This window comes from Lipophrys pholis (assembly GCF_963383615.2).
Source record: "Lipophrys pholis genome assembly, chromosome: 20".
Taxonomy (NCBI): domain Eukaryota; kingdom Metazoa; phylum Chordata; class Actinopteri; order Blenniiformes; family Blenniidae; genus Lipophrys; species Lipophrys pholis.
This window is the reverse complement of record NC_137648.1, coordinates 21,582,149-21,726,327: the sequence shown is the minus strand read 5'-3', so window position 1 is coordinate 21,726,327 and position 144,179 is coordinate 21,582,149. Positions and strand designations below refer to the sequence as shown.

At 47.9% G+C, this 144,179-nt stretch overlaps 3 protein-coding genes across 3 annotated transcripts; 1 reads left to right on the top strand and 2 right to left on the bottom strand.

Moving 5' to 3' along the window:
- The first annotated feature begins 26,008 nt into the window (after positions 1–26,008).
- zeb1b (zinc finger E-box binding homeobox 1b) lies at positions 26,009–47,812 on the top strand. The gene is made up of 7 exons (XM_080490036.1): positions 26,009–26,159; positions 34,721–34,882; positions 36,277–36,479; positions 37,089–37,194; positions 37,626–39,310; positions 43,664–43,844; positions 46,445–47,812. The coding sequence occupies exons 2-7, from the start codon at positions 34,774–34,776 to the stop codon at positions 47,089–47,091; spliced, it is 2,931 nt and encodes a 976-aa protein (XP_080346162.1). The 5' UTR covers positions 26,009–26,159; positions 34,721–34,773; the 3' UTR covers positions 47,092–47,812.
- A 24,240-nt stretch (positions 47,813–72,052) lies between these two features.
- On the bottom strand, positions 72,053–127,229 carry LOC308125951 (rho GTPase-activating protein 12-like). Its single transcript, XM_080489999.1, has 17 exons — positions 127,112–127,229; positions 121,106–121,857; positions 84,509–84,796; positions 84,278–84,418; positions 84,120–84,200; positions 82,673–82,795; positions 80,355–80,416; positions 80,191–80,272; positions 76,120–76,224; positions 75,945–76,043; positions 75,181–75,283; positions 74,982–75,101; positions 74,592–74,690; positions 73,997–74,074; positions 73,626–73,760; positions 73,439–73,544; positions 72,053–72,331 (listed from the first exon to the last, which is right to left on the bottom strand). Exons 2-17 carry the CDS (start codon positions 121,778–121,780, stop codon positions 72,157–72,159), a joined length of 2,472 nt encoding a protein of 823 aa, XP_080346125.1. The 5' UTR covers positions 121,781–121,857; positions 127,112–127,229; the 3' UTR covers positions 72,053–72,156.
- A 1,965-nt stretch (positions 127,230–129,194) lies between these two features.
- LOC308125562 (kinesin-1 heavy chain-like) lies at positions 129,195–143,799 on the bottom strand. Its single transcript, XM_080489422.1, has 26 exons — positions 143,471–143,799; positions 141,185–141,272; positions 139,583–139,656; positions 139,408–139,512; positions 139,288–139,336; positions 139,164–139,219; positions 138,911–138,998; positions 138,308–138,432; positions 137,686–137,790; positions 137,238–137,383; positions 136,244–136,392; positions 135,788–135,984; positions 135,010–135,078; positions 134,670–134,876; positions 134,438–134,581; positions 134,056–134,244; positions 133,045–133,162; positions 132,629–132,684; positions 132,270–132,379; positions 132,062–132,163; positions 131,926–131,986; positions 131,649–131,720; positions 131,343–131,447; positions 131,038–131,254; positions 129,983–130,075; positions 129,195–129,907 (listed from the first exon to the last, which is right to left on the bottom strand). The coding sequence occupies exons 1-25, from the start codon at positions 143,594–143,596 to the stop codon at positions 129,987–129,989; spliced, it is 2,847 nt and encodes a 948-aa protein (XP_080345548.1). The 5' UTR covers positions 143,597–143,799; the 3' UTR covers positions 129,195–129,907; positions 129,983–129,986.
- Between the last annotated feature and the right edge of the window lie 380 nt (positions 143,800–144,179).

Genomic DNA, 144,179 nt, shown 5'->3' with positions numbered 1-144,179 from the left:
AATATTGGATCATAGGAGCTGCATTCAGAATCTGCTGTGTCTGTGTGAGCTGGACTGGCTCCGCCCACACATGCCCATCTTGGGAAGAGGAGGAAGTACTTCCTCTCGTGGTGCCATGTGCCAGAGCAGAGCTGCCTAATTGCGGGAGGAGTCAAAGGGAGGGCCTACCTTGATTGGGATTGGCTAAACCCCTGATGACACTATATAGGGTTTGATTTCTGATTGGCAGGTTGGAGCAACACACTTTTTAAAAACTGAAACAAGCCAGGGAGAGAGAGGACAGACTGTCTTCACTTCTGGGACGTCAGTCCAGGTATGGGGATGATTAGTACTGTTGGAAAACCTTTAGGAAGTGAATTTTATATAATCTGAGCCCATTAAATGTAACTGCAGGACCCTTAATACTGTGAAAACATCAGCTTTAACACGATAATGCTAATATCACATGATTCATTCCCATTTTTTTTTGTATTTTTTCTTGGCCAACTTGCTAACAAACCGTGATAATTCACCTTTGCGTCTCAACTTGAGGCCTGGAATCATTTGTACACATTATGTAACGTGAAGCTATTTCAGTTGGATCCAACTTATATTCCATTGTGGTACAAGTGGCAGCTGATTAGCTTAGCTTAGCATAGCATACACAGCCAGCTTAGCTCTGTTATTGCATCAAAACTTTGGTATTAAACACATGATGAGCTGAGGGCACGGACATTCAGGAAGTGAGACGACAGCCAGACGACTGATGAGGACGTGCAGAAGAACTTTTGACTATGGCCGCGGTGCGCATGCACAGTCACAGCTTTTACGCTGCCTAGTGTTTTCAAAAAGTTGTGTTTTCAGTGGCTCTGAGCAACGTTGTCGTGTAAATGGACGCCTACAACACAACAAGCACTTGGATATTTTTTTAATGAAAAGCTCATTATAAATAAAAATGTTTTATTATTATTATTATTAACGAAAAGTTTAGCGATTTGACTTGAAAGCGTCGTCGTGTAAACGGGACATATTCTGCTCACGATCAAGTTTGAAATGGGCGAATCCACAGTGACAAACAGATTCACTGTTACTCAGTTTGACTCAATCTCTGAAGTTAATCTGCCATAACTGCTTTTCTTTCATGTATTTGACTGAAAATAACGCAGACGTTTCCATATGGTCCTGTTTATGTCAATATCAGTTGAATCTGTTTTATTAAGAGTAGTTGCTCTGCCATCAGGTGTGTTCGCTGCCAATAAAAAACATTTGAATAGTTTCAGCACAGCATTGTGACTAAACTTCTTCTGTCTGTGATCTTCCTTCGACTTGTGTGACTCAGAGCACAACCGTAGTAAAATAATGATTAAAAATGAGGAGAAGCCTAATTGAAAATGGTAAATATTTGTTAATGTGTTGGAAACATCTTGAAAGTGAAAAGATTCAGTTTTATATCTCAAACAGTCAAAACAAAGCGGGTCGGTTTGACCCGGGAGGAGGAAACGTGCCGACGGGACGGCGTGAAGTTTAGATTATAAAGGCGTTCAGGGCCACAGCCTTTGTACTTTGACTTAAATCAAGAAGTTTACCTTTGACTTGTAGGTTTACTGGTACTTTCTGCTCTCAGGGTGTCGTTAGGCTCTGGTCACACGGCTTGAATGTACTTTAGTGTCTGGAGGAGGAAAGCGTCTTGACTGCCCCCCCCCCCCCCCCCCCCGGCTGCTCTGATCCTTCAGGCCTGTTTTGATGTGGCGATGTGACTGTTGAGCACAGGTGCTGCCGCGGCGGCGCGGGGCAGGTGGCAGCCATTATGGCTACTTGTGAGGTGGCAGTCTGGCTCCAGCGCCCGGGATCCTGAGAGTCTACCGATCCCCCACCGCCTTCCACCGAGAGCGAGAGAGAGAGAGAGAGAGTAAACCCAGCACTTTCTCGGAGGCTCTTCCTCAGATCCCTCGCCGCTCTTCCACCGAGTTCTTTTTTTTTTCCTCCTTTTCCACTGCCTTTCATTTTCTCCTGAGGTGGATCAAAGAGGAGCGAGTGTGGAGGCGTGTGGAACCAGACTCAGTGTCAACAAGGAGCTTTCTCTGCTCCTCTGCTGTTCAGCAAACCCGGCTCGCTTTAAATGCCATGTATGTATTTCCAACAGTGCCGGGAAGCCGGCGCAGCCCTCCCCTAAATTGGGACGGTGTATTTGGTGTCTTCAGAGTAGGAATCAGTGTCCAAGCAGGTAAAATACCAAGAGAGGAAACACTACTTACAAACATTACTCTCAATCTTCTTTAAAAAAAACAAACAAAAAAAACGTACAAAAGCAGAAAACGGCAAGTAATAACTTGGATGGAACCCGACACGGTGCAAACAATTCGACCAAACCTGTAACTTCTGTTGAGCTTCGTGGCGAATAAACAGAATCCTGGGAGACGTTACAGGACTGACCCACTGAGAACGCTTCGTTTTGGTGGTTTTATTCAGAAAAGCTTCTCAGAGAATGACGGCGTTTTCATGTGAATGTAAATCAGGCCCGAGATGTTTCAGGACAGGGAGTTACTGCTCAGTTCCACGTTAGCAGTGGCGGCCCGAAGCGTCGGCAGAATTCAACAACCAGTCTGACGATTCAGCCAACGCTGACGTCTGATTCTGCCAAGTCGGATCTCCGGGTTTTGGTCATCGCTGCAGCACAAGTTGCTCAAACTGCTACTGGGATGTTCAGTTGTTCCACAGCTTCTTTTTCAACAGAACATTAGAATGAAGTTTACAGTGTTCACTCATTCCTCAGCTCATCAATCTATCTTGCTCTTCTCTATCCCCCCCTTTGTCTCACTTCTACCTTCCATCCCTGCCTCCAGCTCCGGGCGCCGGGCCAGAGGTGCTAAACAGCGTCTTAACCTGGTGTCTGAGCCCCGACTCATCCTTTATTTATCCCCATTAAAGGAGCATGAGAGTTGTTCTCCGACTGTAGCCGCGGCTGTTTCCTCCTCCATTAGAAAGACAAACGGCTGCAGAGCGAGTTGCTGCTCCGTCGCTCGAGCTTCAAGGATGAGTGGGCTCGGATGAAATATACATGCAGGCTCCCTGCTGATACCTGCCAGTCCAGGTTGGGCCAAAACCGAGCCGGTGCAGGAAGACACAAGTACAAATAGGTAGGGAAGCACCGATACCGCTTTATTAAAGGATGAGTATTAACCTTTGGCAACTTGCATATACTGAGTACCGATACGAGTACTTAATAAATGCCACAAAGCCTCATTCATACTCCACACTCAAATCTCGCCGGGTTGTATCCGCAAGCTTTCACGAGTGCGAGTAGTATCGGACCCGATACTGGTATCTGTATCAGTATCAGTGGATCCCTACGAGTATTACATAAAGAGCAGTACTCTGTGCCTTGGATGTGAGAATTCAGCCTCGCAAGTCAACAGTTGCAACGGTTTCGTCGTTTATTAGATTTGGTCTCATGCTGCTTCAAAGTGGCACTAACGGGTGTGTAAAGAGCTCGGAATCCTCGTTCCAGGAGCTTCGCAATCATCGTGAAATATTCATGCTGCGGCGCAAAGGCAGAGGAACACGACGGGCACACAGGTACCTCCTGAAAAAAACCATCTGTAGGCCGGAAGCCCCCGGGTCCTCTTAGGTAGTGTGTCATGTAGGGCACACACACACACACACACACGCACACGCACACGCACACGCACACGCACACGCACACGCACACGCACACGCACGCACGCACGCACGCACGCACGCACGCACGCACGCACACACACACACAAGCTCAACAATATCGGCGTCTCCCACCTTTGCAGCCTGTGAGGAGGCTGCGTTGGGACAAGAAAGAAGATAAAGGGGGGGACCGGCGGCGCTGGCAGCAGAGGAGTGAGATAACAGGCCAGGGCTGCAATGAAAATGGAGAAAAATGCCAGGCCAGCGACTCCAGCGGCAGACGGACACGACGGAGCATTTCTGCCCCGCTGGTGGAATTTTGAGAGTGTGTGTGTGTGTGGGTGTGTGTGTGTGTGTGTTTGTGTATGTGTGTGTATGTGTGTGTGTGTGTGTGTGTGTGTGTGTGTGTGTGTGTGTGTGTGTGTGTGTGTGTGTGTGTGTGTGTGTGTGTGTGTGTGTGTCTCATCAGCAGATCCTGTGGACTCTCCAACGCTCTCCGTCAGGCTTTAACCTCATGCAACACAACAACGCGAGCTCCGCCACTCTTCACTGCTCTCATCGGGGAATAGAACATTTAAAAAAAACAACAACAGGAAAGACAGTTCGCTTGCGGACACACTCGGTCGGCTCGTTACAGATTTCCTTAAACGGCCATTTGGCAGCAGCCTTCAGATCATTGAAGCAGGTGTCAAATTACAAGCGCTCCATGTTGAGTGCCTTCTGCCGACGGGCTCAGTTTAGGCTCCGTTTCTAGCATAAAATCACGCGTCGTTTTTGCGTTTCAGAAAAGTGTCACATTTTGAAAACGATGTAGTTTCCCACCATTGCTGCTCTTGTCCATCTACTGAGCATGTGCAGAACAACTGTTCACCACGGCCGCGCACGAGCAGCGTTTCCACCAAGTCTCGTTCACACAGAGACGGTCGGTCACTCTGGAGCCGCCGGATCGCTAAAACGCACTAAAAGTTCTGTGCTTTCACTTGAAATCATCTTTGTGTAAACTGTTAAATGTACGAAGCTTTTCTCCGCGTGTTTCTCCAGAGGAAACCTTCAACCCGAGTCACAACTGGTTTCAGACACTCTGGCGGTGTGCAGGAGCTGCTGAATACCTGAGCGGTAATCTGGTTACTCGGCTTCGGAGGAGCCACTTAAAGTGAGCGCAGGCATTAAAGACGGGGTGGACTCGGAGGTCGGGGTTTTCCTCTAATCCTCACGCTGCTGCCGGCGGAGCGGAGCGGCGGGGGCAGCGAGGTGGTGCACCAGGGAGGGGCGAGGCTGGCACGGCGCCACCATTACACCCAACGCTAAAACAGACCCTATCATGAGCGTCGGTTAGCGTAGCATCGGGGTGACATGGTGCCACGTGGATCACCTCCGAGCTGATGTACGTTAACTAGAAGCAGGAGAACGCAGCCTCCCACGTGACCCAGCAGACATCAGAACCCTCCACAGGTATCACGCTGTTTCACAGGGAGCGCTCTCCTTAATGAAACACTGGTGTTTATACATGGACTGATCACACACACACACACACACACACACACACACACACACACACACACACACACACACACACACACACACACACACACCTACACACTACAGTAAAGTAGCAGGTGCCTGTCCACTGCAGTGATTTGATGGTAATCTATAATCTGCCACGGTCATGCTTATCAGCTGGTTTTGTTTGGCCAGGCTCGACGCGCCGGTTTCAACAGAATGACGGCGTTGCACATGTCACCTTTGTTTTTGTTTTTTTTATCCAACATTAACTTGCTGCTATATTTGTTTATCCATGAACGAACGGGCGGGTGTTTACAGGGTTTGCGGCTGTGCAAAGGTATTTTCATGCGCTGGTTTGGGCAGAAGGCGTTCAGGAGTCGTTCAGGATTGACTGACGTAATGTGTCTCGTTAGTTATCGGGATGGCACGCCACAGTCCAGTCCTATCTTAAACAAAGAGCGCCTTTACTGGGGATGCACCGATACCAGTATCGACATCAGTACTAGTATCGATACCAGTATGGATACTCGATCATGGACGTTCATGTTTCGGGAAATTCACCTGCAAAAAAAGTGGTCCGGGTGCGTCCCTGGTCTTTACGCTCCGCCGTTGCTGCGTTTTGTTTGTTGCTCCAGAGAAATCCATTTTAATTCAACTGAGAGTCCAGCGAACGCAGTAAACCTTCGAATAAAATACTGAGGAAAAACCCAACAGTCCCACAGGTGCAATGAAAGGCAGCTGAAGAGAAGAACAGTTTTATTCTAGAGGAGGACAGGCGAGGTCCGGCTGTAAAGGTTGATGGGACCGTGAACGACCCATGAAACATCTCGGCCTCCAGGGCTGCGCTGGACGTTAATCAGACGATAATCAGGTTCCTCCAGGGGGGGGGGGGGGGGTCCGATCGAGGCCCCCCCAGTGAAGCCAACACAAAATCCAACAGGTCTGTTTAGATTTGACAGACGGCACCATATTCTGCATGCTTCCTGCACTTTGTCCTCCTCATCCTCCCTTCCTGTACCTTCCTCGCTGCCGGCTCGTCTCGGCTGAGGCCATTTGCACTTTCACCACAGCGGCAGCATCAATCCATATCTGCCGGTGGCTCCACAGCAGCGTTCCAGCGAGCAGCTTGCAGTGGAAAGGCAGCAGACAGCGGGGCTGTTGGCGGTGACATGTAGGACTCGCATGGCGCCAAACGGCTTTTATTGGACAATAATGGGAGGCTGCCGCGGATGACTAACAGGGACGCACCCGCAGCCGTCCATATGGAAGGGCTTTTATTTGAACGGTGCAGAAACCTGCAGCTTTTATTTTTTCTCTCCTCCTCTGCAGTCGCGCCTGAGAACCGCCCAGCGATGTGTTATCTGGCCTCCGAGGCGTCAGAAACACCGAGAACTGAGCCTGGGTGAGGCTGCCTGAAGCAGCAGAGCGTTCAGAAGGCAGGAAGGGCAGAGATGATGGTCTGGTCACACTGTGATCAGGACCGGAGTCCAGGAACCTTAGAGCCACACCACGTAGAGTCACAATGAGAGCCGAGGCATTTTCTCTCCTCCCATCCTCGAACCTGAACGGAACCACAGGAAGTCTTCTCCTCTGAGTCTGGTTCTGCAGGTTCTTCTTCTTCTGAGTCTGGTTCTGCAGATTCTTCTCTTAGTCTGGTTCTGCAGGTTCTTCTCTAGTCTGGTTCTGCATGTTCTCCTCCGAGTCTGGTTCTGCAGGTTCTCCTCTTAGTCTGGTTCTGCAGGTTTCGCCTCCTCTTAGTCTGGTTCTGCAGGTTCTCCTCCTGGTCTGGTTGTGCAGGTTCCTCCCTCTCTGAGTCTGGTTCTGCAGGTTCTCCTCCGAGTCTGGTTCTGCAGGTTCCTCCTCCTCTGAGTCTGGTTCTGCAGGTTCTCCTCCGAGTCTGGTTGTGCAGGTTCCTCCTCCTCTGTGTCTGGTTGTGCAGGTTTCTCCTCTTAGTCCTGTTCTGCAGGTCCTCCTGTGAGTCTGGTTCTGCAGGTTCTCCTCTGAGTCTGGTTCTGCGGGTTTCTTCCTGTTAAAACAGTTCATTTCGTTCCACCATCTCAACCTGCTCATGTTGTATTTTGGAGCAACAGAAATGAAGTTGAGCAGAATTAAAGTCGACAAAGTTTGTTCCTCTGCCGTCTTGAACTGATTTCAACTGTACAAGACGGCGTAACGCGGAGGAAGTCGGCTCTAATTGGCTCATTACACGGTCTTGGGATGAGGTGAGGTAGCTAACAGACCTAATAGTGTTACGTTATTGGATTAACCTCAGCACGCAACTCTCCTCCGCCACATCAGCACATTAAGTCCACATGTAAACGCTTAAGGCCTTTATGTTTCCCCGGGTCTGTGACCTTCTGTTGTGTTTCGTGCGCCCGCTGCAGCGGTGAAGACAGAGCTTAAAGTGGACGGTTGCGAGGTGGTGGACGCTACCCGGCTCGTCAAACTCGTCTCTGGTGTGGGACATCTGGACACACGGTCCAGATCAGATCTCCCACGTGGCTCGCCGACGTTTTCACATCCGACCGAATGAGTTGGATGAAGTGGCAGAGCACACATAGGACCAAGTCACATGTTCAAATATCAAATAACAATCAAATAAAAAATACTAATACATACAGGAAAATATTAATACTTACAGAAGAAGTGACCGGCTGATTTCTATAAACAACCAGCTGGAGTTTACTGTCGAATCTGAGAAAAACTGCAACCAAAAGTCACGGAAAGAAGTTTAAGGAGAGTAAAGAGTGAATGAAAACAGACCATGTGACAAACATCTCATTAAAACGATGTCATGGTCTCACTTTTACTTGTTGATGATCCTACTTATCACCTCCTGCTGCCACTGAAAGTCCAGTTGAGAAAATAGTTTGACTGGAGAAATAATCCTTCATCGTGTGAAGCTGGTTTGTAAACATGGCATCTTCCTCTTCCTCTGCAGCGCAGGGTTGATCGAAGACACGGTCAGTAGCTCGCTCTCGCCGTGTCCACGCTCGCAGGTTAGGGACTCCAGTCTCCAGCACAGGAACACCAACGAGATGAGTTTCTTCTTCACACCATGCTGCCTCCACCTCCACCTCCACCTCCACCTCCACCACCACCACCACCCCAGGAAGACTGCAGATTTATGGATTTATGGATTCACGGGCGTCGAGCCATGCTTGATGTGTGTGCGTAGCTAAAAAAAAAGACATTGTTGTGGGGTTCTTCTCTTTTCTCTGTCGGCCATTGAGGGGACAGAGGAGATATTAACTCCGGCCACGGTGTGCGTGCTTCAGCAGAAACATTCCCAAACGTCTACATAAAGTGCCGGTTTACCGTTGCCACGGAAACGGCGTCAGAGCATTTTCCTAACAATTTGCATCGCCGTGTAAACAGACTTGAAAGTTTTTCTGTTTTCACGCGTAAACGGGGCCTCGGGGCATCGTCACATATTGAAGTATTTAGCGTATTTACGCTGTTAACTTGTCACACGCCGGGTTTGTGGAGCTGCTGGAAAAACAATTCGATTTTTGGCCGAGTGAGTGAGTGAGATGAGTGTGCAGACTAAAGTCAGCTGATTCTCTAGGAGTCATCCGCTCTGTCTGGCACTGGCTCACGCCTGGACCGGCTTCCTGACCGGAGTCACCATCCTGTCTCCTCCGCCAGGTAATGGAAGTGTCGCGTCAGCGCCGCCACCGCCGCTTCAACTTCCTCCGTCAGCCTCGTTGAAACGGCAGCGGAGGCCTGCAGGCGCTCAGCGGGCGGAAAAACCATGAAAACACCGCGTGGAGCCTCAGATATTAGTGAGAGCTTAGTTATGTAGTGATGAATGGAAATTCAGGGTAATTACGAACAAGACAAACACTGGTAGTACTCCTCCTGGACGGTTCCTCCCTCCTGCTGGAGGGCCGGTTTCTCCCTCTCTTCCTGTTCTCTCTTTTACTTTCTCTCTCCTTATGTGTGGATGTCCAGTTGCAGCACCTGGGAGGAAGCAGCTGTAGGTGGTGATTACAGTTCAGAGACTCCAAAATAACCTCTCCTCCTCCCCGCCTGCTCTCCGGGTCCCTTCTCTCCCCTCCGCCCGCCTCTCTCACTCTGAATCACCCCATCATCCAAATAACACGTGTAGAAAAGAGCACGGAGGAGAAAGACAACAGGGGAAAACAGCCTGGTGCCGCTAAATTGCCTTCATTCTCTTTGCTTGTAGTCTCACAGAGGTGCGTGTGTGTGTGTGTGTGTGTGTGTGTGTGTGTGTGTGTGTGTGTGTGTGTGTGTGTGTGTGTGTGTGTGTGTGTCGTCATGTAAATATAGTGACTAATACACACCGCCTGCCTCATCAATATGGGGAGCTCTGGGCCCAGCTCCTCCAGATGAACACAGGATGAATAATGTTTGCTGAGCATTGCTGCATATGACAAACCCCCCTCTCCCGTGTGTGTGTGTGTGTGTGTGTGTGTGTGTGTGTGTGTGTGTGTGTGTGTGTGTGTGTGTGTGTGTGTGTGTGTGTTGACTGTGCTAAAGCGCCCATCAATCACACGCCCAGGACCTTTCAGCAAGCTGCACACGAAGACGCCAACACGTAGGAACAACGCCACAGAGTTTATTAAAAGCCAGGGCGCTATCGCTGATCTGTGTGTGTGTGTGTGTGTGTGTGTGTGTGTGTGTGTGTGTGTGTGTGTGTGTGTGTGTGTGTGTGTGTGTGTGTGTGTGTGTGTGTGTGTGTGTGTGTTCGACCACCACCATCAGTGCCACTCACAATCGTGTCGCGGGGGGTGACAAGACGAGCACAGAAGTGTCTTTCTCTCTCCCCCCTTCCTCCCGGCTGCAGTCACATCCCGGCGGTGCGACAGGAAGGCCAGTGTTCAGGGTCAGGCACGCCGCGCTGGAATTCCTCCCCCACCGCCTCCCGACAAAGACGAGGCTCCTCGTTCTGTCGCGGTCGCATCATCTGTGACCACTTTCACAGGAAGAGTGTTCAAAACTCCCGGCGGCTGCAATAAGCAAGATACAAAAGCACAAAAGAAATGAAGTTGTGGATGTTTAGTGAAACTATTGGGCGATGCTCCGTGAAAGATTCTGAGTCGCATCGTTTCCACCGCCGAAACACAGGCCCCTTTTACATTTCAAGTAAAGTTTGAACGGCAGAAACAGTGAAAACAATGTCGTTTTCTAGTTGGTGCTGTTGTTCTTAGCGGGGTCTTTAATGGGCGTTGTCTCGTAGTGTGATTGTCAAGTTAATCCTCAGAACCAGAACTATGATCAATCAGACGGATTCAGCTTCAGAAAAAACAACTTTCTGAAAGACGTTGTACTTTTATTTTGACAGTCACTGTAATAACAATCCAACTTGGTAGTTTTATTTTGACAGTCACCATATTAACAATCCAAATTAGTAGTTTTATTTTGACAGTTACCGTAATAACAATCCAAATTGGTGGTCTGTCCACTAGAATGTCCGTGTTCTCCTGTTGTTAATGCTTAGAACTCATTGTTCTCTGGTGTGTGTGTGTGTGTGTGTGTGTGTGTGTGTGTGTGTGTGTGTGTGTGTGTGTGTGTGTGTGTGTGTGTGTGTGTGTGTGCTTCAGTACTAAAACGAACAACAGCACCAACTAGTGGACCAACATGAAAACTACATCGCTTTCAGTGTTTCCGCCGTTTCCATGGAAACTGACAATGTTTTCAAAACTAAATGTAAAACATTTCTGTAATGAAAATGCAAAAATGACGTATTTCTACTTGGGATGGTTTGAGTATCAGAACGACGCGGCTCTGAAGGTGACTCACCGTCTGTTTTCTCACTGACTCACTTGTCAACAAGTCTTTTTTTAAGATCGGGAAAACCCTCCGAGCTCGTATTCAGACCACAGAGAACATCGACTGCAACTCATGTCAGGCGTCTAAACAAACACAAAAAGAGAATTCTCCTCCTGTAGCATGTCGGCAGAGCCATCGCCGCACAAATGTAGGTTTTCCCCCGGGGGCCGGGCCTTCGTCACAAAGTGCTTTAACTCGGTCGCTGGACGTGAAGCAGAGCGCCTGGCTCTCTCCCTGCTCAGTGACTGCACGTAACGGGGTGACCTCACATGGGATAGTCCCCTGAGTCGGCTCCGATGATCGCAGCGGGCTTCGGTAATGGAGGTCCCACCCTGTTGGCCACCGCCTGCCAAGAAAACCCAGGCCTGGCCTCCATCTTTCAGCCTGTAGGACCCCCCCCCCCCCCCTCAGAAAAGAGAAAGAAAACATGACTCGGCTGAATGAACGGGTCAGAGTGGGAGAGTGAGAGTCTTCTGTGTTGTTGATACACAACTGATCAATTCCAGCTCATCCTGCCCGACTCACTCGTGTTGCACCGTCAAAGCAACAGTTCATTTTTCTCCCGTTTCCAGAGCAGGGAGACAGTTAGTGAGGGGATAGAGCGGAGAGCACCAGACTCACCATCATTACCGTCGATGGCAGAGGGGAGTGAGAGATCTGTGCCTATTGATCGCCCCGGCCGGACTGTCGATACTCCCCTTCGGATTCTGACACAGCGGACTAATGGTCTCCCCGGGCCAGCGGCGGCCCGACGCACGCCCACGCGCCCATCCCAGCACCTGAGGGTGTAATGGCCAGCAGAGAGCGAGAGAGAGAGAGAGAGAGAGAGAGCGATAGAGAGAGAGAGAGAGAGCGAGAGAGAGAGGGCCCCGTCGATACGTCAATACTTGACGACCTGCGCTTACCTGCTGCCTCAGCCGTTTCGCCCATCAGCGCCGCATTGAGAGGGCGCATTAACAACGGCGCTGCTCGCTTCGGCCTGCCATTTCTCATCTGTCCGCCCCTGTTTTACAAATCATACGTTATGTGTTAGTCATAGCGAGCGCCGCCGGAGCCGGGGGGGGGGGAGTGGGGGGGGTGTCAAGGGGCACGGTGGATTAATTCGACCCTCTTACGAGCTGTTTAGACGAGGCCCCGCGACACACAACGCGCCCCGTCCCTTCTCGCCTGGTTTAGCAAGATGGATTCTGGCGACCGACAGGCCGCCTGCAGTCCGCCCTCATGGTCATTTAACAACGGGGTAATGGTGTGAGCGCGACTGGATGACTGCTCCTCAGCTCCAGCCGCCCTGCAGGTCTGCGAGGGGGGGGGCTCGGTAACCCGTCCTGATAAAAGGCCGCGCCGCCCGGGGGAGAAAGGAAAGGACGTTAGAGGGAGGCGAGCGGGAGGAGGAAGGGGGTGTCAGTGGAGGTGACAAAAGAGCTTTTGTGGATGCAAGTTTGCGGCGTTAACCCCTTTCTCTCCCGCGACAAGAAAGCAGTGTAACAAGCTAGCGACGGCCTCGGGCGACGGTGTTTGATTGTGCGCCCGTGTGTGTCAGGGGTTGTCCCCGCGTCGCTGCCGTCTCGTGACATTCGGGGAAATCTCAGAGAAGAACCGGGCGTAAAAAAGGCTCCGGCTGCAGTTTTGCATGTTAGCGTCAGAATTAGTGGAGCGGCGGCGGAGCTGTCGGCGCGGATCGACTCCGGAGGTGTGCCGCTGACCTGCTGATCGCTATAAAAGGGGAAGTTGCAACGGTTGTAAAATTAGATGGAAGCAAGTGAATAAAAAAGGCTCTTCTGAGTTATTTCTGCTCCTCCAGCTGTCTGTGTGTGTGTGTGTGTGTGTGTGTGTGTGTGTGTGTGTGTGTGTGTGTGTGTGTGTGTGTGTGTGTGTGTTGCCCTGTGGCCTGTGCCCTCAATGGGACATCTGTCAGGCTGAGACACACACACACACACACAGACACACACACACACACACACACACACACACACACACACACACACACACACACACACACACACACACACACACACACACACACACACACACACACACACACACACACAGTCTTTTGTCAGTTTATTAGCGGCGCTAACACGTTTCTAAAAAGTTGGGACAGGTGTCGTGCTGCATCAGCTGTTACGTTAAAAACACCCCGAAAAGAAGAACAAGAGTTTTTCTTCATCACAGGTTTTTATCTGTTGGACGGTGGTTCACCGGATCGCCAGGCTTTTCACTCCGTCCCTACACGACCATACATACATCCAGTGATCTGGCCTTTCCTCTTCAGCCTGGATGACTCAGCGTTCAGCGTTTCGATTCCTCCAACCAAAGATCATTTCTGACGCTGCCTCGGTCAGACTGAAATGTTTTCGGGTCGTTAAAAGGAAGAAGAGAGTTTTTTTGGTCTTTCCTCTGTGTGGTTGAGTTTGAACCTTGCGACTCCATCGCTGAGCATTGTGTTCACAGACGGTGGTTCTTCTTCCACATTTACCTAAAGCGATGAAATCCACAAGCTCTTTGCTGTTTCAAGGTGAAGAATATGATTGGACAGTTTCTTCTTGTGCCACTTCATTGACCAGTAACGTGAAAAGGTTCAGTCTGTATGTACTGAACACTGAACACATGAGGAATGTTTCACCACAAAGCTTTTCAGCTTCATCAGACTGAATCCACTGTTTCTGTCCCGGGTCCAGGATTTGTGAGCTCTCACTTGGGCAGAGCTTCCAAATACATTCAGGTTCGTTTCATCAAATTCCTGATTCTTCTTCAAGTTATCGTCTGGACCCATGTCAGGCATCGTTTTTCTTTTTGTTTTCATTTTAGAAAAGTTTCTCATTTACATGGAAACGGCAGAAAGGCTGAAAGGTTCTCTTGCTGGGCCACTAGTGGGCGCTGTTGGTTGTTGTTGTAATGAAACCACACACACACACACACACACACACACACACACACACACACACACACACACACACACACACACACACACATACGCGGTAGTACACGGACACACGTGTCTTTCGACGGATGTTGTTGCCTGAAAAATCACCCGGGCTCAGGGGGAACATGCAAATTTCAACCAGGACGGCTGTTTTTATCGCTTTGCCAACAGTCACCCTGGCTCCGACCTTCCCCGTCTCCTCTCCCCTGCTCGCGGTGCCTCTCCCTCGCTCTGTCTGACGGTGTGTGACACTCCCTCCCCGAGGCGGCCATCACTTCAGATGAGCATCGCATGTGACAGGCCAGCTTTGTCTTTTTAAGCCATTAGCAGTTCCTCTCCTCCCACCTTGCCACCGTTCCCCTCTGTTTACTTTTTCTGCCCCCGTTTTGTGTGTGTGTGTGTGTGTGCGTGTGTGTGTGTGTGTGTGTGTGTGTGTGTGTGTGTGTGTGTGTCTGCTGACTCGATCTCTGTATTAATCTACATAACAAACGTGTGCGGCGCGCGGTGAGGAATTGAGGAGTGTAAATAAGTGACAGTGCTGATGACTGCGATGTTCGGCCCCATTAATGAAGTGAGGTCGGACTAAGCAAGGCTGCTGATGAGTCCGTGCAGCAAGGTATGCTTACAGGTAAGCAAGATTTAATGAGCTTTTCCAGTTTGAATTGTTTGGCTGCACACCTCCCTGCCTCCCTCCCTCCCTCGCCCTTCATAGGCCGGTGTAATTCTCCCTGCTCTGAACTCCCCCACAGTAAACTGTCAGGCCTAATACAGGCAGGAATGTCCAGTCACCTGCTCCTAAAATGCAACAGCCCTGTGCTACACTAACCTAATATAGACCTGCACTACACAACCAGGTTGGATAACATGCTTATTGCTCACTGCGTATATTTAAACACACACCTCAGCGCGGCCGAGCTCAGCTGTTAGGCCACAGTCCTGCAGCAGCAAGCCCAGATAATGCGCCGCAATTACAAAAGATTCGTACTTTCATCTCCCGATTAGAAGGTTTTTGTCTCGCTTGTGTTTCTCTGCGAAGGGAGCGATCATAGTTTTTGTTTGAAAGCCCGGGGTTCGGTGCGGCGGGGACCCGCGGCGTTGAGACGCACAAAGACAGCCTGGTAGCATTTCTAGCGTGTCCGCCGTCGCTCCGGAGCGCTCGGCCGTCTGAGCCGCCGGTGTCAGTGACAGCGCCTGGATCAAGCTGTGAAACTGGATTCTGCTGTCTGACAACTTATAGAACAGGCTCAACGCTTTGGCCCGCCACTCGATGACAAATTATTATGTTGGGATGGGCACCAGAGCCCGGGATTAAACGCGCCGTGCATTTCTAAATGCCAAAGGATTGATAACCTCTGACATTATCGTTTTCCTTACCGGTTCTTCTCCTACTTTTAAGTGTCATTTATTATCATGCTGCACTGTGGCAGGCACTCACTCGCCCAGCAGAGCAGAGAGGCTGCGGTGGAGACAAAATGTCAGCCAACGTTAGCAGAGAGACGAAAGTGAAGAGGATTTGGCAAACAGCTAAGAAGAGAGGCTGCAGTGGAGACACACAGTCGGAGGATGGCATGCAAACATGGGGTCAGTGCAGAGTAGAGAGGCTGCAGTGGAGACACTAAAGTAACTCCATCAGAAAAATAATATGACATCCATGTTCATCTTCCTCACAAAGTGAAATAAACAAAATATATCTCTTTATTGAAACTCCCAGTGTGGAATCTTAAAACGATAAGGGAGGACATTTACCAAGAGGACATAGTTACACCTTCTAAACTAAAAGTTAATTATCAATAACAAAAGCAGATTGCACCCACTGAACTGTCTTTATCTCATGTTCTGGTGAAAGCATCAATAGGATTATTGGCGGCGTGCTAACGGTACGCGGTAAGCGGCTGGTCACTAGAGGGCGCCGCCTCCCCTGGTGGAATCAATTGAAATGTTTTTTTTTTTTTAATTATAAAATATATGAATAAACTGTAATACTAGCTAAATTTGTTTATGCCTACAAACTAACCATGGGCCCTGAACTGTATTCGCTTCATTTTCTACAGATAATCTTTAATAAAAGAGGAGATTTCTTAATTTCTCTCTTTCTAATAGTGTGTGTGTGTGTGTGTGTGTGTGTGTGTGTGTGTGTGTGTGTGTGTGTGTGTGTGTGTGTGTGTGTGTGTGTGTGTGTGTGTTCTGGTTTGCTCTCATGTTTCTATGAGATGTTGAGATGAAGACAACAAGCAGTGAGTCTCTGATTATTAACTCTGTCACATCTCTACTAATTTACCGTTTAAAAGAAGAAATTTGGCTGAAAAGTTGCAGGACAGGTTCAACTTTCTCCAGTAGAGTTAATTACTGAGGTTTATGTCCGAGAGAGAGGAAAATATACCTGGTATACCTTTTTGTTTTCCCTAAACTCAGACTAACTGTCATTTCCAGTAAACCAGATCCAAAACACTTTCATTTTCTAAAAGGGACGAATGAAGCTTCTGCTTCTATTTGTTTACAACCGAGTTAATAAAAGAGTCTTAATAAGCGTCTCTGTCCAGGAGCCGTTTAAATGTTTCATGGGGGGGGGGGGGGGGGGGGGGGGGGGTAATGAAGAGCCCCACCTAAGAAAGTTTTCACCAGCCGCCACTGGATCCAGATAGTTTGATGATGGCGCTTCAGAACACTTTGGCGAGTTGTTGTGCTTTAATACTAATGCTGACACTCCCGCGACGTTCACACCTGGAATCAAACCTGCTGACCTGTTGTGTCTGAGTCATTAGTGCTGAAGTGGACGGACGGAATGGAAACAAGCAAAGTAATGAAGTCTTATGCCACTGATGTAACTGACTACCTCTACTAACAACCCCCCCCCCCCCCCCCCCAACACACACACACACACACACACACACACACACACACACACACACACACACTCATTACAAATGTCAGTTCTGAACACAAATTGGCAGAATCAAAGGAGCGCTGGGTGCAGGTCAGCGTTCAGGAGCCATCAGTCTGTTAATGCAGCCTGAACGCTCTGACAGCAGAGGTGACGGGGACGTTTCATTTCGCTTTTAACACTGCGATGAGACGTGACTGGGGGGGTGGGGGTGGGGGGTGGTGGGGGTGTTTGGTTTGCCCGCCTGCTGTTGCAGATGTGTTGCACTTAACGTGAAACAGGCGCGAGCAGAAGACAGAGGGAAACAACTGTTTACCCAGGTGCAGCTAAATATTTATGCTGCTGTTTGCGGCGTTGTTCCCGTGTTCGAGGTGATTTCCAGGTCTGTCGGGGGGGGGGTCATGTCGCTGGACTCAGGTGGACCACTGGGTCATTATGTGGAACAAAGAACTGAGCGTTTGCAGGAAAACATTGGCAGTTCAAACAGAAAGAGGTAGAAAGAGCAGGAGGAAGGTAGATGCAGGAAGTGTGACGGCAGGTTTTCTGGTCTTACCAGAATCCACAGCAGATGTTTCCTCTGCTCACCTCTCTCTTTTTGTCTCCCCTTCCTCCTCCGTCAATGCACCGTCACTCGCTCACCTGCATCGTGTACGACTGGCCTGGTGAGCGGGTGGCTGTTTTCATTTATAGTCTTCTTCACATGGAAATGGCTTAAAGCTGTGATTTGCATGCCAGACCACTAGGTGGTGCTGTGTTTTCTTATAAAAGTCCACTCTCTATATGTATTTAAGTAATGTGTCCCATGTATGCAGATGACGGTGTAATAAATGAGCTCTTAAGCGGCACAAACACTCCATCGTTGTTGATCTTCTATTTGGTAGATCGAAAACAATATTTCTTATGTTTAATTGCTATAACTGTTATGTTTAAATGTAAGAAATACAATACAAATTCCACACTTGCAGAAATGCAGTTTACTACGACCGTAGTGCTCATGTGCAGTACTACAGGTTTAACAAAATTATGTTTTCCCCGTGTGTTTACACAATGTTCTACTTAGGCCCTGTTTACACGACAACATTTCAACTTTAAGCGCGTCGTTTTTCCGTTTTCGTTTCAGAACAGTTTATATGACAACATTCGAAGAAACAATGCAGTTCGTATGTCGGGCCACTATTTGGTGCTGTTGTTTGTTTTTGTAATGAAACCACACGCACATACAGCAGAGAACAATCAAGAAGGGGAGAACACGGACGTGGTAGGAGCAGTGTATCCACCACGATGACGGGGCCTGAGCATTTTCAAAAAGTGTCTCTGAGAGTTTTGTGTTTTACACTTGAAATCGATGTTGTTTAAACGAGCCTCAGTCCTCCGTCTCATCGGGAAATCAGTTTAATTCACTGATGTCTACGTGAATCGAGCACAAAGAAACAAGAAACCCGCCGCTATATTTCTAGAGCTGAAACTCATGGAAATACGTGGAAGTAATTACACAACATGTAAAGGGGGAAAGGCCTCTGCAGACAGGGAAATGCCTCTGCAGACAGTGATAGGCCTCTGCACACAGGAAAAGGCCTCTGCACACAGGGAAATGCCTCTGCACACAGGGAAAGGCCTCTGCACACAGGGAAAGGCCTCTGCACACAGGGAAATGCCTCTGCACACAGGGAAATGCCTCTGCACACAGGGAAAGGCCTCTGCACACAGGGAAATGCCTCTGCACACAGGGAAAGGCCTCTGCACACAGGGAAAGGCCTCTGCACACAGGAAAAGGCCTCTGCACACAGGGAAATGCCTCTGCACACAGGGAAAGGCCTCTGCACACAGGGAAAGGCCTCTGCACACAGGGAAATGCCTCTGCACACAGGGAAAGGCCTCTGCACACAGGGAAAGGCCTCTCCACACAGGTGTACCACCCTGTTGTGTTTCTCAGTGGAGGACGAGGTCATGTGAAAGTTATAATCAGCTAATAATTCAGTGGCTTTCCTGGAGGGATGGTCATGTGATCAGCCACAATGAATGAGAGCCGTTGACATGCCAGGCTTGTCTTCTGACTGCTTAACATACAGAACACACTCACACACACTCACACACACACTCACTCTGGCGTGCCCAGTGTGATTATGTTGGACGGGGCTGTCTCACCTCCAACATAAACGTGGCTATAGGGAGCATCCTGGTCCCGCCCGGCCCGCCCAGCCTTATTTAGAAGAGCTACCAGGAGTGTGTGTGGCTCGTCACCATGCTCATTAGCCCCAGAGAGACACACCATCCCGGGCTGCTGTGAGTCGAACCCTGAGCAGCCCGCGACTCCACCTCCCAGCAGAGACACGCTCTATTATCTGGGTGTCATTTAGCCACCGCGCCGCTCGCAGGAGTGACTGCAGCAATGAGAGCATGTGGCCTAACAAGCCAAGCACATAATGGGCCAGCTTTAGTCATTTTCTCTTTCAAAAGCAGTCCAGTATCTCTGAGGTAGAGCTTTTCTCCTGCTTTTCCTTCCACTCATTAACACCCACTGACTTCCTTTACTCTTCCAAGTGTCATCATGCAGATTAAGAGAACAATAGGCCCCATTAGCATTAGTGTTATCATGGAAAGTGCTCATCAGATGGGAGCTGAGTGACCCGCGGAGGCTCATTAGCTCACATGCTAAAACCTTGATCAGCGTCATTAGGAAGACAAGAGCCCACTGTTTCCTCCGTCACCCCTGAAGTGATTCCCATGAAGAGCTCTGCTCCACAGGTTGTTCTCATCCGGAGTGGCGGTGGATCCAGCAAATACAGAACTGCTCTGAAAGTGACTAACTCTCAGGACTGCTGAGTGCTATTTTTACCCGCGGCGTGTCCCAGTGCTTCTGCTTTTATTGTTGCCTTCCCAGCCGGTGTGGAACAATGAGTAAGAGTCATTTGACGTGGCTTCAGGAGTTCTGTGGAGGAGCGCGTTGTGCTGTACGAAGCCGTGGAGGAGCGAGCCAGAACGTCAGTGATTCTCGCCGTGACGCTGAGAACAAACAGTTTGCCGGGAACCTCCAGAGGCGGTGGGAGAACGGAGACGCTCCACTGACGTAGCAGCACAGACACTGGAGATGCAGAGCAGTCAATCGATTTCTTCTATTCTGCTGTTTCCAAAACATTACCGTGTGAACGTGAATCCACTCTGAAACTAAAATGTAAAAACTTGAAACGTTGCCGTGGAAACGAGGGTTAGGGAATCTCGCGTTTGACTTTAGGTTGAACTATTTCCAGGAAGTAGCTTCCTGTTGTTCATTCTGTGCAGCTTTGAGGCCGACTGTGGTGTTTTTAACAGGCTGCGTCAGTAACTATCGAGAAGCTGAAACTCTCCTGGGAGTGAAAAAGTTAAATCCTCGCGTCAGAATGTAGAGAGTAAAAGTCAAAAGTTGCTTAAGTGTTGAGTCCGTCCTCCGGGACTCGCGGCGCCACGTCAGTGTTCTATCGGAACAAGCGGACCGTTGCTGCCTGACCCGCTCGGCGTGGCAACTCTAAAGCCGTCAGCGAAGGAGCGAGCCACGAAAATCCCCAATTCTTTTGTTTTGTTATCGGCTGTGGAGCTGACCTTCCTGACTCTGTGGGAGGAAGGCTGTTGTTTTAACAAAACCAGCGGCGTTTACCTCAGCGCTGAATGAGGCGCCTCACCTTGAGACGGCATACTTGAGGTTTTGAATGGCACGGCTTTGTTTTACTTTGGTTCCAGTCAAGGGTTTTTCTTTTTTCTTTTTGTAGTGGTTGGCTTCCCTGAGAAAACGGCAGCGCGGAGCCGCAAGGGCAGACTCTGTGACGGCAGCGTCTGTCCTCTCTGAAGATGCCTGTGGTGGTTTCACCGCCGCCTGCCTCGGCCCCTGAGCTCCGAGGGAGATAAGTGGCGTCCCTCAATGAGGGGGCTCGTACCAAGGCTAAATATAGAGACGCTGCAGAGGTAGGAGGCCAGACAAAGAGTTCCAGCTCGGCTCACAAAGAGTCAATCTGTGTAACCGCCCGCAGAACAACAGAAAAACTTGCAATACGCGTCGGTCAGTCCGCTGAAATTAGCAGCAGGCAGAGAGCTCAGCCTTTGATCTGTGGCTTTAAGAGCCAAACTGGGAGAAAAGTGTTTTGGTTAGACATTCCTGGCATACCTCCAGCACTTTCTGGTGCGAGGCTGCCGGCCCGCTATAGGTAGAGAATCCAGATCAGAGCGGTTTGTTCACAGGCCACATGTCGTGCTGAAGCTCAGTCACACCTTGAGCGCAGAGATAGCTCGCCGTCCGCTATCTGGTACGCCTCGGACCCGGCGACCTCTGCAGCATCGCTCCACTCACTGCTTGAAACGATTCATCAATCAAACCACCGCTACAAAAAAAAAAGGAAGAGTGCGACGGGAAGGTAAAAACAGCCGCAGGACGCCGAGTTCTCAGACAGAGTCAACAAACCGACCGGCGCTGAGGGACGTGTGGTGCTTCACCTTCCTGCCGCCGCCGGATCAGTGACGGCACGTCTGCCAAGGTGATCCCCCGCTAAAAAACCAGGAACGCCAAACCCGTTTTGGGAGTAACTCACCCCGTCACCCATTTCTCCACCAGTAACTGATACAGGCTGGCAGGTGTCATAACAACACAGAACCCCCCCAGCAGGCCTATTTAAGTGTGGCTGACATGGACGGCCCGGCACTGGCTTTTAAAGAACTGTGGGAACTTCGCGAAGGGGGAAGGAGGCTGGCGACTGATGGCCAAGGTGGAGACTCAAGTTTCTCACAGAGGAGCCATCGCAGTGTTTATATGCTGTAATGAGGTGTAGACGAAATAACTTGAGATACTCGTTTCAGACTGAGTAATTTTTCAAGTTTTATGAGCTTGTTTATCGTTTAGATGTGCATAGGGATGAAAACGGCTAGTGTCACTAGCTTTAGCATTGTTTGTGTGTAGTTACGGTGAAAAGAGGCAGTTTTAGGCCTCGTTTAAGATGTTTTTCAGTGAAAACGCAAAACTTTCGTTGCGTTTTGGGGATTGGTTTACGTGACAGCGGTGCTCGGAGCCACTGAAAACACAACTTTGTGAAAACGGTTCCCAAGGTGGAACTTTTCGACAACCGGCCGAAAGGACACCCGGCCGTAGTAACTCGTAGTTCTGCACATGCTCAGTAGAGCCAATCAGAACAAAGTTCTGGACTCCCAGTCCATATTCTCCTGGACTTGGTACTTTTATTTTGACAGTCACCGTAATAATAATCCAACTTGATGGATTGTCCACGGGGATGTCCGTGTTCTGACATTGTTAATGTTTAGAGCTCGTTGTTCTCTGCTGCATGTGTGTGTAGGTTTAATTAAAACACAACTTTTCTGTGTAAACGAGGCCTTAAGCTGAAATTTTTCAAGCATCAATGAAGCTCAGAAGCTCATGTGTTGGTTTTGAGTCAGCGAACACACGGAGGACGGCAGCGCTCTGGAGATGATCCACCTTTGAGAAATGAAAGCCTTCAGAGTGGTTGTAGTTTTATTTTTACAGTCGGACAGAGCGTTGCTTCCTGTCTGCATGAAACCCTGCTGAGGCGGAACAAACTGTCCTGAGTGGGCATTTTCTCGTGATACACAAATACACTGCGTCCGTTTCAGTTGCTCTGGTGTTAAAAGATCAATATTCACTCTTAATGTCAGGTTTACGAGAATACTTAGTGTTTTCATCGCAGAAAAGAGTTATGATGCTATTTTTAGGCCCCTTCCACCTGTCGTAGTAATGGCAAGTATGGCTGTATGAACGCTACACGTCGTTGCATCGAGCCTGAGAAGCACGTTGGTGATTTAACTGGAGTTTTCACAGCCGCCAAAGCAGCAACAATGTGTGATATAAGAAGAACGCTGTTAGAAAAATCTACATTTCTCCTCTCGTACACAGTATCGGTAGATAATAGCTCTGCTTTTAACAGATCTAAAAGATTTGAGTTCTACGACGCTCTTCTTCCGTCATTTCAAACTGATTGTCTCTGATTCTCCAGATTAGAAGGTGCTACGTAGGGATACACTGATATTGATGTTAGTATCGGTATCGGAGCCGATACTGCACGGAGAACTCGTACAAGTGTGGGGCAACGCATAGCCTTCACGTATCGTTGGCGTTTGGAATATGAAAGAGGCTTTTCAGCATTTAGCAAGTACTCATATCGGTACCCAGAATTGGCAAGTATCTACAGGTTAGTACTTTTACTCGTTCTTTAATAAAGTGGTGTCGGTGCTTCCATATTGATAAGTTTGAACTCAAGTTTTCCTCTTGCGCCTGGATGTCGTGTTGAATGACAATGAAAATAAACATTGTAAGCTAACAGTCAGTATTTAACAGTACAACAGTAAATGCCTTCATTTGGTGAAACATTTATAAAAACACCGGTGATTCAAGTCTCAGTATTTCTCTCTGAAAAGCGTTGATTTCTCTTCAGATTTCCCTTCATACTAGAATAAAACTGTTCCTTTCTGTCTCATTAGGCTTTTAGCCCACATGCTATCGCTAGCACCACAAAGTGAACCTCTCATACTGGATATGCAGGTTTCTCTGAATCATACATGCAACATATCGTACCGCTTCAATCAGAATCTTAGATGTGGGTTGAATATTTTATACCTTACTTATGATTTTTACATAAATTATGCACTAACTTACTATTCCTCTTGATATATTTTATTTGTTCTCCTGCTGAGAGAAACTGAGACGTTTCATCAGACGGAGGTGGAGGTGTTGTGGATAGCGTCTTGCTAGCGCCTCTCGGAGTGTCGTAACGTTGCGACGTGCGGCCGCGGGGCCTCCGGACCGCTCCGAGCCGGCGCCGTCGTTATTTTCTCAGGTGTCGGACGCATCGCGACCCGAACGGGAGAGCAAGAGTTTGTGAAGTGAACGCCTCCACCTCCTCCACCTACCCGGGCCTTCGCTCTCCGCGATGCGTAGGAGTCGTCCTCCTGTTGCGTGGCGCTAATGAGGCCAGCTGTCCAAACGCTCAGCCTGGTCAGCCAGAAGGGGACCGCAGCCTTTGTTGATGCTAGGTGTTACATCTCCTGTTGGAACACACACACCGACAACCATTTGGCACAAGAAGAGGCCGTCTGCATTCACACACACACACACACACACACACACACACACACACACACACACACACACACACACACACACACACACACACACACACACACACACACACACACACACACACACACACACACACACACAACATCCTTTACTCTTCCACTCCTCTTTATTGTCCCACCTCCCGTCTGCACACACCGACACATTGATTTTCTCTCTGCGGCTCCATAGTTGATCATTTTCTCCCGACACGGCAGCAGGAGAGTGTTGCCTTTGTAATCGCTGACCTCAGCTCCACACCCGAGTGGCTGTGGCCTGAAACAGCCTCTCGTCTCCCAGCGCCTCCCGTTGCAGGATGAGGTGCTGCTGAGCCGGCCGTAAATCACCCGGTGGACTCGCTGCAACGAAAACACAGACTTCTTTCACATTATCAGTGTCTCAGGTCGTTTCAGGTGAAAAAAACGCTTCGTTTTTGTTTCAGAAAAGTTTCACGTTTACACGGCAGTGTTCTGAAAACTACTAGTAGTAACTACGAGTTACTACAGCCGTGGTTGACCAGCAGCAGTAGCAGCGTTTTCGCCGTCTACACAGAGACAGAGCCCGAGGGTTTCCAAAATGAGAGTTTTGCGTATTCGCTTGAAACCGTCGCCGTGTAAACGAGAGAACAGTGAGTGAATGAAGCACTCCTGCCAGTCATGTCCAGCATATAGGGCTTGTAATTTAACATCAGCCTCGAGTTCAAGAATGTGGATTAACGAGAAATACATGACAGCGTGCCTCATGGATGAGAGGACGTCAGCTTAGCCCCCCCCCCCCCCCCCATATGGACGGACGTAGAGCCTCACTGAAGCAAAAAAAGAAAAGAAAAAGAAAAACAATGATGTAAACGAGAGATGAACTGATGAACCCCGATCAGGTTTTACAGCTGAGGCACAGCGGCGGCGACACTGCGAGAGCCGCTTGCCAAATAACCCCCCCCCCCGCGAGGTGGAGGAGAGAACAGGAACAATCCCCACTGATTGAAGTGGAGGACGGAGATCCTCCCATGTTCCTCAGAAAACACAGAGAAACAAGTTTACATCCAGGAGAGGTTAGAGAGAGGAGTGTGTGTGTGTGTGTGTGTGTGTGTGTGTGTGTGTGTGTGTGTGTGTGTGTGTGTGTGTGTCCTGCTGACTGGGCTGCTCTCACTGGAGAATTGATTCGGTCTCGGAGAGAATCCGTCGGTCTCTGACTGAAAGAGAGGGGATGGAGGGAGAGTGGGTGGAAGTCACACAGGTGGAATAGAGAGAGAGAGAGAGAGAGAGAGAGAGAGAGAGAGAGAGAGAGAGAGAGAGAGAGCAAGACACACACACACACTGAGGGGAAACAGATAGTCGGTCAGGAAAATTTACTCCCTGTAATAACCCTCTCTGTAGGCTGGCTCTCCTGGCTCCTTCAGCTCATAATACACCCGACCAGGTCACACCAACTCACACACACACCACACACACACACACACACACACACACACACACACACACACACACACACACACACACACACACACACACACACACACACACACACACACACACACACACACACACACACACACACACACACACACACACACACACACACACACACACACACACACACACACACACAGCCTGCTATCTAATGATCTCACACACTGTTCCTGAATGTGTGTCCACACGTCTCTTAAAGTGTGAATTTTCTCCGCTGGGTTCCGGATTCGTATCTTCTTAGCTCTTTTTCTTCTTTTCTTTTCTTTTTCTTTTTTTTTAATCTTAACTATCTCCAGCCATCAAAAATGTCAATTGCATTAATTTTAATAGCTGCCCATTCACTTTGCTGTGAGCTTTATCCTCCCCGAGCTTTAACAGCCCTGTCGTCCCCCCCCCCCCCCCCCCCGGGGGTCATTTGGAGTTAGATCTAATCTCTTTAAGTTGGTCCGCGCTTTGTTTAATTGGTGTTTCAAGCTCTCTCCACCCTCCACGGCCTAAAACCACTCCCTTTAATAGTTCTGACATTTAAATGACGTATATATAACCTCACCAGCCCGTGGCCTTTCACACTCGTAATCCAGAAGCACACACGGCACATCTCACGTTATCTTTGTTGGAAAACGCAACACGTGCAGCTCCGCTGCTGTGAGGGCTAATTATTAAAGCGTGGCTCTGTTTCTCCCCGCACAGTGACCAACTACAACAATGTGGTGGAGGCCGGCTCGGACTCGGATGACGAGGACAAGCTGCACATTGTGGAGGAGGAGGGCAGCCTGGCCGACGGGGCCGACTGCGACGGCGCCCTGCCCGACGAGGAGCACCCCAGGGAGCACTGCTGGGACCCAGGTCAGAGCGCCGCTCGTCCCGGAGAGCTTTTCTTCTCTGTCCAGTTCCTCGTCAAAGAGATGATATTTATTCTATGTAAAAGTGACAACAGTGTGTGGAGAACATGAACACAACAAACACTTCAACCAGACCGACATTCTCGACACTGAAATATGCCGGTACTTTTCAGTACTTCGGAGCAGATCGGGGGAAGATTCACAACACAAAGTTGTAAACAAAGGAACCAGAACCGTTTCCCTCTGTAAGCTCGACATGTCTCTTCTCGATGAATCCATGTGTTTGGTCCCATTTGGACGGCGACGACCTGAAGTGAAAACGCGAAGCCTTCGTTGCGTTTCGGGGTTTAGGGTTTACCCAGCAGCGGCGCTCGCAGCCACGGACCATGCGACTTTTTTAAAAACATTCCGACTGTGTCGTGTTGACGGGCGGAGGCGACATCTACTCGGAGAGCGTTTCCAGAGTGTCTTTTTTTTGCCCGTTTACAGGGTGATGGAGTCTGAGCATTTTCAAAAAGTCTAACGCCGGGAGACATTTTCAAAAAGTTTTTAACATTTTCAGTGACGGGCCGTCGGACAGACGGATGGTCATACTGTCCTCCAAAGGACACTGGTGGATCGCAGCAACATTAACAATCTTTTGATTGTTGTTTTTTCTAGAGGTTGTTGAGGAGAAGATCTCTGTGATCTTCTGTCCAGAGTCTGAGCTTTAGTTCCCCTGCTGCCGCCTGGGGGACACCTCCTGCTTTGTCTCATTGTGTGGCGCGGAGCGTGAGGAAACAGGTACTACACACCGAGGCTGCTCCTACTAAAGGCAGGAAGCGGGTTATTAAACAAAGACAATGCCAGCCGAGGGAGAGACCTTCGAGCTACACAAAACACAGAGCGGAGGGCTTTACAGCCCTGGTGGGCGCTGGGGGGGGGGGGGGGGGGGGGGGCAGCCGTGAACTTGTCTTTACCTCAAAGTACACGGAAGTGACATCAGGCACAGGAAGGGCTGACGACACCTCCAGCACCTCGTCACGCCTCCTTCTGGACAACAATCACAGGTGCTGAAGGACGTCGCTGTTTCCAGCTGGGCTCAAGGCCTTGTGTGTGTGTGTGTGTGTGTGTGTGTGTGTGTGTGTGTGTGTGTGTGTGTGTGTGTGTGTGTGTGTGTGTGTGTGTGTGTGTTAAAAACTCCTGGTACTGAAGAAGGTGCCCCTCGTTAGCCCTGCGATTAGCAACGTAACGGACGTCCCCGTCGCAAGCAACATTAGCATTAGCGTCTACTTGCAGCCCTGAACAGTCGAAGCTGTGACGTCACGACAACTTTTCAGGTGAAAACACTTTTAAAGATGGTATCCGTCTCCACGGCAACCGCAGAAACAGTGAAAACGATGGGTCCAGCTTGGAAGCTGCTTTCAAAACGTTTTCAGTGCTGTCGTGTAAACATAACCCCGAAACGGCACGCAAGTTTAGAGAAACTGAGTCTAACAGCTATGCTAACGGCTACGCTAACACGTCACAGCGCCTCGATAATAATGTTTGTGATAACGCCAGTGCTACAGTCGGTGCTACAGTCGGTGCTGCAGTCGGTGTAACAACGTGGACCTGATCGGGGAGTTTCAGCTCACTGAGGATATTGGTGAAGTCAGACTTCGAACACGAGGTCACAAGTCCAGCGACGATTGGCTTTCACCCCGAGGAAGGATTCAGACTAATTCCTCTCCATTGAGGAGGTTCTGTACGTGTTTGGAATCAGACCGCAGGTCGGTGCAGGGTGCAGCCCCCCCCCCCCCCCCCCCCCCCCCAACATGACTGGAGAGTTGGAGGAAGAGTAATGTCATTGGTTTTGGCCGCGTGAACATTAAACACTTCAGAAGCGTGAGTTACAGTGAAACGGCTCAGTGAGCTGGCTGCTCTCCACTGTCATGTCTGATCTCTCTCACACACACGCACACGCACACACACCCCCACACACACACACACCCCCCCACACACACACACACACACACACACACACACACACACACACACACACACACACACCCACACACACACACACACACACACACAGAAAAGCCGCAGTCCTATAAACAAACACGCCTTTAATTTCGGGTCCTCTTCATCCCTTCTTCTCCTCCGATTTCATTTCTTTCTGTCCTTTTCTTGTTTGTATTGTTCTTTGTGATTCACTCTCCTTTTGACTTTTGCTTTCTTTTCTTTTCTTTTCTTCGTTTCTTTTCATTTTCTTCCCTCCATTTTCTTTTTGCTTTCTTTTTCTCGTTGTTTTTCCTTGTTCTTTCCATTCCCGTTCCCGCAGTCATTTCTTTCCTTTTTTCATTTCCTTTTCTTTCTTTCACTTCTTTCCTTTCTCTTATTCTTCTTCTCCATCTCTGTAGATTAAATTCCTTTCACTATATTTTCCTTCTCTTCTTTTGTTTGTTTTTCCCTTTTTGTCGTCTCCTTTCTCTTTCATCTCGTTTATTTTCCTTTTACAGTTTCTTCAAGCAGCATCCTTCCATGTTTTTCCTTCCATCCTGTCAGTTTTCCCTTTTTATTCGACTGTTCCCTCGTTCACTCTCTTTGAGTTTTGTGTTCGGTCTCCTTCGGCGGCCGGCCGGTGGGGAATCATTCCTCTTGATTACACGCTGCCATTACTCGCTCCCTCCTGAGTAATTAGGTGGAGGTGGATGAGTAAACTACAGAGCGGCTGATTCCAGGGGAGCGCCGCTTCGCGTTTAACGGCGTCTGAGACGAGTGGGCAGGAAGCTGCATGGCCTTCACAAACTGCAGTCACAACTCGGAACGCTTGTTCCTTCACGTCAGGAGTCCAGACTCTGGATCACGTCGTCCCGACGGCAGGTTTCCTCCTGCCGGGTCAAACCGACCTGCTTTGTTTTGGACTCTTATGGAGACACCAGATATAAAATCATCAGTCGATCTTTTGACTGAACATGTTTCCAAAATACTGACACATATTTCACATCTACTATAAATCTTGTATATATAAATGCATACCTAGTTTGCTTATCATTGGTTATTAATATTATATCATAATGGGAAACATCTCTGTTCATTTTAGCCAAATACATGAAAGAGAAACAACGTTGTGACGGATTCACTTCAGAAATTGAGCAACTTTAAATCTGTTTGTTGGATTTAAAACTTGATCATGAGCAGAACGTGGGCTCGTTTACGATGCAAAGCTTTTGTCGTGCTTTGTGTGACCGTTTACGCGACAGTGGTGCAACTGGAACACAACTTTTTGAAAAGGCTGTGACGTATTGTTTTTCTGCTGCATGTGTGTGTGTGTGGTTTCATTACTAAAATAAACTAGAGCTACACTCGGTAGAGCGCAACCCTTCGCCAACGCTACATTTGTTTGCGGAATCAAGTTAGCATCGCGAGCGTTTTAGCCGTTAGCTCATATTGATGCTAACAAGCCCGTCAGGTAGCTACCTCACTGAGTGAAACACTGAGCAGGGAGCGTCTCCATGGCAACAGACGATAATCTCCTTTGATCTCCACGAGTTGCCTCTCTCTCGCTTTGTTTGGGACATTTTTGCGCAGTTTTTTGAGATTTATTCAGAAACATTTAGCAATTAACATCCCAAAATTGATTGATCCTTGATGACAAATCATCCCTGAAGATTTCATGCAATTCAGGTTGAAAGTTTTTGTGAAAATTTGGTCAAATATATACAAATAAATAAACCAATAAATACATACATGCAGACAAAAATAACTTTCCGCCGCAGCTTCCGTTGACGAAGGTCACAACAGCGCCCACTTGAGGAGTGGCATGCTCACTGCACCGTTTTCAGTGTTTCTGCCGTTTCCGTGGAAAAAGACATTGTTTTCATCTAGCCGAGGTGTAAACACAAATCTTTTCTAAAACGTCTTGAAGCGTAAACGGAGCCTGAGCAACTTTAAATCTGTTTGTTGGATTTAACGATCGTGGCGAATCCTGATGTCTGATACAGTCCCAGATAGAATCTGCCCACCGGCCGGGATGTTCGACCACAGGAAGCGGCGGGGGTCAAAGGTTGGCCGGAGGGCAGGAAGTGCATCATGGGACATTTGTGGCTCACGTTGCAGTGAAGTGGGCAGAGAGCGAGCAGAGAGTGGGTGGTCTGGAGCTGCGCAGTAAATAAAGACTAAGCCTGGGATCACAGCATCCTGCTGCAACCTCGCAGTTCTGCTTTTTTTTTTTTGTTTGTTTGTGTGTGTTTTTTTTTTTTTCCACTTGTGCAGTGGTGCGTTCACATGCCTGCGTCAGCACAGAAACAGCCTGTGTGATGTTTCATGTCAGGGGAGCGGCCCTGATAACGTGGAGCCAACCTCAGCAAGGCTTGAATAACACACACACACACACACACACACACACACACACACACACACACACACACACACACACACACACACACACACACACACACACACACACGCACACACACACGGGGGAACAACAGCTTGTCGTTCCTTTGCACCACAGACCCCCCAACTGGGACCCGACTTCACACTCACACTCAACATTTAGTAGCCTAGAGGGTCGTGTCTGTGTGTGTGTGTGTGTGTGTGTGTGTGTGTGTGTGTGTGTGTGTGTGTCAGCACATTCCCAACATCAACACATGATTCATTTTTAAATATTTTCCTTGTCCCGGTCCTCAGTAACTAAGACAAATGGAGGCAGTTAATTCAGAGGAATGCTTTGACGCTTCGCTCTCTTCTTCTGCTTTTCTAATGACAGGTGGAACATTTTACCAGTAATATGTGCAAAGATATGCATTTTATTATTTTACATGCAATGTGACATTAAATCCTTTGTTATTATTATTCTACCAATGGAACAAGTTAAAATCCTGTAATAAATGTTTCAGTTCTCGAGGGGATTCAAATATTACCCGATAAAATATCCGGATGATTTTATTTTCAGACATTTCCCTCCTCGTATTCAGGCTCCCATCAGCGCCATTGTCGGCCGTCTGAGACGAAAGAGCGGCGCGATTGCATAATCACGTTGTTGAGTCGGCACAGATTCAACTCGTACAGTCTGCCAAAACTATTATTTAACTTTGTGTAGCACAGCGGTGAACAGTGTGAAGGATTGGACGATTTGACGTTTGTGAGCTCCTAGGAATCACTTCCAAAGGCGTCTTCTGCTCGGTTTTCACGGCAACGTTTCAACTGAAAACGCGTCGCTGCATTCATCTGAGCAGCGCTGTCCGGTAAACTGACCTGCAAAGTAAGTTTTGCATTTTCACTTAAAAAAAACAACGTTATGTAAACGGGGCTTTATTGCTGTATCTCTTCTGAGTTGCAGTATTGGTCCTCTGGCCAACAGGGGGCGCCCTTCTGCTTATTGTGGCTGAAACTTTACACAGGTCCACTACCAGACTGCAAATAGTGTTTTCTCTTCATTATGTGCAGCACCGAGGTAAATACGTACTTATACGTCTCTGCAAACGTGTCTTCTTCTTAAATCAAGTTTCACCAAGTGTCCAGTGAGTCCTGGTCATGAAAGCTGTAGAAGTTTACTCTCCGCAGATCCAGTCATTTCATCAGCTTAGAATTTTATTTCAATAACTTGAGCCATCTCAGCGTGAATAGCAGTAATATTAACCTGACAGACGATGTCAGGACGTGGCAGCAAAAGCTTCTTAAGAGTTTCAGACTGAGATCGGATTAGTTGCTTCAGCCTCCCACCCAAAAACTCACATTAGTTAAGAGATTAAACCCTCTAAACCACGAGCCAGACATTATTCAAACAACCTTAACAGGCTTAAACATTTAGACAAGACTGCTTCACTTCCTCCCAGTCGGTTTCAGGTAGAGACAGATAAACCATATTCTGGATGATTTGGGATTACAGGGGTTCACTTTGGATTATTGAGCACAGTTTTGTTGTGGGGGCAAACTGAAGAGTGTCGGCACGGGCTGGAGTTCTCCTGGGTTTAGAGCGAAGCGATTTGTGAACGCGTGTGAAGAACAAAGAGTCATATGAGAGCAGAGCCGCGTCTCGCCTGTTGTACGTTCAGTCGTCGTGAGTATTAAGGAGCGTTTTCTTTAAACTCTTGGCCTTGAAGTTGAATAAACATCCAATCCATTCAGCGGCTCAGTCTCGTCTCATAGAACGAAGAGAGAGAGACAAGAATTTGATTTCGTCGCGGTGTTGGTCTCACCTCCCGTGTGCTAGTTTGCATGTTTGCAGGTGTTTCTCTCCAGGTGTTTTGGTTTGAGCTCGAGGAATCCTCGTTTACACAGCGCTGCACGTGAAAACGCATCGACTTTCCACGGCAATGGCAGAAATGCTGAAACTGATGTAGTTTTCATGTTGGGCCAGGTGTTGGCGCTGTTGGTTGTCTTTGTGACGAGACCACACACACACACACACACACACACACACACACACACACACACACACACACACACACACACACACACACACACACACACACACACACGCAGCAGAGGACAGAACGTCTTTCAGCTTTTGGTATTGCAAGGTCACAACACTGGAGCTTTGGTTGAGTTTTAAAGCCTTCATTTATCCGTCTTCACCACTTCATCCAACTCAGATTGCTAAAACCGATCCCATCGACTCGCGGCAGGTTTACACAACGTTTTCAGTGAAAAAGTAACACTTCGTGTTTTGGGTGTCGGTTTCCATGACAACCGTAGGTGGAGTCACTGGAAATGACACTTTTTGAGTCATTCCCAGAGCGGAACTTTTCGAAAAGGCTCCGTCTCCATGGAAACTGACGAAAACGACACTTTCTGGAAACACTCGGTCGAGACTTTGGGAACGCAGCCGGTGCTCATGCACCCAACGGCCAGACTGAACAGACGTTCTGCACGTGCCCAGAGAAAGCACAACAACAACGATGTCCCATTGGTAACGTTTATTGTTGAGTCTGTTGTTTCGTTAAACACCCACTCGTGGCCCAACATGCTCACGACATCGTTCTCAGGATGTTGCTCTGAAACAGAAAAGTTTTCTGAAATGAAAACGTTGAAACGTCTGGTGGAAACGGGTTCTGATAAACCCCGTAAGATTTGGAGCTTTTGCAGTAAACATTCAGCTTCAAGTGGAAACATGCAAAACAGCTACCTGGTGGGTTTTATTTTCTTCTTTTCTCTTTAAACCCTGCAGAGCCGAGCTAAATATTGATTTTCTCAACTAACCCTTTGCCAAAAAGCAAATCAGCATATTTCCCAAACTGCCAAAAGTATTTCTGTGTGAAGAATGTGGTAAACATGTCCAGGGGTGTTTCTGCTGATGTGGAGGTCATGGGAGACGAGCTGGATGATGTGTGTGGGTGAGCGGCCCCCGATGTGGGATGAGAAATCCACGATCTGACTTTCTCAGCGCCTGCTGCTGCTTCTCCCCACACACACACACACACACACACACACACACACACACACACACACACACACACACACACACACACACACACACACACACACACACACACACACACACACACTGCGCTATCTCTCCCGGGCTGCTTTATTACAAGAGGCAGGAGTTTGTCTTTCTTCTTCTGCTTTGAACGGTCTCTAACAACCATAGCAACAAATGGCTGCCGCGGCATTGTTCGGCGGGTCTGAGAGTATTCGCCGAGCGTCGGTGAGTCACGGCGCACTCCACCTGTTCCCGTCTCCGAAGAGCGCACAGCTGGCCCCGTCCGTTAGCATGTGAACAATCCACAAAACACAATTCTCTAATCTGCACGGAGGAGGGGAGCTTAAATCAATCCATAAAACATCTGCCCGGACAGCGCAGCGCGGCTAACTTTGCTCTTAGCGCATAGCTCCCCTAATTATCCTCGGCACCGATACACACAGGCCTGCTAACACACCCGCCGAGGAGCCGCGCTGCGTTTAATTGCCGACATGCTATACCTGGTTTCCGCTGCAGGAAGCGCCGGGAGAGCAGAGATAGAGAGGAGGAAGGAAGCTTTCACGCATCCTCAAAGTCCGTCCTCGGGTTACACTTCCTACGAGCCGGCGTGTTGGTAATTAGCGCTCAGCGCTCCTTGTTTGCTGCCAGTCTGAAGGCCGAGCCTCTCCAGAGAGGACGGCACGTGATATTTATCACAATATTCACCCCCTAATTATCGGCCCCCAGCCCCTGGATCTTACCTGAGTGCCTTACCTAACGTAGTGAAGAGAGGCCAGCCATTCAGGTCTTACAAAGAGAGCGATACTCGTACATTCGCCCCTGGCCTTTGATGCTAATTAGCTTTCTCATCCTATTGTGAACAGCATTCAGGATGTTGTTGAGTTTTTCTTTTTTTTTTTACCTCCCCCCACCACACACACACACACACACACACACACACACACACACACACACACACACACACACACACACACACACACACACACACACACACACACACACACACACACACAATAATGATGAAAAGTCAGAACATGCAAGATCTGCCTCCACAACATTATCGGATCATCGTGTAACAAATCCAAAAGGTTAAGGTTTCATACCTGCATCAATATGGAGACATGTTGAAATGATAGTAGAAATCAATAACACCTCCCTCTGTGTGTGTGCAGTGAAGGAGGATTGTGTTTCGGACGCCGAGGATGACGTGAGCACGGACGCTCTGATGGAGGAGATGCTCCAGCAGGGGGACACGGCCGTCATCTACCCCGAGGCCCCGGAGGACGACCCCCAGCGCCAGGGGACGCCCGACACCAGCGTGCACGACGAGAACGGTGAGGGACGACCGCCGCTTCAACCAGGAACCATCAGAATCATTTTGGTGGAATTAGAATTCACCATGAGAACAGAATTCACGCCAGGAGAGTCAGGCTGGGGCCTGTTTACACGACAAGGTCTGAGTGAAAACGCAAAGCCTCTTCAGAGACATTTACGTGTAAACAGGAAGTATTTCTGAAACAAACGATGCGTTTTTAAACGTGGCCGTGTGACGGTGGGTCTCAGTGTGGCTGCCAGAGGAAGCAGCACGGTTCGTAACAAGGCTTGAAATGTTCAGTTGGTGTTCAGGCCAAAACTGTAACAAGACAATGTGATTCAGACCATCACAGCATGTCGTCATCAGGCCAGGAGACTGTTTTTAAACCTTTAATGAGTCTGTGTGAGCTTCAGCTCTCGTTTGCTGCTCTGAGCTGACAGCATGGCGTCATCTTCATCATCTTCAGGCTGTAAACTGCAGTCTGATCATCTTCAGGCGTCGACAAACCAACGGGATATTTTCTCATCTTCGGGCCATTTTATGACCAAAAGAAAGCTCGGACTCATCTTTCCTCGTGTCTGACGCTCGGTTTCCACTCCAGCAGCTGCTTCTCGCCGCCCCTCTGTGCCTCCACGCCCCTGATAGGCTCCATATGACCATAAAGCCTTAAGTGATTGTTTTGTGGCACTGAGCCTGTAACAGGGAACGCAGGCACAGGGCAGCGTCCCCGAACACTGAAACACACATCACTGTCTCCCCAGTCACCGGCTCTCACATCATTACGGCACCTACCCTGTAATTACTGCCCCCCCGGGGGGGATGGGGGGAGGGTTCTACCTGCTCCCCGTCTCACATCAGGTGTTAACTCCACCCCATTAGCGCTCACTCTCCAACGTCATTACACTCACCACGATCTGTTAAGTGCGACACACCGGGGCCTTTGTGGTTCGCAGGGCTTTGTGCTCCTACCTGCTAAAAGGAGACGGGGGGTGGCGGGGGGGAGGAATAGCAACACCTGAGTAAATTTGTCACGTCTGTGCGAGGCCCTGACTCACGGCTACCTGAGCGATAATGTGTGTGTGAGCTCTCACCTGTCCCACGGGGGGGGGGTGACTTAATACATCACCTGTTAACGCACTAATGCTTTACCTGTGTGGGAGCACAGACTACCGAGACCCTCTGTCAGGCCAGCCGCTGTTTACCCAGCTCGCTTTCCCCCGGCGAGCGTGGGCGTCTTTGAAACGCCTCAGACGAACAAGAGGCAATCAGAGCCGAAGGAGAAACCTTCTGCTAATCTGCCTTTGACGTTTGGCTACCTTGGTGCTGTTTACCTGAGGGGGCGGCCCTCGCAGTGAACCCCCCCCCCACACACACACACACCAAAGGCTGACTTATTGTACCGTCTGTCACCAGGGACGCCGGACTCGTTCTCCCAGCTGCTCACCTGTCCGTACTGCGCGCGGGGCTACAAGCGCTACAGCTCGCTGAAGGAGCACATCAAGTACCGCCACGAGAAGACGGAGGAGAGCTTCAGCTGCCCCGAGTGCAGCTACAGCTTCGCCTACCGCGCCCAGCTGGACAGGCACATGACGGTCCACAAGAGCGGGCGAGACCAGGTGAGAGCCGGAGAACCCCCGAGTCCAAAGAGGACGCACTCTTCTTCAGATTAATTTACACCAGTACAGCGGTTCCTCAACTAACACCTTCTGTTCAAAGTGTCTTTACATTATCATCCAGGTCACTCTTCATCCTTTATAGTTGTAACAGGTCTTCTTAGAATAGAAAGTCTGAAGTTAATAAATAAATGATTAATCCTGACAATTAATCTGGAGACAATTACATTTCTTTTGCCAAGTGGTGAGGTTTAGGATATGATAGTAGTATCGGTGCGTCTCTCAAAAATAATAAGTAAGTGAGTTTTAAAAAAGCTGATTTTATCCACAGTATGATGCAGTGGTCCCTGTCAAATTCTTCTGTTTATTTAAGGTTTTTGTGAACTCTAATTCTGATAAAAAAAAAAATAAATAAAAAATTGGAAGCTTATCCATGAGTAAATCCTGATTGGGGATAAAGTAGTTCTGAGTGTGACCTCACATGTCTCAGCGTGGCTCCTTCAGTAGCGTCCAAACAGGATAAATAAACATGAACTCCTGCCCTCGATTGATTAGCGACACTGTGACATGGATTAGCTGCAGTTCAAAGGTTGTGTTTTCATTGTCCCGCAGAGACACATCACACAGTCGGGAGGCAATCGGAAATTCAAGTGCACTGAATGTGGAAAGGCGTTCAAATACAAGCACCATCTGAAGGAGCACCTACGTATTCACAGCGGTGAGTGGACCAACCCCGTCGCCGGGGCAACGTGTCACGCGTGTGCACGCGTGTGCACGCGAGCCGGGCCTCGCCGGGCGCACCTCTGCGCTCCCGTCGCCGGTCGCAGATGTTTCAGTCTCCTCTGTACCAATATTTATGTTTTATTTATGTTTGAGCCACCAGTTCTCTGTACTCAGAGATTCCTCGTCCCGTTTCCTTAATGTGCCGTAATTGTGTTTCTTTTGGCATTATGGGACAGCAATTAGAGGAGGGCATTTCCCAATGGTGCCATTACATCAGCATTTGAGCATCACTGAAATGCATTAGAGCTTCTTCCTGTCATACTGCTCATAGCCTAGCTTGCTCATTTAGCTTCATTTGCTAATGGAAATCTGTTTCTCCCACCCCCACCCCCCTTCCTCCGGTGTACACACTGTGGTTTTATCCAGGAGAGAAACCCTACGAGTGCTCCAACTGCAAGAAGCGATTCTCCCACTCAGGCTCGTACAGCTCCCACATCAGCAGTAAGAAGTGCATCGGCGTCATTTCAGTCAACGGCAGGCCGCGCTTAGGAAACGCCAAAACCCAGACCCAGGGTCCATCGCCGATGCTGCCGTCGCCGCCGTCGATCCTGCGCACCCAGATCAGGGAGAAGTTGGAGCACAGCAAGCCCCTTCAGGAGCAGCTGCCCCTTAACCAAATAAAGACCGAGCCTGTGGACTACGAGTACAAGCCCACCGTGCTAACGTCCCCAGGTCTAACGGCCATGAACGGCGGGGTTTACAACGGAGGCGCTGCAGCCCCCCTGCAGGGCACGGTGCAGGCGGTGGTCCTGCCCACTGTGGGGCTGGTCTCGCCGATCAGCATCAACCTGGCAGACCTGCAGAACGCGCTGAAGGTGGCGGTAGATGGCAACGTCATCCGTCAGGTGCTGGAGAACAACGCCAAAGGCCAGGCAAACTCGGGGTTAACCACTGGAACGCTCCACGCGGCACAGCAGCAGCTCATCTCAGCCATCAGTCTGCCCATCGTGGGCCAGGACGGCAATGCAAAAATCATTATAAACTACAGTTTGGACCCCAGCCAGGGCCAGCTCACCCCTCACAACCTGAAGAAAGAGCCTGAACATATGTCACCAACCGAGACCACTGCAGACACTTTCAAGTCCCAACACCCAGAGGATCTCACCATCAGGGGCACCAGGGCTGACAAGGCTCAGGAAAAAGAGGAAAAGACCACTAAAACCTGTCTCCTGTGTGATAACTGTCCTGGCGGGCTGGAAACGCTCCATGCCCTCAAGCACTGCAAGAAGGACGGTCTCAGGCTGAACGGAGTAGGCCTGGATAAGTCGGACTCTGCTGTGGCCGCCCTGCTGTCAGAGGGGGGACTCTGCACCCAGCCCAAAAACCTCCTGTCCCTGCTCAAGGCCTACTTTGCCTTGAACGCAGAGCCCACCAAGGACGAGCTGGCAAAGATATCTGACTCCGTCAACCTTCCGATCCATGTGGTCAAGAAGTGGTTTGATAAAATGCAAGAGGGTCAGATATCCCTGGGTGCCCCCACACCCCCCTCGGAGGAAGAGGACAGTGTGGTGTCACCAGTCCCAGGGAAGAATTCAGCCACTCTGGACCCCTCTGTAACCCAGGACAGCCCAACAGAAGCCACCCCGGCGGAGGTCAACGGCACTCACAGCCTGCCGCCCCCGCCCTCGCCACTAAACCTGACAGCTGGGGGTCCCATCCCGGCCGAAACCCCCCAGAGCACTGAGGGACCCCTAGACCTGTCGCTGCCAAAGCCGGCCAGGGAGGGCATGAAAAGAGCGGCACCCAAAGCCCGCCGCTACCTCGCCCCTTCGTCTGGCTCCACCAATGCGGAGGAACCCCTAAACTTAAGTTGCACAAAGAAAGAGGTGTTGCCACTCTCAGCCATGGGCGGCAGCCCCGTCGCACTGTATGCCAGCCAGCCAAGTGCCAAACCCCTTGACATTGTCACCACAATGCAATGCCTAAGGGCACTAGCCGCCAACAACAAACAGACTATCCTCATCCCACAGCTGGCTTACACCTATACCACTACAGCTAACAGCCCTGCTGGAACCGAGATGCACGAAACCATCCACCTGAATGGAATCAAGGTTAGCGCCTTCTTCTTCTTCTGGTCCTTCAACATGTAGTTCATCACTTGGAGGTACAACAACAGTCATACAGTGGAAAAATGTAGCTGCAAGCAACACGATAGTAGCATAGCTTAGCACAAATACAAGACGGTGGGCTGGCACAAGCCGTTTTTAAGGGACAGCTTGTAGTTAGCCTATCAGAGCACAGAACACAAAGGGAACGAGTTAACACACACAATGCAACGCTTTTATGTAAACATTTACCTGCAAACAATATGTTGGTAGAACAGACTTTAATGGTGACCTTTACCCCTGAGGAGTACAGTAACAGTGATTAGCATATCTGAGCACAAACAGGAGAACATAAGTTTACATGAACTGCTTCATGAGGTAGCAAGCAGGAAGCTCAGGTTTACTGTATTTTGATTTCTATAATCGAGAACACAAAACAAGCAGTCAGCTTAGCTTGACGCAAATATTGGGAGTCTTGGGTAACGTGACTTTTCAGGCAGCAGCTCCTCCGACAATGTTTCAAAGACAAAATCAAGTAATCTAGAAAGCAATAAATAATATACAGGTTTATATTTATTACAGGAAACCAAAAGAAGCTGTCTAACGATCATGATTTTAGAACAATGTCACATAAGAAGTCATTTCGATGGAATTTAAAACACTTTGGTTATAAATAAGGATGGGATGAGTTGAATTGTTCCATTGTTAAATATTGATGTAGAAATGACTCAAAATCACAATTTGGAGAATGTTTTCAACTCCTCACCTCCTACTGTCCAAACCAATATAGATTTGAGGAACTTGAACCTTCCTCCGTGAAATGACTCACTTGTCTCTGAGTCATCAGGACTTAGATTATCAGGAAATGTTCCGTTCATTGAACGTTCTTCCAGTGACGTGATAAATAAGATGAACATACTTTATTCGACTGTTTAGTATTTGCACGTCTTCTATATTCCCTCAACCCTCCTCATCGTATCTGCTGGAGGTCAGGTTGCTCTTTACATAATGTATGAGGCTCGTCTGAACGTTTGGGGGGTAAATTGATCTTCTGGCTCAACTCGCCCTGACATCACCGGTATGTTTCACCCCAGGACTTCGATTCGGACAAAACTGTTTCACGCAGCAGCTCTCAATCCGGAATCATACAAAATAAATGAGCCTGTCCGATTTCAAGCATGGATTTAAAGATGTGATGAACTCATTAAGGACGAACCAAATCTTGTCTCTGTAACATGAGAGAACATTCATGTCGTCATAGGAATATCACATTCACAGTGACGCACTCCTGAGCTGCTGGTTGATCTTTATAGCAGATTCGCGCCCGTTTAAATGAAAACCATGTAGTTCGCATTGGTCCACTAGTTGGTGGACCAATGCTGGTATTATTATTATTATTATTGGTATTATAGCATTATTATTAATGTTGGTATTATGGTGACTGTGAAAATAAAACTACCAAGTTGGATCGCTATTATGGTGACTGTCAAAATAAAACTACCAAGTTGGATCGCTATTATGGTGACTGTCAAAATAAAACCACCAAGTTGGATTGTTATCACAGTGACTGTCAAAATAAAACTACCAAGTTGGATTGTTATTATGGTGACTGTCAAAATAAAACTGCCAAGTCCAGGAGAATATGGACTGGGAGTCATGACATCACAGAGGATATGTTGTTCTGATTGTCTCTACTGAGCGTGTGCAGAACTAGTTACTGTGGCTGTGGTGACCAGGACCAGGACCAGCGTTTTCACCATCTACGTAGTAGTTCCACTTTGGCAAGCCGTTTCCAAAAAGTTGCACTTTCTGTGGCTCTTGATTTATCTGGTAAAGGTGGTATATCAATAAACTTCACTTACTGGCCATTGCCACTGAAGATGCAACTTTTTGAAAACGTTCCGACTCCGTCTCCAAGTAAACAGGTGAAAACAACAATTTCTGAAAATGCTCGGGGGCTCGTCTCCATGGAGACGATGGAACTGCTGCTACTGGTCACACCTACCACGGTTGACGTAAGTAGTCGTTCTGCACATGCTCAGTAGATGGACAATCAGAACTATGTATGTGCATGACTCCCAGTCCATAGTCTCCTGGTACCGTGGCGCACATACGCAAGTCACAGCATTTCCGCCGTCTACAAGGAGATGGACCCAAGCGTTTTCTGAAAGTCTTATTTTCGTCCGTCCACAAATAGACGGAGTCAGAGATTTTTCCTAAAAGCGGTGTTTTAAGTGGCTCTGAGCACCGAAACTTGTGCGTTTTCATTTGAAATCCATGTAGACGAGCCCTCAGCTCCTCCGGCTGTATGAGCAGTCAAGCCTCTGACTTTACCAAGCAGCTGATTCACAGATAGAGAAAAGTGTTCATGCTTCAATCTGCAAACGAGTGGACTGGAATTGAGTTTGCTTTTTATCTCTTTTTCCTTGGAGCGATCAGTCGGAGCATTCAGCCCAGATCCAGAGCGAATCATTACTTCTTATTGTTCCGAACCACTAAAACATGACAGATAGTCTGAAACCATCCAAAGCCCAATCAATAAGTCATATATAGAAATGTCAAAAACCAGCTCCCTGTAAAAATGATAACCCTTAATAGTTCGTCATTGTGTGGACACCTAATGGGCTGGTACTGATGGATGTAGATCTGAGGGTGTATGACGGATCTTCCTGCGCTGTCACCCAGGCTGCACTTTACCGAGCAGCGTCTATCGATCTGCTGGAATCTGTTTAAATGCAGCACCTCTGCCGGCCTCATTGATTTATCTGCGTTGGATTATACTTTTGTGTTAAGTGGATTGGCAGAGGCCCGCCGGTGTGTACATCTGCTGCTTATTAAGGCCAAACGTCTGTGGACGCGCATGGCGGAGTTTCTGGACGAGGAAAAGACCGGTGGACTTTTTATTGAAAATCAGGAAGGAGGAAATGATTCAGCAACTTTTCCTGCAATGTGAGCAAAACTTGTCTCCCGAGTCGTTCGTGAATGTAGACAGAATTAAACATATATAAAAAGTGAATTAAATCAAGTCATTCTAATATTATTAGAGAGATACCAATACCAGTATTGGTATCGGTATCAGTGATGGGTCCCACATACAACCCGGAGAAGATCACGTGACGACATGCGTCAGCAATATCGTACGCAGGTACACAAGAGCACACAAGTGATGTCAACGGTTTGGAGATTCTTTAATGTTAATGACAACAAAAGTAAGACTGACTGTAAAATAGGTTCTGACAAAATACCAAGAGGAGGAGGAACTTAGTTTGTACAACACCAGTAACTTTATCACCAGCAGAGTTAGCCCAATGTTACTCATTATGTAACACTGAGCCATGCTACATGCTACATGAGTTTCAGGCTCACACACTAGCGATGCTACATGCTACATGCTAAAGAGTTTCAAGCTCACACACTAGCGATGCTACATGCTAAAGAGTTTCAAGCTCACACACCAGCGATGTTACATGCTACATGAGTTTCAGGCTCACACACTAGCGATGCTACATGCTACATGAGTTTTAGGCTCACACACTAGCGATGCTATATGCTACATGCTAAAGAGTTTCAAGCTCACACACTAGCGATGCTACATGCTAAAGAGTTTCAAGCTCACACACTAGCAATGCTACATGCTAAAGAGTTTCAAGCTCACACACTAGCAATGCTACATGCTAAAGAGTTTTAGGCTCACACACTAGCGATGCTACATGCTACATGCTAAAGAGTTTCAAGCTCACACACTAGCGATGCTACATGCTACATGCTAAAGAGTTTCAAGCTCACACACCAGCGATGTTACATGCTATATGGTACAAGAGTTTCAGGCTCACACACTAGCAATGCTACATGCTAAAGAGTTTCAAGCTCACACACTAGCAATGCTACATGCTACATGGTAAAAGAGTTTCAGGCTCACACACTATGGATGCTACATGCGACATGCTAAACATGATTAAAGAGACTATAACTCTTGTAGCCTAGCGCAGAGCGGAGAGAGACGCTTCGCTCTGCGCTAGGCTACTGTAGACGCAGTCGTATCTTCTAAATCTAAATTCTGTTGGATGTGACGTAGCGTCGACTCAGATGCTGTGTGGAGCTGGTTCCTGGCAAGGCATAGCCTTTGTGTAACGTTTGCATGTGGAGTATAAATTCTGTTTTATGGCATCTAATAAGTACTTGTTACTTGTACTTGAACTCGTCTTTTTAAAAAGTGATATCTGAGCCTCACTGCTTATTCGGTAAAAGGTCATTCACAGGATTTGTTCGGCTGCTCTTAAAGCAGCTCCTGAGTTCAGACTGGACAGGAAGGTGAGGTTTGTAGCAGCAGGTTGATTCCTCCCGCGTTGTTTCCCTCAGGAGGAGAGGCTGGATGCCGGATTGGATGGGCTTTCTCTCCTGGAGGAGCAGAACGACTCGGACTCGGGCCCTGCCAGGAAGAAGATGAAGAAGACGGACAGCGGCATGTACGCCTGTGACCTGTGTGACAAGATCTTCCAGAAGAGCAGCTCGCTGCTGAGACACAAATACGAACACACAGGTGAGACTCCCACGTGTTTTCCGGGCTTCGATAGAAAAGAAGGCAGGAGAAGCAGAGCAGAGAGACAAAACTCAAAACCCGGAACTTGCCTCAGTCTCGGGAAAAGATGAGTCAGAGTGCGAGCGAAGGGGGATTTACGAAGGGTGGACACTTCCATTCCTTCAGGTATTACTCAACACGCACTCCAGAGGTCTGAGAGGTTCTTTCCTCTGCGCTGCCAGCTTCTCATGTGAAGCAGCGAATGTTGCAAGAGTGGAGCTCTGGTAGTGATTTGATGGATCCAGCATGATGATTCTGTGGCCAAGGCCGGGGTCAGGCCTCTCTGAGGCGTTGCTCTGCTTTATTACTGCGATACCTGGCTCCAGACACTACTTTCTGCTCCAGATGACCTCATGCTAGGTGAAACTAGCTGCTGGACCAAGTTTGGACTGTTGTGATTCTGTTGTATTGTTTTGACATGTTCTCCGTGGATACGCTGACGATAGATGCTTTTTCAGCCTTCAGGCTTTGGCACCTCTCACACAACAATGTAGGAATTTGCTTCAGTGTGTGTTTATCGTTCTCCCCTTGTGTCTTTCCTCTTTCACTCAATAGAAACTGCATTTTTGAAGGACCGAGTACATAAAGTCTCAACTCGGAGACGGTTACATGTCCGACCAGTTGAATGACTAATGAAGTCAGTATTGGTCAGCACAGACTCAGTTTCAACTCAAATGCCTCCAAACCACAAACTGTGTCTGATAATTAAAGACACATCCCCGCTCCCTCCCACTCTACAAAAAGAAAGCTGAAACTCATCAGACACTGCTGCCCTCCACCAGGGCGCCATCGTCTGAGCAGATTACCGACCTGCACACCGTTCGCCATTTAATCAAAGAGATACTTGAATTACAGCAAAACACTCAGAGAAGAAACGAAACGTAGATTTAGCTTCACAGATTTATATTATTCTTTTTATCATAGCCTTTATTTAGTCAAGAGAACCACATTGTGATTAATTATCTCTTTTACAAGTGTGTCCTCATCGCTAAATGCAAACTGCTGCCATGTTCAAAATTAACTGACATATTTTAAGGACGCGCCAATACCGATATCAGTATCAAATATCGGTCCCATACTGCACGGATGTAAAAAAGCTCTTCCATACAACCTGGCATGACATCATCAGTCAGCAGCAGGTAGACAAGAGGCGAGGAGCGACTTACAAAAGTAAGACAAACTGTAAATTCTGTTCTGATGAAATATTAAGAGGAGGAAGGTGACTCGTACAACACCAGCAACTTTATCACCAGCAACTTCATCACCAGACATTTGGACCAGCAGAGTTAGCCCGATGTCAGTCACCATGTGCTACATGCTACATGCTAAAGAGTTTCGGGGCTCACACACCAGCAATGCTACATGCTAAACGTGATTAAAGTCTGATTGAGCATAAGATGCACCGCTATGCTAGTGTAGACAGTGAGGCCGGTGGAGGTGATGTAGCGTCGACAACGATCACTGAATGAAGAGCTAGCCCCGCTAAAGCGGTTAAAAGCGCTGAGCTAACAGAGGTTTAGTTTTCATCGTTAGCACAGCTAGCTTTGCGAGCTAATCTGTGTGAGACATTCAGGTGCTTTGTTTTTATTCTTGTGTTTTTTTTTATCATTTAACACCACAGAGGTTCAGTAGGGCTGGTTCAGTAGTTCTGGTTCAGTAGTGTTGGTTCAGTAGTTCTGGTTCAGTAGTGCTGGTTCAGTAGTTCTGGTTCAGTAGTGCTGGTTCAGTAGTGCTGGTTCAGTTGTGCTGGTTCTGTAGTGCTGGTTCAGTAGTGTTGGTTCAGTAGTTCTGGTTCAGTAGTTCTGGTTCAGTAGTGCTGGTTCAGTAGTGTTGGTTCAGTAGTTCTGGTTCAGTAGTGCTGGTTCAGTAGTTCTGGTTCAGTAGTGCTGGTTCAGTAGTGCTGGTTCAGTAGTGCTGGTTCAGTTGTGCTGGTTCAGTAGTGCTGGTTCAGTAGTGCTGGTTCAGTTGTGCTGGTTCTGTAGTGCTGGTTCAGTAGTGTTGGTTCAGTAGTTCTGGTTCAGTAGTTCTGGTTCAGTAGTGTTGGTTCAGTAGTTCTGGTTCAGTAGTGTTGGTTCAGTAGTGTTGGTTCAGTGGTGTTGGTTCAGTAGTTCTGGTTCAGTAGTTCTGGTTCAGTAGTGTTGGTTCAGTGGTGTTGGTTCAGTAGTTCTGGTTCAGTAGTTCTGGTTCAGTAGTGTTGGTTCAGTAGTGTTGGTTCAGTGGTGTTGGTTCAGTAGTTCTGGTTCAGTAGTGTTGGTTCAGTGGTGTTGGTTCGGTAGTTCTGGTTCAGTAGTGTTGGTTCAGTAGTGCTGGTTCAGTAGTGTTAGTTCAGTAGTTCTGGTTCAGTAGTGTTGGTTCAGTGGTGTTGGTTCGCAGCGCCGCTGTCGTAAACATTTAGCAACTGTTCAGTTTGAGGTTTTGAGTGTTTTGTTGTGTTTCTCATGTCGGGAGCTGCAGTTTGATCTGAAGGGAAGTTTTACTACGTAGTTTTCCTCTCCTGCTCCCGGCGACTTGGCGCCGTGCGACTTCCCTTCACGATGCTGACGCGTCTCCTCTCTCCGCAGGGAAACGACCTCACGAGTGCGGCATCTGCAGCAAGGCCTTCAAACACAAGCACCACCTGATCGAGCACATGCGGCTGCACTCGGGCGAGAAGCCGTACCAGTGCGACAAGTGCGGCAAGCGCTTCTCCCACTCGGGCTCGTACTCGCAGCACATGAACCACCGCTACTCCTACTGCAAGAAGGAGACGCAGAGCCAGGCGGGGGGGCCCGGGAGCCCCGACGAGGACCTGGAGACCCTGGAGGCCCGGGTGGGCGAGATGGAGGCGCTGACCCGGGCACAGCTGCAGAGCCTCCTCCCCTCACAGCTGGACTCGGACGAGCGGGGGAGCAGCACCAGGGACGACGAGGAGAGCGAGGAAGAGGAGGAGGAGGAGGCGGGAGGAGGAGGCGCCGTGGACATGGACGACATCCAGGTGGTGCAGATAGGAGACGAAGGAGGGGACGAGGAGGAGGACGGAGCAGAGAAGGAGAAAACGGAAGTGGAGGAGGAGGTGCTGGAGAGAATTGAGGAGGTGCTGGAGAGAGTGGAGGAGGAGGAGGAAGAGGAGGTAATGGATACAGAGGGAGGGGAGGTGGAGGAGCAGGAGCCGGAGAGCTCCCACGAAGACCAGAAGGAGGCGCCGCAGGAGGAAGGAGACGCAGACTAAAGGAGGACGAGGACTCCTCGCCGAGACACAATCAGACTCCTGGTCTCCTCCCGGAGGACGAGCAGGAGGCCACGTCTGCTCCTCCGACGAGGCGCCTCCTCTCTCTTCACTACTGTGTAGAAACCCAGGTGTGCCTGAACTAGAAACACTCGTGAGGTCCGAGCGGGAGCGCCAGCGCCCCCTGCGAGGAGGAACCGGTTCGCAGGAAGGAGACGCATTATTCAGACTCATCATGTTTTATTACTAAAACACCTCGGCTCATTTCTTTCTATCAGTGTTACTAATTTTATCACTCATATTTTAACCTTTAAAAGCTGTACAGTCGGGAGATATTTCTATATCTTTTTATTGCCAATGAACAAAAAGAACAAAAGAAGTCAGTATTTTGTTAAGTTGGAAGGAAAATGAAGAATCCTGTGCACTACAAGTGGCTTGGTTTACCTTTGGATTGAGCGAAACCTTCAGTATTACCACGCTACGTCAGGCGAGCATCACCTTTTTTCTGTCGTTTCCATTTGGAGCCTTAAGAAGAAAAACAACCAGCGGAGAGCGAACAGGTATTTCCAACATTCGTTGTTTCTTTATTTCCCTCTTTTTATATTTTCTTTGTTTTTTTTTTTTGTTTTTTTTTCCTCGTACAGATCAGTGTTAATAGGTACCGGACTGCATCCAGGCTACGACCGAACAAAATGTTCACTTTGCATTTCACGGTTAAAGTTGGAAAAAAAAAAAACTTTTCAATCTCATGTTCAACATTCTGAATCTGTTTATTTGGATTTTCTTATGGATCGTCCCACTTTATTCTGGATAGTTCTGCTTTATTCTCAATAGCTGGACTCCTTTCAAAGTTTGTTTTAGTAAATCGGAAAAAATGTTTTATTCATTCTAGACATTTTGAATTTCTTCTCAAAATATTCACTTTGTTGGAGAATTCACCTAAAACGTTCTAGAACAAAGTCAAGATATCTGGAATGAACACAAAGTTCTAGATTAACACTTCCTAAAGTTTTTTGATTGAATCTAGAACGCCATTGTTCATTCTAGAAATGTAACTCAATTCTAGGAATTTGGAAGTTATTCTAGAAACGTTCTACTTTTTCTAGAATTCTTAACGTAATCTAGATTTTCTTTCTTCAAGCTCAATATCTTGATTATGTTGTAGAAATAATTACTCCATTCTGGATATTTCTACTTTATTGTCAATAACTAGACTTCATCCAACGTTGGGTTTTTTGTTCATTATCGAAATTTTTACTTGATTCTAGAAATTTTAATTAATTCTAAATATTTTCATTTTATTCTTCAAAACGTTTCATTCATTAAAAAAATTCTTGACTAATTTTGGAATTCTTTGCTCTTTCTAAATATCCTGACCTCGTCTAATAAATGATGACTTTATTCTACAATCTCAAGTTTTAGAACGTTTAACTTTATTCTGGAAAGCTAACACTTTCTATATTTTCTTCCTTGATCTAAAATCTTATTATTCATTCTAGGTATTTTAACCTGAATTTGACTATTCTAGAAATTCTGACTTTGCTCTCGAATTTAATAAAAATTTTTTTAAATCAATTCTAGCTTTTTACGCCATTCTTAATATCTTGCTTCTATTGTCTCTTTAATGTTTCTGGATAGAAGCGAGACAGTTTAACTTCTTTCTAAATTTTCCAACCTTATTTTCACAACCTAGTAGATCATTTTCCAGACGTTCTCGACTAAAATCTTAAGCGTTCTCAGTGTTCTGTTATTCTAGAAAATTCTTCTTTATTGGTCACATTTTGACTTGTTTCTCATCATCTGAACTTCAACAACATTTGCTTTTACTCTTTAAATTTCAACTTTACTCCGAGAATGCAGTTTGTATGTTTTGTTATGGGAACGTGGCCCTGATGCAGTAGAACAAAATGGAATCCTTTGACATTTTGTAGAAGTTATTTTCAGCTTTCGTGTTCCGACTCTGATGGTAAATTGTTGTAAACCGGGAGAAGCAGCTCGCCTGGTCGTCTCGGAACATAGAAGATCCCTGATTAACTTTACGTTGTTAAACACATAAGATGTTAACGATTTTGTTATTTACCGAGTTTTCCGAATGCTAACATTGACGTGCTACTTCCAGACGTAGCCAGGCTAGCTGTCGCCCCTTGTTTTAGTTATTTATGCTAAGCTAGGCTAACTGGGAAAACTAAAGGTCTTTACACGCGGGGGGATCGTCGCTGTCGCCACAAATGTTAGAGGTTTGAAAGGTTTCAGGATTATAAACCCACGCGGATCTTACCGGAGGACTGTTACGGTTTCAGACATTGTTAAGCCAAGATGCTAGCGTGTACTTTAGCCCGTGATTGGTCGACGCAATTTCTCGGACGCAACCAGGCTAGCTACGGAACAAGAGCCGCTTTTGCACTACATCATTTGGAAAGCTCGTGAAATAATCTCACGGAGCCCCCTGGTGGGTAAAGACGGAGAGGTAGAAAACTGTCCGACCGCTTCCCGAGCTCAGAGCCTTATGCAAAAAAATACACAAAACCACGAAGCGTGGCGGCTCCGATCAGTGGAGCAGATTTCAGCGCGACACGAGTCAGTGATCAACGTTTTCTCGCCTCGAGGCTCCGACGTCTCTTCAGGTAACAAAACGGAGGCCAACATGATTTTATCTGTCAGTATTATTTCGTTCCGTCTCTTGTGTTTCAGTGTGTTCATTGTGTTTTCAGCCATGGCAGTATTATTACCCCCCCACCCCACCCCACCCCACCCCCACCATCTCCGCGACGGGTCCGTCTGTTTTAGTCATAGAGAACTTTTATATTTATGTGTCTTATTTTTTTATATTTCTTTTATTTATTACACTATGTAGTGTACAATACTGTAGTTTGTATTTGTATTAATACGATAATATATTTTAGTATGGACAAAAACAGAAAAGTCAGACTCCGGCCTACTGAAGGATGTTTCTAGAACAAATGATGTTTTTGTTTTGTTTTTGTTTTTTTTTCTTTGGGAAACTAAAAGAAAGTGGCACCGTGTCAGTGTGAACATTGGAACCTGTGACCTCTCTGCATCTATTTGATTCTAGTTTACTTTTCTTTGCCCTCTCTAATATGAAGCTACTGAACTTTTTGAAAACTAATTGTATGTCTAATAGCATGAGTGTGTGCTGTTGTATTGAAGGATGATCCTTAACCACACAAAATTTCCTTTTTTTTTTCCTCCGCCAAGCCAAAATAATATTATTGTTCCTTCTGTTTTTATTTGTGCCAATTTCTTTCTTCGTACGTCCACTTTTATAAGCTCCTCCCCCTTTAACACCCATCTTTTTTTATAGTGATTGTTTTTGTTTTGTTCTCTTTTTTTTCTCTTTTTTTTTTTTTTTTATGACTCCCCGTCTCACAATAAAATACATCAGTTACAAGCTGCCGCCTCGGTCTCGTGTTGTCCCGCTACGGTAAAATACTCCACCGCAATCTGAAAGTTTGCAACGAATTTCTGGTGAAATCGAACACAAAGCGCAGAGACGACCTGAACGCCTCCTGTGTGCGACACAGAAGAAGGGACACGGGTTTGAACTTTTTGAGCGGTCGTCTCCTGTATTTTGTGTTTTTTGGATTTTGGGTTCAAACGGAGAAAAAGTCCAAAGTAGCAGATGTAATTTTATTCAATTAAATTCAATTTAAAAAAAAAACAGCAATTCCACGTGAAGCAAGTAGAGGAGACGATGTCAAAGAAAAACTCCCTCGTTAACAGGAAGAAACCTGCAGAACAGACTGAGTGGAAACTTTCTGCTGTCCGGCTGGTGAAATGTTCAACAAACCTTCATTTACACACGCCTGTTTGCGCCTCACGTCTCCAATGATGTAAAAATACACGTAAACTGCAAGATGAATTTAATTTACATGCAATCCAGAACATTCAGTAAATCAGGCCCATTATATTCTATATTAATCATCTATCTTCATAGTAGAAGCGACGTGTTGCAGGTCGACAACAGTCCCTGTACTTTACAACACACCGATCTTTTCTCTACGGTCCTGGATCCATGCAGTGTGTCACAATCTCACCAAACTCAAAGAATTGATTTCAGACGTAATGAAATGTCATCCTGCTGGAAGGTAAACACAGAACAATTGATTTTATCTTTCAATAATGTGACCCGGGCCCGTCTCCGATAACCTGCAGGACATCGTATACGACAAGAGATATTTTTAGGATTATCTTAGGCCCTGTCGTGTAAATGGAGACTAATTCATCGTTACAGCCGGCTAATTAAACGACGGTCATTTTTAAATAACGTGAGCAATGGTGCTGTATTTGTAGTTTTATCCTATACGTACGGGACAAAGGGTAAATCCACCTATAAGACACTGTGAACCTTTAAGAATGTAACACAAGTGAAAACAACTTCTCCCGATCAACCTTCAAACGTCGACTTTGTTGCTCCTTCGTTGTTCTTGTGATCCAAGCAGTGGCCACTAGTGGTCACAGATGGTAGAACCACTAGAATCAAAAGGTGAACTTCACCGTCATGCCTCACACAATCTCAGCAACAAAGTGGAAGAACCAAAACAACTTAAAGAAAACACCACCTGGTCCACAGCCTGGTCCAGACACCGCCGGGTCCAGACACCACCCGGTCCAGACACCAGCCCCTTCTGGTTCATGAAACTGAGTAACTGCTAGCTGGTTAGCATGTTTCAGAAGTGCTAAAAGCTCCACTTTCCACTAAACGCTGATTATTGAATACAAGGAGTCCAGCCTGTCTGGTAGCAGCTCAGCTCAAGGTCAAACTATTGATCCAGATTAGGTTTCCAAGAGGGTCGACCCTCCTCCTGCCCCCCCCCCCCCCCCCCCCCCCAACCCGAGCCCCTCCACTGCCATGAATTAGTAATGGGATGGACAAAAAATCCATAGTCGGCAGAGGAGCTGAAAATGATCCAAAAGCAGGTGAACAGATGTGATGGTTTCTTTCAGTCTTCCCAGAACCGAGGGCCACAGTAAACCCACGTTTCCACGACAACGTTTTAAGTCGAAATACATCGGTTTTGTGTTTTATTTCAGAAAAGTTTCAATGACAAGTCCTTTATTTGTCACAAATGAAGACTTGATGTCGTGTTGGATTATTTATTGATGTCCTGGAGTATCTGTTGGATTATGTCATTGTCCTGTTGGAGTCCAGTTGATTCTCAGTTGGAGCCCTGTTGGAGCCCTGTTGGAGTCCTGCTGGAGTCCAGTTGGGGTCCTGTTGGAGCCCTGTTGGAGTCCTGCTGGAGTCCAGTTGGGGTCCTGTTGGAGTCCAGTTGGAGTCCTGTTGGAGTCCAGTTGGAGTCCTGTTGGAGTCCAGTTGGAGTCCAGTTGGAGTCCAGTTAGAGTCCAGTTGGAGTCCTGTTGGAGTCCAGTTAGAGTCCTGTTGGAGTCCTGTTGGAGTCCAGTTAGAGTCCTGTTGGAGTCCAGTTGGAGTCCAGTTGATTCTCAGTTGGAGTCCTGTTGGATTCCAGTTGATTCTCAGTTGGAGTCCAGCTGATTCTCAGTTGGAGTCCCGTTGGAGTCCCGTTGGAGTCCAGTTGGAGTACAGTTGGAGTCCAGTTGGAGTCCTGTTGGAGTCCAGTTGATTCTCAGTTGGAGTCCTGTTGGAGTCCTGTTGGAGCCCTGTTGGAGTCCTGCTGGAGTCCAGTTGGGGTCCTGTTGGAGTCCAGTTGGAGTCCAGTTGGAGTCCAGTTAGAGTCCAGTTGGAGTCCAGTTGGAGTCCAGTTGGAGTCCTGTTGGAGTCCAGTTGATTCTCAGTTGGAGTCCTGTTGGAGTCCTGTTGGAGTCCTGTTGGAGCCCTGCTGGAGTCCAGTTGGGGTCCTGTTGGAGTCCAGTTGGAGTCCAGTTGGGGTCCTGTTGGAGTCCAGTTAGAGTCCAGTTAGAGTCCAGTTGGAGTCCTGTTGGAGTCCAGGTAGAGTCCTGTTGGAGTCCAGTTGATTCTCAGTTGGAGTCCAGTTGATTCTCAGTTGGAGTCCCGTTGGGGTCCTGTTGGAGTGATGTTGGAGTCCAGTTGGAGTCCAGTTGATTTTCAGTTGCAGGTGGAGGTGAGAGATGATGGCTGTAAGACTCCAGCCACTTGATCTTACCGGAGCGCCACACCGAGAGAATGATCAGTGAGAGGTTTCATTCTGCCATCATGTTGAACGGCTCCCCGGGGACATTTAGAGCTGGGTGGTGGTGGTGGAGGGCTGGAATCGTGCTTTATAGGGCAGCTCCAGCGTAACATTACGATGTCAAACCGTCCAACAGCATCTTGTAATTGTACCTATTATAAATGTCTTTAACGGTGGTCACGGTGGTGCCGACGGCTCCACTCTCAAACTCGACAAAGGTCAAAGAGTGTGTCGCCGGCGGCTCGGCGTGCAGGATGCACGGCCGTTTTACAGGCTTTCAGGCCAATCCAGGACTTAAAGCCAAGATATTGCCATATGTTCTGCTGGGCTCAGCATTTCAAAGGAAAATTGAAAAGCTATAACTGCTAAGAGGATATGGAGTGCTCTTGCCAATAATGGTGCAAAAGCCTGATGAAGTATCATGGCTGCCGGGACTCTGACACCGAGCCAAGCCCAGGGGGCTGCAGGTCCCCGGGGAAATTTAGAGAAAAGCCGAGGAGGAGGAGGAAGACGAGGAGGAGGAGGAAAGAAAAACCGACGCTCAGGAAATGGCAGTCACTTAAATATCATGTTCATTTACTCAACCACTAAATAGCAGAGCGTACACAGAGAGGTGTGTGTGTGTGTGTGTGTGTGTGTGTGTGTGTGTGTGTGTGTGTGTGTGTGTGTGTGTGTGTGTGTGTGTGTGTGTGTAAAGGGGCAGGTTAATCTGCCACTTCATGTGACAAATTGCTGTTTCAGAGCTCCATTTTCCCTCGGTGGTCAGCAGAAGCTCATACATGACTGAGAATCTGTTCATCAACCAGCCACACTCTCAGGACGGCACTCGACACGTATTTATAGTCTTTACAGGTCGCCAGACCTCTCCAACAAACAATTGCACATTCCACTCCATTTTTACCAGCGGCCAGCTAGCTGCTTTAGCAGCACGATGCTAACAGAGCCCCGAACCAATCACACTTTACTGAGTTGTTATTGGTCACATGACATCTTGTTACATAAAGCCATTACCATGATGTAGCTTGACATGACTCAACTCGACAAAACATGACGTAGCACAATCTGGTAAGACGAGGCGACGTGACTTAATGTAACATGACTTGACGTAACGACATGAGACGTACCGTCACACAAAACAAGTGGACATTACCGGTAGTAGTACCAAGCCACAACTTGAGCTTTGTATTGAAACAACATGACTTGTTTAATGAAAAAGGACAAAGCTTGAAGTGACATTTATCAGACAAAGAGCACGTGAAGAGACAACGTCACTTAATGACCATGACTTTAACTCTCGATAAGACAAAACAAAATGTGTTATTCTCTCACGGAGCATGAACTGGCTTCAATTAATGCGTGTGATTTTATACGATATACAGTATTTGTTTAAAGGGTCATATTCTGCAAAATCCACTTCCTAAAGGTTTTCCAGCAGTACTAACCGTCCCCGTACCTGGAATGACGCTCTGGAAGTGAAGACAGTCTGTCCTCTCTGTCCCTGGCTTGTTTCAGTTTTTAAAAAGTGTGTTGCTCCAACCAGCCAATCAGAAATCAAACCCTATATAGTGTCATCGGGGGTTTAGCCAATCACAATCAAGGTAGGCCCTCCCTTTGACTCCTCCCACAATTAAGCAGCTCTGTTCTGGCACATGACACCACGAGAGGAAGTACTTCCTCCTCTTCCCAAGATGGGCATGTGTGGGCGGAGTCAGTCCAGCTCACACAGACACAGCAGATTCTGAATGTAGCTCCTATGATCCAATATTCAAATGGTGGAAAATCAAGGAGTAGCTAGAAACTTTAAATAGAAAGTTTCTGGACCGACCCGACCAAGAGGAGGAGATGAACATCTGGATGATATGAGAACTTTAATGACATGACATATTTATTGTGACATGACTTAACATAACCTAACTTGATCTGATGTACTGAAACTTGACAGGACACAACAGGATGTGACGAATTAAAGTGACATAACATGATGAGATGTGATGTCACAGAGTGACCTGCAGGTAAGGTGAGATGACTGGATGTGACGTTCACTCGTAACTTGGCGTGAAGTAACATTAAATTACTTGTGTTAAAATGACAGCGTGGCCTGATGTGGCCTGATGTGGCCTGATGTGATTCGATAAGGCAGAATGACCCAACGTAACATAATTTTTCTGAAGATACTTCGACTCGACATGACACCACTTGACCTGACGTCACTTAAGCGGCACGATGTGACCTGTCGGAACTTGACTGACAACGTGACCTGATAAGAGGCGACTGAACACAACATGATGTAACGTAACATTAGAAGACTCACTGCTGAGACACCACGTAACGCACCACGTCACGACACGACACAACCTTTTATGAACTACAGTGAAATCCACTGGCGGCTGTTTCATTTCATACCTCTACTGACCACTAAGCTGGTTTTCACACGAAACACATCAATGATGTAAATTTCAGTAGACGTTCATTAACTGAACAGATGATGAAGAACTGATGAGCTGGAAAATAATGGTTCCATGTTTTTATTACCTCTGATTTCACCAAGTGAGGGTGGGTGGGAGGAGCTTAACTCCTGGCCAATGAGCAGAATCCACACTGAATAGGTCTTCAGGCCCCGTTTACACAACTTTCTCAAGTGACAACGGAAAAATTTTGTCGCCTTTCCAGTGTCCGTGTGCATGACATCGGTGCTCGGGGCAGAAAACTGTTTGAAAATGGCTCCCAAGGTGGAAGTTTTAAAAAAAAAAACACCGACTCTGTCGTTGTATAAACCCCACGGCTGTAGTAAAAACTTTGTGTGTGGTTTCATTACCCAAAACAACAGACGGTGCCCACTGCTGGGCCAACGTGAAATTACATTTTTTGCAGTGTTTCCGTATGAACGTAAAACTTTCCTGAAACAAAACGATGCGTTTTCACTTTGAAGCGTTGTGGTGTAACCGGGGCCTCGGCCCACCTGCAGCCGTCCTGCGAGGGAACATTGTTAACCACGACTGTAAAACCAAGTAATGACGTACAACAACCCATAAGCACTTTAATGTACACACGTGTGTGTGTATTAAAGAGGGAACTGGCAAGACGGTCGACCAGTCGACTTCCTACTGTGATTTGAAGAACTAATGGGATTTAGATAGATAGCAGTAAGAGACGTGATACTCGAGCAGCAGAATAGTGAAGCTTTTGTTTCTGCTGGACTGCAAACTGCTGGTTTGTGTCCCGCTGCAACAGTGGAAGGACGAGCAGTGGGGTCAACACCAAAAGAGGTCAGAGTGTGTGTGTGTGTGTGTGTGTGTGTGTGTGTGTGTGTGTGTGTGTGTGTGTGTGTGTGTGTGCAGGAAAAGGGGGCTGATTGGATTGTTCTGTATTTAGTTCCACCCCCCCCACAGAGACTTTACCCTTCAGCTATGTGAAACCGATCGTTAACCACATCCAGATAGACCCCGGTTTGTTTCCGGCGTCCTTGTTTAGCGGCGAGTCGTTATCCCCGATCCTGGTCACCTTTTTACCAATCACCCTAATCACAAAAAAAAAAAGCCCGGCGCCTCGTCAGCGGGCACGCACACACACACACACACACACACACACACACACACACACACACACACACACACACACACACACACACACACACACACACACACACACACACACACACACACACACACACACACACACACACACACACACACACACACACACCTTCCCCTCCTTTTGCCTGGCGGCTGAATCCTATTACAGTGTTTCTGGGAGATAAGCCCTGGTGAAATCTATCTATAAATGAAATTTATGCATCATCGTTTAAGCTTGTAATTGCTCAGAGACTCTATTCATTTTATTAGGCGGCGTATCGTCTCCACTGTAGAGCAGCAAGTGTGTGTCCTCTGTGCAGTTTGCCTTGCTTTTGTAGTACAGGACAATGACTTAAAAGCTGTACATGCAGTCAAATCTCTCACTTTCATTCCCTTTCTCACACAAACACACACACACACACACGTAAATTTAGCAGTAATGCTCTGGCAGTTTCATGCTTTCTTTTCAGGGTGAGGTTCAGGGCTGACTTTCACCACTTCCCCTCCTCGTTACCACATCGGGACTTGAGTTGCGCAAGAAAAACACCAGCACAACCACAATCACCTCACAACCCCTGCTTACACACACACACACACACACACACACACACACACACACACACACACACACACACACACACACTCACTCACTCAGGCCGGGCTGTGTTTGCAGGTACTGGCCGGCCCTCCCACACTGCCGGGACGACATGGAGCAGCTCTCAGTCATGACTGGAATAACAAGGAGCTGCACAGAATTCAATTAAATGGTCTGCTCTTTGAAAAGCTACCACCCACCTGCCTGCACACACACACACACACACACACACACACACACACACACACACACACACACACACACACACACACACACACACACACACACAGAGCTGTAAGTAACACACCTCCGCCCGACTACCCACTCTTGTATGCTTTGGTCTTCCCACACATACAGGAAAGCATGTGTGATCTCTCTCTCTCACACACACACACACACACACACACACACACACACACACACACACACACACACACACACACACACACACACACACACACACACACACACAGACACGCACACACACGCCGATTCTGTCCTGAGTCTCCTCTGTGTGTGTGTGTGTGTGTGTGTGTGTGTGTGTGTGTGTGTGTGTGTGTGTGTGTGTGTGTGTGTGTGTGTAATCCCATTGTCCCGTCCTCCTCAGACGAGTCCGGACCTTCGAGTGTCGTCTCCGGAGCTGCCACCTGATTGGCTGGCGGAGGTCAGCGGATAAGCCCATATAAAAAAAAGGCGTGACATCTCTTTACACCGCTCTAAATGTTCACCTTTTTGTCCTCGCCGGAGCCGCAGGCTTCAAGGACCTCGCCGTGGCCCCCCGCCATTGTGGCCTCTGGTTAACTGACGGCTGCTGGGACAAATTCTCCCACTGTGGTGAAACTCCAGGAGGGAAACAAACCGCCGACGAGAGGCTGCTCCTTTCGGTGCGGAGCAGAGCACCACCGGAGGTCTACAGCCAACCGCTCCGCTCCATCGTGAGGAAGACCCTTCTCCTTTCAGATGCTCACAGAGTCCAAACGAAGGTGTGAGAAAGTTTTTAGAAGTATAGAAGATGGACAGAGAGAAAACCCCAGCAGAGAATCAAACTACCAATCTCTTGATAAACTCCCAGGATGTAACCAGCCGAGTGTGAGGAAGTCTGGATTTCTTTTTATTACTTTCTATCTGAAGCAGAACTTCTGCTATCACACAATGATGCAAAAGAAAACATGAAAACATAAAGGCCCCGTTTACACCACAACGATTTCAAACTGAAAACGCTAAAGTTTAGAGTTTTTGTCGGTAAGTTTACCCAGCGACGGTGCTCAGAGTCGCTGAAAACTACAGTTTGGGAAAAATGGCTCCCAAGGTGACTGTTGTCATGTCGACGGGCCAAACGACACGTTCTGAAACGCTGAGTGTTCGACGAGTGAAATGAGGAAACGCTGCTACCGCGAACACACCGCCACAGCCGTGGTAACCCCTTGTTGTGCACATGCTCAGTGGATGGACAATAACAATGTTTGCCTTGGTACTCTTCTTTTAATTAGTATTAGTAGTACCACCTGTTGTTTCTCTCACGACACGAAGTAAAGAAACAGACAAACAATATGGAGTTCACAGTAGACGGTAATACCAGGTATTAAGTCGAATCCGATAACAGTTCAATAACCTTTTTAAAGGATTGGCAACTTTAAATAAAACACCTTTTCTGTTACTTTCTCTTAATACCATTTGAATGAATTGTTACCTCTCATCAGAAAATACACAGACACATAAACAACTTCAACATATGGCCACACTCACTCACACTGGGCTTAAGTTTAAAGTACAAATACACAAAACAAAACCCCGCTGGAGGCCCAGTTCGACGCTCGTGAGCAAAGAGACCCAAACCAATGGACACTAGTTAACCCAGAACAAACAAAGCAGGTGTGCCAAGGTGTTGATCTGTACTCACGAGTCCGGCGACACTCAGCGGGAGAGCAACGTGGAATGATGAAGGTAAACTCAGATAGTCCAGGTCTGCCTGGTTCTTCTTCTCTGGCACTTCCTGAATCAAATAAGTCGTCAACCAGAATTCCCATGTTTCCATGTTAAAATATGTATATTGGTGTTGGACTTCAGTTGAAACTAAAAGAGTTTAAAAGTGATTCTTTTTGTTTTGTTTGGGCTCTTTGTTCAAACCAGAATCGTCCACAAGGGGGGCGCACTCCAAACGCGAAGTTAGATTGCCTTCAACACTGGAGGCTAATATCTAAAACCACCTCCGTTAAATTTAACTGCGGCCGCTAAACTGCTAAACACCAGCGGCTAACAGGACTAGTATAAAAGTTGTATTTTATTTTAAATCTCTGAGGTGCATTGCTCCACCATCCTTTTTTATATTTATTTTTTGTGGGACTGCAATGCTATTGCTATGCTATCGCCATGTTATCGCTATACTATCGCCATGTTATCGCCATGCTATCGCCATGCTATCGCTATACTATCGCCATGTTATCGCCATGCTATCGCAACGTTATCGGCATGTTATTGCGATGTTATCGCCATGTTATTGCCATGCTATTGCGATATCGCCATGTTATTGCCATGCTATCGCCATGTTATCGCAGTGTTATTGCCATGATATCGCCATGTTATCGCCATGCTATCGCCATGTTATCGCCATGTTATTGCCATGCTATTGGGATGTTATCGCCATGTTATCGCCATGCTATCGCCATGTTATTGCCATGTTATTGCCATGCTATCGCGACGTTGTCGCCATGCTATCGCCATGTTATTGCCATGTTATTGCCATGTTATCGCCATGTTATCGCAATGCTATCGCCATGCTATCGCGATGTTATCGCCATGTTATTGCCATGTTATTGCCATGCTATCGCGACGTTATCGCCATGCTATCGCCATGTTATCGCCACGTTATCGCCATGTTATCGCCATGTTATCACCATGATATCGCCATGTTATTGCCATGTTATTGCCATGTTATTGCCATGCTATCGCGACGTTGTCGCCATGCTATCGCCATGTTATTGCCATGTTATTGCCATGTTATCGCCATGTTATCGCAATGCTATCGCCATGCTATCGCGATGTTATCGCCATGTTATTGCCATGTTATTGCCATGCTATCGCGACGTTATCGCCATGCTATCGCCATGTTATCGCCACGTTATCGCCATGTTATCGCCATGTTATCACCATGATATCGCCATGTTATTGCCATGTTATCGCCATGTTATCACCATGACTGACAGCCAATTCAGGCCTGAACATCCATACCAGTCAAAATCTCACATGTACTCCTGCGAGAAGCAGTAAGAAAAAGGGTAAGAACAAGCACTGTGTTTGATTTTTTTTTTTCTAATACATTTAAAGAATCAATTTGAAGACAATTTAACGAGGGAAACGGATTTGTGAGAATAGCAGGTAGTAACTTCTTTAACGCTTAGAAATATGGCTGAAATTGAAGAATGACAAAAGCCCCACCTAAGAAATTTATCACCAGCCGCCACTGATACAATGCTAATGTGACAGTGATAATCTAATAATAATAATAATAATAATAATAATAATAATCATAAATATCTTCTGGCTGATAAAAGTGAAAGTCAATGAAAGGAAGCTAAGCTAGCAGCTAGTAGCAGTCTTCACACATTACAATTAGTGAGAGAAGCACAATACACACACTTGTATTTACCTCTGGTTGACCACAGTGCTTCCAAACGTCGACCCTTGATGTGAGGAAGGATTTTACTCAAAGTATTTCTCTGTAATTCAGCTCTCAAGATGAGAAAGCTGCATCTGAATGAGCTCAACAAGCTAACAAGCCCCGCCCCTCTAACCGAAACGTGGATTGTGATTGGCTGTTAGCTACAGGCCATCTGACGAGAGTGACGTTTGACACGTCTGCTGAAAACTAACCACCTTCACTGGTTCTTCTACACAACCAACCAAGACTGATTCTTTCAACATCGTTTGTGTGCCTGCCCCTTTAAGAGGCAAGGCGCAAAGATTACTATTTCTTTGTAATTTAACTGTAAATGTATTTTAAAGTGACTAAATGTCATTTAATGTAACTTAATGTATTTTCATGCAACTTAATGGAATTTAACTGTAAATATAATTTAATGTAATTTAAATTTGTACTGAATTTCCCCATGTGGGATGAATAAAGTCTGATCTTATCTCATCTTAAATATGATTTTTCTGCTGCATTTATTTTTTTTAGAACATTCACACACACTATGAATTTGATATTCTTTAGTTGGCTTTTGAAAATACAAATTTTTCTTGACATGTGACTAAATGAATCAGTTTTATTTTGAAAGTCACCGTTGAGAGTTTGGATGCTCTCCGCCTCCTTTACACCGATACCTCAGCTTCCTCCTCTTCCTCCCACAGCCTGGATCTGCTCCTTCCTCCACCTCCTCTTCCTCCCACAGCCTGGATCTGCTCCTTCCTCCACCTCCTCTTCCTCCCACAGCCTGGATCTGCTCCTTCCTCCACCTCCTCTTCCTCACACAGCCTGAATCTGCTCCTTCCTCCACCTCCTCTTCCTCACACAGCCTGAATCTGCTCCTTCCTCCACCTCCTCTTCCTCACACAGCCTGGATCTGCTCCTTCCTCCTCCTCCTCCTCACGCATGTGGACTCCATCACTCCTCCTCAAAATTCTCAGACGCTGATTGTTTTGAATCCAGCGACTATCAGCAGTTTCAATCTTTCTCCCTTCTGCTAACAACAGACGCTAACAACGGACGCTAACAGTGGATGCTAACAACCGACGCTAACAACGGACGCTAACAGTGGATACTACCAACCGATGCTAACAACGGACGCTAACAGTGGATGCTAACAACGGACGCTAACTGTGGATGCTAACAACAGACGCTAACAACAGACGCTAACAACGGACGCTAACAGTGGATGCTAACAACAGACGCTAACAACGGACGCTAACAGTGGATGCTAACAACAGACGCTAACAACGGACGCTAACAGTGGATACTACCAACCGATGCTAACAACGGACGCTAACAGTGGATGCTAACAACGGACGCTAACAACGGACGCTAACAGTGGATGCTAACAGTGGACGCTAACAGTGGACGCCAACAGCGGACGCTAACAGCGGACGCTAACAGCGGTCTCACCAGTACCCGAGGCAACAGAGCCGCTCCACAGCATGATGATGCCTCCACCATGTTTGCATCAACGAACAAAAACTGTAATACAAAAAAGTCCAACTTATAGTTTTTTTTTATTTTAATTTCAAAATAATTTCTTGAAAGTTCCACCTTGGCAGCCATTTTCAAAAAGTTGTGTTTTCAGTGACACCGAGCGCCGTTGTCATGTAAACAGAAACACAAAACGCAACAAACTCCTGAAATCGTTGTGTAGCTGGGGAAGTGTTCATTCTAGAATAGATGTGGGGCTTTTAAACATGTGCGTCTCACTCGGAGGCCTCGTCGCCTCACCGGGGGAAGTTGAAGTGCCAGAAACAGACTTGGTGATGCTTCGTCACGTCGCGGTGAAGCCGGAGTTTACCCAGAGAGCGACTGGCTGCCCAAAGTCCACGGAAACGATGGAGGTTAATTCTTATCGCTGCTCAAAGAATCCATCAGGCAGACGAGCTTTCATTTGCTCTTCTTATCGTAACCTTTAAAATGACACTCTCAGTCTGAGGAGAGGGCGAGGCGGGGAAATGAAGGGGGGAGGAGGGGAAGAGGGGGAGGCGTACTAATCAGTGCGTGCAGCATCTTTTCTCTCCGTCTGCTTCTGTCTGTCCTCGTTTCCTCCGGCTCTTTTCATTAAGACACCGGAGGCCTCGTCTTTGTGCCAGCCGACCAACAGCAAGCCTGACCTTTTGATCCCTACACCTCCCCCCCCCCCCCCCGTGTGATGGCGAGGGCTGGCGGGCCGGGGTCCGCCCCTCTGGGCCCGCCCCTCTGTCTCGGTCAGAGCACGAACACGACGGACACATCGATCCGTCCTCAGAGGTGGCTGACAAAATAAGACAAAGGGATATCATAAAATCCCAGAGAGTGCGTGCGTCATGTGTGTAATCCAACACGCCCCCCCCCACCCCACCCCACCCCTCCTCCTCCCCTCTTCCTCCCACCTCAGGAGGGAGAACAGGTTGGAGCCCCGTCTTTCAGTGCCAGATGGCTCCACATAGACAAATCAATTAGGCTCCACCTCATCACCGGGGGGACTGGGGGGATGGGGGGGGGGGGGGGGGGGGGCGGGGTGGGACTTCCACCAAACCCCACAAACCGTCACCACACGGTCCTCGGCCGGCCGGCCCTCCCACCCTCGCCTTAATCACCCGCCTGATCTCCCAGAAAGCCTCGCCCGGGTAAAGAGGGCGAGAAGGCGAGAAAAGACAAAGAGGCTGGCAGCACATGAATTAACCGCCGTCAATATGGACGACTGCCACGCTGAAGTCAGGGGGACCTGGCAGGAGCAGAGTGTGTGTGTGTGTGTGTGTGTGTGTGTGTGTGTGTGTGTGTGTGTGTGTGTGTGTGTGTGTGTGTGTGTGTGTCAGAGCAGATTTGCCGAAGTGTCTCTGGTTGTTTTTCCTGCCCGTGTGGAGGTGGGGGGGGGGGGCGATTGGGGAAGTTAATCCAGGGAGAATAAACAGTGCAGCCTGGAGCAGGTCTGCATCTGGGTCGCCCATCGACATGGTAAACCAGTGTTCTTCAGCGCCCCCCTGTGGAGACCAGGAGGGACTGCATGCTGCGCCGAGTCACTGTGGTTCCAGTGGAAACACAAATCCTCCAATCCAACATTAGAACTCGTCGGAAATGACTCAGATAAAAGTCGACGGCTTCCTCGCCCACTCACACCTGCAGATTAAAGTCCAGATGATTTAACTGATGTTCAATTCCCTCGATACAACAGGCAACAGAGCACCATTCACATAAAACCAAACAATGTTATTTAACACAAAAACACATTAAAACGGTGCCAATTCCAATAAAAGTGACCAGATGAAGTGATGCCGGGTAAAAGCCCGGGTTTGTGTGAGAGTGAGGACAGATGTGGCGCTCCGTCAGACCCCCGGGCAGACGTCAGCGTGCAACTGAAGAATGTGCTCACAGCTGGAAGAGAGGCGAAACTATGTGCAGCTCGGGGAACATCGTGGAAAATAAAAACAAGGCATTAAATCTTACTTTCTGCTCGTCAGCTGTGCAAATTTCACTCCGGCACTGCGTTTCCAGAGTCACCGCTCAGCTGAAGACCTGTAGCGACGCTTTTTAATCACACCGCGACATATGGTGAGCGTGTTCGCAGCCGGGCGGCCACACAAAACAAAATCCAAAGTTTTGTTTCCACTCAGCTTCACAAATAACAAAGAGAACGCATGGGAACAGATGGATTAATAACATTGGAAATCTTTCAAAAACTGCTTTTTTCTCCATTCATGTCCCGCTGAGTCATCGATCCATTGTTATCCAATGTCGGGTTTAAAATGCTAGCGTGGTAGTTGTTAAATTGTTGACGCTAACTGATGCTAGCATTCGTTCACAGACACGTGAACGCTGCAAACAGTCACAGCATTTTAGAAGAGTTCCAAACGTTGTTCTCGGTGGCTCAGAGCACCGTTGTCCTGAACACGAACACCCAAAACGCAATGAGGGTTTTGGTTTTGGCGTTTAAACGCTGCGTAAACGGGGCCGAACGGCAGCGTTGATTCACTGACACCTGAACGCTGCAAAGACAATGAAGTCAAGCGACAAAACCAAATATACAGAGTTTCTTCCCGGGATTAATCCTAAAAGTTCCTTTTAACGATTACTTGAGGCAAATATCTTCAACCAAACATCAACAGATTGTTACTAAAACCTAAAGAGTTTTGGATGATTGTAAAAGTTTGAAAGAAGATGAAGCCCAGGGGCTCGTTTACGTCGTGAAAACGCAAAACTTTTGTAACCGTTTGTTTTTTTGGGACAAGACGACGGCGCCAAGCTTCTGGAACCGAGTCCCAAAGTGGAATTCTACAAGAGACTTTATTAATCCCACATGAGGGAAATTCAGTCATCCCAGCAGCTCAACATTGTACAGACACTTAACGACAGTCACGGTCGTTGCACACGAGAGAATAGACGACGTACGTCGTACTGTTAACCAGCGAGTTCGGTCTGACCCAGAGAAGCGCCAGCAGGTCAATAGAAGACATCTGGTGCTACCAGAGAGTCCAGCAGACTGGAGGACCTGAGCAGGTGCAGGTCTCTGGCCCTTCTTGTCCAGGGCGTCTGTGTTGGCGGCCCAGATGAGTTTCTTGTTGAGGTGAACGCCCCACTGTCGCCTCCCTGCAGGAGTCCACCTCCTCCGTCTTACTGGCTCCAGTCCACCAAGCTGGTGATGATGAAGCTTTTTTCAAAAAGTCCCACCCTGGAGGCCTTTCTCAAAAGGTTTTCAGTTTCGTGTGAACGGACCCCTGAAACGGTACAAAAGTTTTAGCTTTTCACTTGGAGCAGTAAACTGAGTGAAACGCGTGGTCTCCGGCAGCAGGCCTCCGCTCAGCACCGCTGCCGGAGCTGAAGGTGGGAGGCAGGTTTGACGTGTCGGGGGGGGGGGGGGGGGGGGGATGTGTGGGTGCCCTCCTGGCTCGGCTCGATCCCCACGTCCCTTTACTCATCCGATCTGGGGGCAGCGACGAGAAAGGAAGAGAGCGAGGGAGAGAGAGCTGACGTCGAGACCCCTGGGGAGAGATTAGCGCTGACAGCACAACAAAGAAGAATTATGCCAGGGGGCCCCTCGGCTCTTCGACAAATTCAAATGTAATGTATGGCTTTAACTGCGCCAGAGGAGGATCAACATAATATATGATCGACCCACTTTGCGGTGCGCTCCGCTGGCAGTGATGTAAAAGCGATTTATGCCCGTAAAAATGTGCAGGCTAATTAAGTAAGACGTTGGCACGGGAGCAAATCCAATGAGCTTATGAGAGGGCTGGCAAACTGGAGCGCCCCCCACCACCACCCCCCACCCCCCCACCACCACCCCCCTCCAGAGATCTACCTGCGGTGAGGAGGAAAACTTCAAGTCGAGATCCACCTGATCAAAAAGTCGACGTCCTGCACGCAAGGCTGCTGATCCCTTAATTAAATTCTTGTTTGTGATTTGTTTCAGGGGGAAAGCTACCCCCCCCCCCCACCACCCCCACCCCACAATGTAGCCATGCCTCGTCGGGGGCCGAGGGTCTCTGTAATTACGTGGGGTCTTTCTGCCAATCAGACAGCGGCGGTGAAAAGTCTGCGGATGAAATGTCCTAATTACAGCCTCGACGGAGAGCGGCGGCACCGGGGGAATACACGCGCTGTTAGCTAACAGATTCCAGAGCCAACAGTGTTAATGAGACAGGGAGGAAAAAACAGAACCCCCACCACCACCACCACCACCACCCACACACCTCAAACCCCCCCACCGCCATCTCCACCGCTCACATTAATCAGAGCACCTAGTTCTTCCTTTGTCTGTCTGTCAGTTCTCATCACATCCAACCTCACATCTCCATCCAGGCCGCCGATCCCTCGACGTCTTCAACTTCCTCTGGAGGAGCAACCGTCAACTATTGGACCCGCCAACCGGGGGCGCACCGGTAACACTTTTTGAAAGGGCGAGTAAGAATACTAAGCTTCAGGTACTTGCCGATACGAGTACTTATTTAATGCCAAAAAGCCTAACTCATGCTCCGTACGCAAACGACACACGGGGGCTATACGCTACTGTGAACTACCTCCCAGAGCGTCTGCATCCACTCTAATCATGTTTAGCATGTAGCATGTAGCGTCACTGGTGTGTGAGCCTGAAACTCTGTAGCATGTAGCACGTAGCATATAGCACAGCTTGCAGTTACATTCTGAGCAGTTAAACTACTGAGCGACATCGGGCTAACTGTGCTGGTCCAAATGTTTCTGGTGATGAAGTTGCTGGTGATGAAGTTGCTGGTGTTGAAGTTGCTGGTGATGAAGTTGCTGGTGTTGTACAAACTATCTTTCTTCTCCTCTTGATATTTCATCAGAACATAATTTACAGTCCGTTGTTCTGTTGTTCTCATTAATATTTAAAGAATCTCTAAACCGCTGACATCACTCATCCTCTCTCGGCCTGCTGCTGATGTTGATGTACTCTAAGTACAGTATCGTACCCATAATCCGACACTGGTATCGGAATCGCTATCGGTGCATCCTTACCATAAACTCTTGCACGCCACTAACGTGACCTCAGAGGTCAGGGTGGGGGTGTTGGGTGTGTGGGGGTGGGGCCAGCCAGCTCAGCCCTCCTCTAATGAGCCCTGCAGAGGAGAAGGACTGGATCCGGTGACAGTAAACCAGCAGAACCGTGTTTCAGCCGCCAGCCGGGGGGGTTGATGGATCTCTGTGAGCACGCCGCTGGCGTCTTTGCTGCTCTCGCTCGCTATCTCCAGTTAATTTCCCCAGACCCCCATAGCGGCGGCGGCAGGTAGACCTCGGAGAGGTGTAACGCCGGGACTCCTCCTCCTCCGCCCGCGTCCCGGGTGAAGAAATACGGCGGCAGACGGGCGCCGCGGCTCCTCTCAGCTGAACGGAGCTAGCTCCCGTTAGCCATAAAGCTGCGCGTCTGAAACAACGGCGGCCGTATCCGTCCGATTGGTAAATAAATAGATATTCTGGAGAGGCGCCATTATCTGTCATGGAGCGCTGATACAGACTGGCCTTGTATTTATTGCCTACTTAATGGACCTGATTGTATTACTGACGGTAAAAGAGGAGAAAGAAACCTCATTGCCAGCGAAAAGGCGCGTTCAGCATCCTGCAATTACCTTATGTAAATCCTGGGCTGGAATGTTGATCCACTGCTATTTAAAATGCATTGAATTTCCATGGAAAATGATCCACTCCTGCTGCCCGAAGCTCGTTAATAACGGCGACGAGCCGCGGCTGACATTTGGAATACTTACACGCTTACTTAGCGTCGGCGTGCACGCGGGAACACGGCGGCGTTAGCCTCGCACCGCCGCCCTGACAGCACATTTACAGAAACGAATGTCTTTGGATTAAAGCTCACCGGCGAAAATGAGTTACTCCCACGACAGGAAGTGATTCTTCTTCTTCCCGGCGTAGCAGGAAGCGGCAGTTCAACATTAGTCTGAGGTTTAGCGTCGCTGACACGCGCGGCACGCTGTTAGTTTTAAATTGACAGAATTCATCAAGAAGTTCTTGTTTGCAGCGACGACAAACTTTGTTGCTCCAGACCTCCAGTCCTACTGCGGGGAAGATTCTTACAGTTCTAAACCTCTGGTCACTGCAGGAGTTTAGTTTGTACTGTGGGGGAGTCTGATGCTGCAGCACTCACTCTGATTGGATATGTGGAGGATCAAATGTGGCTTTCATTGATCCAGAGGCTGGATTGTTTTGTTTTATTGGTAAAAAAGTACTGATGATACCCAGTACTGGGTACCATCTATTAGAGCTTCACAAACACTTAGAAGGAAAAATAATGTTCTTTCAAATTTCCATAAAACAACAGAAGCGATGATTCTTTTGAAAGCTGCACAAACATTCTGGGAATAAACCTCAGTGGCTGGTTGTTTACTCTGCTCTAATGATTTGTGTTTCACCGGTTTGATTCCCAGGAATCACACAACAAAATACTACATATAATACTGACACGTCTCTGACCGTCTTTATTTGTTCAACCTTATTGCTGTTGAGGCATTATGAGCATCTTCCTTCTCTAACATCAGATTATAAAGCATCTTCCTCCTCTGACATGAGATTATGGAGCATCTTCCTCATCTAACAGGAGATTATAGAGCATCTTCCTCCTCTGACATGAGATTATAGAGCATCTTCCCCCTCTGACATGAGATTATAGAGCATCTTCCCCCTCTGACATGAGATTATAGAGCATCTTCCTCCTCTAACATCAGATTATAAAACATCTTCCTCCTCTAACATGAGATTATAGAGCATATTCCTCCTCTAACATCAGATTATAAAACATCTTCCTCCTCTAACATCAGATTATAAAACATCTTCCTCCTCTAACATCAGATTATAGCAGATCTTCTTCCTCTAACATCAGATTATAGAGTATATTCCTCCTCTAACATCAGATTATAGAGCATATTCTTCCTCTAACATCAGATTATAGCAGATCTTCTTCCTCTAACATCAGATTATAGAGCATATTCCTCCTCTAACATCAGATTATAGAGCATCTTCTTCCTCTAACATCAGATTATAGAGCATCTTCCTCCAACATCCAGTGCATATTGGTGAATCCCTAACTTCCTGTGTTTTCCAATAAAAAGCAGTGGCTGGTCTGGAGGTCTGCCCCCCCCCCCCCTCCCAGCCCCCCCCTCCTGCAGCACTCTGCTGCCGGCCCACCTGCACATGAAGCTCCATCAATCTTTCATGCTCCATAATGGCTTGTTCACATTACCTGCCCACACCTCAGCCTCCACGGATCAGGCCGCACACCAGCGCCAGCATATGGAGCACTTCAAACACTCCGACCCCCCCGGGCCGGGCTGCGGTCGCTGCCATGAATTATAGAAATGATCTAATTGTTTTCTCATTTGGTACACCCCCCCCCCCAGCGTCTCGCCTTTAACTCTGCGGTCTGCAGCATGATTCAGAGCCGCTCGCCACTGACACTCCGTCCCGTCCAAGGTGATCCGTTTCCTTTCAGAAAGTTCCACGTTTCAGAAGGAACGCTGAAAATGATGTCGTTTTCATGTTGGCCCACTAGTTGGCAGCGTTGGCTTTTGTAATGAACACACACACACACACACACACACACACACACACACACACACACACACACACACACACACACACACACACACACACACACACACACACACACACACACACACACACACACACACACACACACACACAATAAAACTACCAAGTTGTATTGTTATTACGGTGACTGTCAAAATAAAAGTACCAACTTGGATTGTTATTACGGTGACTGTCAAAATAAAACGACCAAGTTGTATTGTTATTACGGTGACTGTCAAAATAAGAGTACCAAGTCCAGGGGAACATGGACTGGGAGTCATGACACCAGGGAGGAAAACTTTGTTCTGATTGGCTCTACTGAGCATGTGCAGTCGCAGCGTTTCAGAGTTGAGTCGGAGTGTTTTCAAAACTTTCACCTTGAGAGCCGTTTTTAAAAACATTGCATTTTTCCTCGTTTCCATGGAAACAGAGTCTGAGGGTTTTCAAAAAGTTCCACCTTTAGAGCCGTTTCCATGGAAAGAGAGACAGAGCGGGTTTTTTCCCCAACATTTCCACAGCGAGAACTTTTGACTGGTTGTGTAAACGAGGTCCGAGTGACCGAGCCACCTTTAACTTTTATTATGGTCTTTATGTAATTACATTTATTAAATGAAGTTCTTGAGGAAACAGAGTCGTAAAGTTTTGTGTTGTGATGTCATAACGTCCACATTAAATCGACAGCGTCTTAGAGGGCGTCCTGTTATTCCACCTCATGATCAGAGCTTAATACTTTCAATTTACGCCTTTGGCGTCCAGACCGAGCGTTTAGCTCAGCGTCTCACCGTTTACGACGCTATTTATGACTTCTGCTGCATCTTTCCCCTCCTGGCTGATAAATACCGACTCCCGTCGAAGGATCACCGCATCAAGACGCGGCGAAAAACGGCGAGCAGCTCTGCGGGGCACTCGCTCCGCCCGGCGCTTCTTAATCAAACCTGGCACTGTGGCAATTACCTAATTAGACATCAATTAATCCACAGCCTTCAGGTCGGCGGCCATGTTTGACCCGAGGAGTAATGACAGACCCGCCTCCGAAGAACGAAGAGCGATCAGATTAATGGAGGCAGCAGAAACCCGCAGAAACGCGGCGCGGTTCATTTCATAATTAACAGGTAGGAAAATAATTGATTGAGACGTGAAAGCTTAATCACTCAATTCAATAAGAAGGCATCAGCCAGAGTAGATTAATTCAATTATGTGATTAAAGCCGAGGAGGCAATAGAGCAGAGTGGAGGCTCCCGGAACCCACGGCAGATTCTTCTTCTTTTATTATCAGACAGAGCAACTTCACAAACAGCAGTTAGCCTGAAAGTTACATTCAGAATGTGCAGCCGACCATGCGCAAACACCCAAACAAAAACAAAATAAACTCCCCGTCCGTCGTGGTTCTTCTTTTCAAATGTACAAAATCAAAATGATTCAACACGCCTCAAGTCACTGAACCGCTTCCTGGAGAGCTTTCTGCACGGCCACATGGTCAAACGCCACGCCTTCCACTGGCCACGCCTTCCACTGGCCACGCCTTCATTCGACCACGCCTTCCTTTGGCCACACCTTCCCTCGCCGGACATCCGATGGATCCCCGGAGGATCGAGGACGAACTCCACGAGGAACCGACGGAAACTTTCACCAACACATGTTAGACGACACGACACAGAGCGGGGGGGGGGGGGGGATAAACACTGACTTTAGGGGGGGGGGGGGGGGGGGGGGGTCCTGCCACTTCGTCGGGTCCGTTAACACTGATTAGTTTGTTTTCTCACACGTCACAGACGAAGCTCCACGACACAGAAACAGATCCAGTTCATGTCAGAAATGCCCCGTCAGCCTCGGCGCCGCCTGGCGAATACTGGCCGCCACGATCCAGTGTACGGAAAAAAAAAAAAAAAAAACCTGAATACTGAAATCCATCAAACGTCCACACGGCTCCGCCTCCATAACGTCCCAAAGTGCAACGTAAAGTGTCGGCGACTCGTTGGTCCAGTTCAGTCAGAAACAAGAGAAGAAGAGAAGCCGGCGCCGGCGGCGGGAACTCGCCGCCTACCTCCCGAACACGCCGTCGTACTCCAGCAGGATCAGCTCCACGATCTGGTTCTGGTACACCATGTGGACCGCCATGTTGCCCGTCTCCGTCTCCGGCCGCAGCAGCGTCGGGCCGAACACGATGGCCACGCTCTGGGTGGTCATACGGTTCGATTCCCCGTGATCGATCACCCTGCAGGGGAACAGCCCGTCAGAGGGTTACACACACACACACACACACACACACACACACACACACACACACACACACACACACACACACACACACACACACACACACACACACACACACACACACACACACACACACACACACACACACACACACACACACACACACACACACACACACACACACACACACACCTCCAGGCGGCACCATAATAGCCTTTCTGAACAGAATCTACACCCTGGCATGCAGATGCACAATAACAACAAACAATAAGATGGAGGAGATTAAATGTATGTAGAACCTCCACACACTGAGCGTCGCGCTATAAATTTCCTGCAGAAACACCACTTCACCACTTCATAGCTGCTGAATTACAGCAAGCACACCGCCATATAAATGCAAATAGGAAACCCGGCGAATGTCATTGTGAACATATGATCCTGCCTCCGGCAGCGGGGGGCGGAGAATACGGCGGGCGGAGGCAGCGGCGGGCAGAGGCACCAGTGGGCGGAGGATACGGGCCAATCACGTGTACCACGGGGAAACATGCCAGGAGTCACACAGGTTGAGACCCGGTTCGATTCCCGAGCTGCAGGGTCAGGTTAAGAAGAGACTACAGAAGAGCAGAGAACCTTCTGCTGCCATCCTCCATTTATTCCCTCTATCCATCCATCCTCCATTTATTCCCTCTATCCATCCATCCTCCATTTATTCCCTCTATCCATCCATCCTCCATTTATTCCCTCTATCCATCCATCCTCCATTTATCTACCCTCCATCCTCCATTCATCCAGGTTCATTCAGGAAATCTGATGTCTTTAAACTGAACAGAACAGCAGGTTTCTGTGGTTCTGCAGGAGCCAGGTGATCGTGAGGCGTGGCGGTGGAACATGAGACGTGGCAGTGGAAGGTGAGACGTGGCGGTGGAAAGTAAGACGTGACGCATGGCGGTGGAAGGTGAGACGTGAGGCATGGCGGTGGAAGGTGAGACGTGAGGCATGGCGGTGGAAGGTGAGACGTGAGGCATGGCGGTGGAAGGTGAGACGTGAGGCATGGCGGTGGAAGGTGAGACGTGAGACGTGGCAGTGGAGCGGCGCCAGTTTGTACCTGCGCAGGTGCTGGAAGAGAACCTGCAGGGTGTCGTGGTTGGCTTTGGGAAGCTTCTTGATCAGCTCTCTGATGGAGCTCACCCTCTGCTTGTAGTCGGAGCTCTCTGAGGACACACACACACACACACACAGTGAGCGCACACTGCCACCCGGTGGACACTAGAGGAACTGCAGTCTGTACTCACTGATGGCGTCGACCAGGTCGTTGAAGGAACCATAGGTGAAGAGCGGCTCAGGAAGCTCCCGGAAGAACATCTTCAGAGCTCCGGTCGTCACGTGGATGTCCTCCCATTTACTGTCATTCAGGTCCACCGTCTCGTCTGGAGGGGGGAGGGGGGGGCAGATAACCAATGAGGTCAGACTTTAAACCCTCAGTTATTTCACTACCCGCTGCTCTGGTAACATGTTTGGTTTATTAGGTCAAAGGTTTGGAACAATTATTGGTCTGTAGTAAATGGGAGAGTAAAGGGTGGAGGAATCTAATAAGATTAAAATAAACAAATCAAATCAAATTATAGAATAAAAACATGTGGACCAGAGAGGAACCAGAACTTACCGTGATTCACAGCAAAGCGCAGCTTCTGGATCACCGCCAGGTTCCCACTCACTCTGTAAAGACCGTCGATATCGAGACCTGCAGGAACAGAACCGGGTCAGGACGGAACAGAACTGAGTCAAGGCGAAACAGAACCAGGTCAGGACGGGACGGGACAGAACCGGGTCATGAGTGGGCAGAACTGGGCTGAGGACTGAACAGAACCGGGTCAGGACAGAACAGACCCTCATCACAGCAGGTCTTTTCCCCCAAAAATAAAAATAAATCGATGAATAAAAAACAAGAAAACATTCGTCCGAATTTATCGTCAGTAACAGTTTGAATGAGGAAGGGAGAGGAAACCTCCACGTCTCTTTAGAGGAACTCAGACTAACAGCAGCTGATCCATCCATCGGTTACAGCTGATCCATCCATCGGTTACAGCTGATCCATCCATCGGTTACAGCTGATCCATCCATCGGTTACAGCTGATCCATCCATCGGTTACAGCTGATCCATCCATCGGTTACAGCTGATCCATCCATCGGTTACAGCTGATCCATCCATCAAGTCCAGGAACGGATCATTAAACCGATTCAAGTGTAGAAATACTCACCGGTGTTTTCCACGTGGTCGATGCACATCGTCACAAAGTTCGGCACCGAAGTGTTTTCTCTCTGGCAAAGACTGAAGAGGCTGCAGCCAAACACCTGGTCTGCACACACACACACACACACACACACACACACACACACACACACACACACACACACACACACACACACACACACACACACACACACACACACACACACACACACACACACACACACACACACACACACACACACACACACACACACACACACACACACACACACACACACACACACACACACACACACACACACACACACACACACACACACACACACACACACACACACACACAGAGTTAACCTGCTGCAGTCTCACCCCGGTGCGGTTCTGGTTCCGGTTCCAGTACCTTTGATGTAGCCTTTGTCCCGGACCGCCTGGTAGGTGGGCCGGCGGGTCAGGAACTTCTTGAGCTTCATCCTGGTCTTCTTCTGGTCCGAGGAGTCCATGCTGACCGAGGTCTTCATGGCTGGAAGCGGGGAACAGAGCGAGGCGTGAGAACAGCGACCCGCCGCCACCGGAGCGGCTTCAGCGCCGACCCGGCTCACCTCGGGTCTTCTTGGAGTCCCGCTGGTCCTTCTCCCGGTCCTGCTTCTCGGCTCCGGGGGACTCGGGCAGGTCCTCCTCGATGGCCTCGTCAGACTCCCAGGCCTGCAGGACACACAAGTTGAAATAAAGTGTGAATAAACACACCGGCCAATGAGAAACCAACTTCATCACCCGACTGGTGAGTCTAATCCCCTGGATTATCAGTTTTCATTTTAAGAAAAGAAATATCAGTATTTATTCCGAAATGATGAAAACGTGAGACTGTAAACGCTCACAGTTCACCTGCTATAACTCAAAGCGCCACCAGGGGGAAGCGGTGAGCTGGAAGACTTTTTTCACAGCAGCTCAATGTTTCACCAGGAGAAGACAAACAGGAATTAAAGAGGGACAGATGTGGATTCTGATATTAAAGGTTAAATTTGAGTATAATAAACTGTTAAAAGTAAAAACAGGATAAATGAAACGAAACGACTGAAAATGTTTTCAAAAAGTGAAAAATCTACAGTTTGAGTCATTTACAGTTAAAAAGAGGAGAAAGTAACTCGTGTGCAGTTTATCCTACCTTTTCCCTTCAGTTTGATTCTCAACATTCTGGCGTTTTTTCATTTGTGGCGTGTATTAAAATATACTGGAACTATTTGGGTTGCACCGATACCGATACCGATACCAGCCTGAGGTATCGGGGCCGATACTCCGGAGAGTGAAACAGCCAGAATCTGGTTCCGCGCTCAGAGAAGCGCCGCGGGCGGTGCGGTCCACTCACGTGTGTGTTGACGGTCTCGGTCAGCGCCCGGTACCAGTCGTTGATCACGCTGTCGATCTCGGACTGGATCAGCAGCTCCGTCCCCTGGCGGGTCTTCAGCTGCGGGACGAGACGAGCAAACGTCAGAGCGGCGGGCAGAGCGGCGGCCGCAGCGAGCGGGAACCCGGTTCAATACCTCGATGACGTGCTTCTTGCTGGACTTGTCCTTGGAGGCCCAGTCCACCGAGCCGCCCCGCAGGTCCACCGTGAACTCCGGCTTCGACTGGTTGCCGCCGAACTTCTGCAGACAGGAAGCAGCAAGTTTTACACTCTGGAGACGATCGAGAAGCGTAAACACCTCAAAGCCAGGAAACACACACACACACACACACACACACACACACACACACACACACACACACACACACACACACACACACACACACACACACACACACACACACACACACACACACACACACACACACACACACACACACACACACACACACACACACACACACACACACACACACAGACACAGACACAGACACAGACACAGACACAGACACAGACACACACACCATTAGTTCTTGTTATTGGTGCTCTTTAATCAGCACCGGGTCTTTTAGTCACGATTGGTTTCAACATTTCAAGCTTCAATTTAAGGATTTCAGAAAAACTGTTTCAGTTTCAGGGGTTAAAGAGTCCAGATCCAGAACCAGATCCAGAACCAGATCCAGAACCACTGGAGGTTCAGGTTGAATCCAGTTTCCACAGTTTGCTTTAGTCCTTTTCCCAGGATTTTTTATTAAACTGTTTTTGTTCTTTTCTCCCTTTTCTTCTTTCTTTTAATCTAATACTTGCATATTTTTACTAATTTAATTAGAATTTTTTTTTTTTGCTTTGTTTTGTTTTTCTCTCTGGAGTTACGTAACTCGTTTGTTCCTTTCTCTTGATTTTTTATTAAAAACAAAATGTGTTACTTATTTTCTCTTCATTTTTAAACTAATATTTGCATTTTTTTCTCTTCATTTATTTACATTAATACATTTTTTTCCTCTGGACTTCCTATTTAAACTTTAAATGTTTTGGCTCTCGCTCTTAATTTTTTCATGTTTATTTTGTGCTCATCTTTTCCCTTTTTCATTTCTTTTATTCTCTTCCTATCAAACAGTGGAATATCCGCCGACTCAGCGGGGCGGCGTGTTCGAATCCTCCATCCAATATTCTTAAGAGAAATTAGATAAATGTATAAGCCCCGCCCCCAAAACAAAGACATTCAGTCATCTGCGTGTGTGTGTGGAAGTGAGTTAATCTTCAGGCAGCGGTGGTGAAGTGGTGAGCCCTTCCACCTCACACTCAGGGACTCGGGGTCGATTCCTCGAAAAGGGTTCGCACGTTCTTCCCGTTTGGTATTTTTCAAGAAAATAATCGAAGTTCTTTTGAAATGAGGTGAATAACAATAATGATGAATTAAGATGAAAAACTCTCCGGTGTTTAATTATTTTAAAATAAGTTGGTTGTTTTTTTTTGTTTTTTTAAAAGCCTTGAGAGAAGAATGTCCTCAGAGATGAAGGTGACGAAATGAAACGCACCCTCGTCAGCTTCATGAGGAACGAGGTGAAACCAGAACGAGGGGCAGTTAGAAGAGTTTTAATGTTTTAGGTCTGAAATGAGGAGGAGGAGGAGGAAGAGGAGGAGAAGGAGGAGGAGGAGGAGGAGGAGGAGGAGGAGAGGACTGCAGACATGCAGAGAGACATGCAGACAGACGGGTGGAGGCAGACGGGTGGAGACGTACAGCAGCAGCCTGGACAGGCCGACAGGCCACATAGGACACAGCCGGGCGGAGCTTGAGCGAACGCTTCCAGCCGCTCAGCAGGGCGAGAAGCAGCTCAGGGAACGAGCCGCTGGGGTAGTACGACTTGAGAGAGAGAGAGAGAGAGAGAGAGAGAGAGAGGAGGAAGACAGGAAGAGGAGAGAGAGACAGGATGAGGAGAGGAAGAGGAGAAGAAGACAGAAAATGGAGGAAGAGGAGAGAGATGGGATGAAGATAGGAAGAGGAGAGGAAGCGGAGAGAAAGAGAAGAGGGAGGATGAAGACAGCCAGAGAGGAGGAAAAGGAGAGGAAGACAGGAAATGGAGGAAGAGGAGAGAGATGGGATGAAGACAGGAAGAGGAGAGATAGAGAGAAAGAGGAGGAGAGGAGAGGAGGAGGAGAAGAAGATAGGAAGTGGAGGAAGAAGAGAGAGATGGGATGAATATAGGAAGAGGAGAGGAAGCGGAGAGAAAGAGAAGAGGGAGGATGAAGACAGCAGGAGGGGAGGAAAAGGAGAGGAAGACAGGATGAAGACAGGAAGAGGAGAGGGAGACAGACGAGTAGCAGGACTGCAGCTCGTCCATATCAGCGGCTCTTTCCCACCAGTAGCTACTCGACGCTCCTCGGTCGTTCTCCAGTACATTACAGTAATACAGTTCTTATATGTTTATTATTAATATTACAAACTGTGGATTCTTATGATGGCGCTTCACTGTCTGGTGTTTCGGTTTCACTGGTGCCCCTGTTAACTGGTGACCTCTGCCACCAGCCGTTAGCGGCGGCTGATGTTAAAATAAGACAAACAAACGTTACAATACTTTAAACTTTAATGGGAATGTGGTTACACGGCGTTCTCCAGGACAGCTACGGATTCTGGTCGGGTTTTTAACATCTGCTGTGAAAAGGGGACGCTGGAGGAAGCTGGTCACCATTTAACAGGGGAACCAGTTAATCTGAAACACCGCTGATACTCGATTTCTGAGCTTCTGTCTCTGTGATCAGGTTTGAAAAATGGCGAGTGAACGAGTCACCCTCTGACCCATTTGGTATCAGGAACCGGTTTCCTGGTACCAGGTACTGCTTCCTGATTAATACCAGGTACCGTTTCCTGGTACCAGGTACTGGTTCCTGATTAATACCAGGTACTGGTTCCTGATTGATACCAGGTACTGTTTCCTGATACCAAGTACTGCTTCCTGATTGATACCAGGTACTGCTTCCTGATAACAGGTACTGCGTCCTGATTGATACCAGGTACTGCTTCCTGATAACAGGTACTGCGTCCTGATTAATACCAGGTACTGTTTCCTGGTACCAGGTACTGGTTCCTGATTGATACCAGGTACTGGTTCCTGATTGATACCAGGTACTGGTTCCTGATTGATACCAGGTACTGGTTCCTGGTACCAGGTACTGTTTCCTGATACCAAGTACTGCTTCCTGATTAATACCAGGTACTGTTTCCTGGTACCAGGTACTGGTTCCTGATTGATACCAGGTACTGGTTCCTGATTGATACCAGGTACTGGTTCCTGGTACCAGGTACTGTTTCCTGATACCAAGTACTGCTTCCTGATTGATACCAGGTACTGCTTCCTGATAACAGGTACTGCGTCCTGATTGATACCAGGTACTGGTTCCTGGTACCAGGTACTGCTTCATGGTTGATACCAGGTACTAACAACACGTAGTATAGAATAGCGTCAATAGCGAGTGGAGTCGAGTAGGACCGAGTGGAAAAGCACCAAAACAGCCAGTCGGTGTTTGACAACCGGTGGTTTTGTAACCTGCAGCTGTGAAATGAGAGCAGCTGACGACGTCAGAATCAGGATTAACATCTTAAACTCATTAATCCCGCAAGAATAAAACACAAACCTTCAATGATGAATGAGATCGACTCGACAAAAAAAAACTTTGATTTGTGAAGAAACTGAAACTTTGAATACATTTTTCTACTTTTCTGGATTTAAATGTGAATCTAATTCAATTCTCCTGTTTATGTAAAATAAAGTTCCATTTGGCGTTTTCTTTAAAAAACAACAAACAATACTTCATTTTTAATATATAATATTAGTATTACAGTGAAAATCATGTATTCAGTTGTTTTCAGAGCAGATTAAATCTTTTGGAGCGACTGAAAAAGGAAAACTATATTATTAAGCGGTTATTATTCAGTTTAAGTCCTTCTGAAGGACCTCCATTAAGACGATTCATTTTAGGCCGTTTACACGACAAGGTTTCAGGTGAAAACGCACGTTTTTTGTGAAAAGTTACACGGAAACGAAATACCACGAAAAATAGAAAATAGCTGGAAATAGTTGGACCAACTTAATAGGATTGCTTCAATTGGTAACTATCCTAACTATGGGACTGTGATTCCTGAACTTAAGTTTGAGGAGCTTGAGCCGTTTAGATGTTCCCAGTAGAAGGAATTCCGTTGGTACCGTACCCAGCTGGTGCTGCCTCCCTGGCCTTTAGCGAAGAGCAGCGACGAGCCCTGCAGCACGGTCCAGGAGGACGTCCAGTTCTTCCTGGTGGGTAGAAAGAAACCGATCAGGACCTTCCAGGACCTTCCAGGACCCTCACAGCTCTGCCGTCACGTCACACTCCTACCTGACTTTCTTGCCATTCTCCGTGATTTTGGTCACGTTGAGGACTCCGCATTTCTCTGAAGGCTGAGGACACAGAATCACATGTGAACAAGCAGCTTGACGCTGTGGCTGAAGGCCGCCAGCAGGTGGCAGCATAGCGCTGCTGCAGGGAGCTGGGTGGGTGTTGGAGGCAAGGATGGGTGGATGGTTCATGTAGAGGCAGTGAGGATGTAGAGGGATCAGAGTTAGCAGGGTGAGTGGGGTTAGCAGGGTTAGCAGGCTGAGTGGGGTTACCAGGGTGAGTGGAGTTAGCAGGGTTAGCAGAGTTAGCAGGGTTAGCAGGGTGAGTGGAGTTAGCAGGGTTAGTGGAGTTAGCAGGGTTAGCAGGGTGAGTGGAGTTAGCAGGGTTAGCAGGGTTAGCGGAGTTAGCAGGGTTAGCAGGGTGAGTGGAGTGAGCAGAGTGAGTGGAGTTAGCAGGGTTGGGAAAGGTAGAAGGGTTAGCGGAGTTAGCAGGGTTAGCAGGGTGAGTGGAGTGAGCAGAGTGAGTGGAGTTAGCCGGGTTAGCAGAATTAGCAGGCTGAGTGGAGTTAGCAGGCTGAGTGGAGTTAGCAGGGTTAGTGGAGTTAGCAGGGTTGGGAAAGGTAGAAGGGTTAGCGGAGTTAGCAGGGTGAGCAGAGTGAGCTGGGTTAGCAGGGTTAGCAGGGTTAGTGGCGTTAGCAGAGTGAGCTGGGTTAGCAGGGTGAGCAGGGTTAGCAGGGTGAGCAGGGTTAGCGGCGTTAGCAGAGTGAGCTGGGTTAGCAGGGTGAGCAGGGTTAGCGGGATACTAACGGTCGAGGGGTGTTTAGGAGATGAGGGGCAGGAGTCAGAGTCCGGAGGGCTCTGCTTGGGCGCTGGAGCACACTCCTACCAACAAGAGGAACAACACCGTGAGATGCTAACTGCACGCTAACGACATGCTAACTACATGAGAAAGGAGGAGGTTAGAAAGGGGGAGGAGCTTGCAGAGGAATCACGTCTTCACGGATTCATAAGCAGAGTTAAGATCATCATCAGGCCTCGTTTACGCGACAACGTTTACGCCTGTTTACATGAACTCACACACACACACCCAAGTTGGATTGTTATTGTGGTGACTGTCAAAATAAAACCACCAAGTTGGAACGTTGTTACAGTGACTGTCAAAATAAAACTACCACGTTGGATTGTTATTACGGTGACTGTCAAAATAAAACTACCACGTTGGATTGTTATTACGGTGACTGTCAAAATAAAACTACCATGTTCGATTGCTATTGCCGTGACTGTCAAAATAAAAGTACCAAGTCCAGGAGAATATGGACTGGGAGTCATGACACCATGGAGGAAACTTTGTTCTGATTGTTTCTACTGAGCATGTGCAGAACTACTGGTTACTATCAACGTGGTGTGTAGAAGCAGTAGCGCAGTAGCAGTTTTTCCGCCATCTACCAAGCGTTTTCAGAAAGTGTCGCTTTCACCCGTTTATATGACAACAGAGTCGGGGCTTTTTCAAAAAGTTCCACTTTAGGAGCCTTTCTCAAAACATTATCTTTACTTTTTTCTTCCGTTGTCGTGTAAACGGACCCAAAACACAACAAAAGTTCTGCCGTGAAATCGTTGCCGTGGAAACCGGGCCTGAAATCAATATTTCTCGTTCCATCAACATCCACAGAGAACGACCAGAATCAGAGTGTGTGATTGGGCTGAATCCATCAGAGATCAACGGGCAGATTTCCAGTGATTATGGAGGTGGGCGGAGCCGCGGTACCAACTTTATCTGGGTAGAGAGACAGGCGGAATCTCTTCCTGTGTGAGTCGGGCGCAAACCTCCAGAGTTTGAAGGAGAACTGCAATGAAAGCGGCGCTACGGTTTAAAGTCTGAGGAATCAGACCTTCAGCAGTTTGACCTGGATGAACAGCGACACCTCGGCAATGTGGATTACGTTCTGGCAAAATATCAAGAGGAGGGGAAAGCTAAATGGAGAAGTTGCTACAGATCCACCACGTCCTGCTCTCGCACCTTTTCCCTCACTAAAATAATCCAACAGAGATTAATCCACAGGTGGCAGTCGGCGTCGTACCTTGCCGTTTAGGTATGGTCAGGGTTGTACCTTGTGGTGAAGTTATGGTCTGTGTCTTAGCTTGCCGTTAAAGTTATGGTCTGGGTCATACCTTGTAGTGGAGGTATGGTCAGGGTCGTACCTTGCGGTGGAGGTATGGTCTAGGTCATAGCTTGCCGTTGAGGTATGGTTGGGGTCGTACCTTGCTGTGGAGGTATGGTCAGGGTCGTACCTTGTCGTTGAGGTATGGTTGGGGTCGTACCTTGTCGTTGAGGTCTAAGACGTAGGTGCTGTGCCTCCACTTGGTGAGCACGATGGGGTCGGGCTGCTTCCTCTCCAGGCTGCGGCTCTTTGGGACATCGCCGGGTGGAGGAGAGATGTTGTACTGCAGACAGAGAGAACAGCTGAGGCTGGTGGTCCCTCCAGGTCACCCCCCCCCCCCGCTCCGAGACACACACACACACTACCTCTCCTTTCACCTTCCACAGCATCGGGCAGAGGGGCGTCGCTTACGGACAAAACATTGTTCCACCAACGATCAACCCAACGAGTCTGAGAGCAACTTCACGAGTCTATTCTGATCTGATCCTGAGATTAAAGAGCAAAGAGCTTCGAGTAGAGTCAGCCAGAGTTCATCCACTTATGAGGCTACGCACCGAGGAAGGAGGAGGAGAAAGGACGAGGAAGAGGAGGAGGGCGAGCAGCACCAAGAATGCAACAGCTACAGAAGTTTTCTGGACATTTCACTGGGTTTTTGCACCACAAATGGTCATTAAAATTGCCTTTTTGTTGCTATTGGAGTCAGTTTTAGTCACATTTGTTTGTTTTTTATAACATTTTCATCACGTTTGTTCTGCGACTGAACAAAGAAACACTTTAAAGTTTAAATCTAAAGGTTATTATGCTCTATTTTTCTGGTCCGGCCCACTCAGGATGAAGTTGGACTGCATGTGACCTCTGAAATAAAATGTGTCATGCTGTCGTACCATCCTTACCTTCGCTAACCAAAGTTGGGTGACCAACGAAGTTGGCCGAGAAGATTATGTGTCTGTGTATTTATTTATATATTGGTTTATTGGGAAAGGACCAATCCATTTTATTTTGGGACGTTAACGACTAACCGTTTACAATTGAATCTCAAAAAACTGAAAGAATGTTCCATACAAAGTGGATGAGAGAGGCTCCTTATGGAGATCAAAGGAGATCAGCGTCTGTTGCCATGGAGACGCTCCCTGCTCAGTGTTTCACACAGTGATGTAGCTACCTGACAGGGCTAGTTAGCATCGATATGAGCTAACGGCTATCATGCTCGCGATGCTAACTCGGTTCTACAAACAAATGTGGCGTTGGCGAAAGTCTGCGCTCTACCGAGTGTAGCTCTAGTTTTGTAATGTGACAGTATTCGGTTATATTTGTATGTTAATAAAAGTTTGGAAAAAATACATGAGTAGATCCGGTTGTATGTGAAAAGTTTAATAAAAAAGAATAATAAATTTAGCATCTGAAGGAATAACAATCTGTCATTCTGGTCAGAATATGACAATCCCTCATCTAAACCCGTGTTTGATGGAGGAAAGAGTTTTCTAGTTGTGGATCGACTGAGCAGATTTTATAAACCCTGCTTCCATGAGCAGTGGTGAGCAGTGGTGAGGAGTGGTGAGCAGTGGTGAGCAGCAGAACTCGGGAAGGTGAGCGTGACGTGTCCGTACCTTTGGCAGCTCCCACTCAGACCTGGATCCGTCAGCGCTGTAGTAGTACGGCCGACCCTGTTCGTCCACGTGTTTGATCCACTGCAAACACAGAGACACGTCAGATCAGGCAAACGGCGCCGGCGGAGGAACGTGAGGGCAGCAGAACGCCAGCGCACCTTCTCCTGCGTGTGTTCGGACACGTAGAGCGTGTGTCCGTGCTCGTCCAGCTCCTCGGACCAGCCCCTGGGCGGCGAGCCGTACTGGCTGTCGGACTGGCTGGAGTGAGTGCTGAGACAGTTCTCCTCCGACGACGGCAGCTGGCGGGACGGAAGCGTTCAGGAGAGGAAGCATTAGACAGACTGACGGAGCGAAGGCTGACACCCACCCCGGGGACGTCTGGGCCTCACCTCGCTCTCTGGCGTCCCCTGGCGGACGCTGCCGGTGCTACCGCCGGTGCTGCCGCTGGTGCTGCCGCTGGCGTCCCGGGTGCGCGGCGGCTTCCAGGTGCGCTCGCCGCTGGCCCGGTTGTAGTAGAAGTGGCGCCCGGTCAGGTCTTTGTGGGTCTCCCAGTCACCCAGGATGTGGAGCGGCGAGCCTGACGGGACGGGCGGCAGGCTGGACTGAGAGATCTTCAGCTCCTGGAGGTTGGTGTAGACCGGAGAGTCGGAGCGGCCTGGGCCAGTGGGCGACATGGTCTGGAGGAGGAGGAAGAGGAGGAGGAGGAAGGAGATCAGGACCCATTAAACTCACAACATTTCAAGCGATGAAGCATTGTTTTTGCATTTTCGTTCCAGAAAAATTTCATGTTTACACGGTAACGTTTTGAAAACGATGTGTATTTCCGTGGAAATGCTAAAAACAATGCAGTTTTCACATTGGGCCACTAGTGGGCGCTGTTAGTTTTAGTACTGAAAGAGCGCACACACACACACACACACACACACACACACACACACACACACACACACACACACACACACACACACACACACACACACACACACACACACACACACACACACACACACACACACACACACACACACACACACACACACACACACACACACACACACACACACACACACACACACACAAAACGAAGTTGGATTATTATTACGATGACTGTCAGAATAAAAGTACCAAGTTGGATTGTTAATATGGTGACTGTCAAAATAAAAGTACCAGGGGAATATGGACTGGGAGTCATGACACCATGGAGGAAACTTTGCTCTGATTGGCTCTACTGAGCATGTGCAGAACTACGGCCGAAGCCCAGGCGTTTCTGAAAAGTGATGTTTCCAGTGCCTCTGAGCACCGTTGTCATGTAAACAAACAACCACAACACAAGGAAAGTTTGGTGTTTACACTTGGATTGGTTGCAAACAGGCCCTCAGATACAGTCGTTCAAGATTTCCAGGAGCAGAATCTTCACTCAGTCCATTAAATATAAATCCAGACGCAGTCGTGAAAACACTCCAGTGTTCGGTCCAGCATGAAATCACATCAGCATCGGCAGCAGAACCTCCACCCAGAGGAAGTGGCTTACAGGCTGCATCGCGCAGAACGAACCCCAAAGAACAGAAATCAGCCGAGCAACGTAATCGTCATTCGACCCTGACCAGCAGGAACCAGACGGAAGGAGAAGCTTTATGGGAAGCATCCAGCGTGTCAGGGTGAGTATTAACAATCAAACTCTCTAATCAAACACCAACAATAGAAAGCAGCTCCACTCATTCAGTGAGTCATCATAGGGGAAGAGTTGATTTTAGAAAATGAGAGATAATATGATTGAGGTTTTCATGAACAATGACTGGGGATGTCCCGATCACACTTTTTTGCCCCCGATACCAATCCGATTTTTCAGAATTGAGTATCGGCCGATACCGATACTTTCCCCATCCGATACTTACATTGCTATTGCAAATATACTCAATAGTCTATTTTTGGTGCAATTAAGACGTCTGAAGCTAAAAGCACTATTGGCAGAAGCTTTGTTCAGCTAGAAATTATTGTAAAACTCACTTATTGAATCAAAATTCTTCTCTTTCTCTTTAGTTGTTGTTGTAAACCGAGGAACATCCACACGAGGAGAAAACTAACTTTTTTCTCCCTGGCCTTCTCCCAAAAACCGTCCACACCTCACTATGAACACGGCTCAACACGAGGCTTCAGGGCATGTAGTACACATGCCAGGCCTTTAGGGGCGTTGTGACTCACCAAACACAATAAAAAACCAGAAGAAGACAGACCACATAGAAACTTAGAAGTAGACTTCTACACATAAACACATAAACCTCTATATATTACTCTAGTTTTATAGGTCTATGGCCCCGCTCCGCCTGCTTCTAGCTTCTGCAGCTCCACCCGAGCTTCTAGTCCCTGATTGTTGTGGTTATTAGGTGACGTTGCGGACCCCCTTTTTTTTTTTTTTTTTTTTTTTTTTTTTTTAGATCGGCGGGGTGATCGGCTGGATTTGCCGATCCCCGATCACTCACAAATCACTAATATCGACCCCGATCCGATATCTACCGATCGGATCGGGACATCCCTAACAATGACAGTGTAACACATGTACATCAATAAATATTAAACTTTGTGATGAATCAACACGTCCCTGTTGTCCGGCAGTGGCAGTGATGGCGGTGACTTCCTCTCAACTCTGCTGCTAAATTGTTCCAAAATAAATGATTGTTCATGAACCGTTTCACCCTATGAAAGGTTAAAGAAGCACAACCTCAGAGGGCTGAAGTGTATTTCACAATATATTTGTTAAAACCTCACAGTAGTTAATCTGCATGTTTTCTTTGGGTTAAGGTACAGGTGTAATCTGATTCCTTATAAACTTCGGCCCTGATTACATATATATATATATATATTTTACACAGCCATGGCAGAAACACAGAGCGATGTAGTTTGCATGTTGGGCCACTAGTGGGAGTTGTTTGTTTTTGTAAGGAAACCACACTCACACACAGGCATGTGCAGAAGAACTATTTGCTGTGACCACGAGGCGCCATGACCAGCAGCATCGGCTCCGTCGTGGACGTGGTTTTGGAAAAGTTCCAAAAGCACGGTCGTCATGCCAACAAACACCCAAAACAACACAAAGTGTTCTGCGTTCTCTCTTGAAATTGTTGTCGTGTAAACGAGACGTTCAGACTTCCCAGTGAAGCAGCTCATCCAGGATCAGCAACAGCTTTTTCAAAGAAGGAGACAAAGGTCAGTACGCCCCCTTCTGGGTAATAATAGAGCAGCAGGGGGCCGAGGAGCATCCCGCCCACACTCACACTGAAATCACTCTTTTTTTGTATTTTGTTACCCCCTTTTTTTTAAGAAAAGGGGAAATTATTTTCTTTTTTTTTTAAATCACGCAATTACAAAAAAAGAAAAACAGAAAAAAATGAAAAAGAAAAAAGAAAAAAAATGAAAAAAGAAAAAAGAAAAAAATTAAAGAAGAAAAAAGCAAATAAGAAATCTGCCACTTTTAACGCTTGATAAACATGAACTGGGACCGGTTCTGCGTTCGGTTCCGTCGTTCTGAGTGTGGAACAACAGATCGGAAAAGAAGGGAAAGCCGGTAAATTATGCAAAACAAGAGCGAGAAAACGGAGATAAAACTCAGCTTCCTCCTGCACAAAGAACTGAGTGGAGTGGTGATGAGAAGCTGATTCAAACGCTGAGGCCTGATTGGTTGATGAACACGACAGAGAGTGGGTCCCACGGCGCCGCCGCACACACACTTTAACACACACACCAACACACACACACTTCAAAGACTTTCTGTGGCCGTCTTCACACACTTGGCAGCGACTGAAGGTCAGCGGGATCCACGGCCACGGCTCAGAGCGGCGGACGGTCGGCCAATAACCGGAACCATGGCGGGTTGTTTTGGCTCTGAGTGGAGGAGCGACGCCAGCTCCAGGTGAGGAATGTTGGGGGGGGGGGGGGACACAGATGGACCTTCCTGCTGCTCTTGGAATAACAGGAATATTTTTCTCTTCAAATATTTAATATCCTCACATTGTGGAGCCGAGCCAAAGGTTGACGAGGCGTCCAGCTGCTTTCAGTTAGTTTCACCTGCTGAGTCCAGGCTCCGGTCCAGGCTCCGGTCCAGGCTCCGGTCCAGACGCCGGTCCAGGCTCCGGTCCAGACTCCGGTCCAGGCTCCGGTCCAGGCTCCGGTCCAGGCTCCAGTCCAGGCTCCAGTCCAGACTCCAGTCCAGACTCCAGTCCAGACTCCAGTCCAGGATTTGAGGAACCCTCGTTCTTCGTTCCTCGGCGCGGCTTTAATTGGCTCTTTTTAGGAAATGACTCAGAAATAACGAAGTTGGATGATTGGCTGAGGTCCGTTCCAGGGGTCTGCAACCTGCGGCTCTGGAGCAACCTGCGGCTCTGGAGCAACCTGCGACTCTTCAGCTCCTCGGTAGCGGCTCCATAACATTTTCTGAAATGTTTTGTCAATAAACACTTGCAGTCGCGATACGAGTACGAACTCAGACCAGACGAAACATGAAGGCGATGCCCTGCCGCAAACGTCTGCGTCGACGCTACGTCACCTGATACTGATACCGATACCCGATTCGGGTACCGATACCCGATTCTGGTATCGGTGCCTGACTGATAACCTAAAATGTGCGATTCCTGTTCAGCCTCACGTTGCGTCACTCTGCAGCTCTCACTGTCAGCAGCACCGCCACGTTCACACCGCCACGTTCACACCGCCACGTTCACACCGCCACGTTCACACTCTCAAACAGAACAAGACTTTTACAAAGATTAGCGAGAATGAAAGTGAAACTTCGGTTTGATCCTTTAAATTTCAGAACAAAACAACTTCCACAAGCAACGACACAAAGCCGTGAAAAAGTTAACCGACATCCAGCAAAACTCCAAAATAGACGCGGAGCGACTGGTCCTGGTGGAGAGAACAGGCCCGGCGCCACCAGAACCATATGCTGCCACGGCGAGCGTCTGATTGAACTCCACATGAAGACTTCCACTGGCAGCCTGCAGCCACGTTGCTGCGGCCTGGACTCCGATCAGTTAGAGGAGAACAAAAGCAGAGGAGATGGAGAGTGGTGCTGCGGTGGAAGCGGTGGATTGTTCCGGGATTCATCTGCGCTTGCCTATATTGACCTGCTGGACAAAGTCTCACCGCCACCTTGTTCCCGCTGCTGCACACGAACACGTCGTCGTCGTCCTCCCCGGCTCTGATGTAACCCCTGAACACGCTGAGCGCTCGACGCATGGCGGCGTTCCACCTCTCCTTCCTCCCGAAAACCTCCCGTCCTCCCCGCCGAGGCTTCGGCTGCAGAGGAAGAGGATCTCTGCACCTCGCCGAGCCGACTGACACAACAGGAAGCGGCAGAGAAAACCTCTCCACTTCCCCATGGCCGAGTCACAGCAGAGACAGAAACACTCCGATCTGCTTCAACCTGCTGCTCTCTCATCTGAACCAGTGGAAACTTCTACAACCTGTTAACAACTGACCTGCAGGAAAGATTGTGGCCTGGGCTGTGAGAGGAATGGAGAGAGCGAGAGAGAGAGAGAGAGCGAGAGAGAGAGAGAGAGAGAGAGAGAGAGAGCGATGATTTCAATGATCACCACTGAAGTCACTATTGAACATTACTGCAGCACGTTTCTTCACATCAGTTCATCCAAACACAGAGTCGATCAATTCAAGGCTCCATTTCCACGACATTTCAAACGTTTCAGGTGAAAACGCAGCATTTTTGTATTTTTGTCGGCAAAAATGGCGAGTGACCGACTGTCAGCTGTAAATCTAGCGAGTCGGAGACCATGGCCTGGGAGTCAAACGTTGTTCTGATTGTCCAGCTTCTCATAAACAAGAGCCCAGGTTCGAGTCCCTGTTTTCAACGTTGAGCGAAGCGATGCGTCTGCTCTGTGATTGGCCGATCACACTTTAACAGGAAGTTGATCGCAGGTGAGCTGGACGTTCACGCCGACCGAAGCGGTGAAGCGAGGCGGGGGTCTCTGACAGGTAATTAAAAAGGGAGTGGGGCGGGGAGAGGATGGTTCTCTTTGCTCTGGGGAAAGAGGGGAGGAATGAGGGAGGGTGTCGGAGGAGGACGATGTGAGTGCTGCTGCATACTGAGCGACTTCCTGTCTGCACTGCTGTGATAAATGAGCTGCGGACCAGAGACCGGCCGGCCGGCACACTGCACCAGCAGAGCGGTGTCGGCACGCCCAGCATGGAAATGTGTCATTAACTGGGCTCTGAGCTCTGATGGAGGGAATGTGTAGAGGAAAAAAAAAAAAAAAAAAGAAAAGAAAAGGATGAGGACGGCTCGTTAATGGAGCCCGATGAGATTAGGCTGCGTTACCGGCTGTAGTAGCCCTCGTATTTATCACCATGCTGGGACTACCACTCCTCCTCCATGGTTCTCCCCCCACTGGCCCACTGTGCTTGTACAATCAGAACAAAATGACTGCGCCCGGCGGCGGGCTGTAAATTACACCATAAATAATTCTCCTGGAAAGCAGTGCAGGTCAGGACGAGGGCAGAGGAGAGGGTGCAGAGGCTGCAGTACCACAACCCAGCCACTGGGTGGCTAACGAGTAGGAGGGCGCCTCCATCAGATCAATGTGGCCATGAGGAGAAGAGCGTGAGGGGGGGGGCACTGTCAGCACTTGGCAGCACCGAGGACAAAAGCCTGGAGATCCTGTACTGAAAGTACCGCTCCGTTACCACGGTACCGCTCCGTTACCACGGTACCGCTCCGTTACCACGGTAATGCTGCATCACCAAGGTAACACTCTTCCCTCTCATTCACAACAGGGCTCATTCAGAAAACTGCACCAGACAAAGAAAGTGAAGCAATCCGCTCCAACATTCGGTTCCCTGGATTCTTCAGCTCAGCGGCTCAAACACACCTGGCTGACGGTGCGGCGCCGCCACGCCCACAAACACATCAGCATGTGTCAGCGTCATTCAGGAGCTGGCACTGCCGGCGAACAGACGGTCCTCACATCCTGCTCCCCAGATCGCCGCAGTGTGGAAGCGTTGCTACGTCAGAGCAGGCTGCAGCCGCGTGGCTCCAGCAAAACAGACAAACCAGGCGGGCAGAGAGCGAAGCTGCGTTTCCACCTGTGAGGATTTAAAGGAAACTCGGTGAAGGAGCCGTTCTCTCCTCTCCTCCACCTGCAGAGGGTCGACGCCTGTTCACTTCAGTGACAGAACGTTGAACGGAGGGGCCGTCGCTTCAGACGCTTTACAAGACACATCAGGATAAATGTCCCAGGAGATCCTCCAGAGGAAACACTCGCTGGCTGCAGGTTCAACCTGACGGAGAAAAACTAGGAAACTAGAAGACAAGAAAGAAGGAACAAAGTTCAAACTGCAAACACTGGAACGTCTCCTGCAGACGTCTTTGTGTTTTATGCTAATTAAATCGCTTCAGCTTGAGAACTCGCGTATATTTCATCTTTACTTGATATCCACCAAAATAAAATAACTCTTCTCCACCTATGTTTTTTTAAACGTACCGTATATTCAAGACTATAAGTCAAACTGTTTTTACATACATGAAATTATAGCAGTGTAATACCACGGCGGACCACTAGATGTCCCCGTATGACGGCAGAATACTGCGACTGTACCAAGGAAAAACCTCCGTTACCAGATAAGCTAAATGTTGCTAAACCAAAAATCCACACAGCAGAATTGAACGTAGGAACAAAAAGACTTCAGAGTGAGAAAAGAAATCGTTCACAAAACAGAGAGTGAGTCGTAGGTTAAAAGCTGAGGAACAAAATCACAGAAGGTTCTGGAAGCTGCTGACGGAGCTGGATCATCAGCATTTACATCTGAACACGGAAACAGAAATGTTCTTACGTTCCGCTTCATGATGCAACACCTGATAAAGCTTCAGGTGAAAACGCAGCGTTCCTGGGTGTTTAAATGATCTAAATGCGATGTAGTTGGTGTGTTGGGCCACTAGTTGGTGCTGTTGTTAGTTTCAGTACTGAAAACACGCACACACACACACACACACACACACACACACACACACACACACACACACACACACACACACACACACACACACACACACACACACACACACACACACACACACACACACACACACACACACACACACACACACACACACACACACACACACACACACACACACACACACACACACACACACACACACACACACACACACACACACACACACACACACACACACACACACACACCAGGGAACAATGGGCTCTAAACATGAACACAGAGAACGTTCTAGTGGACAGACCACCTGAGCAAACAGAAACCAAAACACAAGGAAAGTTTTGCCTTTTCCACTTGAAATCGTTGCCGTGGAAACGAGCACCGGTAGTCACACACTGCAGACAGAGGCTGTCATCCACCCACCCCCCCCCCCCCCCCCCCCCGCCCTGATGGTGACCCTCTCCATGACAGAGTGTGCACGTTTCCCCGTAACCTGCCTTACATAATGGGATTGTGTAATTGAATCAGCTGAAAGCAGGTTAACAGGAAGTGTGGCGGGGTAAAGGCAGAGCGCCACGCAGCGTTTGAAGCTGAGCAGCGGTGTGGGGCGTGGGGGGTGGGGGGGGGGGCTCCAAGGCAACGCACCAATCTGCTCCCCTTCTTTTGTTCTGAGCGCCCACCCTCCCTCCTCTTCGCCTCCCGTTTCCACGTGGAAACGGCGACATGCGGCGAGACGCAGTAAACGCTCGCTGCCCTTTTCCATCTGCTGCATCAGCTCACCACGATGCACCAAACCTCCACACACACTCGTCCTCTACTGCTCCTGCACTGTGGTGATGATAGTGATAATGATGGTTGTGTCCATATGACCAGATTAACCCAGATTTCTGCATGGCTGACCACGAGTCAGACCACATTCGCCCGCTCGCCCATCATCACATCTGTGGCATTTCACGAGCCAGAGCGCACACACACTCACACACACGCATGCACACACACACTCACACACACGCATGCACACACACACTCGCACACACACACACACACTCTCTCTCTTCAGGAAGGAGGACAGAGCTGAACATGGCTCTCCACTTCAAGACAACAAAGGTTTTGGTAAACAAACAGCAAAAGGTTTTAAATTTCAGTAAAGTGATGTCCGTTTCTATGGCAACGGCAGAAACACTGAAAACAGAGAGTTGCGTTTTCAGTGGCTCCGAGCTCGTTGTCATAGAAACGGAACCCAAACCCACAAGGAGCGTTTTGCATTTTCACTTGAGAATCTGAGAATGTGAGTCGGCACCTTCTCGGGGTGATCACGGCTCTTTTCATTTCACGGATCAGAGGCTCACAACCTCACGGAGACGGAAGCAATTAACCTTTGAGCGCGGCGCCGAAATGTCAGCTGGTGTTTGGAGGGAGACGTCCTGCAGTCTGACGAGACGCCAGAAACACCGGGACGCTGCAGCTCCACTCGGGTTCCTCCACAGAAACACTTCTGCTGCTTTGCAAAGCGTCCTGTGGTTTAACTGCTTAACTAACAAGTCAAACTGAAAATTCTAAAAATTGTCAAACTATCAAAATAAATAGCTATAATTACAAAAACACCTTTCAACCAATGAAAACCTTGAAACAGGTATCAAAAATAAAATAAAAGTAAGTTAGCTGCAACAAACCACTGAAGTTGCTAAAGTGTAGTAGTAACTAAAGTGGCTATCAGACTTGAATCATATGTAGCATGTAGCATCGCTGGCGTTTGAGCCTGAAACTCTTTAGCATGTAGCATGTAGCATCACTGGTGTGTGAGCATTAAACTCTTTAGCATGTAGCATCACTGGTGTGTGAGCCTGAAATTGTTTAGCATGTAGCATGTAGCATTGCTGGTGTGTGAGCCTGAAATTGTTTAGCATGTAGCATGTAGCATTGCTGGTGTGTGAGCCTGAAACTCTTTAGCATTTAGCATGTCTCAGAGTTACGTGCTTGAGCAGTTAAACTACTGAGGCAATGGGAATCAGAAGCGAGGCGACGGGAATCAGAGGAGAGGCGAACAAGGAGAGTGTCCAGGCGCTAAATCACAGCGAGGTTCAGGAAGTCCGACTGTCAAAACGAACCCAGACGAGAAACCAGACGTCTCCTTCTCTTTCAGCCCTGATCTTTTTGTTCAGGCGTGTGCAGACGGAACCGGACTCTTCAAGAATGTGAGTGACTCTCGGGTATCAGCGGGTCGGTGTGTACAGCTGTCAGAGACCGGACGCTCGCCCGTTCAGGAGAAACCAGCTCCTCCCGTCACACGGTCCGACTGACCCGGTGACACCTGATCAATCAGCGGCTCCACGTCCTGTCAGAAGGTTATTAGGTGGACCAGACGGCAACCGGCTGATCAGCAGCAGCTTCATTCAGGGTTTCCAGGTCTGTGTGTGTGTGTGTGTGTGTGTGTGTGTGTGTGTGTGTGTGTGTGTGGGCTGTCTCCACCAGAGGAACATCCAATGAGTGAAGGTGAAGCTGCTGTTGCTGTCGGGCTGCAGACAACGTCCACATTAGTAGTAGAGGCAAAGTTATCAATCCTACTATGACCAGGCCGCCATAGATAATATACATAATCCGAGCACATCATCTCGACTGATGCTTCAACCGAACCGCACATCCAATTCAACGAGAGCCGAGACCATGAGAGGACGAGGAGCGAGAGGATCTATCAGGTCAACGATGAGCTAGAAATCAAAATGTCGCGTTTTCCGTAGGACCTGATCGGAAAACCTGGCAGAAGAAAGAACTTCGTCCATATGAGGATTGACTCCAAGCACCAACTTCCTTTTAGCATGTAGCATCCAGGGTGTGTGAGCCTGGAACTCATTAGCATGTAGCATTGATGGTGTGTGAGCCTGAAACACATTAGCATGTAGCATAGCTGGTGTCTGAGCCCGAAACTCTTTAGCATAGCTTTTGTGTGAGCCTGAATCTCATTAGCATATAGCATAGCTGGTGTGTGAGCCTGAAACTCATTAGCATATAGCATAGCTGGTGTGTGAGCCTGAAACTCATTAGCATATAGCATCTCTGGTGTGTGAGCCTGAAACTCATTAGCATATAGCATCTCTGGTGTGTGAGCCTGAAACTCATTTGCATATAGCATAGCTGGTGTGTGAGCTTGAAACTCATTAGCATATAGCATAGCTGGTGTCTGAGCCTGAAACTCTTTAGCAAAGCTTGTGTGTGAGCCTGAAACTCATTAGCATGTAGCATAGCTAGTATCTGAGCCTGAAACTCTTTAGCATGTAGCATAGCTAGTGTCTGAGCCTGAAACTCATTAGCATGTAGCATAGCTAGTGTCTGAGCCTGAAACTCATTAGCATGTAGCATAGCTAGTGTCTGAGCATGAAACTCTTTAGCATGTAGCACAGCTCGGAGTTATGTTCTGGGCAGTTAAACGACTAAGCGACATCGCGCTAACTGTACTGATGATGATGTTGCTGATGATGATGATGCTGCTGTTGTACAAACTATCTTCCTCTTGATATCTTGTCAGAACATAATTCACAGTCCATCTTACTTCTGTCTTTCTCATTAATATTAAAGAATCGCTCTTCCTCTCTCGTCCACCTGCTGCTGATGTTGCCGACGTCACGTAAAACTGCCGATACAACCCAGCGAGTTGTATCGGCAATCTTTCATGAGAATGAATACATGCAGTAACGGGCCAGATACTGGTACCGGCATCGACGTGTTCCTATTGGATACGGAGACAAAGGGAGAGTCTGTCCAGCAACCTGGTTGCCGGGCGGCGGCCAATGAAGGGACGCTGGCTGCTCTCGTCAAACGACCTGCCAGCAACCCAACAACATCAATGAGTTCTGTTTAGTTGGGGAAAAGAAAAAAATATATATCGCTGAAGGAAAATTCAATTTGTGTAATGGAGGTGGCGTCTCCAGATCTGGCGGTTCTTAGAGTCTCCGTGGGGTTTCTGGACGCTCAGGGCCAAAACTAACAGAGTGTGGGCCGACGGCGCTGAACGCTGGACGGTTCGCTCTGACACCGACAAAGAAAACCTGGTTAATGAGTGACCAGCAGCAGACGGACCTGCAGAACGCCCCGGAATCCCCTCTGACCGGAACTAGAGCACCGCCCAGGCTGAGGGGACGTCTGGTACCTCTAGGTCCGTCAATGTTTAGTGAAAATGCTTCTTTTTTGTGTTTTCATTTCAGAGAAGTTTTACGTTGAAACATCAACATTCTGAAAAGGACGTATGATTGTTTTAATACTGACACACACACACACACACACACACACACACACACACACACACACACACACACACACACACACACACACACACACACACACACACACACACACACACACACACACACACACACACACACACACACACACACACACACACACACACACACACACACACACACACACACACACACACACACACGAGAACAATGAGCTGCAAACATTAACAATGAGAGACAACAAAGTTGGATTGTTATTAGAGTGACTGTCAAAATAAAAGTACCAAGTTGAATTGTTATTACGGAGACTGTCAAAATAAAAGTACCAAGTTGGATTGTTATTATGGTGACTGTCAAAATAAAAGTACCAAGTTGGATTGTTATTACGGAGACTGTCAAAATAAAACTACCAAGTTAGACTGTTATTATGGTGACTGTCAAAATAAAACTACCACGTTGGATTGTTATTATGGTGACTGTCAAAAAGTCCCACGTCCAGGAGAATCTGGACTGGGAGTCACGGAGGAAACTTTGTTCTGATTGGCTCTACTGAGCATGTGCAGAACTACTCGTTACTTCCATCGTGGTGACCTGGACCTGGACCTGAAGCAGGACCAAGACCAGGACCAGGATCAGGTCCATGAGCAGCGTCTCCATCGTCTGAAAGTTTCCAGAAAGTGTTTGCCTGTTTACACGACGACCAAGCCCGAGCATTGTCGAAAAGTTCGACCTTGCGAGCCATTTAAAAAAAGTCGTGTTTTTCAGTGGCTGTTGTTTAAACAAACACATATAAAGCAACAAAAGTTCTGCGTTTTCACTTGAAATGATTACAGTGTAATCAGCCCGTCACTCCACTCACTCCTACTGCCAACAGGAAGCAAACTGACACTGCTCCCGACAGACCTGCTTTTATTAGAGATCCATTACTTCACACTGGAAGGAGTCCATCTGATTGGACATGAGAGAACCCGTTACAAGGCAGAACCAAAATAAACATAAAAGCAGATAATCAGTGTGCGACGGCTCATTACGGAGTGGAACCAGTTCAGAGACGGAAAACTCTCTGGTTGGGTGGCAGCTGCTTTACACAGGCTTATTAATATTCCCTCAGATCTCACTGCTCATCTGCTGCGCTCATGTGGAACCACTGAAAAGACTCGGAGGGTTTGAAGGAGGACAGGAGAAGACGGAGAGAGAGAGGGAGGGAGGGAGTCCCTGCTGCTCCACATGAAGGTCTGCTCTGGAAGGACGATTGTAACATCAAGAAAACCTCTGAAAGCTCGAAATATTCCAATCATAGATAAAACTACAGACGTTTCACTGTCGACGTCAGCAGAGGAAGGTCTTAGAAGACGTCATGCGGTCAGAAGTAAAGGGACAGTTCGGCGTCTCACCGTGACGTAGCGATGACGACGGGGTTTTAAATAACAACCAACACAGCTCGAGGTGTTGTCGTTATGCTGCAGATTGTACTTTGTTTTAATCCGCTTTCGCACAACCACAGTTGTGTTTTCAGCTCTTTCATCAGATGTCGATCTCGCATGGAAGGATTTTCTCCCGATTAGTCCCCAAAAGTATTTCAGTCCTCCAGTATTCCAACAATCCAGAACCATGAAGACTGTAAGAGTGACGACGCATCGGTTTGTAATTTTGTTCATGTTTACACGGCAACATTTTGAAAACAATGCAGTTACCATGTGGGGCCACGAGTTGGTGCTGCTGTTAGTTTTAGTAATGAAAGCACACACACACACACACACTGACTGTCAAAATAAAACCACCAAGTTGGATTGTTATTATGGTGACTGTCAAAACAAAACTACCAAGTCCAGGAGAATATGGACTGGGAGTCATGGAGGAAACTTTGTTCTGATTGACTCTCCAGAGCATGTGCAGAACTACTAGTTAGCATGGCCATGGAGACCGGGACCGGGACTGGGACCAGGACCAGGACCAGCGTTTCCGCCGTCTATTCGGTACAGAGCCCAAGCGTTTTCAGAAAGTTGTGCTTTACCTTACATACCAATAACTTGGATAAAAGAATTTGATAATTCAAAAATCTACAACTCATGTTGCAAACTTTTCTTCTATATTGTAGTAAGTTTAGTTTTAGGATTGGAATGTTTGTCCATTGTTTTCATTATCATTTTGCCTCACTCTGCTTTTGTGTACATGTGTTTGGTGTTTTTATTACTCACTGTACTGTTATTTCTTTTAATTGTCTAATTTATTTTTTTAAGGCAGTGGCTCTTTGTTTTGTTTGTCTTGTTGTTACTGACTGTGAAATCATTGCTGATTGTATTCACTATTGTTATTTACTATCTCATGTAACAAAAGGCAACAAAAAGTCCCCCCCCCCCCACCAAATTGTGTTCAGCGGCTTCAAGCACCGTTGTCGTGGAAACGGACACCAAAAACTCAACAAAAGTTTAGCGTTTTCACTTGAAATGGTTGCCTGGAGTCCTGTCACGCATGAATATTATCTCAGTAACTCAAACAGTCAGTCAGTGGACGACTGGACCTAGAACGGACTTTGATGGTATATTCATTTAATCACACCGACGTCAGAATGTGTCGCCGTGTGGTTTCCTGTGCGACAGATGCTTTTCCTCCCGAGACCAAACAGACTGAACCTTTCGGTCACTTCAGCCCGAGCGTTGGCCGTTCTCGTCTCGTCGTCGCCAAGTCTCTGCCGTCGTGTCACAGACCTCCCATGAGGCTTAGTGTTTGCACCAGAGGGAAACGAGGCACGCCCATCTGTTTCCGTTTGTCACGAACACCGTTAGTGTGTTTACCACAATAACACCCGTCGCTCAGCACAAAGGCCTCGGCGTGAGCGGAGAGAACCGGAGTCACAGAAGCCGGGGTCCCTCAGGGCTCGCTGCTGGAGACCATCAGGTTTTACTGGAGCTGCTTTAAACAAAGAGCCACGGGAGCATCTCTGGTAGCGAGAGAGCGAGCGTGGCCGCGATATCGGCTGAGATAGTTGATCATCTGTTTCTCTGAGAGTCCTGAGAGGAAACTCCAACAACGATCACATGAAGCTCCGCTGCAGAACTTAAACCGACGTCATGCCGACGGCTGTGGCGAGGACTTCCTGTTCACTCGTCGGGTCGCGGCTGCGACAAAAACGGATCCAGTTCCCTTCTTCACAGCACAGAGGCCAAAAATACCAGGAGTCAGCCGCAGTCTGAGCGGAGATGTGAAGATGTTAGATAACAGGGGGACCCCCTGCAGAGCCGCGGGATCCCTCATGCCGCAGAATCAAGACGCTCATGGCGAAGGGCCGTGGTGAGCGTGTGCAGTCGGTACGTGGGAAGATTACAGTGCACACGACGGAGTCAGATCGCAAAAACAATAAGAAGCTTCCAGGGAAACATTTGATCTGAATCGTTAAGAGGTGTGTGTGTTTGGATTACAGTCACACAGATGTGACATACAGACATTCACACTCGGCGTTAATGTGTGTTGAGATTCGTTCTTCCAAACAACGGTGCTCTTTCTTTTGTTTCCTCACAGGATCAGTAAAGTGAAAGAGCAACACTCACAAACCACATAGACATTAACGTCATCTATGAAAGTGCATTTATTTCAAATCATGTCCAAACTGGAGCGGATCCTCACGTTGACTGGACATCACGCAGCCCCGTCACAATATATTGTGATGAATCTTTAGTTTTTAACAACTTCCATGAAAACCTTCCACGGCTCCTGTTGCCTAGTGTCTGCCGGGTTTGATAGAAAACAGCTTTGAGGAGTGATAATTACACAGTAGCACAGGTAAGCGGGGGTTTTAATCATGATGTGTTTGAATTGTGGCTGATTGCGGGGGATGGTGGAGGATGGAGGGGTGGGGGGGCGGGGGTGTTGGGGCGGGGGCTGTGACGCCTGGGGGCAGTGGGTCAAGCTCGTTTGATGAAGTTCACGGAGACAGCCAGAGACACAAGGGCTCTTGGTACGGAGGAAAACAAAGAACGGCCAGATTTCAGTCAGAGCAGCTGACGGTGGCAGGAGAGGAAGAGGAGGAGGAGGAGGAGGAGGAAGAGGAGGAGGGATGAAGAGAGGGAAAGGTGTGAAAGGCTCCTACAGGAGGGAGAAACATTGTGACACAAAGAGGAATAAAAGACAGAAAGCACCAGAACAATACCGGTCGACTTGACACCTGGTTATTGTGCAGGAGGAGGAGGAGGAGGAGGAGGAGGAGGAGGAGGAGGAGGAGGAGGAGGAGGAGGAGGAAGATGATGAAGAGGAGGACGAAGAGGAAGGGGTGAAGACACAACTGCTATTACAACAGAAAAGTGTCCCTCATTGTCTTTGAGTTCTCAGAGGAAAGGTGCCTCATCATCAGGGCTGAAGAGAAAAACCCTTGTACCGATACCGATACCAGTGTCGGGTCCGATACTGCACGGAGTACATTCACCCACTGAGCCAACACATTCACCCACTGAACCAACACATTCACCCACTGAGCCAACACATTCACCCACTGAGCCAACACATTCACCCACTGAACCTAACATTCACCCACTGAGCCAACACATTCACCCACTGAACCTAACATTCACCCACTGAACCAACACATTCACCCACTGAGCCAACACATTCACCCACTGAACCTAACATTCACCCACTGAACCAACACATTCACCCACTGAACCAACACATTCACCCACTGAGCCTAACATTCACCCACTGAACCAACACATTCACCCACTGAACCAACACATTCACCCACTGAGCCTAACATTCACCCACTGAACCAACACATTCACCCACTGAACCAACACATTCACCCACTGAGCCTAACATTCACCCACTGAACCAACACATTCACCCACTGAACCAACACATTCACCCACTGAACCTATTCTAAGACACAATGGCCGATACTCACAACGTAATGTGGACTCCTCACGTATGAGAACATGGCCCAGACGGAACCGACTGTAAAACGATGTAAACGAGTGGCGCCGGGCCGAAGGGTCCCGAGCTGGCGGTCCGGGGACGAGGCAGGTAGAAGCTCCTGCCTGAATGCTGACCGTCGTCACCCGGGAGGAAGAGGCCTCGGCGCCGATTATAACGACTTAGCAGATCTATTTAGAGCTCCGCTGCTCGACTCAAACAGGAGCTCTCATTAGCTGAATGACCTGAGCTCCTGGAGGAGGAGGAGGAGGAGGAGGAGGAGAAAAAGACAGACTGCTCGATGGGGGTCATACTCAGAGGCTGCCAGAGGTCAGAGGTCAGGACCCTGACGGTGAGATGATCAGAGGGTCTGTGGTTCACACACTCGCCGCCCAGCGCCCAGGAGACGAGAAGCAACAGGGGGGATCGACTCTAGGGTCTAATCTGGGGGCTCTGGACGAGCCAGGTGATGCAAAGAGTGTCCCTGGTAAGAAGATTAGGTCGGCCCGGTTTCCATGGCAACGCTGCTCGGAGCCGCTGAAAATACGATGTTTTGAAAACGCTTCGACTCCATTGTTGCGCTGATGGCGAAAACGACACTTCCTGGAACCACTCGGGCGCTCTCTGTGGAAACGCTGCGGCAAAAATAGATCTTCTGCACATGTGCACGAGTTGCGTTTTATCCCGTTTCCATGGAGACGGAGTCGGAGTGTTTTCAAACTGTTGCGTTTTCAGCGACTCTGAACTCCGTTTTCACAAAAACGGACAAAACAACACGGGAAGACAAAAATAATCCTGAAATGAACAGAAAGAGTGAGTGTGCGTGTGCGTGCGTGGTCGTATTAACCTCATTGAATCGGGTTAATTGAAAATGAAACACGCAGCGACGAAGGTTTTATCTCCAGATTCATTCCAGCTTCAGGTACAGCGGCAGTAACGCAGCGAGGAGGAAGTGTGTGTGTGTGTGTGTGTGTGTGTGTGTGTGTGTGTGTGTGTGTGTGTGTGTGTGTGTGTGTGTGTGTGTGTGTGTGTGTGCACGTGCATATTTCTAACGCCACATTTAATGATGTGACCCAGATAAGCCCCACCAGAAGGTTCAGACCCCCCCCCACGGTGCTGCAACCATGTGACTGAAATATTGAGGCTGCCGGTGGCGTGCGCCACTTCAACAGGCGGCGAGCAGCCACTGGGGAAACACACACTTCCTCTCAGACGAAACCCTCAAACCAGCAGACTGCGGTGAACCCTGCACACACAGGAAGAGCGCGTGTGTGTGTGTGTGTGTGTGTGTGTGTGTGTGTGTGTGTGTGTGTGTGTGTGTGTGTGTGTGTGTGTGTGTGTGTGTGTGTGTGTGTGTGCCCCAGCAGGTTTTTGAAGAACGAGGCAGGAAGCAGCTGAATGTTTAATGAGCTTGAAGAAGGTAAATATCTGCAGCCTGGTGACAGTTTAGAGGCGGAGCTTCACTCTTTAGCTCAGGATGAGTAAAAGGAAGTGATCACACACTGAACAGGTGACGGAGGAAGCTGCACGTGGGGGCTGACAGCAGGAGGAGCCCCCCCGCAGAGAGAACCCCCCCCCCTTCCCGGAGAGCACGGCGGGAGGCGTCGACCGCTCTTGCTGCTTCATCGCTCCAAAAATAAACCATGGAAACAAACGACTACGACTCTGATTTGATTTCTACTCTGCGAGACTTCAGATCTGGCTGGGAAACACTTTGCCGCGGGCCCATCTCCACGACAGCGATTTCAGATGAACACGCAAAAATGTGTTTTTGGGTCCGTTTCCATGACAACACTGCTCAGAATCAGTGGAAATCCAAGTCGACACTGCTTCTGGTCCTGGTCACCACAGCCATGGTAACTGGTTCTACTGCACATGCTCAGTGGAGACAATCAGAACAAAGATTCCTCCGTGGTGTCATGACTCCTAGTCCATATTCTCCTGGACTTGGTAGTTTTATTTTGACAGTCACCATAATAACAATCCAACTTGGTAGTTTTATTTTGACAGTCACCATAATAACAATCCAACTTGGTAGTTTTATTCTGACAGTCACCATAATAACAATCCAACTTGGTGGTTTTATTTTGACAGTCACCATCATAACAATCCAACTTGGTAGTTTTACTTTGACAGTCACTATAATAATCCAACTTGGTAGTTTTATTTTGACAGTCGCTACAATAACAATCCAACTTGGTGGTCTGTCCACTAGAATCTCTTAGAAGAAAGGGTGTAACTACCTACTTTCTGAGCGGGATGCAGAAACAATACAGCCCCCCCGACAAAGATGATTTCTTTAAATATATAAATCAAACAAAAATCTAATTAATTCACACCTTTGTTTATTTATTTACATGTAAATGAATGTACTAACATGTAACAGTAAAAACACCCAGTCAGCAGAAATTCAGATCCTACTGGTCCTCTAGGTCACAGTTTTAGGCCAAAGCTGGTGTTTTGGGTTTCCATCCCCCCAAAAAGTCAGAGTGTCCCAAAATATATTTGGGCGGTGCTGGTCGCTGATAAACGATATATTTTTCTTAGTAATTTTTTGAATGACTATACATTCATAAAGTAAAATGGAATGGAGGGGCAGCTAATCAGCGCCTCTGTTATTGATCATATCATTTACAGAGCAAACGGCTGTTAAATACACAAAATGAATATTTGAAATCATTTTTCTCCCATCAATTCGTTGCCCCTACTATATAGGGCGCCCTATATAGTGCCTACTTGCTTTTCCCACCCGAGTTCAGAGCGGATCATTCTCTGCTGCATGTGTGTGTGGTTTCATTACAAAAACAGCGGCAACTAGTGGCCCAACATGCTAACTGCATGGATTTCAGTGTTTCTGCCATTTCCTTGTAAAACAGACATCGTTTTCAAAAGGTTGCCATGGAAACGCTTTTTTTCTGAAACTGAAGTTTAAAAAAAATTATGCGCTTTTATTTTGATAGAAGCAACTTATTCTCAGTGGGAACTTTTACTCCAGAAAATACAGAAACTTATTCATGAGATCCCTTCTAGTCGCGTATCAATCAATAACAGCCAACATGAGTGAGTCTGGCTCTGGACCAGCAGGATTCATCATAGCAGACGCTGTGGATGAGTTGGTCCCGATGAGCGCAGCCTGTGGGGTCCCACAGGGGGCCACTGGGCTACACTCTACAAAAGGCGAATTTAAACGTCCACCCTCTGGATCCATTGGCCCACATTGCATGACTCAGGGTGTCTGGCCGTCTGTGTGTGTGTGTTGTGGGTGGAGACGCCGTGACAGACACAGACATTGTGTCTCTGTTCCTGCAGGTCCTGGGTGGCTCGTCCCACAGCGGCGAAGCTGGCTGCCCCTTCTCCGAAGCCCCCGGCCCCGTGTCAAAGTTCCAGTCGGGGCCGGGCCACTGTGAAGCCATTGTGGTGCTCAGAGAAGCTGCCTTGTCATGGGGACGGCCGCTCACATGCTCCGGTCTGGAGAAAAAATCCTTGCATCATCAGCTGGCTGCTGGCCGGCATGTCACACTCAAAACATGACCGCATGCTGAACCCCGGACCGCTGGTCTCCGCCCCCTTCACAGATCCAAGTACTCTCAGTGACGTGACGCCGACTCGCTGCCTCCAGACGTTCTGATTTGTCTCAGAACGAGTCTGAGAGGAAAAAAAAACTTCAAGCCCTTCAGAGCTTTTATAATCCTGACAGAAGGAAACAGAAACCAGGTGAGCCGTCCCACCGGTCGGAGGTTCTGCCACACTTTCCCAGGCTCCGACAGCCCTGTTCTGGTCCGCCCGCTGGGTGACCCACCAAGGGGTCCTGGGTCATTGATCGTCACAGAGCAGCCTCTGTAGAGAGCAACCCAATGTTTGGCCATGTGAACCAGAATGGCGCTATTGTTTGCTCAGGGCGGTGGTGGCACGTAAAGGCAGCTCTGTCCGCCAAACCCTCCGCGGCCCAAAGATTGAATGAGCATCGGGGAAGAACAGGAAGTGGAGCGATCGGTCAGCTTGAGCCACGAGGAGGTCGTCTCCTCCCGAGCAGCGGCGACAGCAATGGGCTGAATGGGGTCAGTTGGTTTGTTTCAGGGTCACAGAGATGAAGACTTTAGGGTCACATTAATGCATAAAACTGATTACCAGAACTCCACCGCTTGTTCTAAACTACATTCAACCAGAATCAGGTCCACCACTGCAGAGCGTGACAGTACCCCGATACAACCCGGCGACTATTACGTGATGATGTCACACGTCAGCAACGTGGCCCGCAGGGCAAACGAGAGAGGAGGAGCGATGTCGGCCATTTGGAGATTCTTCATTATTACAGAGAACGACAACAGTAAGACAGACTGTAAATTATGTTCTGACAAAAAAATCAAGAGGAGAAGATAGTTCAGACAGCACCAGCAACTTCATCACCAGCAACTTCATCACCAGCAACTTCATCACCAGAGACATTTGTACCAGCAGTTAGCCCGATGTCACTCCGTGGTTTAACTGCTCAGCAGGTTACCACGTGTTCAGGCTCACACACCAGCGATGCTATCGGCTACATGCTAAACATGATTAAAGTGTGACTGAAACACACATTAGTACTCTGTGCAGTACCATCATCGAAGAACTGAGCAAAACACCCATTTGTTTTTACCGATTCAAACTGAAGGCCATGATATCAATCTACTGCACCGTGAACTCTGTGAAACCATGGATCAATCTGCTCCATAGCCACTCCATATGAACGTGACCCAGCGCAGACGTTGCCGTTAATGCTGGTCCTTTGATTTCCCTTCAATCATCCTCTCTTTGTGTGAAGTGGCTTTCCACTGACCTCAGCCTCCGCCGGGCCAAGCTCCGCCTCCCGAACGCTCTGCAGCCCGACCGGCAGCGGACTGGCTGCGTCTGATTTGAATATGTCGCCATGGTTGCGAACGCCCACTCGTTTTCAGATGAATGGGGGCTTGAGAGGCAGCGGACTGGTTGGCAGGCCAACAACGAGCCTCTCTGCTGGAGGAGGTCCTGGTCTGGGCCGCCGAGCCGCCAGAAGACCAGATACTGGACTTTCAGTCCCTGTGGAGGAGCCTCGAGACGAAGACATGAGGGAGAGGATGAGGAGGATGTGAACTAAAGAATAGTGAACACTAGGGATGCAACGGTATTGATACCAGTATCGGGTCCGATACTGCACAGAGTACTCTCATTCGTACTCAGAAAAGCTTCCTGATACAAACTTGCTAGTATCAGGCAACATCATGTCTCAGGCAACATCATGTATTGGCAATGTCATGTATCGGCAACGTCATGTATCAGGCAACGTCATGTATCAGCAACGGAGGCAGCAGGTCCGCTGGAGATTCTCTGATATTGAACAATGTTCTGACAAAATATCAAGAGGACAAGCTAGTTCGTACAACACCAGCAACTTCATCACCAGCAACTTCATCACCAGCAACTTCACCACCAGCAGAGTTAGCCTGATTTCGCTCAGTAGTTTAACTGCTCAGCACGTAACTCCGAGCCATGCTACATGCTAAAGAGTTTCAGGCTCACACACCAGCGATGCTACATGCTAAAGAGTTTCAGGCTCATACACCAGCGATGCTACATGCTACAGAGTTTCAGGCTCACACACCAGCGATGCTAAATGCTAAACATGATTAAAGTGACTGATCCTCTCATTACCAGCAGCTTTGTCTATATAGTATATATTAGGATTTATGGCATTTAATAAGTACTCTCTATCAGCAGAAAGCAAAAGATTAGTGCTTGCACCCATACTTTAACAATTTAATTCAATGTTCAGACATTTATGTTAACATTTAAACACTTTGTCCGCACTGTATTGATGCCGTTTTGTTAAAGACTGTCGTAAACTTCAGACTAAACTAATGTTTATTAGATTAATGAGCAAGTTTGTATTTATCTGACAGTTTGAGTTTGAATGGGAGGAGTTTGCCAGGAGCTTGATGCATCACATCATGATGCATAGTGGAATCAAATCATTGACGAGATGGTCATAATCAGATCCAAATTCAGATTTTACCCGGCGTGACGCGACACGAGGGGGAGTGGGGGTGTCAAGAAGAGTGAGACGGTTCATTAACGTGGGAGCAGATAAGCACCATTGTTCCATCGAGATGAGAGATGTCGCGACATGTCGACATGGGATGTTTGGGGGAGGTGGTTCAGCTTTAACCCAGGAATGCACTGTACACAACCCCCTTAATCCAGATATGTAAGAAGATTGCATTCTAGTAAGTGTTTATCCGGGGGGGTGGGGGTGGGGGGGGGGGGGGGGGGGTGCTGACCTGTAAGCCCCTCTTGTCCCACAGTCAGTCACCCAACGAAGCCTCTCACATGGCTCAGATGGTTATGGCACTCGGACTCGGTGCGACTGCTTTAATCCCCAGAAAACAATGTTGTACTTGCAGTCGTTCTACTGAGAGGAGAATAAAAGCCCAGACACAAACACCAGACCCTGCTGCACTCCTCCCAAACACCACACTCATTCTGAAAGTACAGCAGGCGGAAGTTAACCCGTCGCACTCAGACGGCTGACCTTTGTCAGGAAAAAGGTCATGAGGGTGACTAATTCCATGTTTACAGAAGAGCTTGATTCAATCCTTTTAATCCGATTTTTAAACCCCCCCCCCAAAAAAAGTTAGAAAACAATAAATCGGGTCTGTTTTGACAGACAGAGTGGACGAACCAGGGTTTGGTCCGTGTGCTCGCATCGGGGAGATGAAAAAGAAGGAAACAAGTGTTTTGGCTGTGGGCAGATGGTTCTCAGGGTCACATGAGTTCAGCGATCTGACGTCTCTTCACTGTGAAAACACACAGAATGGATGGAACCTCCACCGCTGGGACAACAAAGCCTCTCAGAGGCACGAGAGGCAACAAAACAATAAGCTTTCAAAAAAAATGTTGTCAGGTTCAAATGAAAGGAACCTGTTGTGTCTCTGGATCCATTCAATGTTGGACGTTGAGGTTTCATGACGCCAGCCTGTCGCAGAGTTACGACTTCAAATGAAAACACAAAACCTTTCTAGCGTTTTGCGGCTGAAAGTCACTGAAAACCTTCTCTGCACATAAATATACATATTTATTGTTCTACTCTTATATCATTTCGATTGTGGAACAAGTACTAAAAACATTTTACAGCACATTGAACTGTATAATTGTGAAAAATAAAGGATTTGAACTTATAAACGGCGGCAACTCGAGGCCTGGAATGCTCACTACATTGATTGCAGCATTTCTGTTGTTGCCGTGGAAACAAGACGTACAGCCTTATTGGAATCATGTAAATGCAAAACTTTTGTAAAATGAAAACACAAAAACGATGCGTTTTCACTTGAAACATCACGTAAACGGAGCCTAAGAGCTTGTGCCTCCATGTGGCCGCTAGGTGGCAGTGTTGCAATGTAAAAATCTGCCATTTTTGGTGAAACATAAGATCGATTCGAGCTCGGCTACATTAGCACAGCTGGCTAACAAACGGCAGACGGCTAAATCAGAAACAATCCAGCCGTAGATATAAAATCCAGCCGACAATAAATAAATACATTATTATTATGGCTCACCAAAATAAATCAGGTAGAGCCAGTCCGTCTCACAGATGAATCAGACAAATTATTGACTTGTATGAATAATAAAAAATAAACAACTGTACTTAGTACGGTTACACACTTAAAGGTGAATTATAGTTATTATAGTAAGTTCTTGTCCAACAGGTCGTTTGTTTTGCCGCAGCCGAGGCTGAATTGACTTTCCAGCAAATCTGTGTTTTTGTTCTCAGAACTTTCCTGAACAGAGACGCTGCAGAGCCAAAACAAAGGACACACACACACACACACACACACACACACACACACACACACACACACACACGCTCTGGATTCTTCCGCGCTCTCAAAGCACAAACAGTCATTTCAAAGCAACAACTCCAGTTTCAACACCACGTCCACCCTCAGCGGGGAGTCGTACGGACGCTCCCCTCGCTGGCTGGAAATAGTTCACCAATGAAACTCCGGCACAAGCAGGTTGACCGCCTCTCTGGGAGAAACTTCCAGTTCAGCAGGCTTCGGATGCCCTTGTGTTTGATTGGCAGGAAGTCGCTCCCAGGGTCCGTTAACGGAATGAGATCAGGCTGGCGGGCGTCTCTGAGCTCTGGTAGCACGGCGGCACCACCGGCTGCTTCCGTCACGTCTCCCCGTGTTTGACTGACGGCCCGTTGATTATTCCGTCAGGAGGGGGATTACAGAGTTTATAGCAGAGGAGCAGAAACTACGACTGCAGAGAAGGAAACCATCCTTTCAAACAGCCACAGTTTGTCTCAGCGGACCTCTGTCTGGTTGACAGTATGGACACTGCAAAACAAACTGGAGTCACTGGGAGAGTGAACGCTGTCGCTCTGCCTCTGTGTTTTATGTTGATTCCTTATCACAACCGACGTGTCATAATGGGTGGATTGAAGGGAAAATTAGAATTTCTTGGGTTATATGCAAGAATACAAAGAAGTAGAGAATACTACAATACAGCACAGTCGCAGCCTCGATGACAACATGAAGCAGACAAACTACGTCGAACCAAAACTGAAGTAAAACTCAAAGCGACCCACTAATACAGCACAATTAAAGGGAACCAAAAACACTGATGGGGACCTACAAATACACCCAGAGACCCACTAAAACAATATACGATGGAACAATACAATTAAAGATGGCCTGCGATTCCAACACTGATGAAGCGGCCCCAGTGATTCAGCACAGTCAGAAAACATCATAATGCAGTTTATCACACGGATTCAATCACAAGAAATTAAGTCTTTCAATCAAGTTAAAAAAAACTACAGAAAAACATTTCATAAATAGAGTCTAAATCAAGACAACATGAGATTTAAATTTGAGCGTTATATAATGCAGCATGAGCACCAAACAATCCCCCTCAGATCCTGCGTATTTCCCAGTAATTATGATTGGATTATTTCATTTGTGAGCTAAAAATTATGGCTGGTCTACTGATCCCAATTAAGTCCCTGGATAAAACCCTGGAATAATATTTATATTTTCCTGCCTCTTGGATGTGTGTACTATCCAGGACGCACACAGTAAACACATTTGTTGAGTGGAGCTCCTCCGGGTTTGAGTTTGTTTAGTACTGCACAGCGTGAAGACTTTAATGAGGCAGCTGCAGCCTTGCGTACTCAGTGGTTGTTGGGAGTATAAATTAAACTTAATGAGTACTTGTGCTCATTTAAAAAGTACTTGTATCGGTACTCAGTATCAACAAGTAGCTAAAGGTTAGTAGTTGTACTTTAAAAAGTCTTACTGGACTGTATGAGATGAAAAAGATGTAATGGCTCCATTCCATTATGAAAAGAAATACTTTTAAAACTAGAGCTACACTCGGTAGAGCGCAGTCCTTCACCAATGCCACATTTGTTTGCGGAACCGAGTTAGCATGGCTAACATGATAACCGTTAGCTTATATCGATGGAAACTCGCCTGTCAGTTAGCTACATCACTGTGAAACACTGAGCAGGGAGCGTCTCCATGACAACAGACGCTGATCTCATTTGATCTCCTCCATGAGGTGCCCCTCTCATCCACTTTGTATGGGAAATTTTTTCACAGATTTTTGGGATTTATTTGGAAGCGGTGGTGCCGTTAACGCCCCAAAATCTAATGGATTGGTTCTTAGATGATGACAAATCATCCCTGAAGATTTCAAACAATGCGGGTGAGTAGTCCTTGCGAAAAGTTGGTAAAATACATACAAACCATATATATAAATATACGCCAACAAATACATAACCTTTGGCCCAATACATTCGTTGTTGAAGGTAATCAAAGGGAACTCATAATTCAACATTGCAGGGTCAAAGTAGACTTGGCTGTTATATGGATGTACATCCAGTGTCATTTTCTTAAAAGAGAAAAGCCTTGATGCACCAAATGACACATCAACAACGTCCATACATCTTTTCCTCCTGCCTTTACAGCAAAACACAGTTGCTACACGACAGGGAGACTAATTTTGATCTCCCTTCGGTTCGAAATGACCTGCAGTAAAACGTTTGCTACATTCCAGCGCCGACCAATTGGCAGCTCATCCTTTTGTCTCTTTGGCAGCCAAGTAATTAATGCCAGCAGCGGCGTATGACGGAGACGCCGCGCCCCTCGACGCCTGGAGAACTCCTACACGCCGATGCTTCCACCGAGTCCGCCCACACGCCGGCGAGCAGCAGGCGGCGTCGGCTCTCCTGAAGAAGGCAGCATGAGCGGAGAAACCGCGGCCGGCTCGCCAATATCGTGTTTGATCTGCGGTAAAGTGTTACGCCGGCGAAAGACAATCTGTTGCACCGAGACACTGAGTCAAAGAGCAACCGAAACATCGGCGAAAACAAGCCGCGTGCAAGACGAGAGAGGAAGCACTTTGTGAACTCAGAGAGTTTGATTTCTGCCAAACGGAGACGTATTTCAAACCAAACAAGCTGCACAGGACTTTTCAAACCACATCACTCAACACATTACTTTGTATCTTCAATATTCTGGACTAAAGAAATGTGGAAGAAAAGCCACCACCTTCTTCATTTTGTATATTTTGGAGTTTTCACAATGGCGAAACATCAGGGTGGGCGAAAGGAAGAAGCAACGTCCGGCACTGCGGGAAGTCACTTTAATGCTGCGCCGGCTGGAATCCACTCCGAGGAGGATTGAAGTGCGACGGGAGGAGCTGGAAACCTGCTGCAGCACATAGGAAGCAGCACTTCACCTGAATGTTGTTAATATTAAAACTTTGGCGGATTGTCGTCATTATTTAATGGAGATGCTTCACTGAAGCAATACTGATCAATAGTGTAGAATCAATATCAACAATCAACGACAAATTCTTGTTTTGACACGTTTCTCCATCGACTTCAAGGCTCATATTATGCAAAAAAATTCACTTTCTAAAAGTTTTCCAAATGTACTAATCGTCTCCATACGTGGAATGACGCCCCAGAAGTGAAGACAGTCTGTCCTCTCTCTCCCTGGCTTGTTTCAGTTTTTAAAAAGTGAGTTGCTCCAAGCAGCCAATCAGAAATCAAACCCTATATAGTGTCATCGGGAGTTTAGCCAATCCTAATCAAGGTAGGCCCTTTCTTTGACTCCTCCCACAATTAGGCAGCTCTGCTCTGGCACATGGCACCACGAGACGAAGTACTTCCTCCTCTTCCCAAGATGGGCATGTGTGGGCGGAGCCAGTCCAGCTCACACTGACACAGCAGATTCTGAATGCAGCTCCTATGATCCAATATTCAAATGGAGGAAAATCAAGGAGAAGCTGGAAACTTAGAACAAAAAGTTTCTGGACCAACCAGACCAAGAGTAGGAGTTGAACATCTGGATGATATGACTCCTTTAGCTAAGCTTTTAATTATGGCTCATCAAAAAGTCTAAAAATAAAACATTTCTGGAACAATTTGTAGCCAAACATTTCAAATGTTGTCCCCAAAAATCTGCTGTATTAAGATCCATCTGGACCTCTAATCTAAATCTTCAACAACTAAAACATCTTGTAAAGTCTGCTGGAGTTTGAGGGTCTTTTCTGTTTAGCTTCCCAGTACTGTGATTGTAGATTCAACTTTTTTAATTAATGTCCTGAAGCCTTTAAAGCTCCAATAACTGAGGAGGAAGTGGATCTTGTGAGCTCATCATTACTGTGACGTGTACTCTTCTCCGACCAGGTACAGCTAGTTTTTCCAAATCAGCGATTTCTTAGCTACAGTTGGTGGAGTCTGTCCACTAGAACTAGTGTGTTTACTGTTAGTGTTTATAGAGCATTGTTCTCTGCTGCATGGGCACTTTCATTACAAAAACAAAAAGACAGCACCAACTAGTGGCCTGGCATGCCGACTACACTGTTTTCAAAACATTGCCAGGTCAACACATTGCCGTCTTCAGAAGTGTGAGCGGAGCTGGACCCGTCAGCTCGTCCACACCGAGGAAAATAACTTGCAGCTGTTAGAAAGGCTCCGGACGCAGCCTGCATCAGTTATGTAACCGAGAGCCCAGCGCCTGGGGCGTCGTGGCTCGTATGCAAACACGGACCTTCGAGTGTGTGTGTGTGTGTGTGCTGGGGGGGGGGGGGGGGTGTCCAAATACATCCCACACAGGAACACCCACACCCACACAACACCGTGAAAACACACAAACAGCAGCTGGTTTCAAGGTGAAGCGTGACCGGTGGTGGGGGCGTCCAGAGAAAGGTGGAACTCACACCGTCTCTGGTCACTTCCTGTCCCAGTCTTGCAAGCTACTTTTATAGGTACCGACCAAATTCGGAGCGTCCAGATCTTCACGTATTTTATTGAGCGTTTCCCACAGCCACTGACCAGACGGTGACTTTGGGAAAACGTGGCTCCTTCAATCAAGAGCAGATTGTTCTCTGCAGTGTGTGTGTGTGTGTGTGCTTTCATTACAAAAACTAACAGCAGCACCAACTAGTGGCCCAACTTCAAAACTACATCATTTTCAGAACGTGCAACTTTCCGATGTGTTTTCACTTGAAATGTCTTCGTATAAACGCAGGCTGAAAGAATGATGGCCCCTCGCTGCATCACCGACAAACTACCGTCAGCTGTTCTCTTCAGTCCTTCACTTCCTTCTGTCACAACAAAGACACTCTGCAGGTTGAAAGGCATCGAAGAACAAACCTTTCTAAATGAGAGCTTTTCACCCGACGACACGTTCAGGCAGAGAAACAACCAGATCAGAGGATCTGCTTCGCTGCCTGACGCTGCTCTTAAGCACTAATTGATGCTTCAGGAACATTCATTAGTTGGTCATTTCATCATGAACATTAATTTGTCGTTGTCACAGACGGTAAACAAACCTTTTGCGTTGTTGCTCTTGATCGCATCCTCTGTGACCAACAGACCAGTTTTTGACCACTTTCCAACATATTTAAAGCCCCGTTTATAGGATTTCAAGTGAAAATGCAAAACGTTAATTGGTTTTGTGTGTCTGCTCACACCACAACGGTTCAGAGCCACTGAAGACACAACTTTTTGAAAATGGCTCTTTTTCCCAAAAAGAAAAACGAGACGAGTTTAGCTTCAGTCCAAAACGATTCCTCCAAAAGTATGAAAAATAAATAAAGGGTAAAATATTTAATTTTTGGAAAGACCACTCCAGTCTGACCTTTTACCTTTAATTGATGAAAAGATTTCCAGTGATATAATGCAGTGTAAACCCCCCCCGACCCCCCCCCCCCCCCGAGCACAATGTCAAGCCTGGACATGTCGCCCCTCAAGGCCTGGAGTGCTCATCCTCATGCTGCATCACATGAGCGCAGATCAACGGTGGTGGGAAGAGAAACCAGGAGAAAGCATAAAGTATTCTCCAAAGACAGGTGGGGGGGGGGGCAGGAAGCCACCGAGACGGAGTGAAACACCAGGATAGAGAACTGAAAGGCAGAACAGAGAGAAGAGAGAGAAGAAAAGAAGAAAGAACGTCGGCGACTCACAAACACGACGACACGTCATTTGATCAAACTTGATACGAGATTACTAGATTACTGAAGTGTTCACTTTAGAGGGAAGCAGACCTTCATTGGCTCGTCTGCTGCCTCACTCTGTGTCTGTGTGTGTGTGTGTGTGTGTGTGTGTGTGTGTGTGTGTGTGTGTGTGTGTGTGTGTGTGTGTGTGTGTGTGTGTGTGTGTGTAGCACTGGAGCAGGAATGTCAAGTATGCTGTGGAAAACAAGCAGGGGCCTCCTGTTCAGGCTGGACTGGAGGAAGACGAGGCTCAGCTCCAGGTTCGACACTGTGAGGTAGTAATCAGGGACGTACCGACACTACTGCTTTAAAGGACGAGTACGAGTACTAACCTTTAGTTACCTGTTGATACGCTACGTCACCTCCAGCAGCCTGATACTACATGAAGTACGCACGGTTGAAGAGAATGCTTGTTTCTGCAGAATGCTTATTTACGCTCTCCGAAATTCTTTAGCACGTAGCATGTAGCTCGGCTGGCCGTTACTGGATCCACTGTTGGAGCAGTTAAGCTACTGAATGACATCGGACTAACTCTGCTGGTGTTGTACCGACTATCTTCCTCCTCCTCTTCATATTTCATCAGAACACAATTTACAGCCCGTCTTACTTTAGTCGTTCCCATTAGAATTAAAGAATCTCAGGACATGTGATCAGCAAGTTCTGGTGCCGCTACAGAGGAGCTTTACAGGACAGAGTGTTGTAGAAAAATGCGTCCTCAGTATCCATTGTACTGTCCATTACGGGAACAATACTCTCATTCTGCCTCACGTGGGAGACGAGTCACGTCACTGGACAATAATGAGCCTTCAGTGCAGCGTGACGGCGTCAAACCGTTCAGGAGTGACGAGCAGCTTTAATGAAAAAACCTCAATAAATGAACAGAAATCTATCCGTATGGTTCAGAGGTCAGATCAATGAGGCTGCTTCAGTTTGAAGCAAAAAGCACCGATTCACAGATTAATTCTTTTTTTATTTTGGGACTGTTTTCTAAACTATATTGGAAACGAAGCGCTGACAGACAAGCATTGACTGAATCTCAAGTCACGTGTCTTTGTAGGCCCGTGTGTTTTCCCTCAATAAATATCATTTAAAAGTCAAAAATTCTCACAATTACATGTGTGGATTATCGTTCCATAAATTCCCTGCAAATCTGGATTCAATAACTGAGTTCTGGAATGGAGTGAAGCTGGTTTTACCCTGGGGTGAATGTCCGTGTTCTCCCATTGTTAATGTTTAGAGCTGCTCGTTCTCTCCTGCGTGTGTGTATGTGTGTATGTGTGTGTGTGTGTGTGTGTGTGTGCGCATTCATTACCAAAACAAATAGCACCAACTAGTGGCCTGGCGTACTAACTCCATCTCTCTCAGTGTTTCTGCCATTGAAGCCACATTGTTTTCAGAACGTTGCTGTGTAAACGCGAGACACTTCTGAAATTAAAACGTCCCAAAAAAATACAAAAATTAAGGATTTTTGTATAAACGAGGTTTAATGACGATTGTCGTTTGAACCCGGAGGATGAGCAGTGATTGGCTCAGTGATGGATTAGTGTGTGCGACCTGACCCTCGGCCCCTCCCAGCTGGGTGGAGCCGACGAGACGGACGACAGGTGATCACGTCGACGACATTTGGATTGTTTTGAATCCTGGAGGTCAGAGGTCAGGAGTCACTGCTGCCGTCACAGAGCGAACGATTCACGGCGCCGCTGAGCCGCCGGCAGCGTTTCAAGTGGACAAACGTACCGGGAGGAAAAGAAACAAAACGAAAGCAACGATCCAGCTCCCGTCTCCGCACTCAGACATTCATGACGTCCCGCTTTAACGCTCTCCTCCATCTTTCATGTGACCTCGTGCTGCTGCTCTTCCAGGGGGGCGGAGTTCACGGCTCATCTTCTGCTTCACCCAAACATGACAACAAGTCCGTCCGTTTGCGATTCACCAGTGAAGTCGTGTCACCGTGGCTGCAGGCGGCCTTCTGGGAGATTTCTCCTGAGCGGCGACATGCGATACGGCTTATTTGAGGGTAGCGACTCATCCGTGCCGGTGATCCCGGGGAATTACTGCTTTCATTCTCGACACGGAGCGCGCAGGGAGGCGATCAGCAGCTCAATGTGACGGGGTTTGGGAGGAGGTCGGGGGGAGCGTCTCAAGGTCTTTTCAATCAGACGGGAGGCGGAACAACGGCTTCTCGCTTCAGAGAACATGGAGGCAAAAGCTTCCCCGAACGCCACACCTTCCTCCCCCTTCTTCACGCCGTCCTCTCAGAGAGAACGCAACAGTTGTTCGTCTCTGGACCCGACCTCCATCTGCCCGTCCGCTCACGCAGAGTTATCACCAGTTTTCAGACTCTGAGACAGAGCCGCCAGTCAAAGTACGTTCCCTTGTGGCAATGGCGACCGAGTGTGGTCGTGTTTTTTCTCCAGAGTCTCAAAATAGGTGAATCAACAAAGTCTTAAAAACAGGGCTGAGAGAAACCCACGATGTTTATGTGAAGAAACAGGCTTTAAATCCTACGGCTGGCCTCGTTGTTTAAAGAAGAAAAACAGGAATAAACACGGTGCCAGCTTCCCCAGGAAGAGGTCAAGGCTCCGTTTACACGTTTCAAGGATTTAATGTTTCAGGAAAGTTTCACGTTTACGTGGCAACGTTCTAAAAAACGATGTCTGTTTACACGTCAACAAAAAACACTGAAAACAATGTAGTTAGCATGTTGCGCCACAAGTCGGCACTGCTTTCTGCTTCTGTAATGAAACCACACACGCAGCATTAGCATACGCGCCAATTAGCATCTGTGCTTGCATTAGCATATGTGCTAATTAACATACGCGTCGCGTCTGATCACAGTCGAGAGACGGTTACAACAATCGGGCATAGCTCCACCTGCTGTAAACAGTAAGTATGGTTTACAATATTAAAGCGTAGCTGGCTTTCAAAATAAAAGCTATAACATCATTCAAAATAAAAGTCTTTCTTTGTTAAAACCTTCAAAGTGTGTTTAATTTTATCAATATTAAAATGGGCTCGAGGCCATGATTGGGCCGACCCCGACAGGCCAGAATGTGAGGTCCCAACCAAGGCTGCAGACAGGGGAAATTGCTAATTCACTGCTTTCAAAAAGTTGCACCTTTCGAGCCATTTTCAGAAAGTTGCGGTTTTCCCCGTTTCCATGAAAACAAAAAGCGATTTCTCCTTTTGAACAGTTTTGCGTTTTCACTTGAAATCGTTGAGTAAATGAGCTCTTATTTTGCAGATCTGGTGAGACCAACAGGAGTTATGCTTTTACATTGGGTGGGGATTGGGGGGGTGGGGGGGGGGAATCAGCTGCGTCTGCAGCGCAGCGTCTCAGATAAGCAAATTAAATGTGGAAAGCGTGGCGAGAGACGGAGGCGTTAATCAGCGGCTGCACATCGAAATCAAATCAATTAGCAGGTGGCCAGCTGGCACTTTAGAGGACGCACGACGAGGAAAAATCCTCAGACGGCTCCTCCATCCATTCATCCATTCATCCCTCGGAGCCCTCGGAGTGGGCGGAGCAGCCGACAGTGAATCAATGAAAAGACGACACCATGCAGCTTCTTATGTCTGTTTGAGTGATTGAGTCACGACGATGATCCTCCAGTTTCTCAGTAGATTGTACGCTGGCGGTTCCTCGAGGTCCGATCACATCACAGATCCCATTACATGCTATACAACATGTAAAGTCTGGGGGTTTATGAGTAATCCTCACATTCCACTGTGGAATTAAAAGGCGCGTGTCTCATTCAAAGTTGGGTAATACAATCCTCACTCTAATACTCTGAGACTGAACCGATCAGCTCAGTCAGACGGCGGAGGAAGCTGCTGGCAGAGCCCGCATGGAGCAGAAAGAAGCCCACAAACCCCTACAATTTCCTCCAGGGCGTCTGGTGGGGCTCAGAGCTCGTCTTTAATCAGAGCTATGATCTCTGGAGCGGGTCCCGGGCCGACCAGGGTAAACCTTTTCTAAAAGATAGAAGGCGACCAGAAGGAATCTGAATCAGGCGGCCATTTAAAAAAAGGACTCACACAAATTAGATATCCACCGATACCACTTTTAAAGGACGAGTACAAGTATGAGTACCAAGCTTTAGCTACTTGTTGATACCGAGTACCGATATGAGTACTTATCCTTGAAGGCTCCATTGTACGACTGCGTCTACAGTAGCATAGCGTCTCTCTCCGCTCTGCGCTATGCTACTGTAGACTGTAGACCGAGGGACCGAGCTGCTGGGAATGAGAGGATCAGTCACTTTCATCATGTTTAGCATGTAACATGTGGCATCGCTGGTGTGTGAGCCTGAAACTCTTTAGCATGTAGCATGTAGCATGACTCGGAGGTACGTGTTGAGGGTTACCTATATGTGGGTCCGATACTGGTTTGGTTACTCTGACACGGCTATCGGTTTGTCCCTGATTCAAATATTTTCTGTTTTGATATCTGTGACACCGATATTCAAACTTCTTTGGCGACGCCCAACATGAACCTGACTCCACCTACTTCAGAGTAAATTCCCAGTCCTTCATATATTAAAGTATTTAACCGTGCAATCCATGTCTCGCGGAGTTTCCTTTACCGACAGCAGTGAAAGTACATTTGAAGAAGAAGGCAGGTCTTTTTGCTGCGGTGACAATCACCCCCCCCCCCAGGACAAAGACAGACTTCAGGCGGCTTCACCTGCACCACCAACCACATCCAGCCCGACAAGGCAGCTGAACGCAGAATCCTGGATTCTCTTCCCAGCAGCTCCACTGGAGCCCCACAAAAACAAAACGCTCCTCAAAAAGCTGCCCATGCAAATGTAAATGGCTAAGAGTGAAATGTGTGTTTGCTTTGGCCCGTGTGGTTTGACAGGCGTGAAATTAATTCCAGAAGTTGGTGGTGGTTTGAGGAGGACCAGAGAAAAGTCCATTTTCTCCTCCTGACGGGCCTTTTGGAGGAATTCTGAGCAGGGGAACATTGCAGTTCCTGGATGTGCAGACTGTCGGTGCGTACGCCAGTCGTGCTTCACGTGGCGCTTCGCACACGCCTCTTTGGCAGCGGCCCCCCCGGCAGGCCGACTGGGGGGCTGCAGACTGATCCACGGCAGAGATGACCTACTTTCCTATTCAAGCCCGTCTCTCTTTGTTCGGCGGAGGAGGAGGAGGCTGCCGTCGCCGTGTAACAAAGAACACAGGCGAGCACCGGGAGCCTTGAAACGAGCTCAGCCTGCCGAGATACAGCTGCCCCCCCCCCCGACTCTCCATGTCTCAGACCCCGTTTACAAAGCGACCATTTCCAGAGAAAACGCTAAACTTTCACTGCATTTTGAGGTTTCCACACAAAAACAGCCACTGAAAATGCAACTTTGACTTTTCCAAAATGCTGTTTTCTGCAATGTGAAAACATGTTCTCTGCTGCATGTGTGTGTGTGTGTAGCTTCATTACGTTCGCCAATGAAAGTTGGTTTTGTTTTTGTCCGTGTGTATTTATTAGTTTTTATGTATGTATTATAACCAACTTTTCACAAAAACTATTACTCCGAATTGCAGGAAATTTCCAGGGATGATTTGTCATCATTCAAGGACCAATCCATTAGATTTTGGGACGTTAACGACAAACCGTTTCCCAATAAATCCCAAAAAACAGAAAAAAATGTCCCATACAAAACGAACGAGAGAGGCACCTCATGGAGGAGATCAGCTTCTGTTGCCATGGAGACGCTCCCTGTTCAGTGTTTCACACAGTGGCGTAGCTACCTGACAGGCTAGTTAGCATCTATATGAGCTAACTGCTATAATGCTAGCAATGCTAACTCGGTTCCGCCAACAAAAGTGGCGTTGGCGAAGGTCTGGGCTCTACCGAGTGTAGGTCCAGGTACAAAAACAACCGCCGGTGCCAACTAGTGGCCCAACATGCTAACCACATTATCTTTAGCTTTCCTCATTTTCAGTACGTTTTCTAAAAGCTCTGCCAATACAGCGTTTTCATTTTCTCTGACGTACCACACAATCCCAAACAAGTGGCTGAATAAAACCTAATTCCATCTGGGCTGTCAGGCAAAACGTTCTTACAACTGAAGTTCAAACTTTCCAACACGTAGATTTTTAGGGAAAGGACCGAAATCTGCCTGGAGGCTCCAACTGCCTGGAGGCTCCAACTGTATGGAGGTGAAGTCACGTGATGTGAGAATTGGTTATTTTGCTCTTGGTTGTTGATTAAGCTTCAAAAATAATCATGAAGACAAGCCTGACGTATAAAGATACTTTGACCAGACGCTTCCTCTCTCGTGTTTTTTCACCAAAACTGCAGAGTTCCTGTCGCTCAGGTCAACAAACTGGCAGCGAACAAGCGAAATGAACCGGACTGACCTGCATGTGCTCCGTCGAGCTGCTGCTGAGTTCGTCTCCGGACTCCGAGTCGTTGCGTAGCTTGTTGAGCGAGTCGGCGGGCGCCTCGCCCTGCGGCGACGCCTTCTCTCCATCCGGACTCTTGTGGCCGTTTCCTACTTTGAGCGGCGGCGAGTCGGCGCGTGTCCGCGGCAGCGTGGAGTTGTTGGCGTGGTGATGGTTGTTGTTGTTGTGGAGCAGAACCAGTTCCGCCACCAGCTTGCAGTGATGGGGACTCCCCAGGTTATGGTTGGCGTCCTTGGACAGCGCGGGAGGAGTGACGCGGTCGGAGGACGGCGACGGCGTGGAGGAGGGCGACGGGCGCCCGAAGCTGGTCATCTCGGGCTGCGGCCGGTTCAGGTTCTCGTTGGACGCCCGGCAGATGTCCAACACAGTGGGCTTGGCCCTCAGAGCGGGTTTCTGCGGGGGCAGCAGCGCCCGGCGCACCTCCCTCACGTACTGCGCCGGAACGTAAAAGGCCTTGGTGCCTTCGTCCCTCCTCACCTGCCACCAGTCCTCGTTGGTCTTCTTCACCAGCAGGTAGCACTCTCCCTGGCGAATGGTCACCGTCTTGTCTTTGGCCTTGTACTCGTAGTCGTACTCCACCTCGATGTAGACCTGGCCAGGGGTGACGGGCAGCCCCTCCCTGTCGGCCATGATTGCCCCAGCAAGCGTTTGACCACAGCAGCTCAGCGACCCGGGCTGGCAGGACTCCTCATGTCTGACAGGGGGCGCTGTAACACAGAACAGACAGAGAAGGTTTCGTTAGGACGGACGTCATCAACCGGTGGATCATGTACCTCCAGCAGCTTGAACCTCCACCATGAACACCCACACTGAACCTCTACCATGAACCCTGAAGCTCCACACTGAACCTTCACCCTGAACCGTGAACCTCCACCCTGAACCCCCACCATGATCCGCTCAATACCAGACACCAGTATCGGGTATCAGTCTGATACTGCTCAGAGTACTCATACTCAGAAAAGATCTCTGATAAAACTCGGCAAATATGGCATGATGACATATGAGAGGACGAGTGATGTCAGCGGTTTGGAGATTCTTTAATATTAATGAAAATGAAAAGGAAGACAGACTGTAAATTATGTTTTGACAAAAATATCAAGAGGATGAGAACGAGTTGGAACAGCACCAGCAACTTCATCACCAGCAGAGTTAGCCCGATGTCATTCAGTAGTTAAACTGCTCAGTACGTAACTCTGAGCGATGCTACATGCTAAAAAGTTTCGGGGCTCACAGACCAGCGATGCTACATGCTACATGCTAAACATGATTAAAGTGACTGAACCCTCCGTCTACAGTAGCATAGCGCAGAGCGGGGATTCAGTCTTCAGAGGCTCTGCACATCGTTGTGGTATAAACAGACCCCCTAAAACCCTGCAAGAGTTTTGTGTTTTCGCTCTAAAACCAATATTGTGCGTACACAGCCCAGTACCAACCTCATCCTGGGCCACGCCTCGTCTCATTACTCACCTTTTAACCAAAACCACAAATCACCACAGCTCATTACGACATCCTCCACCGGCAGGTCGCTGAGTCGTGTCAAAACCCGGCGCAGCTCTACTCCTCCCACCGATCATCATAAACCACCACAGACAGACGACACCGACTGCTCTGGTAACCGATCCGACTGCTAAGATACCCGGTTAGGTAACCCGACCGGCCTCCGCTGACCGACAACACACACACATCCTGCAGGGGGCTACAATGGCTTCACGGAACCCAAACTTCAAATGAAGACATTTTATTTGCTCTGCAGTTTCAGTGTCAACACACATTGACGCTTTTAGCAGTGAGATCTTCTCATGGATCAGCCGGGGGTGGGGGGTGAGGTTAGGGGTGAGGTGGGAGTCATGTGACAGCTGGGTCCACGCCATGCCTGCTGGGTTTGTTTTAGGATGATCCACGTGTTACAGACTATCCCTCCATCGGTCAACTTAAATAAATCCTTGGGGGGGCGTGGTGGTTCCCCTCCCCATATCAGATTCTCCTCCTTGTTCCCCGAAATAGCAGCCGCCACCGACATGACATCCTGAAAGCGGAGGCGGTAAAAGCAGGTGCTTTTAGTGAGGCGTGAGAACATGCCGCTAAATGTACGATAGAGAGAGAGACAGAGACAGAGAGAGAGAGACAGAGAGAGAGAGAGAGAGAGAGAGAGAGACAGAGACAGAGACAGAGAGAGAGAGAGAGAGAGAGAGAGAGAGAGAGAGGGGCCCATCCTTACGTAAAGCAGCACACACAGACTGACGGCTTCGTACCCAGAATAGATTTACAGCGGCGGCTGGGAGTCGTCTGGGCCGGAGCGAGACCCCGGAGAGGCGCTCATAACGAGCTTAAATAGCTTCTGCTTTATCTGTTTCTACACGCAGAGATCATCCCAGCACTTTGTGTGTGTATGTGTGTGTGTGTGTGTGTGTGTGTGTGTGTGTGTGTGTGTGTGTGTGTGTGTGTGTGTGTGTGTGTGTGTGTGTGTGTGTGTGTGTGTGTGTAGAGCATCTTCAGAAGTTTGTTTCGAAATACAAAAAAACTTCACGAGAAAAAGAGAATCTGCGGGTCGAACCCGGCCCGATGACGTTCTGGTAATGATCGCCACTGGAACAAGAGGAGAATTTAAACTGGGGATGCACTGATGCTACCTTCAGCTACTTGTCGAGACCGAGTACCGATAGAAGTACTTATCAAATGCCATAAAGTCTAGTCTGTACTCCACACATAAACGATATGCGTTACTGTGAACCTCCTCCTGCAGTCGCTATAGTATAGGAGTGTACAGCACCATAGCAGAGCGTAGCGTCTCTCTCCGCTCTACTCTAAGCTACTGCAGACTACTATACTATAGTTACTGTAGACCGAGCTGCTGGTGAGGAAAGGATCAGTCACTTTAATCATGTAGCATCTCTGGTGTGAGCTCTGAAACTCTTTAGCATGTAGCATCGCTGGTGTGTGAGCCTGAAACTCTTTAGCATGTAGCATCACTGGTGTGTGGGCTCTGAAACTCTTTAGCATGTAGCATCTCTGGTGTGAGCTCTGAAAGTCTTTAGCATGTAGCATCTCTGGTGTGTGAGCTCTGAAACTCTTCAGCATGTAGCATGTAGCATCGCTGGTGTGTAAGCTCTGAAAGTCTTTAGCATGTAGCATCGCTGGTGTGTGAGCTCTGAAAGTCTTTAGCATGTAGCATCGCTGGTGTGTGAGCTCTGAAAGTCTTTAGCATGTAGTATGTAGCACCGCTGGTGTGTGGGCTCTGAAACTCTTCAGCATGTAGCATGTAGCATCGCTGGTGTGTGAGCCTGAAACTCTTTAGCATGTAGCATCACTGGTGTTTGAGCCTGAAACTCTTTAGCATGTAGCATCGCTGGTGTGTGAGCCTGAAACTCTTTAGCATGTAGCATCAGTGGTGTTTGAGCCTGAAACTCTTTAGCATGTAGCATCACTGGTGTTTGAGCCTGAAACTCTTTAGCATGTAGCATCACTGGTGTTTGAGCCTGAAACTCTTTAGCATGTAGCATGTATCAGAACCTTCAAAAACACATTGTTTTTGCGTGCGCTAACGACACGAACCATCGCAACCTCGTCAGACACTCGCTGTGTGGAAATCTGAAGCGGCTTCAGCCTCGCTACTCGGTCAAGGGGGTGTGTGTGTGTGTCTGTGTGTGTGTGTGTGTGTGTGTGTCTGTGTGTGTGTGTGTGTGTGTGTAAATGTCAGCCTGTTAGCTTCAGCGAGATTAGTGCATCAGCTGGATAGCGAGCGACTGTTAACGTCACTTATCGGGACCATTGAGGCTCCAAATATACCAGAGTGGACCAGATCCCACTTCCCAGAGTCTCTCAGACGGTTCCTGAAGCAGTGAGTCACGGTCTTAACGCTTGTCCTCGTGTGTCCAAGGAGGAGGATCTCAAAGCCTGAGAACCGGGTCCACCGGACCCACCGAACCCGGTCTCGCCAACCTCGTCCAGGAACCAGGCTGAACTGACAGGATATCGAGCAAAATGTTCTTTAAAGACATAAAACCAACTCCTGATGTGACTCAACTGCTATCGAGTCAGAAACCCGTGAATGTTGGGTAACTTGGATGTTTAGTGGATCTCTACGAGGATAGGGACTCTTCACCACGGGGCCGAGCAGATCTGCACCTTCAAGAGCTTGGTTTGCACAGTGGGGGGGCGTCTGTCCAAGAAGAGCCAACGCAAATGTTCTCCTGATCAGATTAAGTTCAGCTCGAAAGAAAAGTGTCAAGTCATCAGATGTCAGTGGTTTCCAACCCGCGGTCCCCACTGGGGGAACGTCCCAGTTCTACTCCCATAAGTCTATCCGACGTCACTCTGTCGTCAGTGTGGGGTTATAAAAGTTCATCCTCCGTCAGAGGACTTGGGGTCTGGGACCGGGTTGGGGGAGCGGGTGCCAGAGGTCACGGGGCGAGTGGGGGAGGGGTGGGGGGGGGGGTCTTTGTCTGAACCGAGGCTGTCAAAGTTCAACTTGCACACAACAAAGAAAACCCGTAATAAAACGCTTCTTCCAATGCGACGCCGCCTCCTTTTGTCTGCTGGAGAAAGTGGGCGGGTCCACGACCAACCGGGTCTGAGACCATCGGAGACGAAGTGAAATCACCTCGTTTTTACTTTTCGACTCCAGAAAAGTTTCACGTTTACACGCTAACGGCAGAAGAGATGGTGTTAAAGCAGATTTCAGAAACTATATATATATATATATATATATATATGAATATTGGGGGTTCCCTTATTAACTCCCAACAACAGACAGAGACAAAGTGGTGGTGTACGCGGGGCCTGAGGGGCTCAGAGGGAAAACGTTCGGGAAAAACTCTTAAGATTAATCATAATCACGGTCATGACTCCACATGACGAGTTCAGACTGAACCATCAATTAAAAATGAGTCTTCAGCCTGAAATAAACTGCTTCCTGTTGCAGTTTTCACATTTTAAACTCAGAAACCAGCGTGTCACGGCCGCTGCAGCCTCGCTGGGAAACTTGTTGCGCCGCAGGAGATTTAAAAAGGATGTTGTGCAACCGCTGTCTGGTCTGTGGATCCTGCAGCTTAACTGCAATCACAACATCACAACCTGATCCAGACGCCCAGAACCAGAACAACCAACCACTCGATGCTCTTTACCTGCGGCTCACATGGAGACAATTCATTTTATTTGGGTGGAGTGGAACACAGCCGTGGTTTCAGGGCCTTTCTACAGAGAAACAACCGTTCCACAGGAGCAGGTAGAGGAGGGGAAGGAAGAGTCCCCTTCAGGTGGAAGGAAGGAAATCCTGCATCTACAGGGAGATCACGTCTGTCCCTCTGCAGGCCAAACCCCCCCAGGATGGACCAAACCCCACCAGAGCTGGACCAACAGAACAACCCCCCCCCCACCCAGGATGGACCAAACCCCCACCAGAGCTGGACCAACAGAACCCCCCCAGGATGGACCAAACCACCCCAGAGCTGGACCAACAGAACCCCCCCAGGATGGACCAAACCACCCCAGAGCTGGACCGATCAAACCCCCCCAGGAAAGATGGACCACCCCCTCCACCCCCAAGCTGGAGTTCCTTTGTCCCTGAGCTCCAGAGCAGCATCCATTCCAACAAGTGTTGAGAGACTGTGGGGGGCAGGAGAGCGGGGTATTCGGGGTTATGGGGCGGGGGGGTGGGGGGTGGGGGGTGCCTTCCTAAAGCCCCCGCACAGACCGCAGAGACCAACACAAAGGGGGCAGTTTAATCCATCCATAACAAAGAGCCACACCATCGAGGATTCCCAGGAGCGCGGGCCGGGCAGGGCGAGGGGAGGAGCGGGCAGAGCAGCCCTCAGTTACCCCCTCAGCCGGGACAGATCCACCAGGTGCTCCCTCACGTGGGGCGATTAATAGCCCCTCCGGGGTGATATTACACACCTCAGATGCCCCCCTGCTGCAGCGTGCACAGTGAGCGCCACAGAGAGAGCCGCAGACCGGCCTTACCTCCGAGACACGCTCCGGGGCTCCGGGGCTCCGGGCTCCGGGGGTCCGGGCTCCACCGCTCCGCTCCGGGCTGCGGGGCTCCGTAGGGGGCTCCGCTCCGGGCTCCGGCCGGCTCCGGTGCTCCTCCACACGGACAGACAGAGCAAGTTCTCCCGGCTCTCTCCGTGCTGCAGCCCGCTCAGTGTCCGCCGCAGAGCTCCAGTCAGCGGGGCTGAGCTCCAGCAGCACCCCGCCTTCCCTCTCCCTCTGTCCACACCGCACCGCACCGCAAAGTGTGCGGTCACACACCACTTCCGCTCAACTCTTTCAAAATAAAATATAAAAAGACGTTGGTTTCCCTTGTAAAAAAACAAACCGCTCAGCAATAATAATAATAATAATAATAATAATAATAATAATAATAATAATAATAATAATAATATTAATGTCAGACGCTCTCAAATGAAATAATAAATATTATATTTGGAATATTCAAAATAAATCAACAATATTGTACAAATTCACTAATTTTCAGTTTCTGCAAAAGCTGAATAAGGAAGAAGCTTTTTTGTAAAAGATCAATATTGATATCGGTAAATGGTTTTCAGCCATACCAGCAAACTGTATGTTATCAAACAATTTTTTTCCTTAGTAGTTGTAGTAGTTAGTGCCTTCCAGTCGTTGCATATGTACACTTATATCTGTGGATTACATCTGGATTTTTTTCTGATCCAGATTAAGATCCAGATTCAATCTTTTTACTTCGACACATAATAGACCAGCCTATTGAATCACATTGGAAATATATTGATTATGTTCATGATGTAATAAAAGTCTTTTGGATCCTGGATCCAGAATATGATGTGGATCTCCTGTGTATAATCTGCTAATCTGCCAAATCTGATCAGGTTCCGACAAGTTATCCTGTTAGGTGAATCACACATTAATGTGAACAGTCGTGTGTCATTAAATAAAAGCACAGGAGGAGAAATCAGATTTATTTAAATTCTAATGTGGTGAATTTTCTGGAATGTTTTATTGTGAAATGAAGGTTGATGCCTCGTGTTTCCGTCCAGCTTGATGCACTTTGCGCGCGCGCGCACACACACACACACACACTCACACACACACACACCTGGCTGATCAACATGAGTTCGGCAGACCCCTGATGGGTCTCCTTCAGTCTGACCCTGGAATAATAATAATAATAATAATAATAATAATAATAATAATAATAATAATAATAATAGTAATAATAATAATAATAATAATAATAATAATAATAATAATGTCACTCTCAGAAAATCTGATGATGATGAGTTCATAATGAGACAATGAGCCTGCAGTGATTGGCCGGATTTCTTTAATTCTGGAAAATCTCTGCCCCCACTCCTCCTCCTCCTCCTCCTCCTCCTCCTCCTCCTCCTCCTCGCAGGGAGTTTCACCATGCGAGCAGCCTCATGAATGATTTAGTGCTCGGATGATCTTCAGCTCGAGCTGCAGGAGCTCCCAAAGCCGCCTTGGGCCTGAAGGAGTCCCAGAATGAAAGCAGGAGATTTAAACAAACCAAACAGATGACTCAGAGAGCCCCCTGCTGGTGTGAGCGTGGAACTGACACATCGTGTGGACGTCGTCAATAATGAATAAAACATATTATTGCCCTGTTTGCGAGACGTTTCCACTGAAAATGCATAATTTCAGAAAAAGTTTGGTGTTTATATGCCAACGTTTTGAAAATGTCAGCAGAAATGCTGAAAACAATGTAGTTTTTATGTTGGGCCACTTGTGGGTGCCGTTTGTTTCTGAAATTAAAAGAAGAATAGGCGACAAACATTAACACGCATGTGCGTAACACCGTCTCCGCTGTCCACTCACGACTGAGTGTGTTTTCAAAAAGTTGCCCTTTCAGTGTCTCCAAGTATCGTTGTGGTGTAAACTGACCCAAAAGCACCATGAAGGTTTAAATGGAAAAACGTTGTGCAAACAGGGTTTATTTCCTACTGCGTAAAAACCTTCATCCTGCTGTTGTGTTACGATCTTTAAGAGTCAAAACGGATCTGAATCAGTTGATAAGGTCTCAGAGGGGGAATTAAAGTCACCAAATCAAGTTTTTCAAAGTAAATTTAATACATCTCATGCAGCGTACAGGAAATGGAAATTGCAAATTTCTCCACATGCGAGATAAATAAAGGGATATCTTATCTTAAACTACAAGACAAACATTCAGGGAGCTTTTAATTTGTTCCAAATCATTAAATACTACTGGAAGCTAGCGCTCAGACTCCAAGCCTGAGTCCTGAACCTCCCGTGGAGAACCACCGACATTAATACAGAAAGAAACTATTAAAACTATTAGAATATATAAACTCTTTCTCTGCAGATTTTTTGTAGATTTATTGTGTTGAAAATAGTTTTTGTGCAGATTTATTTTTTATTTAATTTTTTTTCATATTTATTGTTTTTCTGTCTTGAGGAGAGGATGCCTCCCGAATCAACTCATCATGTTGAAAGCGAGGTCAGATTCAGCAGGTTTATTTGAATTAAAATGGAAGTAAACAACTCAGCTACGAGATAACAGGCTAATGCGTACAATAAAAGAAGGGAAATTATAATTCTTCATGTCTTTAGGCTCTGAGGAGCCAAAACAATCCGACAGCTTGACCGGAAACTTCAGGAGGAATCTTTGGTTCAGTCAGTCTCAGTTGCAGTACATGATCGTAACAGAAGGTGGCAGCACGGCTGTATTTACATGATGTTCACCACGTCCTGCTCTTTGGCGTCTTTCGCGGGTCGTCAGCAAATACCAGGATGTCGCACCTGAATGAGAGACACAGACGCTGAAGTCGGGTACAAAGCTGTTGGTGTGAAACAGAAACCGTCTTCCCCTCTTGCCTGGTTAATGCTGGTTGTTATGGATGAGGTTGGAGCGGTTGACGCCGAGGCTGATGGGGGCGCCGGGGAGCTGGCCGGGTCGGATGGGTTTGACTGAGTACACACACACACACACACACACACACACACACACACACACACACACACACACACACACACACACACACACACACATTATTAGCAGCTAAGCTAAGCTACATTAAGCTAAGCTAAACTAAGTTGAGCTGAGCTAAGCTACATTAAGCTAACCTAAGGACAGTTGAGCAAAGTTAAACTAAGTTCACCTAAACTATACAAAGCTAAGCTAAACTAAGCTAATCTAATCTATGCTATGCTAATCTAAGGTATGCTATGCTAAGGTATGCTAAGCTACATTAAGCAAAGCTAGCCTAAGCTAAGCGACTTCTGGCTAAAAGGCCAAACTTTCAAACAGACCTCTAGTGAGATGAATATTAAATCAACATTGAGATGTGAAGCCAGTTGGAGATAGCGCTCTCTAGCTAGGACCAAAATCAACAAACCCACAAGATGAAGGCAACATGTGATCGGTCAGTGTGAGTTTAAGAAGTTGTAGGAATGTGGGTGTGGTCATGGAATGAATTTAGGGAAAAGCCAATCAAAAACTGAGGAAGAATATACATTATGTTTTGTTTTAATTAGCCACGATCTGTATACAATCTGTACACGATCAATATGTGTGGTTCAGGTGTCCGAATTTGTTCAAGTGTACAATGGCGTTCAGGTGTACGAACTCGTTCAAGTGTACGATGTTGTTCAGGTCTACGATGGAGTTCAGGTTTACAAACTTGTTCAGGTATATGATGTTGTTCAGGTGTACGATGTCGTTCAGGTGTACGATGTCGTTCAGGTGTACAATGGTATTCAGGTGTACAAACTTGTTTCGGTGTACGATGGCGTTTAGGTGTACGAACTTGTTCAAATGTATGAATTTGTTCAGGTGTACGATGGTGTTCAGGTGTATGATGTCATTCAGGTGTACAATGTCGTTCAGGTGTATGAACTCGTTCAGGTGTACGATGTGCGCTTTCTCCTACCGATCTGGGCCGAGCCCCTCCTGCCCATGTTCTTTGGCTTGATGGCGGTGTCCTTGATGCGCTCCATCTCCTGCTGGTAACGCTTGCGGTCGCGGGCGGCGTTCTCCTTGGCCTCCTTCAGGGCGGCCTCCAGAGCTTTGACCCGCTCGGCTGTTGCTCGAAGACGCTTCTCCAGTTTGGGGATCTCGCAGCGAAGGTCGGCGTTGTCCCGTACGAGCTGAAGGTTGCCGTCGCACATTGAACAAAGAGTGAGAAAACTTCCAGAGTGACGGGGGAATATTTCCTACGCAGTGGCGAGGCTTCACCTGCTTGTGGACTTTGGTCAGCTCCTCCAGGTTGCTCTCCAGGAAGCAGATCTTTCGCTTCTGGGCGGCGCTGCCGTCGGTCTCGTCTGAATCCAGCTTAGCATTCTGGACACACAGAAGAGCCGGAAACGTGAACTCAACTCAAGAAAACCGCCACCTTCCAACGACCATAGTCTACTTATAGCAGACGCTCTCCCCATATTCATGAACATTTCATGAAGTGGAGCGGCGGGTGCAGGAAGTCTGGATTCCAGATAAACCTCTGTGACATCAGACGGAGCTGCAGGACGGTGGAACAGGTCTTACCTTCTTGACTCTGGTGGACAAGTCCTGGACGAAGAGCCTCCTCAGGTTGTGGAGCGTCTGCAGCTCGCGGGCCTGAAAGGAAAGTCGGAGAACAGCTCAGAGGACGACGGGATTCTAAAAGTATCTCAGTGGCAGGAAAGTGGAATCGCAAGTGGAACCGGATTTAGGCAGCAAATGTGATCTGAGCATCGAGACTTTTAAGATGGCCTTAGAAGATACATGGAGCTTCCCCTCTTGGACCTGCTGCACTGTGGGACAAGTTAGTATCAGTACTGACCACAGTCTCCTCCAGTCCCTTCAGGTCCTGCCTGGCCTGTTCCCGCCGGTCCTGCAGGGCCCTGCAGCGAGAAAACAGAGCGAGTCAGAACAGGAAGTGACATCAGACCGGCTGTGGCTGAGTGTGGAAGCTTTACGTGAGCTCCTGCAGCTGCCGGCTCTTCTCCTGGTCGGCGGCCTTCAGCTTCTCGTGGTCCAGTCGCAGAGTCTCCTGCTCCAGGGTGATGGTCTGGTTCAGGCTGGGGAACACAGGAACAGGGTCAGGGACGAGGACCAGGTCAGGGTCAGGGACGAGGACCAGGTCAGGGTCAGGACGAGGACCGGGGTCAGGACTCGGTGACTTACTCCTGCAGCTCGGTGATGACCTTCTCCTTGTTGTCCAGCTCGTCTCTCAGGCTGCTGATCTGCTTGTGGTGAGCTTCTCGGTGGGACATGATCTGTTTCTCCACAGCTTCCTGGGAACCGAACCAGAACCGACAGTCGCACAACAGACTACACTGCAACGCCCCGTTTACACAACCATTCAGGTGGAAACAGACGCAGCCGAAGCCTTGAAACCGTGGTCATCTGGTTGTGCAGGTTTCTTCCTGTTGACGTTACTTTGTCCTTTCCTGTCCTCCTCTACCTGCTCCAGGGGAATTCCTGTTGCTCTGTCCTGAATTGACTGTGTTTTATTTGATGCAAAAGAAGTGAAGAATTTCTACCTTGACTTCATTGGCGGACTGGATCTCGTTTTCCTTCTCCATGGTGTTCACTTTTTCTGTGTGGAGGAAAAACAGTAAAACATGTTTCTTTTTCTTGTTTTTTAATGAAAAGCCTCTCATTTCTCCACCACGTCGTCCAGCACGTCACCCTGAGGCCGATTTTGGACGTTTGAAGCTGGATTTCCTGAATCTTTCGTTCCAATACATTCTTCCTCTGACAGTTAACGGCTGTTGAGAACCAGATATTAAAAGACACACTGATTTCATGATTCCTAAACATTTTACATTTCACTGATGTTTCGAAGCAGATCTGACCACGTCAGCAGCTTTCCCGTCACACCAACAACAACTACAGTGATGAACATCTACACTATTGCCAGAGGTCATTCCTGATTGGACGGTTCCTCGGCGCTCACCCTGAGCTTGGATCCTGACGATCTCCTCGTTGAGCGAGTCCACCACCTCCTCCAGCTGCCTCTTCTTCTGCTCGGTGTTCTGCACGCTCTCCGTCAGAGACTTCACCTTCGCTTCAAACTGAACCACCACAAGTCATTTTAGTCACGTTACACAAGACTTGATGGTTTATAATGCTTTGTTGGTTCATGATGACTTGAAACTAAAATGTTATAGAAAATCGATCGATCGACAGACAGACAGACAGACAGACAGACAGACAGACAGACAGACAGACAGACAGACAGACAGATAGATAGATAGATAGATCATTCTATTTGTCATGCACCATGCATTTAAAATTCATAGAAATGACTCTAATTTAATTGTTGTGCACATTACATCTAAAATGTCAATAAACAATTATTGGGAAAAAATGAAAACGAACGAACGAATAAAAAGATAAATAAATAACATGTATAAATATGTAATATAAATGAAAATTCATCCAAGAAGTCTTTTTTTAAATGAGCTTCCATCTTCCTGGTGAAGCGTTGATGTGCTCCGTTACAGTTTGGCTCTGTGAGGGTGAGGGTGAGAGGGTGAGGGTGAGGGGGTGATGTGAGGGTGAGGGTGAGGGTGAGGGTGAGGAGGTGAAGGTGAAGTGAGGGTGAGGGTGAGGGTGAGAGGGTGATGTGAGGGTGAGGGTGAGAGGGTGATGTGAGGGTGAGGAGGTGAAGGTGAAGTGAGGGTGAGGGTGAGGGTGAGAGGGTGATGTGAGGGTGAGGGTGAGGGTGAGAGGGTGATGTGAGGGTGAGGGTGATGTGATGGTGTAGTGAGGATGATGCGATAGTGGTGTGAGGGTGAAGTGAGGGTGAAGTGAGGGTGAGGCTGCGAGGGTGAAATCTGTGCTGCTTTGGCGCCTGCAGTCATCCGTCACCCGGCCACGTCACCATTTGATTTATTTACAGGACTGGAGTTGGTTGCTAACCGCCACGTCCGTCACCATGGCGACAGCACGGTGCGGCGGTTACCTGGGAGATGCGGAGCTGGCAGGCGGTCAGCTCGCGCTCGGTGTCGTCCAGCTTCTGGCTGTTCTCAGCCTGCGTGCTCTCCAGCCCTCTGCTGCGCTTCACCAGCGTCTTCACCTCCGACTTCATCTTGCTGATGTAGAGGCGAGCCATGGTGAACTCCTCGTCCATCAGCCCGCTGCTCTCCTGCAGCTGGGAGGACAGGAAACGCTCTGGTGACAACTGGAGGACCAGGCCGCTGGTCGCTGTGACATGCGGCGCCATCGACAGGAGGGACGCGCCAGAACTGCTAAAGCGGTATCGGTGCTTCTCTAATCAACACTGGCTCAGCTCTTATTTTGAAAAACGTCTGCAGAAGCTGAGACTGGGCACCAGAAGCCGCTACCTTGATGTCGTTGCTTCCCACAGCGATTCCGATCTCGGCCAGGTCTTTGAGCAGAGAGGACATCATCTCAGTGACCCTCTTCTTCTGGTGGTTGGTCATCTCCTTCAGCTTCTGCAGCTCGGAGTCGATGGAGGCCAAGGAGCTCTGACGGTGGACGACAACAAACGAGACGAGGTGACGATCCAAACCGTGGCTTTGGAGACAGTCTGCTCTTCCTCTGACGCTCGCTCACAGATTTCTCGTTGAGCTCCTCGCTGAGGGCCTCGAACTGCCTGGTCTTCTCCTCCACCTCGTGGCTCTTCTGGTCGTAGTTGACGGCCAGCTCCTCCAGGGCCTGCAGCACCTCCTTCACCTCCTCCTTGGAGGCCTCGTTCTCCGACAGCAGCCGGTTCAGCTCCTTCTGCAGGGTGTCGTGGTCGCGGCGGGACGAGCCGAGGAGCTGCCGGAGACCAAGACAGAGAAGTTCAGCCTGATGTGGTTGCTGGGGCGAAGGTGTTGGACCACCTGGGGAGGTCCTGAGGACGGTTAGAGGGAGAACTGGGCGGGGGGGGGGTCAAAGGTCACAGCTTCACCTCCTCCTGGTCCAACATCTGCTGCTTGAGCTGCTCCACCATCTGAGACTGCTGGTTGATCTCTTCATCCTGGAGGAAGAGGAGAAGCAACAAGCATTGATTCCCAGCAACGGAAGAGAAGCTGCTGCCACCTGCTGGCCACAGGTCACATTACACACATGAAAACTTTCAGCGTTCGATCAAACCTCATCAGTTGGACACTGATGGTTTTTACGTTGTTGATTGACTGATTATTTTCTAATAATGTCACAATACTGACCATTTTAAATGTAATAAAGCCAAATCACTTTAAAGAAGAGATTATTTAAAAAATAGAACCATCATTTAGAGAGAATGCTGCAGAGTTTCCTCAATAAAAGAGACTAACTGACGACCAATTAACTAATTTTGATCAGCAAACTGCACAAAAAACATTAAAATGTCAAAATATTTGTATTTTGTTCTTGGAAAAATTATGTTTTTGAATTCTTAACACAGAAATAATGAGAAGAATTATGTCATTATGACATTGATTCCACAGTATTTATTGGTCGGTTGGTTGAGTGACGGATCGATTGATTGGTTGATTAGTTGGTTGGTTAAGAAGGAACCATAAAACAAGTCCAGCAGCGTCGAAACGTTAATATGTGTGCTGAGTTGGAAGAAACGCCTCGAATCTATTTTAAAGACGACATGTTGAACAAGACAATGGACACACTGGATGTCACAGAGACCTCGACCTCCCAGTTGTTAACCTGAGAGAAAATGGAATGACGGTGAGCGGCAGAGCTGCGGTCACCTTGTCGTCCAGCTCCTTGTAGAGCTTGGTCATCTCCTCGCCGTACTTCTCTTTGTCCACCTCGGTGAGGGTGACGCCCGGCAGGCTGCTCAGCTCCGGTTTGGGCGCCGGCTTGTCGTTGGGCGCGCTGTCCAGGGCCTGAACCTCCGCTTTGGCCTTCTCCTTGTCAACCTGCTCCTCCACCGGCACTTGCTCTCCTGCAGGGGGCAGCAAAGAGACGATCAGGCGTTCGGGTGTTGCGCGGCCATGACGGCGCAGTTTCCAGAGAACTGATATTCTTGACGGAGGCTAGAGGGGAAACAAAGGCTTCTTTCTTCAGTCAAGTTAAAAATAGGAGCCAGTGTGACTCGGTGAACGCCGACCCAGATGACCTGGAGCACCACTGAGAAGAATCCGGTGATTGTCAGGGCGAAAGTCCTGGAGCCGGCCTGAACGGACCGGAGCTGCTCTGCTCACCGTTCCTCCAGCGGTTCAGCTCCGTCTCCAGCACCGTCACCGTGTTCCTCAGCGTCTTGTTCTTCTCCTTCTCCTTCTCCCACTTCTTCTTCCACTGCTCAGCCGTCAGCTCCACGTTCAGCGTCACGTTGTTCTTCACGCTCTTCGCCCTGGCCAGGAACAAACGGAACAAGCGTGTTTTAAAGGTGAACGGCGGCCGAATCAACCGACAGGACGCTCTATCTGGCCGCGTCCAAACGGTGACGGTCGCGGTCGTTGCAGAGGGAACAAGGTTGTGTTGGTTGTTTACCGATTCTGTCAACTGGAGCCATGATAATCCCAATGTGTTGCTCCAACAGTCGACATATTTCAGTGTTTCCAGAGCAGAGAAACTTCTCCTCTCTCTCAAACCTCTTGGTACCTTTACTGGCCCAGTAACAGCAAACACTGATTAATGTCTTGTGAAATACGAACAAAGCAGCTTCACATATGAGAAGAGAGCACAAAGAATCCAGAAAAACTTTCCCAAGGCACCGGGAACTTTTCCTATCAGCTAGAAAGTACAAGCAGAAATGGGTAAAACAGCTAAAATTGCTAAATGGTTACAACAGGTAAAATGATTAAACAGGTAAAATTGTCTGAACTTGCTTAAAACAGCTTAGCCTGGCTCAGTTAGTAAAACAACTAAAATTGCCAAAAGGCCGAAACAGCTCGGCTGAAATGTGTGAATTGATAAAAGTAGTAAAACTTCTAAAAGGGTAAAACAAACTGCTTAAACTGCTAAATGGATCAAATGGGTTGTTAGTAATGATTGGGGTTTTAAATCTCCATCAAAGGGGCGTGTTGAGTTTACAGTTAAAGTGAACGAGAACTGATATGGAACAATATGTTCAAGTTAACTGAGTGTGTGCGTGTGTGTGTGTGTGTGTGTGTGTGTGTGTGTGTGTGTGTGTGTGTGTGTGTGTGTGTGTGTGTGTGTGTGTGTGTGTGTGTGTGTGTGTGTGTGTGTGTGTACCGTTGGCCGAACAGCAGAGTGGACCTGGTCTCAGCGTCGTTGTAGGCAGACGGCGAGCAACAGATCACCATGGTGGTGCGACAGTTTCCCCCCAGTGAGTCCTGCAGGATCCTGGTCATCTTACTGTCTCTGTAGGGGACATAGGTCTGGAGCACAGGGAGAACATGGCGTCTCTGTCAGTCTCTGTAGGGGACATAGGTCTGGAGCACAGGGAGAACACGGAGAACCCGATGGGCTAAATCTTCAGCTCTTCTCCAACAAAGTGAACATATAGAAACACTGACTACACCATCGTCTGCATACATGGAGACACTGACGCTGTGGCTCGGTTGGCGGAGTGGAAGGTTGCAGGTTTGATTCCCTACCTGTCTACATTGCGACGTGCCCTTGAGCAAGACACTGAACAGGAATTTGATTTGAATCATCATCACGATTAAAGTTTGCTCACCGAACCCTCTGCCAGAGCCGAGATGACGTTTCCCAGAGCCGACAGAGACTTGTTGATCATCTTGGCCTCGTCCAGCACCGTCCCCTCAGCGCCGGTTTTACCCACCTGGAGACGAACGGCGGAGAAACAACATCGGATCGTCTCGTTACCGGAGATCGTTCTTAGTTTAGCCATGTTAGCGTCTCATACGGGTCCCTGGTTCTGCATCTCAGGCCTTCGCTGGTGTTACTGCATCATGACAGCTCGTGTTTGTCGTCTGACTGTTGTGTTGTGTTTGCCATCCGACCATTGTGTTGTTTGCCGTCTGACTGTTCTGTTGTGTCTGCCGTCTGACTATTGTGTTGGTTGTTGTCCAACTGTTGTGTTGTTTGTCATCTGACTGTTGTGTTGTTTGTTGTCCAACTGTGTCGTGTTTGTCGTCTGTTTTGTTGTTATTGTCATCTGACTGTTGCATTTTGTTTGTCGTCTGATTGTTGCAGTGCTAATCCGATTGTTGTCGTGTTTGTCGTCTGTTTTGTTGTTATTGTCATCTGACTGTTGCATTTTGTTTGTCGTCTGGTTGTTGTGTTTGTCGTCTGATTGTTGTGTTGTTCCGCGTCGGAGCAGGAATAGGAAGTGGTACTTTTTCGCTCCCCGCCAGATCGACGAGGTAAAGCTTCCCGCTGAGCTTCTGCTCCGTCTGGCTGTTCTCCTGCTTGATGTTGATGAGGAAGATGCTGTGACTCCTGGAGCTGTGCTCGTTCATGTCTGCACACAGAGAAGACGTTTTAAAAACGACATTCAACCGTCTTTTACCCTGAAACTTTCCGGGAGCCCCCTGGGCGAGGACTGGGTCCACTGTGCAAACCGCTGAGTCAGCGTCTCCAGATAACATCGAGTGAAGCGAGACGATTTGCGACGCGGCTAATTTGAACAAGACCATCGTAAACAGAACTTACAGAGTCTTCAAACATAAACAACAAAGGTTCCAGGATTTATCACAGGAATCGGTGAAGGAATCGAATATTTTTCTACCTGGATACAAGCTAATGCTAACGATGCTGCTAGTCCTCTGGGACTATAAACCTGCTTGAGGTGTGACTGAACAGCAGCGTGTGAAACATGATTTTCCGTCGGTTGCTCGTTGGTTCCGTGTTCTCGCCTCGATCTCTGCGGCGGCAGTCAGGCGACCCGGCGAGGTCGGGAACATGTGAGGAGGCTGAAGGAGCTCAGTGTGACGACTCACTGGTGAACGCCACGTGTCGGTTGTTTTTGCCCTCGTCGATGGCGTCCATGACCTCCTCGGGACTGCACACGAAGCGCTCGGTACACCCCTGAGGACACACACACACACACACACACACACACACACACACACACACACACACACACACACACACAAAGAGGTTCCTGTATCAGACTGTGTGTGAACTGTTCCATCAGACTGATTTTTCAAGCGTCGCTCCGACAAACCGTAGACTTCCTGTGACGGTTCTCACCTTGACGTACGGCACCCTGTTCTTGTCCTCGTGCACGGAGAGGTTTGTCTTTGACACTGAGGAGGAAAAGCAAATGAAACACCCGGCAGTCCGTTTTGATAAAAAGGAGAATGTTCGTTCATACCGTCCAACAAGTCCTTGATCTTTTCCAGATAGATTTCAAAATAAGACACCTGCGAAGCAGAGGCGAGCCGTGAGTCTCTGAATGCTGGGCCGTGTGCGTGCGCACTGCGTGTTCACGTACTTTGATGTGGAACTCGGAGTTCTCGTCCATGGAGTAGATGTAGTTGAAGATGTCCTGGACGATGCGAGGGATGATTCCCATCATGTCGGCGTCGTGGAGCTTCCCCTTGGAGAGGAAACGCAGCGTGAGACCAGAGCGTCACAGCGAGCTTCACGCTCCACATGGCGAAGTTTACCTCCATCGTGTGCGTCTTCCCCGAGGACGTCTGGCCGTAGGTGAAGATGGTCCCGTTGTATCCGTCCAGGACATCTGAACACATCGGAACAAAAACTCACGTCGACACGCGATACCGGCACGCTATCCAACAGGAAGCTGAATCTGTACTGTCTGTGAGACGTTAGCTTAGCTGTTAGCACCGTGTGAGTGTCTATAGCAGGAAGATGCTCTAAAGTATAAATGTAACTGTAATGAACCGACGTCTAGAAAACTCAGGGATACACATGACGGGTTAGCTAATGTCAAAGGAGGCTATAAGCTAATGCTAATGTGTCGTGAATTTCACTGATGGAAGGATTCTATGAGATTACTCAAAAATAAAGCAACCTTTTTGCATAATTTATTTACGTTGATCAAGAAAGATTGTTCTTTGTTTTAAGTAATTTCCAAGCAAACGGAATTAAATTTTGTCTTAGTAAATTTTCCTTCTATCACACTGAGGGATTATGGGTGATGTAGTATTTGGTGAAATACCGAATGAAACGCAGTGAAGATAACAAGGATCGTTTTTTTGTTCTGTGGATGAATTTGAAAAGACTGCCTTATTCCCGGGTTGATGAAGCACCGTTCCTCCGGTTAACAGGAGCTTAGTGAAATAGTTGCTGATGCTAATCTTTGATTAACGTCATGTCGAGAAACATTAAAGCTCTTCATGGTCGCGTACGTCCGCTCAGTATCTGCTGCAGACGTCAGTCTCCATGTATGCAGACGACGGTGGAGTGAACATAAATATTCACTTTAGATTAGAACCACGGGAGCTGAGGCTCCATGTTCTACCTGTGCTTCATGATCTCCATGTTCTCCATGTGCTTCATGTTCTCCATGTTCTCCCTGTGCTCCATGTTCGACCTGTGCTTCATGATCTCCATGTTCTCCCTGTGCTCCATGTTCTCCCTGTGCTTCATGATCTCCATGTTCTCCATGTTCTACCTGTGCTTCATGATCTCCATGTTCTCCCTGTGCTTCATGTTCGACCTGTGCTTCATGATCTCCATGTTCTCCTTGTGCTTCATGTTCTCCCTGTGCTCCATGTTCTCTCTGTGCTCCATGTTCTCCCTGTGCTTCATGTTCTACCTGTGCTTCATGTTCTCCATGTTCTCCTTGTGCTTCATGTTCTCCCTGTGCTTCATGAGCTCCATGTTCGCTCTGTGCTCCATGTTCTACCTGTGCTTCATGTTCTCTATGTTCTCCCTGTGCTTCATGTTCTCTATGTTCTCCCTGTGCTCCATGTTCTCTCTGTGCTCCATGTTCTCTCTGTGCTCCATGTTCTCCCTGTGCTTCATGTTCTCTATGTTCTCCCTGTGCTTCATGTTCTCTATGTTCTCCCTGTGCTCCATGTTCTCTCTGTGCTTCATGTTCTCCCTGTGCTTCATGAGCTCCATGTTCTCCCTGTGCTCCATGTTCTCACTGTGCTTCATGTTCTCCGTGTGCTCCATGTTCTCCCTGTGCTTCATGAGCTCCATGTTCTCCCTGTGCTCCATGTTCTCACTGTGCTTCATGTTCTCCGTGTGCTCCATGTTCTCAATGTTCTCCCTGTTCTCCGCCCTTCAGCTGAGCTCACCTCTGACGATCTTCTGAGCCACGTCATTGTAGAACTGCACCTGAGTGGTGGTGGACTGGAAGACCCGGTCGAAGGAGTACGGTTTCCCCTGAGAGGAGAGTCAACACACTTGTTAAAGAGATTGTTAATCTCATTGTGGTTCTCCTGACTAAATAAAGGCTAATGAATACATACATACATACATACATACATACATACATACATACATACATACATACATACATACATACATACATACATACATACATACATACATACATACATACATACATACATGAATGAATGAATCAATAAATAACACAGGAAGTGAACCTCCAGTCCACCAGGCAGGAGAGACGTTCTAGACCCTACACACCATGTCTCAAGTGAAAACACATCCTTTAAGGACAGAAACTTTTCAAAAAACCCGGATTGTCCACAATCTGAGTCTCATCCCAGTTTTCTGTTTTCTGCTCAGATGATTTCCGCAGTTTGTCTCCGGCTGGAAACAGAAATGGGAGCAAACTGATGAAAGGAATCTTTTAACGCCTCTGAGCCTCGGGGAATCAGCAGATCTTTCTTTTTTTACATTTCACAGCTGAAACAGTTTGAACCAGGAAGCAGCTCCTCACTGATCCTCACATTATGCAACCTACTTTTATTTTAGGAGCTCGACCCTCTCACACTGTTCTATACACCTTTTTACTCATTCCCCCGTTTACATGACAGCGTTTCAGGTGATAACATTGCTTCAGCTTTTTCGTTGCAGAAAAGCTTTTACACTGCAACATTTTGAAAACAATGTAGTTTGCATGTTGGGCCACTAGTTGGTGCTGCTGTTACCTTCACCAAGGAAAGCTGCCCGAGAAGGTTATGCCTTCTTCTGCATGTATTTATTTATTAATTTTTTGGTTTGTATGTAGGCATTTTACCAACCTTTCCCAAAACTTCTCACCCGAATTGCATGAAATCTTCAGGGATGATTTGTCATCATCCAAGGACCAATCCATTAGATTTTGGGACGTTAACGGTAAAACTGTTTCCAAATAAACCCCCAAAAACTGAAAAGAAAGTTCCATATAAAGCGGATGAGAGAGGCACCTCATGGAACTCAAAGGACATCAGCGTCTGTTGCCATGGAGACGCTCCCTGCTCAGTGATGTAGCTACCTGACAGGCTAGTTAGCGTCGATATGAGTTAACGGCTATCATACTAGCGATGCTAACTCGGTTCCACAAATTAATATGGTGGTCTGCACTCTACAGAGTGTAGCTCTACTTTGTTTCTGTCATCACATCATCGCATCATCAGATCATCTGATGATCTGATCATCAGATCATCAGATCATCAGATCATCAGATCATCTGATCATCAGATCATCACATCCAGTTAAACCCTGAAAGAAATCACCCCGGGTATGTGCAGCACTATTTTCACAAATAAACTCTGAACTTATGAATCTAAATTCACTATTTAATGTTTGGCTTTAATTCCCTGGATGTGTTTGTATTGAATAGAGAATCCTTCCATATAATCTCTGTATTTGTACGTAAATGAGTATTTTTGCACTTTTATTTTTAATGTATTGTACAGATTAGTTTTTTATCTTGTTTGTTTGCTGTATTTCATTCAGATATAATTTTTTCTAGATAGAAAATAGTTTCGGTAACAATACATGTTTATTTGGTATTTAAGATGAATTCTACGTCCTCTAACTGAACTGTTTGTTCTAGATTCTAGAAGGTTCCAGTTAAGAAAGAGCTCAGTGTGTCTGCTGTTGGTTTGTTTGTCTTCATGTGAGCTGATCACACATCTTGTTAGGTTCTCTGCTGTTATCCAACCGATTCCAAGGGCGTCTGTGTTTGTTCTGCTGGAGATCAGCTGAGAATCAGCACACATTTCTACAAAATATCACATTTAAACCCACTGATCACTACTGATTGATCACTACTGAGTGATCACTACAGCCACCGGTCAGCAAAAACACCTCTCCTGTACTGCATCAGAGGAAAACTAAACGTCAACAAGAGCAAAGGTCTTTCAATAAAACATGAAGTGTTCAGACAGCAGAGGCATGAGAAAAAATTTAATCATCCAAATACATCGATGTGGCCAATTAGACCCTGAAAGAGCATCGACTGCAATAGTTTAGTTCAAGTTGATGACAGTTGAGGCGGAGTTCCGTTCACTTCCAGGAGAAATCTGTGCGTAAAAGCGCACGGCTCGGCACCGTGGCGCAGAATGCGTTTCGGTCTCCAGACTAGAGGAAACTGTAAGAAAAACTCCACAGGTCTCTGACTGACTCACCGTCATCAGCACGCAGTCCTCCCCCCGGAACTTAGGGACGTATTCGTCTCCTCGCGCCACTTCCGAGCTGTTGAGCGGCCGGAAGCGACACACCACCTTGATGGAGGTCTCCGCCGCGTCCGCCATGTCTGAGAGGATGGAGAGATCAAACCTGGAGGAGAGGAGACGGCAACTGAGAGAGGAGGAGGACGAGGACGAGGAAGACGAGAGGAGGGAGGGAGGGAGGAGGAGAGGAAGAAGAGAAGAGGATTTGGAAGAGGAGAGGGAGGATGAGAGGAAGAGGAGGGAGGAGGAGAGGAAGAGAGGAAAAGGAGAAGGAGAGGAAGGAGGAGGAGAGGAAGAGAGGAAAAGGAGAAGGAGAGGAAGGAGGAGGAGAGGAGTGAGGACGAAGAGGGAGAGGAGAGGAGGAGGAGGAGAGGAGAGGAAAAGGAAAAGGAGAGGAGAGAGAGGAAGAGGAGAAGGAGAGGAAGAGAGGAAAAGGAGAAGGAGAGGAAGGAGGAGGAGAGGAGTGAGGACGAAGTGGGAGAGAAGAGGAGGAGGAGGAGAGGAGAGGAAAAGGAAAAGGAGAGGAGAGAGAGGAAGAGGAGAAGGAGGAGAGGAAGAGGAGAAGAGGGAGGAGGAGGAGAGATCAGACCTGCAAGAGAGGAGACAGCAACTGAGGAAGGAGAGGAGGAGGAGAGGAGAAGAAGAGGATAAGGAGAGGAGGGGG

Coding starts and splice junctions, on each gene's coding strand:
- zeb1b (XM_080490036.1), top strand. CDS start 34,774: ATGGAGGAGATGCTCCAGCAGGGGGACACGGCCGTCATCTACCCCGAG. Junction 37,195..37,625: donor GCACCTACGTATTCACAGCG/GTGAGTGGACCA, acceptor GGTTTTATCCAG/GAGAGAAACCCTACGAGTGC. Junction 39,311..43,663: donor TCCACCTGAATGGAATCAAG/GTTAGCGCCTTC, acceptor TGTTTCCCTCAG/GAGGAGAGGCTGGATGCCGG.
- LOC308125951 (XM_080489999.1), bottom strand. CDS start 121,780: ATGGCCGACAGGGAGGGGCTGCCCGTCACCCCTGGCCAGGTCTACATC. Junction 75,102..75,180: donor GGACTCCAAGAAGACCCGAG/GTGAGCCGGGTC, acceptor CCCCGCTTCCAG/CCATGAAGACCTCGGTCAGC. Junction 73,545..73,625: donor CGACCTGGTCGACGCCATCA/GTGAGTACAGAC, acceptor GTGTGTCCTCAG/AGAGCTCCGACTACAAGCAG.
- LOC308125562 (XM_080489422.1), bottom strand. CDS start 143,596: ATGGCGGACGCGGCGGAGACCTCCATCAAGGTGGTGTGTCGCTTCCGG. Junction 141,273..143,470: donor AGGACTGCGTGCTGATGACG/GTGAGTCAGTCA, acceptor CTCTCCTCTCAG/GGGAAACCGTACTCCTTCGA. Junction 138,999..139,163: donor ACAGGGTGCCGTACGTCAAG/GTGAGAACCGTC, acceptor GTGTGTCCTCAG/GGGTGTACCGAGCGCTTCGT.